Source organism: Mugil cephalus, chromosome 2 (genome assembly GCF_022458985.1).
Source record: "Mugil cephalus isolate CIBA_MC_2020 chromosome 2, CIBA_Mcephalus_1.1, whole genome shotgun sequence".
Classification (NCBI taxonomy): domain Eukaryota; kingdom Metazoa; phylum Chordata; class Actinopteri; order Mugiliformes; family Mugilidae; genus Mugil; species Mugil cephalus.
Window position 1 is genome coordinate 21,769,128 of NC_061771.1, and position 139,212 is coordinate 21,908,339.

Here is a 139,212-nt window from a genome sequence, read left to right on the forward strand (position 1 = left end):
CAAACCCTTTTAAGACGTCAACATTGGGGAAATTTGCTCCAGAAACCAAGCCTTTGTAAATATGTTAATATGTTTATTAATGCGATTTAACGCACTTTTGGAGCCATTCTCAAGTGGCTTTTTGTGGAACTGCAGTTTGTTTACATGATAGCATTTGCTCATAGCACAAAACGTCCTCACAATTCACATATTTTGTGCAAAAAGGGAAAACTTTATTGCCGTTTTAACTAAGATCAGTTCAAATTTAAAGGCATGAAGGAGAAAAGACTGAATGCTCCATAGAAGGCACAGTCACACTGAGGCCCATGAGCCAGCCTCAAGTGGCTATTTGTGGAACTGCAGTTTTTTTACATTTGCTAAATAGCGCAAAAATTCCCTGCAAATCACATATTTTGTGCCAGTCCATTTGTTTGATTTTTTTTTTCATGTATATATCTCTTACAAAATGGTGACCAGACAGACTGACACCAGCAACCATTGACCTACACTGCTACCATGGCTAAAATCAGTTGCTCCTTGTAACAATCAGGCTTTGGCTGGTTTTCTTAAAACGAAATAGCTCAACATGAGAACTTTAAAAATGAAGATGAATAAAACACACAAAAAAAAATAAGAGGAGAAGGTTCACTGTTAAGAGGGAAAACTTTATTGGCGTTTTATCTCAGATCAGTTGAAATGTAAGAGCATGAAGGAGAAAAGACTGAATGCTCCATAGAAGGCACAGTCACGATGACGGCCAGAAACACGACTCTACCATATCGTCTAAGGCAGACAATTCATCACCACCAACATGTGCTTTTAACTCGGTTCAAATGGACACTTTCTCATTGTGCTGTCGTGTCACAATTAGATTTAATTTATTCATGACAGCAGCGTCTACGTATGTATTTATGTGCATTTAAGTATGTCCTGTGTGCTCATTAGGCCTTATCCAACACTCGCTCGGCCGAGAAGGCTCCTCCGCTCAATGGGTGCATTTAAAAGCTCCTTTCAGTCACCTCCATGAGTTTCCTCTTGGAATATGATTAAAACATGTTAATCATCTCGGGAGACAGGAGGGAGGCCTAAGTGGATCTACAGTTGAAGGAAAACCTGTAGCCACTGACTGAAGATGCATCTCTGAGGAGATTTTGTCTGCACACTGACAACCAACGAAGCAAAACTGGAAAGTGCACAGGCCGGAAAAAAAAAAGCCCAATCTGCCACCTTAACCCCTTTCTGTATTTCTATGGTTACAATGTTTTGTTTTTCATCCAGAGACAAAGAAAGCATTATTTACAGCAGAAGCATGTAAATCAGTAGCGTCCCTTTATCCAAGTGCTTTATGCATTTTAGTATGAAGGAGAAGAAGAAGAAGAAGAAGAGATGAAAGCAGAGTTAGAGCCAGTGGGACATTTATCGGGAGAAGGTTAGATATCGTAAGTTATGAGTTATATCATGTCACCAGTAGATAGCACAGATAGGCACGACTAATAACAGCAGTTGTCCTGACGTCCACCAGGTACAGCTTGTGTTAAATATGACTGGAGGTGAAACAAGTAATGTGTAACTGACCACACTATAACACATTCATTGAAACAGCAAGTGATTGAGAATTCAAAACTCCAGTAAAAAGCCCAGTAAGAAGAGATAATGAAAGTAAAAAAAAAAAAAAAAACACCTGTAGCGCTTTGGTGCCATGACTTCCAGTTTATCGCTTTCAGGTCCCACCACACATCCATCCAAACAACTTCACAACTACACACACATGCACGCGCACGTATGCAAAAAAACAAACAACAACAACAACAACAAAAGAAAATAAAAGAACAGCTAGTTTGATGCATTGTGTCCGACTGTGCTTTCTCAGTATTCCCAGAGGGTGGCGTTGTCCAGGGAGTCTGCGCTGGCCTTCAGCCCTCCAGCGTGGTCTCCTTTAAGGTACTTCCCGCCCAGGGCACGGATGGCCATCTTGTTGAGGTCGCAGAACTCAAGCAGGAACTGGACGGGCGAGGAGCTTCCGCACATGACCGCTGAGTCGTCTCCAACGCACCAGTACTTCCCCTGAGAGTCTGGACAAACAAGACACTTAATGAAGACTGACGCACACGTACACACACATACATACACGGCACATATAGAGCCAGGTGATAAGTGCTCACTACACTACAACGTCATTAGAGGTTCCCAGTGATGGTGATGTAATCGTCAATGTATGTGTGAAGTGTTGTGGTGAACACTAGATTTCTAAGGGTTAAAATTTTAATCTTAAAGTTACACTTACCAGGTGCTGCAAAACTATTTTCTATGCTTTTTTATACATATTTTTGCATTGATATATATTTTAGTATATTTTATAGATATACAGATTTTATAGATATACCTTTGTATATTTTATATCTACTTGTTTTTCTTTCTTTTTTACATATTTACTTTGTATATTGCATGTACTGTATAGTTTGCATATTGCTTTTGTATATTTTACATACTCTTTGTATATTGCTTATACACTGTCGCTCAATAAACTAATAAACGTCTTGTCGTGAATTGTGACAAGGTGATTTATATAAATAGGAAATAAAAGAGTAATGAGTTTTTTTTTATACATTCTACCTCTATTTTATTTTATTTTGTGACACTTTTTGCCTACTTTTATTCCTCCTGTCTCTGTGCGATGACGCCACCGGGTATCAAAATTAAAATGCGAAGGATTTGAATGTGTCAGGATGTCAGGAGAAGCGAACACACTTACTTTCCTACGGTCGTAAGCCACGCAACATTTATAGAGACTATGTGTCTTCTGCTACAAAAGCAAAACATGCTTGAAAACCTCCACGACGGTGAAAATGATGTGATTTTTGAACACAACTGCAAACCTTTTAGGGAGTAGCCGCCGTTGTGGAACTCCAGCTGGAAAACATCGTATGATGCTCGGTTGGAGTCCAGCGTCGCCGTTCCAGCCTTGCGAGCCCCGATGAAGCCATGTTCGCCGCGGAGGACGATGAGCGGACGGTTGATCAGCTTCATCAGGAACTGCTCAGCCTCCCCTGAACACACAGACCGGTCAGGGCTCTGTTTCTCAAAACCATCCTGAAGTTAACAGACTAATAATTCAGAGGTACTGTGGTTAGCTAAACTTTGTAATTATTTTGGGAAATACAAATGGAGGGAAAGATGCACCGTAATCAGGAAGTACTGACACTTTTTCCTAAAATTTGAATGAATTAATCCCACAGCGCACTAAAAAAAGTACACACAGAGCTGGAGAGCATTCATTGCTTTCCATCCTTGCCCCTTTTCATGGCCTCGCCTTATTCCACACACGTCTCAAACATGGCTGACCTGCGTTGTCGATGGTAGCGGCCAGCTGTCCGTTCTTCTTAGCTATCACGTACTTGCCGTTGGCTGCGCGAACACACACACGACCATCACGCCACTCCAGTTCAAAGTAACTGTTGGCAGACCTGAAACACGCCCACACATAACAGAGCTCAGTCAACAGACTGTGAAGGATGGTTACGTATGAACGAAAGTGTGCTGTATGTGTGTGTGTGTGCTCGCAGGTACTTGGTGGAGGCGGTGCACTGCAGTCCTCCGCTTGCTGTCAGCGTCCAGTATTTTCCGGCAGCAGTTCGGAAGGCACACTTCCTGTCCTCGCGACTCATCTCCAACTGGAAGACTTCCTGGTCCCCTTCCTCGTCCTGATTGGCCGACAGGTCCATGCCTAGAAAAGTGGGGCAGCACGCTGTCAGATTTCATTTCTCTCTGGAGGTTTGAAACTTCCCTACCCTGATTCATGGTGTTCCCCCCTCTGGGACAGGCTCTTAAAGGGACAGGACGTCCTAAACCCTCTGCACCCGAATGTGTGGCTGAACAGATTTGTGCACCCATGCGGGCGATGTGCCGTCCTGAATGGGGCGAGATGAGAGGATGAAAGAGGAGAAAGAGTGAGAGGGTTTCCCACATGGTAAACGTTGATGAGTCAGCCCTAGATGATTAAACTAGACTGACCACTCAGAACCGCAGCACATTGAGTAATTGTACTGCGTTCTTATCTAATGAAGAAATATTTAGGCTGAAAAACACACATCATCTAATCAAGTCAAGTGCTGGCCAAGTACCATATGCCCATCAGGCACAACATTAAAACCACTGAAAGGAGAACATTTTGTGGTAATTCAATGTTCTGCTGGGAAACTTTTGGACCTTTTGGACCTGGCATTTGTGTGGACATTACTTAGACATGTACCACCCACCTAGACCAGACCAGGGACCCCCATCCCATAGCCTGCACAGCCTGACACAGGTTTGGGAACAACTCAAAAAAACTCACTAGATCCCAAACTGGTCAAGTATCTGTGGGATGATTCACAGAGGCCCCTCCCCTCAACCCATTGAACCCAAAGCCCCAAAACCCAAAACATTGTGTTTCCAGACATCACTGGACACTCTGAGAAGACCCATGTCCATTATCTGATGAGTCACAACCTGACTGTATTCCTTTTAACGTGAGGTCCATGAACCCACTCACTAATGAAACCAGGCTCAAGTGGACATTAGAGGAACCACATTTTTTGCTATGGCCTCATTTTGCTTTTGCATGTTTGTGGTCAACTGACATCTATCTCTCAAATAGTCCCTTCTTCATGGTGTAGTTTTTGTCTAAAACTCTAAAACAGCCATAGAGCAGAGTGAAAACTATTTATTGGTTCATCACCAGGAGAATCTCTACAACCATCTTTTGAAGTTTACACCTCGAGACCGGAGCCACTGACCGACAATTGGTTGTTAGAGTATTATACACTGTAGAAAGAGGACGGGGTCACACAGTCTCCTTCAACTACAGGCAACAGACACTTCACTTTAAGAACAATAGGTTCTGGAGATCCTTTAAATGTCTGAGAACCCTTTTCTCGCTGTATAAGGTTCTTCGTGGAACTGAATCTCAAAAAGGCTCCATTAAGAACTGAAGTTCTCAGAACTGAAGTTCTCTGAAAAACAGGAAAACACAGAGTTTTTTGAAGGACCGATAGGCAGAAGGTTCCTTGAAACATTTTTAAAACGTTCCACTTATGGCATCAATGCAAAGAAGCACTTTCGGTTCCAATTTTGAACTTTTATTTTTAAGGGTGCAGTCAAAGAAGTTTCTGATGGTAACACCCAGAGTTGTTCCTGTTTTATCCCAAACTACTGAAAATCTACTTTGAGGAATCGTCTTCAAGAAACTCTACACGTCTAGTTGCCCTACCTTAGCGTTTCTGGATGTCTTAAAGTTCAGATAAAACCTTTTGGTCCTCACTAAGATATTGAAACAACAACATATTCTTGTACAAAACGCTTGTACATGGCCACACTAAGACTTTTACGACTAGATGCAAGATCCACAAACACTGGTGGTCCTTTGAAAACAGAGGAATTCGAGTCTCTCCGCCCTTTAAGTGAACGTCTTCTCCATCTTGCAATTACAGCCACAGTTGGGGTCACAAGAAGGAGTCACTCACTGCCCTGCACTGACCTCATTCAAACAAGCACAATCTCCCTTCTTACACAAGCCATCGCCCCTGGAATGCTCACACACACACACACAAACAAACACACACACACACACACACACATTACTCCAGAATACACTAATGCATATTGACTTCATGGATAAACTACTGTTAATGATCGGTCCCAGCAAAAAAAAGAGCCCCGGCTCAGACCCAGAGACAAAGAGGACGCATGTGGAAACAAAGATCCACATCGAAACGAACTGCCTGAGTCACACCTCTCTCTTTGTGGCCTCTTTTCTCTGCGCCTCCTCCATTTTACTCGCCTTTTGTCCCCAAAAAGCAAATCCGTCCTCATTCTCTGTCTATTCTGAGATAAAGAATGACGGATAACAGTGTAGGGCCCGGGCCGAGGCTGACCCTGGACCGGCAACCACAATGCAGGGGTAGAATTACTGCAGAAAAATGTTAAGCTAGGCAGGGACTGGCCAAAAAGGAGGGAGGGAGGGAGGGAAGGAGGGGGGAGAAAGTGAGAGCATGATAATGAGAAACACATGGTGTGGAAAAAAATGCAGTAACAGGGTCCTCTAATTCTGCTCTACCCCCACTGACATGCACATTAATATCATGCAACAGCTGGTTCTGGTGTGTGTGTGTTGAGTTATGCTGTGATTTCATCAGTGTGATATGAAATGGGACCCCCCCGCCCAGTCTGCTTCCGTGGAGCTGCAGAATCTCACCTTGCCTCGTGGAGACGTTTCTCTCGTTGCCCGCAGTCAGCACAACCTGCGCGTGGCTGCGCTCCAGGCCGAACAGCTCATCCTTCCCGACCTTCCCGCTCCTCCCCGACTTCATCGTGCCGCTGGGGCCCGCGGGCGCCAGGTAGCGGCCGTTGCAGTCGCGGAAGGCCACTTTCCCGGAGAGGAACTCCAGCATGTAGCCGGTGTCCTTGTCCGTCTTGGTGGACAGGGCGCCGTCATTGCGGAGGAAGCGGTTGTCGGAGGTCTCCAGGTGGTAGCGCTGGTCGCGGTAGACCAGTGTCACCAGGGAGTCGACGCCCCAGGGGACGTCCCGGTCTATGGACACCTCCTGCCGCTCCCCGTGCGCGCCCAGGCGGGCGAAGCGCTTGCGCGCGAAGCTGTAGATGTTGACCTGCGGGTGGACGGCCAGGTGCACGCTCCACCTCTCCGCCGGCGAGGCCGTCTGCGCGAAGCAGGTGATCCGGTCCTCGCTGCCGCAGAGGTACCGGCCGTGCGGCTCGGACTGCAGCGACCACCGCCCGTCCTCGTCCGCGGTGATGACGAAGCGGCAGTCCCGGCCGCGCGTCTCGCTGTCCGCGGTGACGTTGCCGTCTTTGTCCGTGGCGAGGTAGCGGCCCAGGTGGGAGAGGAAGAACACGACGCTGCCGTCCTCCCCGGTCTGCTCCAGGGTCCAGGTCTGCTTCTTCTTCAGGCTAGTGGCCGAGGCGTTGATCTTGAAGCCGAAGGTCTCCGCGGTCAGGTACTTGCCCTCGCTGTTGATCAGCCCCAGAGGGATCCGCAGCAGGTCCCCGCCGGCGCCGTTTGAGGACATGGTTGCCTTGTGACAAGGGGAGAAAGAAGATGCTGGGATCGCTGAGGAGACAGACACGCGGACGCAGAAAAAGAGGGAGAGAGAGAGAAAAAAAGGCTGTGGGGGTGTCTGAGGGAGGGACAGAGAGAGAGAGAGAGAGAGAGCTGCTCTGAGCTGACAGATGATGATGATGAAGATGAAGAGTGTCCCTTGACTGAAAAATCCAAACTGACTCGTTGGAGTTGCAGGGCTGGGAGTTTTTCTTCCTCTAACGGCGGTACACGCCCCAGATACAGGCAGAGGAACTGGAGGGAGATGACTGCAATTTGGGCCAAACCACCCCACCCCTGCACTGCTCTCCACTGCTCACCTACTACACATATAAATAAACTCAACAGTTGCCTGTGCACGCCAGCACACAGTCTACAGACGCCCCCCACTTTCTAATTGACATCAAAGTTCCACATGTGTGGGACCGTTCACCAGCTTAAAGGTGCTTAGACACGAAGTGATGTAAGAAAATGAGGGAAGGGGGGAAAGGCCATGCTTTTTTTTTTCTCTCACTCGTTCTCATCTCTGCTTTAATTGCCCCCGGTGACATCTTGTCATTGTGCTGTAGGACGAGAGGTCACGTCCGCTGCTATCCTCTCCACCCTCACCCCTCTTCCTTTTCTTGCCCAGTTACATAAACTCGATGTGAATCGACGTCGTGCACCGTGTGGCCCCGCTGTGCAGTTGTGCCTGACACACACGCATACAAATCAAAAGTGTGCACCATGGTTGTTTCCTGACCCTGTTTCCTTCTTTCTGATTCCACCCCTTTTCTGTCTTCTGGTCCCGTCAGTGCCGCCCGACTCTTCCGCCCTCCTCCCCTGGGCTCCAACGTGAACACCGCCCGCACATCCACCTTTTTGTTTATACTGGAAAGAGAGTGGACCGGTGTGTGCTCACAGTATCTACTCCTCACGCATAGCGCAGTGGTATCAATGCAAACCTCCATGGGAAGTCTGCGGCAGGTCTTTAACTGTAAATCAGGTTATGATGATAGTGTTTGGGCTGCGTGGTCAGAGCAAAGCTATCAGAGCTAAAAGCCAGAGGAGTGGCACTTAAACACTAACAGTTACATAACTTCACACTGCCTTCGTATGACTGGTCTACCTTGTGGGGGTAATTTGCATGATCCTTTTTTTTTTTAGGTTGTCTGTTAATGGGGAAATGGAACAGCTCACAAATTCACAACAGTTAATTTGCATAGGTTTGCATGTATACACTTGCATCATCTTGTGTCAGTATTCATGCAAATCACTGACTGGGAATGTTGTATGTTTTCCTTGCAGTTTCAATCGACTGATTCAGATGACGTATTAAACATGTTATGTAAAATTTCATGTAAAAAAAAAGGGCAGAGAATTCTCTTTAAGATTTCCCTTCAGGTGCAACTTTAGGTGCCACTTTAATAACTTCTGTCGTGACGGGAAACAAGGAGGCAAGGCAACAGAGCAATGGAAATGCTGAGTGTGAAATACTAGGAATAAAAGCGAGTTAACAGTTATCAGACGGCTGCCGCTGATGCAAACCTTTTATTCATCTGTAAACTACTAAAACGTCAAATTAACCCTAACGCTATTTATTCAAAAGCTACAGCGGTGGTTAATCATAAACTAAAATTTACATGGTGAGCTGCAGCCCCTGCATAAACCGGGAAATCCCAAGGGTCAGGAACAGAGAAAAGCATCCAGCGTCCAATCTGGATTTATGAGCTCAAATGCACCGGGCAGTAAAGTGTTCTTTATGTTTTTATGGTCTTTTAGTCTCCAATTTCTCCTCTTCCCCTATTTAAAGAACGTAACCAAATTATTTTATGTCTCTGTTGAAGTTTTTGGAAGTCGCACACTCGCTATCGAGCGATTATAAAGCTGCATCACAGAAACATTCTCACAGCCAACATTTTTACGGACCACGGGGAAAGAAGCCACGGGGACCACCAGAAATATGGAAGACATGCTATAATGACTGAAGTTCGTGGACCGTTCCAGTGCGGTGGGAATGGGATTCAGTCACCACAAGCAGAGGGTGAGGTTGGACAGCACATGAAGACGGGGCTGGGAATGTGAGGGAAATATGGAGGTGGGACACTTTGGAAAATGCAAGGCGGGCATTTTTTTTATTTATTTATTTTTTGTGGATTGCTTACAACTCAAACAACATCGCCCCCGTCTGGGCCTTCAGAGAAGAGCAGCGACTGATCTCAAAGTTTTTCCTGGTGGAGGTTACTGCCTGTTTACACTTTTAGGGTGCTTGTAAAGCAGGGATCTATAACACACAACTTCCATCATTCAAAAATAGTTGCCAAATTCTTTTTTTTACCTGTCTTATGAACACATGACACAGAAGCTCCTTAAAACATTAACACGCCAAGTCAGTGACAATGAACCGATTCAGACAGTAGACGGCTTTCAGACATTTTGACTTGTCACAGTGGGAAAATCAAAGCTGGAATTAATGACGTTCATAATAATAATAATAATAAAGTTCTGTATTTATGGCATTGGACCTCCACTAAGTACAAGAATGTCTGATGTGAACCAGGACACTGAAACTGAAGCAGATGACTAATTTTGTTTTTCACTTGTGTCACGACAATGGCCAAAATGATTAGTTTGGTCACAGTACTGGCACTAACCCGGCAGGCTGAAACTGCAGCTACAGCCTGACACACACTAGATGGCAGACGGATGCCGCTGGATGCCTCATCCTACACCGCACAGGCATTTTTTTTTTTTTTCAAGCGTTTAAATAGTTTGAATCAGGAACACTGATTATCCTGAGACGTGAGATAACAGTGGTCCCGCAGCTGCTTGAACTCACCTCCATTTAACTAACTGTGAGATCACTAGCCTGGATTGGGTCAGTCATATTAAAGGGGGTGACTATTTATGCAGCCAAAATATACTGACAAATATTCCATTTACAACATATATATATATAAGAGATTAATACTTTTTTTTATAGCACTGCAGGTGCTGTTTATTTTGCCCTTTTTGAACTGAGCTTTTTGTACCGTACGTGTGCTGTGTTTGCCCTGAACAAAAGTACGCCGTCCTGCCTGTGTGTGGGGCTCCTGGGGGTCCACCACCTGTAAAAACACTGCGTACGAGAATATGATACAGTCAGAAGAGGCCACCGTGTTCTCTGCAGTGTTTGCAGGGAGGAGGAGATCATGAGGAGCAACACAGAGGCAGCGGTGGGTGGTTTAGATAAACGAGTTGCAGAGTGTTGATATATATTTTTAGGCAGAGACAAAGACAAAAACCTCTGCTGACAAATAGACCTAGTCTACAGGTCAAGAGATGTCAGTGTCCATGTGCAGAAAATATTACATGTGACACAAAAAAGCAAGGTAATGGAGCAATGAAAATGTCTAGAAATAATAATAATAAAAAAGAAAACAATAATAATGAGCAGAAAGTAAAAAGCAAACAAAATGCTGCTGGAAATTGTAAACATTTTTTACTATGAGCCAAATACTCAGCAGTCCCATCGTGATTAGTTAAGGTCAGCAAATGACAAGCAAACGGAGTCTCAAGTGTGCGTTACCTTCCCATTTTTCCTCGTCTGCTCGCCTCATGCTATTGGAGGAAGTCGCTTCAAGTCCCTCCTTTCAGCACAACTGACTCCAGTAGTGGTTAACGCAAAGAAGCGAGACAGAAAGCAAGAACTGACAGAAATAACACACACAGGTATTAGCTTTTGTCAAGCTAAACAAAGCTAAAAACAAAGTATGACCGATTGAGATTTTCAAAATAAGTCGGCGTATGAAAAACACCTTATAACTTTCTTGATATTGCTAGTGTATTTTCCCCTATTTAAAAATGATATTTAATCAGAAATGTGTGGCAAATTAATATATTGAGCTACACGTTTTTTATTGAGTAAAGAACAGTTTATCAAATTGGTTTGTTTTACTTTGAAGGAAATCTCATGTGGATTCCGGTGCCGCTCTGTTTTTTTGTCCGTTAGCTTGACGTAGCTAGGTAACAGCTGCCTGGTTGCTAGACGACTCGCTCTGCAGATGTGAAAACAGAGATCTCTTCTCAGAAAGACAACAGCGCTTTTAACTGGATTCCAGGAAGATATGATTAACAGCCCTTATCACCAGGTGAACGGGCTTTTACCTGAGCGAACTGATAATGTTCCGGAGGAAAATTTTGGAGTTGTAGCATAGCTAGCGTCTCTATTGTTGCCCCATGTTTTTACTACTACTAAAAGCAAAGAGGGGCAGCCTGGAGTGAACGTTTTTTGACTCTGGAGTAAAATGAGCGGAGTAAACACGGAAAGAGTCCAGGTTTCCAACTTAACGTAACGTTTGCCTCCTAGCTATGTTTAGCGCAGCTGCCAAGATGTCTGTGGAGGCGAGTGATGTTCAAACTGATGAAGACTGTGAGGAGCTGGTGAGTCCTTCTCTTCGCTTAGCTTAAACAAAAAAATCGTTAATTCGGTTTGTGCGTATCGAGCGTATCGATGCTTCCGATATAAGCGTCTGTTTTTTTTAGAATCGATCTTCACATCCAAATACCATTTCACAAGACATATTAATACTTTTATGAAACTGAATCTGTAATTAATCCTAGGAAAGTAAAAAAGCGTGAGAGAGAGGGAGTGCACACCTGGAAAATAAATGAGAAGACATCACAGTTCACATCACAGGCATATGGCATGTACAATGACCAAAAAGAGTGATATTGAAGTTAGAGTGACTGTAGATTCATTTTTGTTTGTTTCAGGATTTTCAGATTAGTTCACTTGTTGATTTGCACAGATCGTGTTTAATTGCTCTGTAAAAAAGAAAGAAAGAAGTATGATGTTTGGCAGCTTGTTTAATCTTTATTTTAAAATCGACCCTTGATTTTATCTGTCCCAAAATTGTGGGGGAAAACAAACAGTGTTTATCACCTCATATCTAACTTGTTACTACAAAGTGTAATTTGAGCCAAATTTGATCCACATTTGATCCACCTAAAACATTTTCTATGATCCTTGCCAGGTGATATTTGACCCATAACACCACAGAAGTCATTTTCTTTTTTAGAGACTTTCAGAATTTACTGAAATTGTGATTTTTGTGTGTGTGTGTGTGTGTTTAAATAGCTATTCTTGAGGATATCATGAAGCCTTGTCCCCATAAAAACAAGAAACATGTAATTTCTTACACATTGTAACTTGCAAATTAGTCAAAATTGACCCTAACACAATATAAAGGTGTTAGGTGCAAGCAAATACACCATCGCGACTGTCCTGCACTAAATCTTTGCTTCAGGACTTTTAAATGTTCAGTTTATGTTGAAACAGCATCAGAAAGGTGCCTCTTCAATTGTCCGATCATTTAGTAGGATGTAGTTGTGGCGTCGTTAAACAGGAGGGGATTGAAGTGTTTTTGTTATTTAGGCGAGGGCACCGACTAAAATGGGGTCAAAATAATATAAACGTGTTTGTACAGCAAAATAAATTACAGTAGTAGCAGAAACCACAGCCTCCAACATGAAGACACAGTTGAAACAACAGCTCTGTTATTTCAAACTAATGCTGAATACCATAACGTTCATGAAGCTAAGATTTAGTGCATGACGGTTGTATTTACACGTGTACCTAATTAACTGGCAAGTCAGTGAATATCTATTATATGTCGCTGATTCCTCCTCTGTCCATAGATTGAAGATGGTTTCTCTCTCCTGCTGATGTCCCAGTAAAGGTAATCAAACTGACTGATGGTCCCAGTTTTCATTTTTGGCATCCTACATCTTGTCTTTTATTTTCTGTGTGGAGTCAAGCTTTTGCTGGATATCCTCTGCTTTATCCACTGTCAGAGAACAAGGAGGAGAAAATCTGCTGGCAAGCCTCCTCATTCTCCGAGTAAGACCTGATTTACAGCTCTCTGGGAAAATATTTTCACACAGTTGAACAAAGTCTACGTTGCACATTCCATATTTATTTATGTGTGTGTGTGTGTGTGTGTGTGTGTGCGCGCAGGGTCTCCATATCTCTCCAGTCTGAATGTGAACCCCAGGAGAGGAGCCGTGGGAGCCGCCTGGAGACTGCCTAGGGGCTCCCTCGGGGACACCAGAGGAGACACACCTGGGGAGACTGGCTCAGCTCGCCTCACGTCCCTCAGCAACGGCCACGGTAGGCGGCGTGAAAACACAACTGAAGCTCTCAGACCGTGTCTGTCCTCACATGAATGCACACTAAGTCAGTGCGCCTTTTGTTTTGTTTTTTTGTTTTTTTTTAACGGCTTGCTGCTGTTGGAAATAAGTTGAGGCAAGTTGAAAGCACTGCAGCTTCTCCGTGGCTTCATCACTTCATTATAACTTAAAATGAATCATGTGCACTGCTAGTCACTGCCTCAGTGTGTTCTCAAAATGTGTTAAAAGCATGAGTCAGATGGCGTATTAAACTGTGTCTGCGCAGAGCTCTGTTCTTTTGTTCTCACCCACTGTGCAAATGTTTTATGGATAGTGGTATGTGCAGGAGTGATGCAGGGAAATAACCCTGACAGGAGGTGCAGTGTGGACATGTCATTCAGGACTATCAGTGTAAGATTAGTCTGGTGGTCATGTCTGTGCTCAGGGATCTGAAGATCCTCTTGAGAATACAGGAACATTTTCAGAAACTTCCAATGTAACAGTTTACATGGACACCAAATAGAACGATCCAATAGGTTGTACAGGATGCTTTTACATGCCCCAAAACATTAATCACGATGTAACTAATGCAAAGTAGTTCCTTCTGCTGCATTAAATGGGCTGGAAACATAACAGAAGAAGTTCATTAACAATTCATTTAGTAGAAGAAGATGATTGAGACGGAACCAGTTTTTCACTCTCACTGCCCACGTCAAAGACTTTTTATAAGAACTCGTTTTTCTACCTCCTCGTTCATGTCACTGACAAACTACACATGGTGCAAACATGCACAAAAATTGTGTATTTAGAAAGAAAACAACTGCCGTTTTCATGCTTATATCTTCCTATTGAACACATTATCAATGTTAACATTAACATATCTTTTATCAAAGGTCCACATCACCCATCCTTCCAACTGAATGCATTTGTTCTGATTGTGGTGGTTACATGTTTTTATTCTGATTTGGCTTCTATTTGGATCATTAGTAGCGAGTAGTGTACGTGTAAACACACAGTTACTGGGACGGCTGGAGTCCTCGATCTTTTTGATAACTGGAGTTGCACCACGAAGTTGCACCACTTGACTCAGAATTTAATTGAAACACAGTAATATGTAAAATCCAAAAAAAATCTTTTTTTTTTTTTTTAAAAATCACACAGAAGCATGAACAAGTCTTGATGTTTGGAGCCTTTCTCTCTCTCTCTCACTGTTTTCCAGATCTTTTCCAGACGCTCAGATCAGAGTGTGATGTTACGCCCGAGCTCATCAAACAGAGCCCGAGCATGAGGAAATACAAACATCTCCAGTCCGCGTGCAACGGTGAGAGGACGCGTCGCTGTCTCAGAATGAGAAATGAAGCGAAGTAGAGAGTGAAGGTTTTTTTTTAAGGGTAGAATACGAGTGATTTTTCTTGAACATGTGTTTTATGTCCCTACGGTTGCAGGTTTTGCTTTAGGTACAGGGGACAACAGGGACAAGGAGGACATGCATGATGAGATCATTCGCCTTAAGAAGGTAAAGAGTAAAGATAATTCAGAACACATTAGATAACGCACTGTGCGTCAGTGTGATGTCAGTAGAAGCAACGTGGGAGGTTCTTCCTTTACAATCGAGATTGACGTCATGTAAAAAGATGTGTACGCCGATCAGCCACAACATTAAGACCACTGACAGGGGAAGTAACATTGACCATCTTGTGATAATTCAACATTCTTCTGGGAGTGGACCTGGTATTCAGGTGGATGTTACTTCGACATGTAGCACCCACCTAGACCAGACCAGACCAGACAAATCCCAACCCAGGACAGACACCCTCCTCGCATAGGAATGCATCCTGAAGCATGCAGCCTGTAACACTGTCTGGCCTTCAGTTAGACCATTATGTCCTTTTATTACACTATAAAAGCTCCATTCTGCCGTGTTTTTTATTTTCATCAGACACATTCAGGATTTTCGTTTGCTCTCTTTCACATGTCGACCTTGATGATTCTCTGCAGAGCCTCCAGGCACATAAGTCCGACAACCAGCAAATGAAAGCAAAACTGCGGCGGCTGGAGGAGGATAACGCTAAAAGAGAGAAACAGATAGAGGAGCTGTTGGATCCCACCAAGGTAAGATGACAGAATCATTTTTTTATTTTTTTTTCTCACAGTCACTAGAACATCATGAACTGTGTTACGTTTTCCACAGGGCTCCGAATACACTCGCAGTTTGGTTGACAAGAAAAGAGAAGGGAGTGTGGTGAGTGTGTCCGCTGTGTAGGTGAACATTACGAGACATTATTTTCTGGATGAACATCTTAATGAGACGATTCTGTCCGTTAAGGTTCTCAACGGGCTGAAACAGAGAATCCTGAAGCTGGAGCAGCAGTGTAGAGAGAAAGAAAATGCCTTAAGGTAAAAGAAGTCCCTTCAACTTTAAGTAAGTCCAGTGAAATGGCTCGTGTGTGAAGCAGCATCGTCGAGGTTATTCCCTTTTTATTTCTTCAGTAAACTACAAAGTGAGCTGAGGACCACCAACCTGGAGAGCTGAAGATCACAGTAGAAACCTACTTTGACGAGGTAACGTCGCTGCGGCGTCTGTGTTCTCTGCTGCGCAAAACATCCTCGTTTCAAAACAAGGCAGTGGTCCTACTAACCTATGGACTTGGCTAGTGAAAATATAACGCTAATATTCCTGTTTACATGCAGTTAAGTTTGCCTCAGCCTTTCAAACGCAGCCTCCACTTTTATTATTCCTTGAGCTGTTGCGCCTCCTCCCCCCCCCCCCCCACCCCCCGCTGAGATTCATACGTCCTAATGTTGCTGTATGAGCTTGGAAGTCAGCCCGATTTCCCTGGGCCACAAAATTTTTGCTCTGTTGGGAACTGATTATGCTCTGGCAAGGATCTGCTGGGACAATTCAATAGTTTGGGCCGTCTTTATGCGGTGATGGACAGAAAGTAGCAGCGATGTACTCGTACATGTAATCTGAGCACCGTGAATTTGAATTTGTTTACAACAAAATGACTGATTTGTTGAAGGACTATGCAATTGCATGAGGTTTTTTTTTGTTGTTGTTGTTTCTCTGTATTGATTGAAATATCCCAGTGCCGTGATACTAGACTCATATTCTTCTCATTATTACAATGAATAATATAATATATTGTGAATTTCTCATAGTGATTAATAAAGTATCCATCTATATATCTATAAAGTTGATTTGTGTGTCTTTCAGATCCAGAGACTGAGGATGCTTCTAGAAGCTGCAGAGAAAAGGTGTGAACAACTAAAATCATGTATGACCTATTCTGGGTCCTACATCTATAAAAACAGCAGAATTACTGTAGAATTGTTGAAGTTAACATGTAAGGACTAGAGATCTAACCGATATATCGGCCGTCTGATATATCGGGCGACATTTCCGTTTTCAACTGGCCCCTTTTCTTTTATTTCTTTTTTCTTTATTTAAAAAAAACAAACACCCAGATCTATTTACTTTATCACTCAGCACCAACACATTACAGTCATTAGCAGCAGTCCTAACTTTTTACTGTTGTTGTTTAATGGGAGTTTGCTAGCTGATTTTTTTTTCTCTCCACTGTCCACAGTTTAGACTGAAGCTGTTGCATTGTTGTTAAGCTTTAGTGTCATTTGTTACCAATGTGTCATTTTTTATCATGTAAATTGAGGGAGAAAAAGCAGCATCGACTCCAAATATGAACGTATTAGCCATCAGCCAATGCTGATGTAAAAAAAATATATATATCGGCCATAAAAAATCCATAGCGGTCAATCTTTAATAAGGACAGTTTTTTTCTTAAAGTTACATCTGTATATGTGTAATGTTCAAGTACAGTTGCAGCAGTCACAGATTGGTCAGAAGAAAGGATTGCAGGGTGTACGACGAATCCCTAAATTCAGTCTCCACTTCACTCTCTCTTTGTGTGTGTGTCTGCCTGCAGCAGCCGAGCGGAAAGTAAATGCTCTCAGAGGCAGCAGAAGGCTTTAAGCTCCACGGTTCATCGTCTGTCCGAGAACCTGAAGCAGCTTCAACAGGAGAACGTGGCGCTCAGAGAGGAGCTCAGCACTGACAGCCCTGCTGGAGGAGTTAAAGGTCTTTACTCACGCGTCGCCACACCCCAATATTTTAATATAACCAACAATATTCCCATCCAGTTACTCTGCTCCTTACAGGTTCTTTTTTTTTCCTTTTTCTGTTGCACGTAAGACTTGTTTAGGACACTTACAGTGTCGGTGAAAAGTCTGGACACATCTTTTCATTCAGTGCTTTTACTTTAGTTTTATTTTAGTCTCCTTTGTAGATAAAAGGCCACTTCACACAGGACTATTTTTACCTGGGGACCTCCGGTAATTTCTAATAACTGTGGAGGTCGTCTGCGAATCGGCCATGTCTGTAATTTGTAAATTACAGACTGACTCTGTCAGGTTCCTCTAATGACAAAACATTTATTTGTCAATTATTTTTCTTTATCTGTCAATTTTTTATAGTTATTTGCTTGACAGTTTTTACTTAGACATAGCTAAACGCTAACATACTAAAATATGTTGGATTCTTGTTAATGTGTATTTAAAGACATTTAAAATTGTGGGGGAAAATTAAAAAAAAATATACAAAATGTCTAATCAACCAAAGATTTTGCAACCCCCCCTGCAGTACCTTCTCTGAGCCCATAGGGGTCGCCAATCCCCCTTTGAAGTCCTGTGCTATAGACTTTAAAATTGTATGTAATTTTCTAGTAAACAAAAAAGTGTGCAACTAAGCAGATATGTTTTATGTTTTTAGGTTCTTCAAAGATGCCAGCTTTTGCTTTGGTGACATTTTTGAACCCCTTTGTACCTTTAAACGGTGTAATGAAAGTCATAAACGAGTTCCTGTGATGCTTCCTTTAACAGTTTAGTACGAACGAAACAGCCCTTACAGTTTTAAAGTAGATGTTGAAATCTTGAAATGTATTTCCCAATGTGTTTCTACATATTGTTTGCATCAGATGGTCAATCCTTTCTTTAAACCTGTCAAACTCTGTCTCACTGGCATTACATCCATCAGAAAGGAATGAAAATGTATCCCATCAAAGTTTTAGAGGAGTTCAAGGAATAATAAAATAACTGTTCATCACTTCACTATTAATATTTAATACTTGTTTTCAGTGGGGATGGATTACTGTAATAGAAATATTAGGGAAAATACGTGTAAGTGCAGATATCCTAGAAAACAATAACAGCAGCAAAAAATGTTGAAATATCTTTAGAAACAATACCTTAAATTTGTGGAACCCAGTGAGTGGACAGAAGTAAGAAGCAGTAAGATGTTCTTCACTGTGATGCTGATGGAGGTTTGTGCGTGATGATGTTTCCCAGGCTACAGGGAGTGGAGTAAACAGAGGCTGCTGAGGAGGCTGTTGGAGGTGGAGAAGGTGAGAGGAAGCTCGATGTTCATTTAAAACACGTGCAGTGGTCTGTGTCCACCGAGGCGCTGCATCACAGACGGACTCCTCTCTCGTCCTATCAGAGGCTGGAGGACGGCAGGAGACACGCCCACTCGGCAAAGAGCGGCGGCCGATTGGACCGGGAGGTCCAGGCCACGCTGGCGGAGATTCCGGGCGCTGCCATGGCAACAGAAGCACTGGTCTCCGTGGGAACGGTCACGGAGGAGGAGGGGGGAGGGGGGAGGAGCTTTCGGATTTGAGGGAACGCCTCAGCCAATTGGAAAAGGATAGGGCGGAGCTTCAGGAGAAGTTGTCAAGTAGAGAGTGAGTCAGCTGCTTTTTATACTTTTATACACTGATCGGCCACAACATTATGACCACTGACAGGAGAAGTGAATAGTATTGTGACAATACAATGTTCTGCTGGGAAATTTTTTGAACCTGGCTTTGGTGTGGATGCTACTTAGACATGTAGCACCCACCTAGATCAGACCAGATAACCCCCCACCCCATAGAAATGACACTCCTTGATGGCAGCAGGACGAAGCCTGACACCGACACACGCCCAAAAAACGTTTTCTGCAGCTTTATCTTAAACCTTAAGTCACATTAATAATCTTAATTAATAATATAAAACTGAAAGAGAAAACAGTTTAAGGTGGTTTACTGGGAGTCTCACCTGTACAAGCTGCAAGTACAAAGCCACTGAGTTTGGATCTTGAAACTGAATTCATCTTTGGTGCGTTTGTTCTCAGTGATGAACTCAAACAGTCGAGGGCCGACAGAGAAGAACTGGAGAAAGAGACGGAGCGACGGAAAGCTGAAGAGGCAAAACAACAGGAGAAAGAGAGACAGCAACATAAGTATGTTTTTAATTGAGGAATCTGATGTCTGTTTGGTCCAACATGCCCGGACATGTGACTCCTCTGGCTGTCAAGTTAAATATTTTGAATAGGGTCGGATATGCTTACCACCTAATGTGTGTTTCTTAACATATTTCTAAAATTGAATTAGTTCTCTGATATTTGTTTAGCTCAAAACCAAAGATGGATTCAGAAATCCTCACCTAAATAACTGCCAACTGTTCGAGGACGTCCGCTGCGGCTGCCAGCTGCGTTTTGTTTGCTCCGTGTGAATGTCCTTCGCTTCCCAGACAGGAGTTGGAGAAGCTGTGGAGAGGATTCGTGCTCTGGAGGAGGAACGAAGCAAACCTACACAGGCTGAGCTCACGTCTGGTTTTCTCCCGCCACGGCCGAGAGTCACGAGGACGCTCGGAGCAGAGCAGGTCCGGGGGAGGGAGAGGAGAGACACACTGGATGTAAAGGGAAGGAGGCGGAAGAAGATGAGGACCTGGGTACGAACGCAGGGGAGAAAGAAAGAGAGAAAGCAGCGTCGGTCATTCAGACTAACTGGAAGGAGCACAGAAATAGGGTAAATAAATGTTCTAAACACGTATGTGTGGAGAAATATTGTTTATTAAATGTCCTGACGCTCCGTCATCTTTGTGCATTCTCTCTACAAAGGACATTGTGATGTTGCAGTCGGCGTTAAGAGGCCATCTACGCAGAGAGTCGCAGCTAAAGGACTTGCTGAAAGATGCTCACAATAAGGTTTAATCCTTATTATTATACACATCCCAACTGTGAGATCACTAGCCTGGATTGGGTCAGTCATATTAAAGGGGGTGACTATTTATGCAGCCAAAATATACTGACAAATATTCCATTTACAACATATATATATATAAGAGATTAATACTTTTTTTATAGCACTGCAGGTGCTGTTTTCTTTGCCCTTTTTGAACTGAGCTTTTTGTACCGTACGTGTGCTGTGTTTGCCCTGAACAAAAGTACGCCGTCCTGCCTGTGTGTGGGGCTCCTGGGGGTCCACCACCTGTAAAAACACTGCGTACGAGAATATGATACAGTCAGAAGAGGCCACCGTGTTCTCTGCAGTGTTTGCAGGGAGGAGGAGATCATGAGGAGCAACACAGAGGCAGCGGTGGGTGGTTTAGATAAACGAGTTGCAGAGTGTTGATATATATTTTTAGGCAGAGACAAAGACAAAAACCTCTGCTGACAAATAGACCTAGTCTACAGGTCAAGAGATGTCAGTGTCCATGTGCAGAAAATATTAGATGTGACACAAAAAAGCAAGGTAATGGAGCAATGAAAATGTCTAGAAATAATAATAATAAAAAAGAAAACAATAATAATGAGCAGAAAGTAAAAAGCAAACAAAATGCTGCTGGAAATTGTAAACATTTTTTACTATGAGCCAAATACTTCAGCAGTCCCATCGTGATTAGTTAAGGTCAGCAAATGACAAGCAAACGGAGTCTCAAGTGTGCGTTACCTTCCCATTTTTCCTCGTCTGCTCGCCTCATGCTATTGGAGGAAGTCGCTTCAAGTCCCTCCTTTCAGCACAACTGACTCCAGTAGTGGTTAACGCAAAGAAGCGAGACAGAAAGCAAGAACTGACAGAAATAACACACACAGGTATTAGCTTTTGTCAAGCTAAACAAAGCTAAAAAACAAAGTATGACCGATTGAGATTTTCAAAATAAGTCGGCGTATGAAAAATACCTTATAACTTTCTTGATATTGCTAGTGTATTTTCCCCTATTTAAAAATGATATTTAATCAGAAATGTGTGGCAAATTAATATATTGAGCTACACGTTTTTTATTGAGTAAAGAACAGTTTATCAAATTGTTTTGTTTTACTTTGAAGGAAATCTCATGTGGATTCCGGTGCCGCTCTGTTTTTTCCCCCGCTAGCTTGACGTAGCTAGGTAACAGCTGCCTGGTTGCTAGACGACTCGCTCTGCAGATGTGAAAACAGAGATCTCTTCTCAGAAAGACAACAGCGCTTTTAACTGGATTCCAGGAAGATATGATTAACAGCCCTTATCACCAGGTGAACGGCTTTTACCTGAGCGAACTGATAATGTTCCGGAGGAAAATTTTGGAGTTGTAGCATAGCTAGCGTCTCTATTGTTGCCCCATGTTTTTACTACTACTAAAAGCAAAGAGGGGCAGCCTGGAGTGAACGTTTTTTGACTCTGGAGTAAAATGAGCGGAGTAAACACGGAAAGAGTCCAGGTTTCCAACTTAACGTAACGTTTGCCTCCTAGCTATGTTTAGCGCAGCTGCCAAGATGTCTGTGGAGGCGAGTGATGTTCAAACTGATGAAGACTGTGAGGAGCTGGTGAGTCCTTCTCTTCGCTTAGCTTAAACAAAAAAATCGTTAATTCGGTTTGTGCGTATCGAGCGTATCGATGCTTCCGATATAAGCGTGTGTTTTTTTTAGAATCGATCTTCACATCCAAATACCATTTCACAAGACATATTAATACTTTTATGAAACTGAATCTGTAATTAATCCTAGGAAAGTAAAAAAGCGTGAGAGAGAGGGAGTGCACACCTGGAAAATAAATGAGAAGACATCACAGTTCACATCACAGGCATATGGCATGTACAATGACCAAAAAGAGTGATATTGAAGTTAGAGTGACTGTAGATTCATTTTTGTTTGTTTCAGATTTTCAGTTCACTTGTTGATTTGCACAGATCGTGTTTAATTGCTCTGTAAAAAAGAAAGAAAGAAGTATGATGTTTGGCAGCTTGTTTAATCTTTATTTTAAAATCGACCCTTGATTTTATCTGTCCCAAAATTGTGGGGAAAACAAACAGTGTTTATCACCTCATATCTAACTTGTTACTACAAAGTGTAAATTGAGCCAAATTTGATCCACATTTGATCCACCTAAAACATTTTCTATGATCCTTGCCAGGTGATATTTGACCCATAACACCACAGATGTCATTTTCTTTTTTGAAGACTTTAATAATTTACTGAAATTGTGATTTTTTGTGTGTGTGTGTTTAAATAGCTGTTCTTGAGGATATCATGAAGACTTGTCCCCATAAAAACAAGAAACATGTAATTTCTTACACATTGTAACTTGCAAATTAGTCAAAATTGACCCTAACACAATATAAAGGTGTTAGGTGCAAGCAAATACACCATCGCGACTGTCCTGCACTAAATCTTTGCTTCAGGACTTTTAATAATGTTCAGTTTATGTTGAAACAGCATGAGAAAGGTGCCTCTTCAACTGTCCGATCATTTAGTAGGATGTAGTTGTGGTGTCGTTAAACAGGGTGGAATTGAAGTGTTTTTGTTATTTAGCCGAGGCCACTGACTAAAATGGGGTCAAAATAATATAAACGTGTTTGTTCAGCACAATAAATTACAGTAGTAGCAGAAACCACAGCCTCCAACATGAAGACACAGTTGAATCAACAGCTCTGTTATTTCAAACTAATGCTGAATACCATAACGTTCATGAAGCTAAGATTTAGTGCATGACGGCTGTATTTACACGTGTACCTAATCAACTGGCAAGTCAGTGTATATCTATATATATGTCGCTGATTCCTCCTCTGTCCATAGATTGAAGATGGTTTCTCTCTCTCTGCTGATGTCCCAGTAAAGGTAATCAAACTGACTGATGGTCCCAGTTTTCATTTTTGGCATCCTACATCTTGTCTTTTATTTTTCTGTGTGGAGTCAACGCTTTGCTGTCTATCCTCTGCTTTATCCACTGTCAGAGAACAAGGAGGAGAAAATCTGCTGGCAAGCCTCCTCATTCTCCGAGTAAGACCTGATTTACAGCTCTCTGGGAAAATATTTTCACACAGTTGAACAAAGTCTACGTTGCACATTCCATATTTATTTATGTGTGTGTGTGTGTGTGTGTGTGTGTGCGCGCAGGTCTCCATATCTCTCCAGTCTGAATGTGAACCCCAGGAGAGGAGCCGTGGGGGCCGCCTGGAGACTGCCTAGGGGCTCCCTCGGGGACACCAGAGGAGACACACCTGGGGAGACTGGCTCAGCTCGCCTCACGTCCCTCAGCAACGGCCACGGTAGGCGGCGTGAAAACACAACTGAAGCTCTCAGACCGTGTCTGTCCTCACATGAATGCACACTAAGTCAGTGCGCCTTTTGTTTTGTTTTTTTGTTTTTTTTTTAACGGCTTGCTGCTGTTGGAAATAAGTTGAGGCAAGTTGAAAGCACTGCAGCTTCTCCGTGGCTTCATCACTTCATTATAACTTAAAATGAATCATGTGCACTGCTAGTCACTGCCTCAGTGTGTTCTCAAAATGTGTTAAAAGCATGAGTCAGATGGCGTATTAAACTGTGTCTGCGCAGAGCTCTGTTCTTTTGTTCTCACCCACTGTGCAAATGTTTTATGGATAGTGGTATGTGCAGGAGTGATGCAGGGAAATGACCCCGACTGGAGGTGCAGTGTGGACATGTCATTCAGTAACATCAGTGTAAGATTAATCTGGTGGTCTGTGCTCTGGTCTGTGCTCGGGGATCTGAAGATCCTCTTGAGAATACAGGAACATTTTCAGAAACTTCCAATGTAACAGTTTACATGGACACCAAATAGAACGATCCAATAGGTTGTACAGGATGCTTTTACATGCCCCAAAACATTAATCACGATGTAACTAATGCAAAGTAGTTCCTTCTGCTGCATTAAATGGGCCGGAAATATAACAGAAGAAGTTCATTAACAATTCATTTAGTAGAAGAAGATGATTGAGACGGAACCAGTTTTTCACTCTCACTGCCCACGTCAAAGACTTTTTATAAGAACTCGTTTTTCTACCTCCTCGTTCATGTCACTGACAAACTACACATGGTGCAAACATGCACAAAAATTGTGTATTTAGAAAGAAAACAACTGCCGTTTTCATGCTTATATCTTCCTATTGAACACATTATCAATGTTAACATTAACATATCTTTTATCAAAGGTTCACATCACCCATCCTTCCAACTGAATGCATTTGTTCTGATTGTGGTGGTTACATGTTTTTATTCTGATTCTGATTTGGCTTCTATCTGGATCATTAGTAGCGAGTAGTGTACGTGTAAACACACAGTTACTGGGACGGCTGGAGTCCTCGATCATTTTGATACCATGAGTTGCACCACGAAGTTGCACCACTCTTGACTCAGAATTTAATTGAAACACAGTAATGTGTAAAATCCCAAAAAAATCATTTAAAAAAAAAATAAAAAATCACACAGAAGCACGAACAAGTCTTGATGTTTGGAGCCTTTCTCTCTCTCTCTCTCACTGTTTTCCAGATCTTTTCCAGACGCTCAGATCAGAGTGTGATGTTACGCCCGAGCTCCTCAAACAGAGCCCGAGCATGAGGAAATACAAACATCTCCAGTCCGCGTGCAACGGTGAGAGGACGCGTCGCTGTCTCAGAATGAGAAATGAAGCGAAGTAGAGAGTGAAGGTTTTTTTTTAAGGGTAGAATACGAGTGATTTTTCTTGAACATGTGTTTTATGTCCCTACGGTTGCAGGTTTTGCTTTAGGTACAGGGGACAACAGGGACAAGGAGGACATGCATGATGAGATCATTCGCCTTAAGAAGGTAAAGAGTAAAGATAATTCAGAACACATTAGATAACGCACTGTGCATCAGTGTGATGTCAGTAGAAGCAACGTGGGAGGTTCTTCCTTTACAATCGAGATTGACGTCATGTAAAAAGATGTGTACGCCGATCAGCCACAACATTAAGACCACTGACAGGGGAAGTGAATAACATTGACCATCTTGTGATAATTCAACATTCTTCTGGGAGTGGACCTGGTATTCAGGTGGATGTTACTTCGACATGTAGCACCCACCTAGACCAGACCAGACCAGACCAGATCAGACCAGACCAGACACCCCCACCCCATAGGAATGACACTCCTTGAAGGATGCAGCCTGTAACACACTGTAACAGTGGCCTTCAGTTAGACCATTATGTCCTTTTATTACACTATAAAAGCTCCATTCTGCCGTGTTTTTTATTTTCATCAGACACATTCAGGATTTTCGTTTGCTCTCTTTCACATGTCGACCTTGATGATTCTCTGCAGAGCCTCCAGGCACATAAGTCCGACAACCAGCAAATGAAAGCAAAACTGCGGCGGCTGGAGGAGGATAACGCTAAAAGAGAGAAACAGATAGAGGAGCTGTTGGATCCCACCAAGGTAAGATGACAGAATCATTTTTTTATTTTTTTTTCTCACAGTCACTAGAACATCATGAACTGTGTTACGTTTTTCCACAGGGCTCCGAATACACTCGCAGTTTGGTTGACAAGAAAAGAGAAGGGAGTGTGGTGAGTGTGTCCGCTGTGTAGGTGAACATTACGAGACATTATTTTCTGGATGAACATCTTAATGAGACGATTCTGTCCGTTAAGGTTCTCAACGGGCTGAAACAGAGAATCCTGAAGCTGGAGCAGCAGTGTAGAGAGAAAGAAAATGCCTTAAGGTAAAGAAGTCCCTTCAACTTTAAGTAAGTCCAGTGAAATGGCTCGTGTGTGAAGCAGCATCGTCGAGGTTATTCCCTTTTTATTTCTTCAGTAAACTACAAAGTGAGCTGAGGACCACCAACCTGGAGGAGCTGAAGATCACAGTAGAAACCTACTTTGACGAGGTAACGTCGCTGCCGGCGTCTGTGTTCTCTGCTGCGCAAAACATCCTCGTTTCAAAACAAGGCAGTGGTCCTACTAACCTATGGACTTGGCTAGTGAAAATATAACGCTAATATTCCTGTTTACATGCAGTTAAGTTTGCCTCAGCCTTTCAAACGCAGCCTCCACTTTTATTATTCCTTGAGCTGTTGCGCCTCCCCCCCCCCCCCCCCCCCCGCTGAGATTCATACGTCTAATGTGCTGTATGAGCTTGGAAGTCAGCCCGACTTCCCTGGGCCACAAAATTTTTGCTCTGTTGGGAACTGATTATGCTCTGGCAAGGATCTGCTGGGACAATTCAATAGTTTGGGCCGTCTTTATGCGGTGATGGACAGAAAGTAGCAGCGATGTACTCGTACATGTAATCTGAGCACCGTGAATTTGAATTTGTTTACAACAAAATGACTGATTTGTTGAAGGACTATGTAATTGCATGAGGTTTTTTTTGTTGTTGTTGTTTCTCTGTATTGATTGAAATATCCCAGTGCCGTGATACTAGACTCATATTCTTCTCATTATTACAATGAATAATATAATATATTGTGAATTTCTCATAGTGATTAATAAAGTATCCATCTATATATCTATAAAGTTGATTTGTGTGTCTTTCAGATCCAGAGACTGAGGATGCTTCTAGAAGCTGCAGAGAAAAGGTGTGAACAACTAAAATCATGTATGACCTATTCTGGGTCCTACATCTATAAAAACAGCAGAATTACTGTAGAATTGTTGAAGTTAACATGTAAGGACTAGAGATCTAACCGATATATCGGCCGTCTGATATATCGGGCGACATTTCCGTTTTCAACTGGCCCCTTTTCTTTTATTTCTTTTTTCTTTATTTAAAAAAAACAAACACCCAGATCTATTTACTTTATCACTCAGCACCAACACATTACAGTCATTAGCAGCAGTCCTAACTTTTACTGTTGTTGTTTAATGGGAGTTTGCTAGCTGATTTTTTTTTCTCTCCACTGTCCACAGTTTAGACTGAAGCTGTTGCATTGTTGTTAAGCTTTAGTGTCATTTGTTACCAATGTGTCATTTTTTATCATGTAAATTGAGGGAGAAAAAGCAGCATCGACTCCAAATATGAACGTATTAGCCATCAGCCAATGCTGATGTAAAAAAAAAATATATATCGGCCATAAAAAATCCATAGCGGTCAATCTTTAATAAGGACAGTTTTTTTCTTAAAGTTACATCTGTATATGTGTAATGTTCAAGTACAGTTGCAGCAGTCACAAATTGGTCAGAAGAAAGGATTGCAGGGTGTACGACGAATCCCTAAATTCAGTCTCCACTTCACTCTCTCTTTGTGTGTGTGTCTGCCTGCAGCAGCCGAGCGGAAAGTAAATGCTCTCAGAGGCAGCAGAAGGCTTTAAGCTCCACGGTTCATCGTCTGTCCGAGAACCTGAAGCAGCTTCAACAGGAGAACGTGGCGCTCAGAGAGGAGCTCAGCACTGACAGCCCTGCTGGAGGAGTTAAAGGTCTTTACTCACGCGTCGCCACACCCCAATATTTTAATATAACCAACAATATTCCCATCCAATTACTCTGCTCCTTACAGGTTATTTTTTCCCTTTTTCTGTTGCACGTAAGACTTGTTTGGGACACGTACAGTGTCGGTGAAAAGTCTGGACACATCTTTTCATTCAGTGGTTTTACTTTAGTTTTATTTTAGTCTCCTTTGTAGATAAAAGGCCACTTCACACAGGACTATTTTTACCTGGGGACCTCCCGTAATTTCTAATAACTGTGGAGGTCGTCTGCGAATCGGCCATGTCTGTAATTTGTAAATTACAGACTGACTCTGTCAGGTTCCTCTAATGACAAAACATTTATTTGTCAATTATTTTTTTTATCTGTCAATTTTTTATAGTTATTTGCTTGACAGTTTTTACTTAGACATAGCTAAACGCTAACATACTAAAATATGTTGGATTCTTGTTAAAGTGTATTTAAAGAGATTAAAAATTGTGGGGGAAAATTAAAAAAAAATATACAAAATGTCTAATCAACCAAAGATTTTGCAACCCCCCCTGCAGTACCTTCTCTGAGCCCCTAGGGGTCACCAACCCCCCTTTGAAGTCCTGTGCTATAGACTTTAAAATTGTATGTAATTATCTAGTAAACAAAAAAGTGTGCAACTAAGCAGATATGTTTTATGTTTTTAGGATCTTCAAAGATGCCAGCTTTTGCTTTAGTGACATTTTTGAACCCCTTTGTACCTTTAAACGGTGTAATGAAAGTCATACACGAGTTCCTGTGATGCTTCCTTTAACAGTTTAGTACGAACGAAACAGCCCTTTCAGTTCTTGAAATGTATTTCACAATGTGTTTTTACATATTGTTTAACATCAGATGGTCAATCCTTCCTTTAAACCTGTCAAACTCTGTTGGGAATCACACTGACATTACATCCATCAGAAATGAATGAAAATGTATCCCATCAAAGTTTTAGAGGAGTTCAAGGAATAATACAATAACTGTTCATCACTTCTCTATGAATATTTAATACTTGTTTTCCGTGTGGATGGATCACTGGAATAGAAATATTAGGGAAAATACGTGTAAGTGCAGATATTCTAGTAACAGCAGTAAAAACTGTTAACATATCTTTAGAAACAATACCTTAAATTTGTGAAACCTAGTGAGTGGACAGAAGTAAGAAGCAGTAAGATGTTCTTCTGTGCGTGATGATGTTTCCCAGGCTACAGGGAGTGGAGTAAACAGAGGCTGCTTAGGAGGCTGCTGGAGGTGGAGAAGGTGAGAGGAAGCTCGATGTTCATTTAAAACACGTGCAGTGGTCTGTGTCCACCGAGGCGCTGCATCACAGACGGACTCCTCTCTCGTCCTATCAGAGGCTGGAGGACGGCAGGAGACACGCCCACTCGGCAAAGAGCGGCGGCCGATTGGACCGGGAGGTCCAGGCCACGCTGGCGGAGATTCCGGGCGCTGCCATGGCAACAGAAGCACTGGTCTCCGTGGGAACGGTCACGGAGGAGGAGGAGGGGGAGGGGGAGGAGCTTTCGGATTTGAGGGAACGCCTCAGCCAATTGGAAAAGGATAGGGCGGAGCTTCAGGAGAAGTTGTCAAGTAGAGAGTGAGTCAGCTGCTTTTTATACTTTTATACACTGATCGGCCACAACATTATGACCACTGACAGGAGAAGTGAATAGTATTGTGACAATACAATGTTCTGCTGGGAAATTTTTGAACCTGGCTTTGGTGTGGATGCTACTTAGACATGTAGCACCCACCTAGATCAGACCAGATACCCCCCACCCCATAGAAATGACACTCCTTGATGGCAGCAGGACGAAGCCTGACACCGACACACGCCCAAAAAACGTTTTCCGCAGCTTTATCTTAAACCTTAAGTCACATTAATAATCTTAATTAATAATATAAAACTGAAAGAGAAAACAGTTTAAGGTGGTTTACTCGGAGTCTCACCTGTACAAGCTGCAAGTACAAAGCCACTGAGTTTGGATCTTGAAACTGAATTCATCTTTGGTGCGTTTGTTCTCAGTGATGAACTCAAACAGTCGAGGGCCGACAGAGAAGAACTGGAGAAAGAGACGGAGCGACGGAAAGCTGAAGAGGCAAAACAACAGGAGAAAGAGAGACAGCAACATAAGTATGTTTTTAATTGAGGAATCTGATGTCTGTTTGGTCCAACATGCCCGGACATGTGACTCCTCTGGCTGTCAAGTTAAATATTTTGAATAGGGTCGGATATGCTTACCACCTAATGTGTGTTTCTTAACATATTTCTAAAATTGAATTAGTTCTCTGATATTTGTTTAGCTCAAAACCAAAGATGGATTCAGAAATCCTCACCTAAATAACTGCCAACTGTTCGAGGACGTCCGCTGCGGCTGCCAGCTGCGTTTTGTTTGCTCCGTGTGAATGTCCTTCGCTTCCCAGACAGGAGTTGGAGAAGCTGTGGGAGAGGATTCGTGCTCTGGAGGAGGAACGAAGCAAACCTACACAGGCTGAGCTCACGTCTGGTTCTCCCGCCACGGCCGAGAGTCACGAGGACGCTCGGAGCAGAGCAGGTCCGGGGGAGGGAGAGGAGAGACACACTGGATGTAAAGGGAAGGAGGCGGAAGAAGATGAGGACCCGGGTACGAACGCAGGGGAGAAAGAAAGAGAGAAAGCAGCGTCGGTCATTCAGACTAACTGGAAGGAGCACAGAAATAGGGTAAATAAATGTTCTAGACGCGTGTGTGTGAGAAATATTGTTTATTAAATGTCCTGACGCTCCGTCATCTTTGTGCATTCTCTCTACAAAGGACATTGTGATGTTGCAGTCGGCGTTAAGAGGCCATCTACGCAGAGAGTCGCAGCTAAAGGACTTGCTGAAAGATGCTCACAATAAGGTTTAATCCTTATTATTATACACATCCCAACTACACACTTTTATTTTAGGTGTCTGTTAGAATATGTTTACATGCTTAAATGTTAAAAACACATTATGTTTTTCATATTGTTGATGTGTAGTTATAGATTAAATCAGATGATGTGTCCTAGACAGCAATAACACCAGAAAACAGAGTTGTAATTTACTTTGAAAACCACTAGATGGCTCTAAAATGCATTTTTTTGTGAGTCCATTGTTGTCTTACCTCTGTGTTAGGACTGGGTGCTATGACCAAAAATGTCATGGTATATTTAAAAATTCTGACAGTATCATGGTATATATATTTTTTTTTCATGCATAATTATGTGTTCACAACATTTTCTACTGGTTGAGGGAGGAATTAATGCAGTAGATTCACTAATGACCGACTATTTTACTGTGATGATGAGTAAATATTGTAGAATAATAATAATATAATAATAATAATAATAATAATAATAATGTGGGAATTGCAGCTCGGAGCTAAATAAAAAAAAATAATGAAATGTTATCAAGATGAAATGAAGAAACAGGGACAATTATAGTTTCATTTATTTTTACACATTTATTCATATTGGAACATATTTAAACTCCTATGTCTGTAATGTCGATAGCAGCGCGACTTGCTACCGTAATAGTTGTAGTCTGCGCACAACATTTTTTTTTCTCATTCATAAAAAGCTAGAATTGGGGACATTTTCGGAGACAGCTTTAGTCAGGGGACAGGTCATCCAAAAAAGGGACTGTCCCCAGAAAAAAACTGACACGGCAGCTTTTTTTGACGCAAGTCTTCTCGTTCTGCCGCTTCCTTTCTCTGACCTCTCCTTCTTCACCACACCACCTCACAGTGACACAGTCGCACCATGCATGTCTAGCAGCGCTACATTAAAAATGGTCCGGTCTAGCGGCGCATCGTTCCAATCACTGTGTAATCAAATACACCGGTATATTAAGAAAAGAAAATACGGGTATTCGGTATGAAGCGGTATAACATCCAGCCCTCCTCTGTGTGTCACATGTACAGTATGTGGTATCTATCTAATGCCTGTCATCGTACTCATCTCCTGGTTATCAGGCTGTGGAGTCACCCGACCGCAGCGATGCGACGTCCTCGGTCGGCGGAGAGCCGGATGCGGTTGCCTTGACGATGATCCAGTCGGCGTTCAGGGGACATCTGGCTCGCTGTAGTCTTGCAATAAAGAGGTGACTTACCTGTAAACGAGATTTGAAATAGAGGAACAGGAGAAGCCAGACTAAAGCACATTTTTCAGAATCATGTGTGTGTGTTTGTGCATCAGCTCAGGGTTGTCTGTGCCTTCTCCAATGGAAAACAATCTGCCCGCGCTGGTACCAAGAAGAGCTCGACTAGCGCACGCACCCAGCAGAACAGGTGAGGCTCAGCTCTTTATCATGACAACAACAACAACAACAACAACAACAACAACAACAACAACAAACCGAGCAGAAACTGGCAGATAAAATAATTCAGACTGGTCTTTGTAAAGTTAGCTAAGGTTTATAAATGATTCTTGCCACGGCTGTTTAGGGTTACAGAAATCCACACACACACATGTGACAAATAAACTTAATGTGTTTTACACTGATCAGCCACAACATTACGACCACTGAATTGAGAACGCATTCAAAGAGCACAGTCTGATGTCAGCACAAGTAAGATGGGAGATTTTTCTTTTGCAGTGGAGCTTGATGTCAAATGATAATGTAAAAAGATGTGTGCACCGATCAGCCACAACATTAAAACCATTAACAGGAGAAGTGAATAACAACCTGTGACAATACAATGTTCTGGAAACCTTTGAACCTGGCGTTCATGTGGGTGGTATTTAGACATGTAAAACCCACCTAGACCAAACCAGACATCCCCACCCCATAGCAAAACATTTAGGAACATCTCAAAAAAACATGAAGAACAGCACAAGGTGTTGACCTGGCCTCCAGATTCACTAGATCCTAAACGTATCAGGTTTCTGTGGGATGATCCACAGAGGCCGCTCCCCTCCACCCATAGGACCCTAAGGCCCCCACTAACAACATTATGTTGCCAGACATCAGAGGACACCTTCAGAAGACCCGTGTTCATTATCTGATGAGGTTTTGGAGGCACAAGGGAAACCTACACAACATTAGGACGGATCTAAATCCACGGTTACCGTCTCCTCCAGCGTCCTGTCTAAAGCAGGCGAGGACAGTCGTGTACGAAGCGGCTGAAGTTAAAAGCAGCCTTTCCTTAAACTCCCACCTGAACAACATGACCTTGTGAGGTTTCCCCGTCTTCCCCGTCACCGTTCCTCTGAGTTTGGAGTGGGCCGACAGCGTATGGGTTTCACAGAGCAGAACGGCGACGTCAGCGCTTTTCTCCCTTCGAGCCTCACGAGAGTGTAGCAGAGCGTTTGATGAGCGTAGCAGGCTTCACCCAGAGCGTTTGGACTGCGCTATTTTAGTTTTGTAGAATATGCTGAGCCTTAAGTATTTTTGAAAGAAGATGTGCAGTCGTTTTTTTAAGTGGTTTGGTTATATGTTACACTGTATAACTTGTGTGTGGCACTTGAATGTGTAAAAAGGTGCAATATCTGCATCATCTGTTTGAGTTTCAAAACAGTCTTTCAATAACTGCTGCTTTCTCGTCCAGGTGCAGCCTCCCTCAGTAATGATGGAGAGAAGAAGGGCACACAGGAGGACCTCTCCTCTCCTCCCTCTAGCACTTACGCCTCCAGGATTTCAAAAGGTTAGAGAATAAAATCACGTTTTTACATGTTTCAGTGTGTGGTCATTTTTGGTTTCCTTGATGAGGCTGAACTAGATTAAGTGCAGTTACCGTAGCAGAGTTAGTGAACGCTTCATGTCTCCTGCAGCCCAGACGGAGCTCCATCGCACCGCGGAGTCCGGTGGAGCCGCTGCAGTCGACTCAGACGATTCCGACGACATCATCGTGTCTCCGTCACGTCCTCTGAGGAGCAGAGAAGTCCTCATCTTGTAGACTTTCTGGATTATGTTTGTGTGTTTGTGTGTGTGTGTGTGTGTGTGTGTGTGATCTTGTTTGTCTGAGGCTCGAGCATAATATACGTACCGGATCAATTATGTTTGAGTTCTCACTGAACCTGCAAGTAAAAAAAATAAATGGGCTCTCGCGACACTATTCAGGATATATATGAGCACACCTCAACCTCAATATGATGTAAAGCTGAACTGTTTCATGGACGTGAGTGGCACATAAACACTGATTCGACTGACAGTGATTTCACTTTTGAATGAAATGATGCCTCAGTGTCGACGTAAGGGGTGAGTGAGGTTCATTCTTTGTGGGTGAGGAAACACTTGTGATCATAAAACGTTACTCCTGAGACGAACGGCCCCGCTTCATCGATCTGATTTGTTCTCTGTGGCTGTCTTCTTTGCCAAAGTGCCTGCTGCACGGGGATTCAAATTAAAAGTACGCTATGAAAAGCAACCTGTTCTGTTGAGCCCAAAGCGGCACCGCGTTGATCCTCGACACTGTAAATTCCTCCGCGTCTCACGGGCTGAAATAACTTAACGGATCACATTTAGGAAAACGTCTCGATTCATAAACACGCGGATGTGCCGTGAACGCTTAATAAACCGTGGCTGAATTCTGAGGTGTGATTGAGAGACGATTGTCAACTGATGCACTATTGAGCCAAACTGTGAATAAATTATAGATCAGTCTGCTGCAAAAGCTGAACGGGCAGCGCAGCGGAGGATGCACAGGGACTATGTCTAATGCCAATAACACGTCTGTTTGGAGTAGATGAGTGACCTGTCAACAGAAACAATGGACGGCTGCAGCTTTCTCTACATTATGTGTGTAACTTAATTTTCATTTCAATAAAATGCTGTTTTTGTAATAAAACCTCTAATTTCTTAACTATTATCATGAATTAAGAGCTGTACTACACTTAATTGTTGATTTCTGTGCTGCTCCATACTTAGTCTCTCCTACATTTGCACTTTTTACTCTTCTTTGAGATTACAGCATATAATAGAAATACACAAAATACATAGAAATACACATAATACATAGAAATACACTATGTTTTGAGATAAATCAATTGTTCCCAATTAAATAAACTTTAATCGCTAAAGAAATACTGAAAAAATACCATTATCATAGATTAGAACTACTTTCTTAAATGATGATATCACATAATCAGGCATAACATTATGACCACCTTCCTAATGTTGTTTAGGTCTCCCTTGTGACTCCAAAACAGTTGTGACTCATCAGAGAATGATATGGGCCTTCTGAGGGTGTCCTGTGGATGTTGTTAGTGGGGGTCCTATGGGTTGAGGGGACAGATGTGTAATGTGTATGCTGACTGATACATGTGCACGAAGTAGAGCGTATATTGCACCAGTCTCAAGGATAGACCTGATTGCACAATGAGGTTTTCCAGTAGAGTCGTAAGCATTTCGCTTGCTTTGGATTGCAAGAAAAATACGCTAACTTTATACCCAATAAAGACTTATGTTTATATCTTTTTTTTTATTTGAATGAGTGGACTCTAAGTTAATTTTACATCTACAGTGTAGTTCACGGACCATAAACTCGATTGATGGTGACCTAATGTAACTTGTACTTCCACGATTTGACCGCCAGGGGGAGCCCTTCTGCGCATTTTCTGCCACAGACACACACGCAGACACACACACAAACACACACATCACCAGGAGCCGAAGCTGCCGCAAAGCCCCGTCCTCCAGGGGCTTTTAAAGCACAGTGTTCACTTCACGCTCCAACAATATCACGCAGCCGCAGCGCTGAATGCACTGAACCGACTTGACCACCGTGGGAACGACGACCGCAAACCGGAACGACGACTGCACCGTCAAACCAAACAAAAAAAAAAAAAAAGAAAAAAGAAAAAGAAAAGGGGGGTTCGAGTCAAAGAGTTTTTAACCCCTAATCCGCCGCATCGTATCGTATCGTATCGCTGCTGTTTCTGCTGCTGCTTGGGGGGGAAGGTAGCCCTGAGAAAACGGGGACGGCGCCTCGGTGCAATGTGAGCGAGCGACCGGGGGTCGGTGACCGTCATTCCTCCCTTATCTCTCCATGCGTTTGGGGCTGGAGCGCAGACTCTCTGGTCGCAGCTCGCTCGGTCCGGCCGCGTTGATGCAGCAGCGCACGGCTGTGCTGCTCAAATCCTCCGCCGGGTCTGGGATAAAGACAATAGGTGAAACTATACGCGGACTCCCGAGACAAGACTGCACCCAGCGACAGTCTGCACCCGCCGGGGCTCCACTAGGTAGGTTTTTAACCACCACACGGACATTTTTTTTTATTATTATTATTTCTTCTTTAATCCACGGACACGCAGTTCCGCGACAAATCTTTTTTTTTTTTTTTTTTTTTTTTTCTTTCTCCTCCTGGTTGCCTTGGCGACTCCGTGGGACTGCGGTAGTTTTTCCACGGACAAAGCAGGATAAACGGGAGCTAATCCCGGTCTGCTCCGCGTTTTAGTGACCGCTACAGTAAATAAAGAATAATGTGACCTACATGTGAATTAACCACAGTGGAAAGAGGTCGACGTCGTGGGTTTTTATTTATTTATTTATTTTTTTGATGTTATCGGCCATTTCACCCCCCTACCTCGTCCACGACACGTTTATCTCGTGTTTTTGCACCCGGTTATTTTTTTGTGTGTTTATTTTTTTGTTGTTTTTTTGCGGTTTGGGCGTAAAGTGGGTGATGCGTGGTAGCAGCTGTCAACCAGGCCCATAATTCATGTACAGTATGACCGCATGATGTTGGCCCACATTTGAATTTCAACATCATTATTACTTGATTATTATTATTTTTTTATTATTATTTTTAGAACACACAGTCCTTTAAATCAGATTTAATGTAATGGTTGATTTGTTGATAAATATTGTATTACATGTGTGACATCACCTCATAGCGCTTGTTTATGATCATGTCTATCTGGCTCTCGCTGACATTAAGTTATGTGCCACACTGCAGTGTTTTTGCCATTTTTTTTTTTTAACCACACACCCAGCAGTGTGCATGATGTGCCAGGAAGGGATGCCCCATTATCTCACCGCCTAGATGCTTTTCTGCTGCTGCAAACTGATGAAATGATCATGTAAATACGTGTGGGAGATAGCTGGTTGTGTAATTGTGTTTGTAGTGGATGAACAGAGAGTGCCACCGCTTTTATCCGTTTAACCAGGAACCAGGAACATCCCCATAGAGCTTGAGGACCTCTTCCTTTCAGGGGAGTCCTGGCCAAGATGGGCATCAGCACAATACAAAAACGACACAGTTAAAAAACACAAATCAAGGAAAAAGATCAAATTTACCAGCCGATTCAGCCTCAATTAATCTCGGTTTGGATTTAAAAGCACATAGCAACTTAGTTTCCAATTCCACTGCAAGACACTCCATGCAAATGATGCAAAGTACTCTGTGCAATTAAGGCAATAGCCCAAGTATTGCTTTATATATAAAAGTATAACAATGACTGATCCTTATGGTGGCCAGAGCATCACATCAGTGTGTTTGAAATGACAATGAAAGTTGCTGCTCTGCTCTGCAAAGCGTTGATGGGGGTTTCTTGAATTTCTTCACAGTGTCCGTGTAAGGGAATCTGCTCAGAGAGTGAAGTTAACAGCAGCCGACAGGCGTCTGCAGCCAGGATGGCGGCCGTGGTGAACTATTCTCCACCGTGGTGGGTGAATCTGCTCCACCGGTTGCCTCATTTCAACATCGAGTTTCAGCCGGTGAGCAGTGACTTCAGGCCCGAGGACTCCGAGTACCAGAAGGTAAGACAAGTGTGTGTGTGTGTTAGTGTGTGGGGTGGGATAATTACCTCCCACTCAGGATTCATCATCCCCTTCGTGATGCAGCATTTACCTTATCATCCCACCTCCTCCTGCCACCTGCCTACACTGTAATTTCACAGCAGAGTGGCCAAGTGGTGACTGAGGCTGTCCTGCAACCACAGAGCTGTGGGTTCCCTCGCTGCATCGACCAGTGCTGTGTGTGTGTGTGTGTGTGTTTGTGTGGGAGAGAGAAACGTCCTTGAATCCAGCTAGTGGGCCTACCCTGTCATGGATAAATAATACGTGCAGAGGGCAGCTGTTGGCTAATCAAATAGTCAGGTTGGTTTCCAAGTCGAGGGTCAGAGCTCCGGAGGGTTGTCATGAAAACCAGTCGAGAGCTGAAAAACACGTCTTGTGAAACAAATTATGCTTCTTCAATGTTTTTCCCTTGGAACATTGGAGAGACTAAGCTTTTCAGGAAATGTTAAAATGAAGGAAGCAACACTATTTTTGTGAACTGCTCCTACATTAGACATAAGTTTAAGTATCCCATGTACCTTGTCACAGTAGCGCAGAATTAGGTACGAAAAATATACAATAAAACAATAAGAGACAGTATCAGATTTGAAAGAATGTGCAAAACATACAAGAATACACAGCACTCTGACAGTCAGTATATACAGTGTGGGCAGGGAGTTAAAGAAATGCTAAAAAATGTGTAATATATAATTACTAGGATGGTGAACGTGGACATTGAGGTAATTGGTGCAAAAAAAGCAGATTATTGTGCAAAAGAATCTGTACAAAGGACGAAACAGGTCACAAAGACAGTCAGATGCAGACATACGCAGTGTGTGATGTAATTTGCCCACAATCCTTGTGCGTTAATTGACGCAAAGTCTCACTTCGTAGCTGACATGCACCTCTCCAAAAATGTAACAACGTGCTGCGGCGATGCAGAGCTGTGATCGGTGCACTTGGTAGTAGCGTGTTCCTGCTTTAGTATTTCTGGCTGTTTGTCCATCTCTGCGATTTTTTTCGAATTGATTGTTTTGGATCAGTAAAGAATCTGTAAGGTTAACTGAGGAGGTCTGGAGATACAGGTAGGATTCGTGTTTGGCAAAAAGTTTCGGTCACCTTTGTTGAAAGTGAAGCAGGAAGTAGAAACAAAAAGAAAAGACAGCGCCAACTAGTGTTTGGGTGGTGTTTTTACAGAGTGAGTCAGACTGACGAGAATCATAATAAATGTCAATTTATTATTATTATGCCAACGCAGTGCTATAAATTGGGCTTTAGTGAGTGGGCACTGGCTGCTTGGGTCTACAAATATCATTAGAAGTGTGGGAGCCTCTGAGTCAGTGGACGGGGATTAATCACCCACAACTTTGATAATCTATACATGTGTAAGTGTGCAATTTTCAAGTCAAAATGAATTAAATTTATTACCTATAGGCCAAGTTAAATAAAATATTACATGACTTGACGAGGTTAAATGTGTAAAACTGATGGCGGGTGTTTGATTCAACAGTGACAGAGTCGACTGCCTTAGAAAGCAGCCCTGTTTAAAAAAAAAAGAAAAAAAAAAGAGTGGCTTTGGCCCAGTTTTTCTGCATTTCATTAGCTTCCTCAAACAAGGTGACTTCCAGGTCTCTGCAGCAGAGAACGCAGAGAAAGCGAGACACATCGCTCAGAGTCTCACATTTCACTGCGTTGAGGGGCGCCGCTGTCACCCCTCAGCCACGGATAGAGGAGGGAGGGCGTGCAAGTTCAAGAGCCGAGCGTGGGAAGGCACCCACGGCCATTAACAAGGGAGGGAGATGAGAACTGGAGAGAGGAGGAGGAGGAGGAAGAGGAGGAGGAGGAGTGAGAAGGATAATAAGGGACTGATTGGAGGCGAGAGGAGAGAGGGCGAGAGAGGCTTGATGAGCCATGGGAGGTGCTTCCAAATTGTCAAATAGCCACTTCCTGCGAGCTATTCAGCGTTTAACCAAGGCCCTTTGTGCATGTGTGTGCCAATGTGTGTGCCCACTGGAATTTTAAGGACCCCCCTTTTAAGACTAATTACATCCTGACATATTTTAGGGGACGGGCCTTGTTTCTATGTCACTGAGCATTCTGCAGTGGGATCCTATGTTCGTTGGTACGTTACACACGTATGTGCTGTAGGTATATGTGTCACGTACAGTGCGCTGGCTTTCTGTGTCAGTGCGTATTTAGCACTTAGTGTTGTTTGTTGAGGTGAGGTCACAAATGTCCCCGAGGGTGTGTGTGTGTGTGTGTGTGTGTGTGTGTGTTGTTGTGTGTGTATGTGTGAGTGAATATAGGGGTTCTATTCAGGGTGAAATTGTTAATTCTGGCTAGACGGGGGGGAGGGAGGAGGCAGGGGTAGAGGGTGAGAAAAACAAGAAGAAGAAGAAGAAGAAGAAGAAGGTTGAATTGGACAGGGGGAGGGACGGGCTAAAGATGGAGGGAGGGGGGGAGTGGGAGAGAGTCTGCAGAGAAAGAATGCTCTCTTTCTTTCTTCCACTCTTTCACTGAAGACCGTCTTTAGATTGGCTCACTATATCTGTCTCAGAGGCTTTCATGCATCCACTCATCCAGCTGAGAATCACACACACACACACACACACACACACACACACACACAAGACAAGGTCCTACACAGCGTCCCTCAGAGCGCTGTGACCGTCACCGCAGCACAACATCACACACACACACACACACACACACTCAACACACTCACACAATAGAGATTCTTCTGTGTCGTGTTTTTCTTTCTGATGCGATTCGGTTCAGGTTCATTTGCATTCAGCTCAAAACTGAGCTGCTCAAAACTTTTGTCTCAGTCACTGGGGCTGCATCCACACGTCCAAATACATTTTTTTGTTTTGTTTAGTATGTTAACGTCCATACTACTGCGTCCTGCTGCACATTTACACAAATCTGATTTTTTAGGATGGCCACGTCCACACGTACGAAAACGTGGCATCGTGTATTTCACAGTAAAGGTCGATCCATTGTGAAACTGCATCTAGTTGTAGAAAGGCTGTAGTACATATCACCAGCCTATGCGTGTTGCTGTTTCTGCTACAGAACTCCAAAAAAAGAAGAACAAGGGGCGGAGCATGCGCATCAAACCTTGCCCGCCATATACAAACATAAAGCCAGATTACAGCTCGTCATCCTTTTAGCTCATCGTAGCAGCAAAGCAAATGTATATATTAGACCGAGCCACCCAACAAGCCTGTAGTCCGCTACTGATGTTGATGTTGTTATGAGATGTGAGGCTAGAGGGTCGAGAGGTGAGGCGATGACATCATCGTGTTTGTATCAGACGTCCACAAGTTTGAAAAAAAGAATCCGCACCGGCTCCGTGTTTTTCTTTTTCACCCTGGGACTCTGGGATCTTCCTGAGACTGGAACCACACCCTTTTGAATCCAGGTCCACGACCATTTAGCCCGACTTCTCATAATAACTACAGGTTTGAGACGGTGCTGCATAAGATATTGACCCTTGTTGGATGGCTAGGTCCAATATATACCATTGCTTCGCTACTACAGTGAACTAATTATGCTGTAATCCCGACTGTATGTTTGTCTTGAGTGCGCACATGCTCCGTCTCTTGTTCATCTTTTTTTGTCTGAGGTCTGTAGCAGAAACAGCGCCATGCGTAGGCCTGGGATATGTACTACAGCCTTTATACATCAACCTTTACAGAGAAATTATCGACACAACGCTAAGGAAAACCAGAGGGTTGAAAGATCGTTTTGCTACGTGTGAACGTGGCCTTAAAGTGTCCCATCATGAGGACTTTAGGAAGTGTTGCTAAGAACCATTAATTAGTGCTTCAGTCAAGATGGGCTGGAAGGACACTTACGGAAACCCATGTTCTCTTCCTGATTAGGTCTTTCTCTTATTTGCTAAGTCCAAGGTATTTTCTTGACCAGCGCTTTTGAGCTCCACATGGACTGATTAACCTACTATGGACATGGACTGAAGAGGGACACCAGGAAGCCTCCAGTACCAAAATCACATCCTTGCCGACCAGATATACATTCATATTCAGATATCTGCTTACAGTGGTTAACAGTGGTTAACTAGTCATTCAGTTCAATAAGAAGCTGTATCCAAACCTTCCAGTGGTAGTTTAAATGAAAGGTATTCTTGAACCTTGTTGCTCTTGCTAGCAGCTGTTGTGCAGTTAAGCTTTGCATTTTTTCTTCTCAAACAAAGCCTTTCTCTAAAAAAAGAGAAAAACTACTTGGCATTCACTCACGATCACAGTTGGTCTCTGATGACTTAGACTACATCGAGGATGCTGACTTTGTGTTTCTTTTTTCCCCAAGAAAACTGTTTTAGATTCTTTCTTTTTTTTTTTCCTGGATAGCTGAAATAGGAGCTCTCTTATGCTAAGTTTCTGGAAGGCATTTGCAATAGCATGTGTGCCTATGTGTGCTGCTCGCGTCTGTTTGTGTCATGGTAGAAGTGCAGAGTCAGCCACCAGCCGCAGTTAAACAGCTGCAGAACATTACAGAGGAATCATGTGACCTGTAATAACACACGCGTACATATTGCCAGCTGTGGAAAGTAAGTCAGTAATTGGTATTTTGGATAGTTTGCTACGGTTTGCACAGTTTGCACATTATCGCATAGCATTTAGGAATGGCTCAGGGTGGATCAAAGACAAGAGATACCACTCGTGAAGCGATTAATGTCAGATTAAAAATGTAACATCTTTTTTTTTTTCTAAGATCCTTGTGTAAATATGGATTTTATTTTTGGTTCTTTTGCTGCTTTTCTCACAGGTAAATATTCGCGGGATGAATTTGAGGTCAATCGGTGCCTCCGGTTAGAAGATAGTCGCAGGCTAAACCAGACTACAGAGCGACAACACAGGCAGAGAGAGTGCAAGGACGACTCAGTGGCGTGGAAGCGATTGATCCTGTCAGTTCAGACGCGCGCACTTGCGGACGCACACGCACACACACACACACTTAAACGGACAGATTGAAAGTAGATCAGTGTGCCTGGGTGTTTAACGTTGGGCCCCTCCTCCATCCAGCCTGCTAGCTGATCTCCAGTAGGGTAGATGTGCACGCACGCTTACATCTAATCCGAGCACACACACTCATGTGCAGCCAAGCTCACCGTGCTTATTAGTAGCTAATTGATCCATGCTTAATCTGCTGTGATGGTTTGTCAGCGCGACGGTTAATGTAAAGGCCATCATACACACATAGGAGGAGGTTTGGCTTTAACATGAAGCTCATACAATCAAGAGTCCTGGTTCAGCTGTTGTGTGTGTTGGTGCACGCTGGTACTGACTGATAGTTAGTGGATTGATGGTTGTTAGTGCCATCAGCTAGATGGAAAAAAATATGTCAGACACTCAGTACTTCCAGTGTTTGTTTAAAGTCACAACAAATCTTTTTATTTTCATTTCACCGTATTTCTTTTAACCCGTTCCTGATGCAGTTTCTGACGGACGCCGTGAAAACATCCTCAGTGATAAAGCTCAGGGTTTCCTCCTTGATTCCTTCAAAGCTTAATGCATTGTGCTGGATATGGTGTAAATCCCTACAGTTAATTTTAAAAGCCAGAGAGATCTAACAATGCATTAGTGGCGCACGGTGCGGGCGTTAGCGTAGCAGAACTCTAGCAATAAGCCTTTAGATAATAACACAGGATAATACCGGGGACGAGGAATCTGCAGAGCTTATCTCCCATCGGGATTCTCTCCTCTTGTCCGTCGCTCATCTTCTTTAACCTGTTGGAGAAAAGCAGTTGAGGGGGGAGGAATCAGCTGGTGTCTTCTTAGCTTTAGCTCTTAGCTTTAGCTCAGCTGCTTTCTCGTGGGAAATTAACAGTGCAAAAAGACACACATTCCAAATATTGAGGCTCGTGGTGTTTGACTAACCCTTTTGTCTCCCTTCACGTTCTACCACAGCATAATGAAACATGTTGTGTATATCTATAAACTGAATCTACAGTAGTGTTTTAGTGACCGTCAGCCTGGTTGTGTTGGCTGTGGCGCTGGAGACATTGATGCATCGATAGCACTTTTCTGGTCTGTTACGCATCTTCTTTACCAGACAGCGTTGACCTATATAGAGTCATTTTCCTAAACAATGAAGTTGTTTACGTGCTGTTAAAAAGAATCTCGTGACTTGTGCGTATCAGCGAGCGTAAGCGTGAGTGGTCGGTTTGCTCTTGATGGCGAACTGGTGGCACTTTCTGGTTTGCATGGCTTTGTGTTAGCACTGCCTGCTAATGTGGAAATCTGGGGACATTTACAGAAACAAAAAAACAACAAAACTAAACAAAAAAAGACTTAGATGTCATCAAGATGAAATGAAGAGAGAGGGACAATACAGTTTCATTTATTTTGTCGTATTTATTTATATGTAAACATATTTAAACTCCTGTGTCTGTAATTTCTTTTCTTATTCATAAAGCTAAAATTGGACTCTTACGGGTGCAGCTATAGCAGAAATCAGGAACATCTGGTCACCCTAAAAAAAAAACCCAGACAAACAACACAGCACCTTTTTTTTTTTGGCACAAGTCCTCTGATACTGCTGCTTCGTTTTTCGGACCTTTCCATTTCACCACAGTGCCTCACAGTGGCACAGTCGCACCGTACGTGTTTAGAAAATGGTCCAGTTGGAAACAGTGTCTCGCGTCACATCGTTCCAAATGCAGTGTTATGAAATACACCACAGTATATTAAAAATTCATATCATAACAAGAAAAAAATAAGTATACCACTCAGCCCCAGGTTCAATGTAAAAAAATCCAAAACCATCACCCTCACCTGTATTCTTTGTGTAGTACTTATTTGCAGATGTTAGCATGCTAATGTGCTAAATCTAGATGGTGAACATTTCGCCTGACAAACGCTAGCACATGACCTCAAAACACAGTCTCACACACTCCCCAGCCCTGTACTGTGGCCAAACAAATGCTCATACCATTCATCATTCAGCTATTTCACTTATTTTAAAAGTCCTGAAAGCATGAAATCAACGGAAAACATGGAACATCTACTTCACTGCCAGAGAACTTCTCCTTGGACGTTACCTAGATTTCATCCCTGAAACATGTATTTTTATAAAACATAAAGATGAGGAAATCTCTGGCTGCTCGTGTGGAAAAACTGAGCCTTTTTCTGAAGCCCGTGAAGCCAGGAAGTCTGCGAATATCATGGAGGTTGGAGTCGGATTGTGTTGTTATCCGGGGTCCCCAGAGTTACTCCGAGCAGATCTATGGCAAGATTCCTTTGTCTGTTGTAAGTAGTCTGGCAGGTGCGGAGTTCGGCTTTCCAGAAACGTGTCTCAGCCTCTGCATGGTGCCGCAGCACAACGACTTTTCCAGACGGCCTCACATGCGAAAAAGAAAAATCAACGTTTCAGCGTGTGATAAAAAAAGATTTCATCACTTCTCTTTTAGCCTAATTGCTGTAACAGCCCTCGTCTCTCTGTCTTTATCCACTTCTCCCTTTTTGTGTTCGGATGACTCATCTTCTTTCACCTCTTCTTTCTCCTGCATCTTTCCAGTGTCTGTTTTTTTTTTTTTTTTTGTTCTAAATTTACTCCCCCACCTCCCCCAACTCCTTCTCCTGTCTCCTCCCTCCGCCCCTTCGTTCTTTTGCACTTCAAAGCTTTTAGAGGGTGTGTGATCTGTGTGGTGGGTCTCTGGCGTATACAGCTCCCCCAGCAGCATCGCTTCCGCTCGCTCCACAGAGGTGTCCGTGTTTGATGGCGCGCAAATGCGACGCTAATTTTTCAGGGTATCCATCAAATGCTCATTTAACAGCCACTGTTTTTTTTGGCCTCAAATAGCTGAAGAGAGGAACACAACTTGTTTTTTAAATCATGTGGTCTGTCTGTCTGTCTGCTCATACCAGCTAATTTGCTTCCTGCATCCTTAACCCACATGTAAATAAATAAACTAAATGCTCCACGTCCCCGTGATAAGGACGACTCTCACATGCGCTGATTGCTGAATGAATCGAGCCCAAAGTTTCACGGAAAACTGTATTTTCGGAAATGACATCGTCTTATTTGTTACTAATTGGGCATTTCTCCTCTTCTTTTCCAGTCTGTTTTGCTCCTCGGTTCTGTGGCTTTGGTTTGTTTGGGCCTGGACCTCCTCTTCCTCCTCTTCTACTCCTTCTGGCTTTGCTGCCGGCGACGCAAGAGTGACGAATCTTCACACTCCCATTCACACTCCCAGCAGCCGAGCGCCGACTGCTGCTGCACCGCCTGGTGCGTCATCATCGCCACACTTGTCTGCAGGTGAGAGGTTATCTTCACACTTTCCTACAGAATGATAAAGTTACACGTGTACGAACGTCCCTGACCCGCTCCCTGTTTGCCAGCGTGCTACCAGCCGTGAGATGTGTCGTATTGAGGAGGCTCGAGAGAGTGAGGGTTCATGTGTTTTATCATCCTCTTCGATTAATGAGTTGCCGCACTCTCTGAGTTGTCTCTGGGGATTTTTAGGGAAAGGTATTATTTGTCTCACTAAAGACACTAGGCATCGTGCCTATTGGCTGTCGGGCTGATTATTGTTGATGCAAGACCAAGTTTTCGATTTCTTTGCATGTCTGCATCCAGTTGGGTCTCTACACATTTACTTTTTCCAGGTTTTTTTGTATTTTCTCTGAAGGAGGACTTATTAAACTATAATAAAACTATATTGGTCCAGCTAAGGATATTAATAATTTAATGATTTTGACAAAATTCTGTGAATGTGACAGAGACCAAATGTCCACCCTGTTATGGGACATCCTCATCTCTATCCAGACATATCCAGATATGTGTTGATTGCACACTTATTATAATAATTCCATTTTCTGAGCATTAAAAAGTCCCTTCATTTACCTTTGAAATATCTATTTTTACAAATATTCACAAAAGTCTAATTTCAACACATGTCTTTTTCGAATTAAAGGAAATTTCAGTTCCATTTGGCAAAGCGTACACTGCAAGTAAACACAAATAAATGCTTGATATTTGTTATTTTTATTTACTTATTATCAAAAAAACAGGTGAGAAGGTGGACGGTACCTAACAGGATGGACCTCATATCAGTAAAAAAACACATATCATTAATGAGAGGAAGCAGGATGGACAGGGCGTAACCAGATGAACTTCATATCAGTGAAAAACACATTTCAATAATGAAAGTAAATTTTTTTAACATTTGCCTTCTTTCAGACCGGGGCCCCATTCCTTGACCAATACAAGCATGTCATTTTAACTGGTTATCTGTTTAAAAGTACATAACTAATGAAAGCATTAATAATAAAAACCGACACGCGCTGGAAAAAAAGTTAATCTACCTTTCTCATGTCCACCCTTTTACTGTGCAAAACAGTCACAGGGTGGACATTTAATGCTGAAGTTCTCCGTTACTACTCATGTGATGAAAAGCAAGCTTGCTTTTGATAACAACCAAGGAAGATAACTTATTTATGAACCATATTTTTTAAAATTACCAAAAATGATCAGGGGGCAGTCGACATACTTTAAATATTTTAAGCAGTAAAAATGTATTAACAAGAAAACATTACATCTGGAGAGGAATATTATAAATGAGGCTGTATAACAGTAATGAAAAATGTAGAATTTATTTGTTTTCTTTGTAACTTCAGTTTAGCAAACCTGATTTGGGACATGGCAGTTTAGCCTTAAAATTAGTGTAATTATTTTAAATTGAACTAATCCTGCATATATATCATTGTATTCTACACTAGAGGACAGTTAACCACGTCAGTCAAGCTTTTAGAAATAAGTATTAGCCCATTTTAACCCAAAATATGCCATACTACTATGTCACGGGGACCGAATAGGAATGATCCATATAGCATTTTTTTTAAAAGCTGAGAAGTGTACCGTCTTTGATAGCCTGCAATCTATCTATGTATCTTAAAAAAAAAATAATCTAAGCAACCTAAAGTTTGTGACAAAGGCACCACCTTTGGACAAAGTTTGTATGTTTTCCATTCTTTAAGCACCGGCTCTGTTTCAAAAATAAAAACAGTATTGTACAAAACGGCAACGATCCCATCCCTAGTCTCTAACCTTTGATTTAGACCTACAAACTTCCCATTTTCTATCTGCACCAGTGTGACCACGGTTCTCTTCTGCTATACTAACAAGCCAGCTTCCAGCTGAAGCATGAAATCTACTTGTGTATATATATATATATATATACACACAGCAAATGAATGTAATTACGGAGACATGACACTGAAATCATCTTTCAAATAAACCTATGCATATAATTTGCAACAGATTCTTAACATAGCAGGACTGGGTTTCTCTGTGTGTGTTTAGAGGATGCTCATAATCACACATAAACACAGGATACAGAGCGAGACGGAGGGAGGCGCAAATCACGGCTAGAACCAAGTTGTTGCTGATAAACCTACACTTTATTATCATTACTTCACCACAGGACGCAAAACACTTACGGGAACTGCTGCCTCACATAGTTTCACGAGAAACGATACTTATATTTACACATACTGACCTGTGAATTACCTGGAATTCCTTTCATTTCAGCGCAGTGCACTTTGCTGTGCATGTTGGATACTTTTACAGAGATGCCATCAGTTCAAATAAACTGTGAATATCTCAAAACGTTCTTGATTGGTGAGACTGATGGTTGAGAGAAACTTTCTGTCCTTGTCACTTGAAAGCAGAGAACGTAAAGAAAAAGTGTAGTTAGGGCTTCAGCATCACAAGTTCTTTATCTCACTGCACCTCATAGTTAAGGACAGAGAAATGTGCATTTTAATATGTGTATATCTATGATGAATCCAGAAATGCTGGGAATGAACAGGCAGAAACGTCACAATTGTTAGAGCACTTTTGTGGGGGACTAACCAGGGACTCTCTCAGAGTAAACACCCTCTAGGGAGCTCCTCAGACAGCTACACATCTAATCGCTGTCTGGTGGTTTGTGTAGCTGCATCACTTAGTTCTGTGCAACATGCAGCTGCCACACAACAACAGTGCTGCATGTTGCAGCTCCATTTTTAAGGCTAATTTAAGAACTTTTCTTTGCCCAACTAATGTTTTACAGATGTTTACTTTCTTATTGTTGCTGGTGAAACATTCATGTGTTTGACCAGTCAATGTACATTTCTGTCAGGACCAATCTCTTCTGTTTCAGTTGTGTCACTAAATATTCATGTTGTTCTGGATTAATGACGAATGTAAAGTAGGAGAAAACAGACCCTTAAACCTGAGATTGTTCTCAGTTCCAGCCCTCCAGGCACAAAAAAGTTGGGATCACATCCATCTGCTACAGGTACGATGAAAATATTTGGTCCAGAACCTGTGACTCTTTGACTGCAGCTGTGTCTAAGAATGAGAGTTATTACACCGCGTCGTTCACTTTCACCCCGTCTCGTTTGAAGCCTGAATTCCTCCGTGTTGTAACCGGGAACCAGCCAGGTGGTTGCGCTCCACTGTTGGTGTTTATCTGACTCTGAAAGCTGTGTGTACACAAAAGGTCTTTCACCTAAGTGAGGCTGCTCTCTCTGCGCCGTGCAGGGGTGTAGAGAGCGTATTTTGATCTTAGACACGGGACTCGGTGGACTCTGCTCTTCATGCCACAAAAACAACTCTTCCTCTTCCCTCCACTCTGCCATCACTTTGCAGCCTCCGCTGACTTCTTCTTCTTCTTCTCCCTTTCTTTGTGTATCTCCATCTCTGTTAGTCCCCCCCACCACCACCCACCCACCCACCCCCAGCTCCTCCTTTATTTCTCTCTGTTTGGTTTTCTCCCTGGCCTAGAAAGGTTGCCATGGAGACAGAAGCAGATTTGATGCAGAGACGAGAAATGAATTATACAGTCAGGGGAAGCTGTGTCTGTGCATGTGTGTGTTCGCGTGACTCAGGGCTGAAGAAGGGCTGTGTTTTTTTTATGTTTTTTTTTTTTTTTTGGAGGTTTTAATATTTTATTTCGCAGCTATAATATTTCTTGGTGAATATTTTATATGGATTTGAGCACGCGTGCATGTGTCTGTGCGTTTTTATTTATGTGCCCGCGCACGAGAATGCGGTTCTTTGTCCACAATTAAAGATGACGTCATGTCTTATTTTTGGCACGTCACCAGCTGCGTGTGGACTTCCACCATTTGTGTGCAGGTGCAGTGTTTTCCTGTATCTCGTATTAGTTTGTGACCACGTGTCCTGAAAATACTGGTCGATCAATAATAAAGTCCAATGTAGTTTCTGATTATTAACATGTATTTAGTAAAACGAAACAGCTTCCAAACAATGAACAAACAGGAAATATGTTCGTGAAGGACAAATCCTTTGAAAATGTTTGTGTTTTATTTCACTTTTCTGACATTTCATTGGCAGAATAATTGAAAAAATACCAAGATATGACTCAATAGCAAACAGCTCCAACGGTTTCTCAATCACTGCTAGCTTCAGTGCCTCGGCTGACTGCTCCCTTCTCTCCCACCAGCTGAAAAACTATATGCCCCGTTGCTTGGAAAGTCTTTTTTGTCTGAGGTAACTTGATGCCAGGAGATGCTGGTGCATTAAGAGCTGAGAACGTCTGTGACGAAATGGACGTAATTCTCAGCTCCGACACTAGAAACCTAATTTAAAGCTGTAATTCTGGGCAAATTGAGTCTAGGATTGTGATAATCTAACTAATGATTAAAACTATGAAATGGAGAATGAATATCCTGGAAAAGTCCTCTACACGTAGCATCAGAAACTAGATTCTGTGCGATGATCAGTGGAGGAATTTGGGATCTTGAATGATTTATATGTTCGGTTGTGCGTGTTATTTCATGTTAGTTCACCATGAAGTGAATACAGCATTTACTGTATCATCTACTGAGCTTGAACTATTGTCTGCACTGGCCAGTGTTTGCTGTTAATATGATTTCTTAACTCACTGCACCTTACTGGAACCCCCCCTTATGTCTCATATCTCAAGTTGTTGCTCCATTTAATCCCAGATAGGAGCAGTGGGTATTAAACCAAGTAGATAAAACTCATGAAGAGAGAAGAGGAGAAGTGTTAGAGAAGAAGAGGACAGGTAAACAGAGTTTAGGGGGGAGATGATTTACTGTTTAAACTGAGATCATAGGGAGGACGGGAGACAGAATGAGATGTTGTGTGCGAACATTTAACTGCCTCCGCGCTTGTGTTCATCTCCATTTCTGTTTCCTATTTGTATTTATTGTCTCACGTGTACACAACGAAGAGCGTCGTAAAAAATCACACACACACACACGCGACGTAAATCTCGCTGTAACACGAGGCTACTCAAGATCTAATGGGCTGGAATGAATCGTCTTAACAACGGCCGTAAATTTCTCTGTGCAAACCTGTGCAGACGGAGGCATCGCAGTCGCACACACACGCATGCACTCGTACAGTACACGAGGGCAGGAGGACGCAAAAGCTTTTACAGGATAGCGTAGTGGGGCGGGGGGTAAATGTGAGTGGACAAACAGATTTCTGACATGGTGTTGGGTGGATGAGTGTGAACGTGGGTGCTTAAGTTTGGAGGTTTAGTTCGGGGGCCATGAACCCCACATATCGTAGCATGTGTGTTATGCGTGAACGTGGGCGCAGAGCTGCAGAAGGATCATATTATTTGCGGTCTGGTGACCCAATTATTGTGTAGACGGCCTGTGTGTGTGTGTGTGTGTGTGTTTGTGTGTGTGTGTGAGTCATTCCTGGTAGCGCTGTGCTCACCCCGGGCCTGAGGCTGACACCGTAGCGAAAACACTGAGAGCTCAGTGCCACCTGTTGCTGCTTGACAGGAACTGCACTCTGCTGCTCAGCTGTGGGTGCTGCAGCTTTGTTGTTGTTGTCTGAATATGTGTGGCAGAAGAGAAGAACTATTATTCACCCGATTCATCCATATTGATGAATTTGACGCCTTTCGAAAGCTGAATTAATCATTGGTTTAACATTTGGCGCTTTCTATTTTCTGCCTCCCAGCGCTGGCATCGCTGTGGGATTCTATGGGAACGGGGAGTCGAGCGATGGAGCCAACCGTTTGGCATACTCCCTCCGCCATGCCAACCGCACCGTATCCGGGGTGGAGAAACTGGTGAGTCACATGCTTTGAAAGATTGCAAAAACATTTCTTTTTTATTATTATTATTTCCAACAAGGGAATTAAAAAAAAAATATATGACGTGGTGTTTGTTTCTAGGTGTCAGACAGCGCCCTAGCCTTAAACCAGACTGTGGAGGAGAGCTTGGTCCAGTTAGAGACGGCCTTCCAGGATCAGACGGACTATGTGTCCATCGTCCAGAAGCTGCAGGGACAGCTGGACGAGCTGGTGAGGCTGATGGTGGACGTCCCCTTTTGGTCCAACACTGACATCTCCCTGGAGGACTTGGCCCGCAAGACAGAAGCATTTGACTTTTACAGGTCGGTGCTAACGAGTGTTGTCGGTGCCGCATCGGTGTGAAAACACTGCTTTGAGTGTGTGTTGAACCCATTAAAACCAGCCACACTCCCCTGGCCACAAACTGTACAAAGCCCAAGGACTAAACTGATGAGACTCCTGTATTTAAATGAAGACACTGTGATACCATTGTACTTTTACAGATGGCTGGGGTACCTTGGTCTGCTGCTGTTTGACGTACTCATTTGTCTTCTGGTGCTGTTTGGCCTGATACGCAACTCCAGAGGCACTCTGATTGGGTACGTTACATTACATCACACCCCTAATGTTGCTCCTATTGGACGACTCGAATCATGACTAGAGCCTGGGTAATGCTTGTCATGTTGTTAAGCTGCTTTATAAAAAAAAATATATATATACATGTGTGTGTATTTCTGTCCTTCAGAGTGTGTCTTCTGGGGGTTCTGACTCTGATAATCAGCTGGGGGTCTCTGGGCCTGGAACTGGCTGCCGCTGCTGTAAGTGTAACCATGGCAACACTGCCGAGCTCTCTGGCTCCGCAGTGATGTAATCTCTACCCACTGCTCGAGTGCGTGGATGTTACTGTTAGCCTGATGTGTCATGTGTGCTCAACCTCTTGCAGTCAGCCAGCGACTTCTGCGTTTCCCCGGATACTTACATCACCACGGTAACCAAGGAAAACGCCGTCATCAACCAAGGTATGCAGGGAACGAAACCAAACCACGGCGTATGTCCATTTCTCATGAGCAATTCACCCAAGGGGTAGTTTTCCATTTTCGGGGGTTGTTAAATTAAATAAAACCGTCACAAAATAGATTAAATGATCCAGTTTTTCAGAAGGAAAAATGAAAGGACACAGTAAACTGATGCAAGGAGAAACAGTAGGACATTGGTCGGTTAAATGTAGATTCACAAATGAGCAGAAGCATCTAAAACAGGATCCACTTTCCTCTGTGACGGTTAAATCTCACCCTGACATGTCGCCTCTATTTTAAGAAACGAGTGTGTGCGTTAACACGAGGACGTGCGAGCGCGTGTTTCCAGCGGGATTGTGTTTGATTGACGCTCTGGTATCTAAAAGCTCCTAAAGCTCCTGCTCCGTCTCTGCAGACTGCAATGCATCATCGCTCTTCCTCCCGCTTGTCCCCGCTGCCAAACAACCAAACAACAACAAAAAAAAAAACATAAACAAATATGAGCACGTTTTTTTGTTTTTCATTGAAGGCGGTGATCTCATTTGTTCTATCTCTTCATCCTTTCACGTCCACTCAACCCTCCCTCCCTTCCTCCCTGACGTCGCTGTTTTCGCTCACCTAATGAGCTCTGTTGTCTGTCAGTAGAGCACAGATGTTGCCTCCGTATCAGACACATAAAAACAATACACTATTAAACTCGCAGTAATGGTACACTCACTGGCCACTTTATTAGGTACACCTAGCTAGTAAAAGGTCAGACCCCCTTTAGCCTTCAGAACTGCCTTAATTCTTTGTGGCATGTTTTAAGTGGTAAGATGTTGGAAACACTCCTCAGAGATTCTGGTCCATATTCACATGATAGCATCATGCAGTTGCTGCAGATTTGTCGGCCCCAAAGTGTGTCAAGAAAATGTCCCCCACACCATTACACCACCACCACCAGCCTGAACCGTTGATACAAGGCAGGATGGATCCATGCTTTCATGTTGTTTACACCAGATTCTGACCCTGACATCTGAACATTGCAGCGGAAATCAAGACTCATCAGACCAGGCAACGTTTTTCCAATCTTCTAATGTCCAATTTTGTTGAGCCTGTGTGAAATGTAGTCAGTTTCCTATCATCTCCAACCAGTCTGCCCATTCTCCTCTGACCTCTCACATCAACAAGGCATTTTCATCCACACAACAGTCACTCACTGGATATTTTCTCTTTTTCGGACCATTCTCTCTAAACCCTAGAGATGCTTGTGAGTGAAAATCCCAGTAGATCAGCAGTTTCTGAAATACTCAGACCAGCCCGTCTGACACCAACAACCATACCACGTTCAAAGTCACTTCAATCCCCTTTCTTCTCTATTCTGATGCTCGGTTTGAACTTCAGCAAGTCGTCTTCATCACCTCTACATGACTAAATGCACTGAATTGCAGCCACATGATTGGCTCATTAGCTAATTGAACAGGTGTACCTAATAAAGTGGCAAGTGAGCGTTTATTGTAAACGTATGCATTATTGATGATACTGATACGCAACCTTTGGTGCATTCCCAGATATCCTGCAGTATTACCTGAAGTGCAGCTCCGGCCAAATTAACCCGTTCCAGCAGGTAACTTAAGCTGCACTGCTTTGCATAAAAAACTATTTTCTTTATTGTAATGCCACTTATTGACCAGAATGTGTATTTGTGCCTGTGTTTGTGCTTCTCTGTATGTTCTGTAGAGGCTGTCAGGGAGTCACAAAGCCTTGGTGGAGATGCAGGATGATGTGGCAGAGCTACTGAGATCAGCAACACGTGAATATCCCAACACTAAGGTGTGTGTGTGTGTGTGTGTAAATAATCTGTCGGCCAATATTTGTCACGGTTGAGTGGGTTTGCATCAGTGGAGACAGGATAAAAGTGGACGTACGTGAAGGCTGACGTCTGTGTTTGAGGATAGAGCCTTTGTTTGGTGTGTGCAGGGGAGTCTGGAGCAGATCCAGTCCGTGCTGAATTCGACCGAGGTTGGTCTCCACCAGCTGACTGCTCTGGTTGACTGTCGCAGCCTACACATGGTGAGTCACTTTGTGGGCTGTTAAAGAGAAGTGTTCTCAAACCCTCCGTCCAATCTGACTCGTCTTCTCCCGTCTCCTTGCAGGACTATGTCCAGGCGTTGACCGGGCTGTGTTACGACGGGGTGGAGGGTCTCATCTACCTGGTTCTCTTCTCCTTCGTCACCGCCCTGATGTTCTCCTCCATCGTGTGCAGCGTGCCGCACACTTGGCCTAGCAAGAGGTAACACACACACAACCAGTGTCCCTCACAGCCGTACGCAAAGCTTTTACGTCCCTGAATGTGTCTCTTTAGTTAAACCTGTCCACTAACAACTCACATCTTACCAGCACTAACTTCTAACTGTGAACTGAATCCAGCTGATGGACTAGAGAACAGTGGAAAGACCCATAAATAATCAACCCCATGCATGTCATTCTTTTCAGTGTATTTGCCTCCTGAACTGTCTTTCCGTTCGTACGTCTTCCTGCCTGTCTCTGCATCCATCCGGTTTTATTTTATCGTTCGCTGTTAGCACCTCCAGTCTGGCTGATGGTTTGTTTCGACTGTCTCGTACACATCTCTCATTTTCTTTTCTTCCTCTACGGACTCGGAGCACCAGTGTTGTGTTAGACCGTATATCACCACATTTTTTTTCTGTGCCCTACTTCCTCCTTCTGTTCCTTCCCTTCCTCCTCCTCCTCCTCCTCTCTCCCTGTCCTGATTTGGAAATGCTTTGGGCTTCAGCGAATGATGGTGGATATTGAGGAAATTGAAACTATTCTCCGGTCAAATAAACAAGTCACAATTCAGTCAACCAAATAATTCTGTGCTTAAATCTTTTTTTTTTTTTTTTTTTTTTTAGAATACAAATGCAGTTTTCACTCTGCCGAATGATTTTGACTAATCAAGGCTGTGCCATATATTAGCGTTGTTTCACGCTTTGTTTGTTGGGTTCATGAATCACCAGCAGTGCCTGTACATGGCCCAGCAGGTATTAAGCGGTAACTGTCCCTGAATTTGAGAAGAAAAGCTGTTCATTGGGTTGTTTCCTTAATAGACTGCTGAGTCTGTTTTACGGGCTGCTCAGCTTAATCCCATTTTGGTTGAATGAGTGAAAGATCCCCACCTGGTGGCCAGTCAGGGTAGTAGCCTCTCCTCCACCGCACCGTCTCTGTTAACGCAGGGCCATGTGGAAATATTCTTCACACACCCACCTCCCTCTCTGAAGTATTTCTAGTCCCATATGGCATTATAAGAATGTGGACAGCTGATACAGAGGAAAAATAAAGTCTCGTCGCGTACGTGCATTCTTGTGACTGACCCTTCGCTTTAGAAACCAGTACATTTCTGTAGCCAGAGATCCAACTTCCAAATCAGCACATATCTTATTTGATGCCTCATCCTGTTACGTTGCTGGCCGTTTCACATTTTCGACCATTTTATGTCTAAAAATGGTTTGCCCAAATCAGCCACATTATCTCCCCCCTACCCTTTTTTTTTTTTTTTTTGATGTGTTTTTTTTTGCTTTTATTTCCATGGAGCACACAGATGCATGAATTATAATCGGAGAAAAAAAAAAACCTTTAAATTTGATCTTGGTTGAACAATTCGACACGTAGTAAGAGCATTAGGGCCACCCATGAGAGAGAAGATAGGAGGAGGTAGATTTTTTTTTCATTATGCACTTGTTTCATTATGCACTTGTTTATACAGAGTTTATACAAACCGCCTGTATCATCTGTAGTGAGCAGGATGGATAAACTGTGTGCGCTTGTTGGGACCCACAAGGAGTGCACCATGAGCGGTGTTTTTGTTTTGTGCGTCTGTGCCCGACTTCAGGACTCTATGGTCGGATAGGAACACACTCCTGAACCTGTTTGGAGTTTAGGTCCCGCTCTCAGTGGACAAGAAAACAGTGTGTGACAATATCCAGGCCACTGTTAACATGCAACAGTCCAATATAATATATCAGCAATATAACTGAAAAATATCAATTTTAAATTCTTAATATTAATTATTAATTAAGCCCCAGTACTTTTTTGAAGAGTATCAACGGTACCATACTCATACGGTACTGACGGTTTAAAGCTCTACTTTCTACTTTATTCTTGAAATTTCCATTTTTTTCTCAAAATTTCCACTTCTTTCTCAAAGTGCCTGATAAAAAAAATCTACCTCCTCTAAATTTTTTTTCTCATGGGTGGCCCTAATACTCTCCGGTGGACACGGACAGTAAATAACGTAGAGGACGAGTCTTCTGTGTCAGTAGGGGATGACTGCATGACCCAAATGACTGCATGCTTTTACTCATTAAAAGGAGAATATTTAAGAGTCTACTGCTTTCTTACAGTTTGATATCATGTAAGGACACACAGTGATAAAAAAGACAACTCTGGACCCCGCTGTAGATGAATGCTGCCCATGTTCATTTTCTTCTTGTTCAGCTGCCTTGGCGCTGGAGGCATGGCCTTTCCCAGTTCTTTTGTATCGGGGGCACTCCTGGTAGAAACAAGTACACCTCCCCCCTCTCCTTAACCTCCTCTTCAACCACTTGTTTACACTCTGTTGTCTCTCTCGGATCTCCCTCCCCCCCTCTACCTTTTCCCCTACCTGTCCATCATGCCCTCTCGTGCCCCGCCCCCTACTACCCTGACCAATTGAAGGACGGATGAGGAGGACGGAGAGGACGAGTCGGGTGCCTCGCGCGGGGGCGTGCACGATAACCTGTACCGCGTTCACATGCCCAGTCTCTACAGCTGTGGCTCCAGCTACGGTAGCGAAGCTAGCCTGCCCGCTACAGCGCACACTGTCAGCAATGCCCCCGTCACTGAATACATGTGAGTTAGCACCCACTGCCTGCCATAGGTAGCTGATGCTTGCCCCCCCTCCTGTGACCCAGTCTAGCAGCGTAGCCGTGCTCTCTGCCTGCGATATGATGAACTTAGAATATCTGTTAGTATTTATCGATCGCATGTCCATCGTGACACACAGCATTTGTCACTCAGTGGGTCAGAACCCGTCACTCGCTTTTGACTTTTCGATGCTGGTAGAAACGTAGCGGTTAGCTGTACTAGTCAGAATCTGCCTGTTTAAGCCCACCATGTAAGCAAAACCTGATGAAAAACAAGACTTGCACCTTGTAGCATGAGTCGTTAGTAATTCTTCCACACTGCTTGCTGTATGTTGGACTGAATCGCTTGCTCTGTGTACAACAGAAATAAGCATATGTAGTTGTTCTTGCTGTTACTCTTTAGTTTTTACAAGCACAACATTTAGAGACGTAAACTCTCGTGCTTGTACAACTTTACTTTAGAGTTTGGACTGTGCTCATCCTGTTTTATCAGCATCTATATGTCCAACAATACTGACAACCAGAGCACACATGGCTGCAGATTGATTGGTCGATTCTACGGTCCAGGTTGTCTCATGTTGAATATTTCATTAGCTTGACTCAAAGCTGAACTCTCAGTGCAGAGCAGCACAGTCTCGTACAAGTTATTGTTTGAATGATCTGTCAGTGGAACCAAAGGATCAAATTAGTTTAAATGTTAGCATTACAAACACTTAAAGGTATTCAGCACATTTTTTTTTAGAGTTATACTGTACATTTCAATTTAAAACTTAAAGAAGAACTTCGAATGTGTGCAGACTAGTTTTGGTTTTTAAGCTCTCTTGGTGTAGCTTCAACAGTTCGGTCTGTCCCAGCTACTATTTCCTCGTAGAGCTGTAGCTCCTCCCCTAGTTACCCGCAGTGTCTCCGTGCTGTAATTAGATAAAATCAATTTGTTTTATAAAAACAAAACAAAAAAATAACAAAGTCTACAAACTTCTTCTTGTTTGGCCTATTTTAAATCTTCTTACATCCTTTAGTAATTGTTGACCTACAAATTGTCACCATGCAGTGTAGTTTGTTAAGAATATATTCCCTGATTCCTGTGGCTACTAAGGCTGATAAAAGCACTATTAAGAGAATATCTTCCCTTTTGTGCATTGTTTATGAAGAGCTTTTATTTATCCCATTGCTATACGGTATCAAGCTGAAGTCCCTTGTTTGTAGTTTGTAATTAAGGCCATTTTTGTCAGATGATCAGGATGTGGTAAACGACCGACCGGGAGCTCAGCGGCAGGGTGCAGTAACACATGCAGTAACCTCTTATTCTATAATGCAGGAGCCAGAACGCAAACTTTCAGAACCCTCGGTGTGAGAACACCCCCCTGATTGGCAGGGAGTCCCCTCCACCCTCTGTAAGTGCACACTTTCTAGAAACACACTCTCCCTCAGCTATCTTCCAATACCCACAGTGCAGCTGGGAAATACCGAAAAAAAAAAAAAAAAAAGCCCCTCAGAGACGGCAGCTTTGTTATTCTAGGTGTAACCAATCACGGGCACGGCGCAAACGATCCGCTCTCCTTTCTCAGATGTTTCGTCATAGCGTGCTATGTGTGGATATTGGAAGGTAGCCCCCTTATCCCTACACCACTGCAAGTGTCCTCTGTGCTCAAACTAGATCATGGATCGCCTTCATGAAGGTCATTTTGGCAGCCTGGGGTAACTGGAAGCTCCAAAACGAAAAGCCCGCTGTTAGTCGGATCCGCTTTCAAAAGAGAGGGGGTTGATTGTTTTATAGGTGTAGCAACCGTTGGGTCACTCTGGACACAAAGTTGTCCTCTATTTCTGATGTAAAAAAAAAGTCTGGCTGGGTTCACCGTGGCTGTCAGTGCTGTGTGAGGAGACATTGTTCAACCTCAATGTTTTCAAGAGATACTGACGGTGGACTGTTGTGGCTTTGACAAGGTGCTGCTGGGCCTGTAGTTGTGAATGTTGTTCAACTCTTTACATATAACAAACCAAACCTAAGCATGATTTCTTTTGAGATCCTTTCAGAATGCATTCCTTGGTTCGCGCCACCTGGCCGACCGACCCCCCCGGCGGTCCAAGCCTAGCACGTTTTGACAGTTCTGCCCCCTGAGCCCAAAAACTTCTAAAAGTTCCTGCTCCCCCTTTCCCCCCCTCCCTTTGTCCCCACAGTGTGTCTATGTGTGCATTTTCTGGTGTCCTCTGTTTCTGTGGCCTCCCCCCCAACTCCCCCCCGCCCCCCTCCCACACCCCCTTCCTCACCCTTCACCATCGAACAGCCACAGGAGCCACTTATCTCCCTCAACACCTCCACTGTCGAACCGTAGCGGTGAACAAAAACGGCCGCCGTTCATCATCCTTAGACAGACAGGGACGTTGACCTCCTCCCCCCCACACCCCCACACCAGGAGGGGTGGGGGGGCGCCATCCTCTGCGGAGCCGCTCTCCTGTCTCCTGCAGTGATGTGGAAACCAGAGGCCTCCAGCTGTGACTAGCTAGGTGTTCACCAGAAAAACCACTAACTCATACCAGGCTAACCTACTACATCAGAAGTAGAGCACTAACTACCAAAGACACCTGCTAATTTACAATAACATCATCCAAAAAATACCTAATCAGCTGTTACAATATAATCAATACCTGTTGTAATCAAACCCGGCTGTCCAAATGACTGGTCACTGTATTTCTGCTGTACATGTGTGTTTGTGTTCACCTCTCATTTCTATCTATTTATCTGTGTATAGAGTATAAATGAGTGTTAATCATGCTCCGTCATTGGTTCCCATTTCTTCTTTTTGTCCTGTTTCTGTCTCTTTCTCCCGGCTTTTTATTGTTGCCAACTCTTGTCTCTTCCTTCCTTCCTTCCCTCCCTCCCTCCTTCTTTCCTCTGTGTCCTCTCTCTCTCTCTCTCTCTGTATATTTAGTACACCTCCAGTATGAGAGCGAAGTACCTGGCCACCAACCGACCGGACCAGAACCGACGCTCCGTTCCCAACGACCAACTGGATCCCTCTAGCCGGCCTCACCCCGCCGCCCGACCACAGTCCTCGGTCCACTAGAGACCAGCTCAAGCCCAACTACTGCCTGAATCCAGTTCTCACAGCCAATAGCAAGACGCAGCACAGCATCCAACCACAGCTGTGGACCCCTTAGTTTGCCGAGGGTCCACTTGGTTTCACCCACCAGAAGCGTCACATCCATCCACGACTCATCCACCGGGCGCCGCAGAATAAAACCAACCACCCTCAGCAGCCGCTGTTTTCCGCCTTCAGCTCCGGTCCATCGAGCTGCTCGTGCCACCACGGCCATGACAGCTCAGCCCAGATACCCACAATGCACAGCAACAAAAGCACCTCACCTCAGTTTCTTCTTCTTCTTCTTCTACTTCTTCTTCTTCTTCTCCTTCTACTGTTTGTCAAATATCTCCCGTCTCCTCTGGAATCCGTTCACTGCCTTCCAGCCGAGGCAGCTACCCACAACTCACACTCGCACACAGACAAGCGCATACACACAAGCACAGGCACACACACACGCACACACACACACACTGTACAGAGCTGTATATAGCGAATATGTGCTTTATTCTGATCTCATGAAAAAGTAGACTGTTGAATCCTTACTGGTTATGTGGCGTGCTGCGTGTTTATTATGGAGATTTTTCGCTGTATCTTTCATGCAAACACATACACACAACTAGGTGGATAGTCTAACCGAACACTCGTCTGTATAAATAATAAGCCAGTGAATCGGAAAAGCCATGTTTAGGTAGAAACTCTACATTCTCTTCTCTTTAGCGTAACGTCGTCGTCAAAGACTCGAGCTCTCAAAGGTGTGTCTCCCTTTTCGTACTCGTTTACGTGCACACACACACACAGTTACATGCACAAATTAATGCTTTCTTTCAAAATTCGAGCCAGGGATCCTTGTCGCGAGAGGAACTGCTTTGAACTTTGGGAAATGGAGTCGGAGGCAGTGGAACGTTAAGAAGGCTCAACCTGTGCCAAAAAAAACTGAGCGATAAAAACGAAGAGAATGCCTGATTCTGTCCTCGTCTCCCTACTGCCTGCCGGAAAGACTCTAACAAAAGGGGAGGGGGGGGAGAAAAAACCTCAAAGGGAATGCCCCCCTCCCCCCCAGAAACGAGGGAAGAGGAAAGACTCTTGCGAGGGAGAGATAAATGTAACGACACATTTGCCAGGTGCTATGTAAAGCAGTCAAGGCGATCAGGACTGAGGAGGAACAGAAACCTTTTTGTTAATGTGTTTTTTTTGTTGTTGTTTGTTTGTTTTTCATTCAGGGATGTGATCAGGAATATAAAAAGCAGTATACAAGGAATGGAAATTATCTCCTGAAACCTCCCGTAAAATAAAACAAAAAAAACAAAAAAATTCCCTGATAAATAATGTTACAGTGTTCAAAAATCAAGGAGTGGAGTGGGTGATATTATTTTATTTTATTTTATTTTATTTTATTTTATTTTATTTTATTTTAAGCTAACATTCAGGATGTGAAACTGTGACCAACTAGTATATTGTTTTTTCTTCAGTGCTGTTGTTTCTTTTATTAATTATTATTTTGTTTTTTTGTTTTTTTATCAGTCTTAAGCCACCGGTTTCATTTTCTTTCTGCTTTGTTTTTACCCACAAGCACAAATGCGAGAAGTAAAACTCACTGACACTGCCAGTGGCTTTTCCTCCCGCTCCCGCAACTGTACAGTGTATAGAAACAGTAGTCGTGAACCCGTGCGTGCGATCGTGTGCGTGCGTGCGTGCGTGAGTGACATCACTGCAGCGTGATTGGCTATCGCTCTATCTCGGTGTTACTCTGTGTGAGTGCAGTGAACCGGTGTGTCCCGAGTGGCACCGAGCAAACGCCGGCCCGTCTAGTCCGCGCTACGTCGGGCTGCGCACGTGTCCATGCACGCGCTTCACAAGCACACGCGACCCACGCTGCAGTCATCGTTCAAAACGCATCCTCCCCCGTTTCCATTCTCCCGTAGAGCTGTAGTAACTGCACGCCCTCCCTTTCTCCCCTGCACTGATTTGCATTATGGTTGAAGTTGTAGTTGGTAAATGCATTTCAAAGAAAAAAAGTAAAGAATAATAATTTCAAAAAAATGAGCGAGCAGAGCCCTAACATCCAAACACCTTTTTCCTGTACAGCATTTTAATATTGTATTATTAATCAACGACCACTTCTCTCGTATTAGCGAGACAATCTTACATGTGTGATTTTACTAGAAAAGGAAAATGTCCACGTGATGGTAACAATGCTACCTATGGTTTAGTACTTTACAGTGTTTTATTGCACCACGGACGCAGACAGTGTTAAGACCTGTGGGACTAGTCGCTGATTTAATGGCCTTTCATAATGTTTTTAAACTCTTACAACACTCATCATATCACGACATGTTTTCTTCTTTTTTTTTCCTTTTTTCTTTTTTTAAAAACAAATCTTCTCTGTCTTGTAAAAATCAGACGTTAAAGATAAAATAATAGCTAGCTGTTTTGTAGGAGAATAAAGGCGAGAGCAGCGTTTTTCCTCTCTTATTAATGGTGAATGACTCTCTTGTCTTGCAATGTTTTAATAAGACTATTCCAGTGTGGTCTGCACATCTGACTTAAAGGTGTATTTGAAGGTCTGTGCTGATGCTTTCAGAGATCCGACCAATATCTGGCACAGTACGTCTCGGTCTAAAAACGAAAAAGAACCACGGTCACTTTTAAGAGTGTGTGTGTGTGTATATATGTGTGTGTTTGTGTGTGTGTGTGTGCGGCATTCACAGGGCTTCAAATACACCTCTGTACAGATGTGAGAGACAAGACAATGTTTTCTATGGCTGTTTTCATTTTCTGATGGTTTAACTAAGATATTAATAATATACATGTCGAAACTGTGGTAATGAAATCATTCAGCCTGGAATAAATGTTTAAAAAAAATGAAAAAAGAAAAGAAATTAAAGCAACTTTAACGTAAAAAAAAATCAAGAGCGTCTCTTCCTTTTATCTTCCTGCTGCTTCCTTTGTAATGTTTGTACTCAGGAACCGAGAACACGAAACAAAATGTTCTCCTGGAAACACCTAACACAAGACTATGGTGTTGTCGTGTGTGATTAAAATGTTTGCTGTGTGTATTTGTATATTAGTCTCCTTGTCATAACCCACATTACGGCCATGCTCAGCCTCACCTTATTATTGATGGGATTCATTTCGGTGCGTTGTCTCCTGCTTAATGGCGATCAGTAACGAGGCAGCACCAATTATGTCGAGTAGAGCGTGAAAGTGACTGATGATTGATGGCGATGAAATGAGAGAAATACACCTCCATTAATCTGACACTTTCTCGGTGATGAAGAGCGCATTTAATGTCGTGTTTTATCCATTTTACACTTCCATTTGTGTTTGTGTTGCTGCTGCTGATGATGATGGCTGGAACATGAGCGATTTGCTTTATCTGTCACTTCATCACCTCCAGATGGTATTAATGTGGTATTCAGATTTTTAGTTTTGGGTACTCGAATTATACAGCGATGTACAAATACTCCATTACAAGTTATGAAAAGTCCATGAAAAGAAAAATACTACAGGCCAAACGTTTGGAAGAAACTTTAAGCTTCTGTTCACAATGTCTTTCTTAAAAAAAAAAACAGCATGAGTTCTATGTATTTGATGTATTTACTACTAAATGATCAGGCTTTGATGATTTTATTGGTATGAACCATTTTCCTCAGTTTTCCTTCAGGTGTACTTTAATGCTACCCGAACATTGCTGAATAAATGTCAACAAAAGAAAAGAAAGGATTTAGTTTTAGGGTCGAGAAGATGCACAAGAGCCACAACTTCAGTGCAAAAGTTAAATAAATAAATCCCAGTTTGCATTATTCACTTTAACTCTTGGGGCTTTTGAGAATCTTCTTTTATGTACAAATCTGACGTTGCTTCCAAACTCTTGGCCTGTAGTGTACATAAACATAAGAATATAACTTTGTTTGAGTGCTGGTTGTATCTCTCTGATTAGCGTAATGTGACATGTGACCTCAGTAGACATACGTGTGTGAGCATCATGTTACTGTTGAGGCGCTAGTTTGAACTGGGGGTTGCAGAGACAAGTCGACTTCTCTCCTGTTAGTCACTGATCACGTGACAATAACAACACGAATGCCTCCTAAAAGACAGATGAGGAGACCAGTGGGTCTTTGCAGCAAACTATAAGTGGTTCATAGAGCGTAAGGGTTATACTTCACCGAGGATGGAGCCCATTCTACCGTGACATGTCATGTTATGTGGCATCCAAATCGATCCAAATCCTCTGTACAGCAGTCAATTAACAACTTCACTAAACACCCACTGGTAAAAGAGAAGGAGGTTAGACGTTTAGGTGGAGCTTTGAGTTGTTCCTAAAGTCTGTGTCAGGCTGCATCCTGCTGGCTGCTGCCATCGAGGAGTGTCATAGCTATGCGGTGGGTGGTGGGTGATACATGTCAGAGTGACATCCACAAGAATGAATGGCAGGTGTAAAGATCATTGAAATGTCACAAAATGGTCACACGGTGGATGTTATTTAGTCACTAATCTGTAACAAAGTATAAAACAGTTTGTTTTAATACCTGAACATGGCTGTGCAAAGACAGAATTGCAAACAATGAAGTCCCAACGTCCTCAAACGAGTACTTGCTAATTGGTGGATTTGTTCAATTTGCGCGTCATATCTAAGTAGAAACGTTAACAAGCATAAATAAATAAGCTTTAACCTTAAACCACCTATAGATGACAGACTAAACCAGATTTAAATGAAGCGGAATGAGTTGCGATGAAAACTAAAACGTCCCCATATGAGGACGCAGGGTCTCAGGAGGTTAATGTTAATGTGGCTGGTCGGTGTTGTTGAGTTGAGCTGAAGGCCGCCCCCTCTGGCTTCGTGCATCATGGTCGAGTGTGTCTCCCAGCCAGGAGGCAGCTGATTAAGTGCACCAGGTGGAGACAATCTGGAAATCAGGATGGTTTGGAGGCACTCACTCACAGGGCACTGAGGAGCGAGGAGTGTGTGAAGGAACTGGTGCTTGGGAAAAGGAGACTGCAGGATTAAAACTTGCAAAGATAGAAGAAGGAGCCGGTGAGCTTTTGAAACATTTTGCATCTTTGCAGCCTTTGGGTTGAGTGGTGGAGAAATCATATGACCAAATATAAGTCAAAATGTGCTGTGGAGAGTTATGTGTCTAAAATGCAAGATAAAATGGTATATATTTAATATGATGTGGATTTAAAAAGTATTCAAGCTAAAAGTAATTAATAAATAAGATAAACATGATTTGTGTGTATTTACAGGAGTTAAAAGCTGCTAAAGTTTGTAAGGTTAAAATCATCATTAAATAGTGCTTTAAAATGTATTTAATTCATTTTTGGGTACTTTAAATATGAGTATTTTCTACTTATTTTGGGGTTAAATTTCAGTAGATTAAAAATTAAGTATTTGATTTTTTGATCTACTTTAATCTTTATTTTGATGTTGATTGATTATGGTTTCTTGGGTACATTTTTGATCATTTATTTGTTTGTATTTTAAGGTTTTTCACCTGAATTTGCTTTGGACAATTTTCAAAAATAAAAGGAAGAAAAGAAAGAAGTCTGAATCTTGGTCATTGAGTGAATTCCAGTCTAATCTTCTGAGCAAGTTGCCTTTTCAAGTGGGGGAGCTGCAGTTTACACTTCACATAAGTGAAAGCCTCTTGACTTGTATTCCATGAAAGACTGACTCATCAGTGACGTGTGTCTCTGTTACTGTACTTCTATATTCTATATCTACAAAAAGTATCTCATGTAAATTCAAATACTGTCAAACTTTCACCATGTAAGAACTTGTCGTTGTCTCCCCCTAGTGGCCGTAAACGGAAATACTATTTGAGACTATATGTGTGTTACAGTTTATCTCCATTGGTTTGGCTCATTTCTTGAAACAGACATTACATTCTCAAATTAACATGGACAACCCTCCAAACCACTTGGAAAATGTTCACAACAGAATTGAATTGCTACATGTCATTTTGCTTGTTTGTTTATTGTAGTTTGTGTTTATATTACAGTATATTATGTTGTATAAATTTTCTTTTCACTCTATATACTCTAGAGACTTCTCTAGTATAGAAGTTACTTTATGTGTGTGAATGAAAATTGTTACAGTTTCCTTGGCAGTGCATTGTGTGATGTCAAACCTTGGAGGCTAGTCTTACCATAAAATCGTACCCCCCAGTTTTATACACAATTGTATTCTGTTAGCTAGACAGAACAAAAACTAGTTCAGTAACTATTGTCAGTGAAGGACAGGGCTAGGACTGAGAGGTGGACATGAGGGATATTTCAATGGTCCTCTGCCACAGTGACACAACATCTAAACATTTTGACAACGCCACAGGTACGACGCATTTTGGGGGCACTGACTATTTACGCGAAGGAATTTAGTTTTGGCAAACGAGTGAACTGTTTTGGGAGCGATATGAGCTTTTGCACGTGAGCCATGGTGTTGCGTTGAACTGTAAGACTGTTTTTCCAAGCGATCTTTGATTTTTGAGAGCTTCTGTATCAAGGAATGAGCCAAACCAATGGAGAAAAACTGTGAAAACACTCAGCTGAAATGGCCACAGTGTTGTTTCTGATGACTGGGCTTCTGCAGAGAATCTTAATTATATGGTATGAATTACTCATACTTTTTTTTATAAAGCTGTTGAATGTTTTTACCAACTGCCAGAAAAAAAAAGACACATACTGAGAAACAAGTCGAGACTTGTCTACCAGACACAACCTGTCCTTGATGGTTCGTTAATCCTACAGGAACCCGACGAGACGTTCATGTATCACAGCAGCTGCAGCTGAGGAGCTACTGCAGTTCAGACTCAGCTGCTTTTCTTGTGACTCAGCAGACAAAGCTTTTCAGGTAAATGTCTGTCGTGCTATTCCTGGTGGTGCTAACCTACTTTAGAGAGGCAGAAGAGACGCTTTGGTAGCCAAAAAAAAAAAAAAATGGTCACCTTCAATCTTTGCCATGTGTCCTCAGCATGTGATTCATAAATGCTCATGAATGATAAAGTCCCGGGTGTATTCCACTTGCCCTCAGTTTCCCCCAGCCCACAGAAATTTGCAAATATGTTTGGCTTCAAAGAACATGTTCAAATGAGGAATGGTCGTGCAGCTGTGAGCCACTATCAGTGTCCAAAAATTTAGTTTTCACCCACTGCAGTAAGTCGTGCAGCCAGCAGGTGTCACTGTAACACAACTAAACTTCATAGTGTTTCTGAGAAAGTCGCTGCCGTGTCTGGGTGGTGTGGTGCGGTGGTTAGCACCGATGCCCCACAGCAACAAGGTTACGGCTTTGAATGCACTCCGAATGGGGGTTTTCTGTGTTGTTCTTTGTTCCCTTTGCCTAAGACATGCTCGTTAGGCTAATTGGTGATTCTAAATTGGCCGCCGGCGTGAGTGTGAATGGCTGTCTGTGAGCCCTATCTGTGATAGACTGGCGACCTGGGTCCAAGCGACAGCTGGGATAGGCTCCAGCCCCTCCGGAGGACAAGCAGTTACAGAAAACGAACAAATTACCGTGTCTGTTTGTGTGAGCGCTGCCCATTGTCCTGCAGAGTCTGACATCTGTGGGTTCACGGTTCACTCTTAATCTTTTGATTCCGCCTTTATCTCTGCAGTCCCTTCTGCATGGCTCAATCAGATAAAGGGACTGGTGTTGGGCCGCGTGCGTGCATGGAGTTTGATTGGCTGCAGGAGGCTGCAACGTCTCCACGCGGGAAACCTGGCTGAGGTCAGAGGTGAGAGGTCAAAGCTGCACCACCTGATCAAAAATCCCCCTAATCCCCCTCCGAAGCAAACAAGCACACAGGCGCCTTCAAATATTTGTTTATTAACCACAGTGTCTACATACAGTCCAGATACTGGAGAGAACGTGCACATGCTTCACAAGCAACGGTTCATCATATACATTCATGTAACAAGGGACAATTTAACTTACTTCATTCTTAATTCGATGCTTTCAATGCACAGAAAGATAGAAGACGACTCAACATGAGTCATTTCTCGGTAAAACCTCAAAGTGGCTGAGTCTCGATTGCGATCCTACAAGACTCTCAAATACGTCTGTCATATAAACACATTTTCTGGAATATTTTTAATCACCGGGTGGTTTCAAAACGGTAAGTAATTCTTTTAACTCTTAAAAGAACAGCTGGACATTTGGTGGGAAGTCTGGTTGTTGGGCTGAGAAGATTGATCCCACTCTCGTGCAGGTAAATGTGAGGCTACAGTAAGCAGCCTGTTAGCTTAGCTTAGCACTAGGAATGGAAACAGCTAGCCTCTAATGAGCATGCTATATATATATTTATATATGTTTGCATTTATTTAATCCAGCACAAACATGCAAAGCAAATACGTTTTCCCAAAATGTCGCACTACTCCTCTAATGCACTTTTACTCAAACGCTAAATCGCAAACAGCAGAAATAAAAAAACAAAAAAGAGCAAAGTGCTCGGTCTTGATATATACTTCAGAGAGAGGTTAACACTGAACACCGATGAGAGTCTAGAGTCTCTGAATCCCATCGAAACGATAACGAAAAGCGAACAAACGACTGATTACGTCCTTGTCCTTCACGTGTGCGCTGTAACAGGAGGGGTGTGGGGGGCGGGGTGGGGGGTGAGCAAACACATTTAAATAAAAGATCGATTCGTTCGCAGCCGAGGAAGATGACGCTAGAGATGTGTGGAACGGAACGGGGCACAGTTATCATCAGTACTTCAGAGGCTTGTGTCTGTTGAATTCAGGGGTAAATTTAAATCAAGATTTATCAATCTCATCTTTAGCCACGATGAAGGCCTGATGAAACGTGGCTTATAGTCCACTGGTTAGACGCTTTAAACTGAAATGTCTTTACTTTTGTTGCCGGTAAAATTTGATTCATTGTCATTAGTTTCACCTTATTCTCGTCACCAAGGCGTGTGTGTGCATATATATATCCCTGCCATTCCTTTTGTTGTCGGCCACGTTGTCCGCGATGTCACCCCTGTTAGTTCCTTGTGTTACTCGCGTTGCGAAGGCCTCATTTTTCTCTGGTAAGCTGTCTCCAAATTCCTTTTCCTCCTGCCTTATCCCTCTGTGTCTTGCGTTTGACATTCGGGTCCTATTGCTAAACAGCCGTGACAATTAGTAAAGATTCATGGCTCTCGGTAGCCTGGGAGCAGGAGCGACGTCCCCCGCCCACAAATATTTGTGGCAGGGAGTTGGTCCGGGGACGCTCCAGACTAATTAATCAAGGCAGACTGTGCCAGTCACACAGTTGGGGTGGGGTTCGTGCGGTGATGGACAGAGGGGTAACAATGGAGTTTGTTTACTGATTATACTGATTGGTTGTAGGACTATTGAAATATGCGCGGAGGTATTTTTTTTTTTCTCTGCGCTGACTGAAACGCATCCAAGCAGCATGTCTCCAGACCCGTCTCCTGATAAGACTTGAGCCTGGCAAACTGCAAAGACGTGCGTTGAATATTCGAAACGTTTCTGCAATTTCTGCATAAATAGGGAAACTGCAAAAAAATAAATGAATGAATAAAAAAAAAAAAATAGGTAAACAGCTGCTTTGAGTGACAGCTGCTGTGAAGTGTTGGTGGGCTCGTCCATTTTTCACACGTAGTTAATATACAGTTAATTACTTGGATTTAATTATCCGGTGCAACGGGAGCTGCAGCAGCCTCTTCTGATTGTTTTTCTCCGCATTCATACGCAGTGTGAGATGAAGAGACACAATGCTGCTGCTGCCGCCGCCGCCTGCATGATAAACATGAAGCGACAAGGAGTTCGTTCCTCGGTTTAACTTCGCACAACGACTGGAAAACAGGAAGCGGAGTGGTGGCAAACTGTACCCTCCAGCGCATCTGAAGCTGCCTAATTCAGCTGTTCTGGTAAATATGATGCCTGTGAAACGTAGAAACGGGGCTTCAGTGGGTCAGAATAAGGCCCTTAGCGAACATTAGCATTGAGCTGAACGCACGGCTAAAGCTGACAAGAAGAAAGCTGAGGCAGGTCTGACGGATTCAGCTCCGTGTCGACATGCACCCCCCTCACCCCCCTCCCCCACCCACTCCCCGGGCCAGATTTTACGCAAAGTTGCTCTCGTTGCAGTTTTTGGCTGATTTTCCACGGAGCAATAATTCACAGGGTCAGAGTTCAGACGTCAAACTAATGTAACAGTTCTCCTTTTTAAAAAAAAAAAAAAAAAAAAGAGTCAGTCTGCTGGTCAGACTGCTGTGGGATGTGTGGAAAACGTTATCATCCGACCGCCTCAGACGTTTCTCAAGAGTCGGAGGAGCCGAGGAGGGCGGCAGCTCCTCGCCCATCGCTCCCTGCCTCCCTCTTCTCTGGATTACCGTCGCCAGGGGCCGGGACACCACACGGTGTCTGGGTACAGCAGACAATGGACAGACCTGAACCTGAGAAACAGAGGGAAATGAATGACACAATGCCTGGAAGCTGCCAACTGGGGATTTCAAAATAAGGCCGCGAGCACAATTAGTCGTGCACACACAACAATGAACAAAGCCAGGAAACGTGCCGTAGTAGTCGAGCGTGTACGACGAGAAGCTCTTACATAAAACACAATTGTACTGCGCGAGTTTTATAACGAAAATCTTTTCCTGAGAAAAGCAGCTGAAGGACTGCGTTGTAGAAAACCGAATGTGAGCCAGTCACACTGACAATTAACCTCGGGATTACGGACGAGAGAAACAATAGAGAGCCAGTTAAAAAAAGAAAGAAGACAAATAAAAAAAAAATGAACGTCCTTAATGTCAGGAAGATGTAAAATAGCATCGGACCGACTTCAGACTTTTGTTCGACCTGTTGAATGTGATGTGTTAAGGTCCCTGGATGAGAAGTGTTCACAGGGAGGTCGGACTGAGCATCAAAGACGAAAGGGATTTTTTCTTTATGTGGGGAATAAAAGTTTCAAATTTCTCTTAATCGGCCTTTAGCTTTTTAAATAAAGACTAGCCACGCTGGAAGGGATAGAGCTGGAAACAATTAACTTCATTACATAATTAGTCACTCACCAGCGACACATTTAATAATTACTTTATCAAAACCTGAGGAGCTGTGAATTTCTCATACTCTTACTTTTACAAACCATTAGTAGCATTCTTGACTTTTTCTAAGGTGTTAGAGCCCAGACAGTTAATCTCTTGTTCACAACAAGCAAAATGTAACGTGTTCTCTTATACACCGATCTGGCATAACATAATGACCACCTTCCTGATATTGTATAGGGTGTCCTGTGGTGTCTGGTAACAGAGTGTTGTTAGTGGGGGGGTTGGGATCCTATGGGCTGAGGGGAGGGGCCTCTGGATCAGGGTTGGTCCAGTGCATCCCACAGCTACTTGATTAGTTTAGGATCTAGTGAATTTGGAGGCCGTTTTCCTGCTGGGGATGCCATTATTGCTTCTTAATGCTGTCATCAAGGAGTGCCATTGCTATGGTGTGGGGGTGCCTGGCCTGGTTTAGGTGGGTGGTACGAGTTTAAGTTTAACATTCGCACGAATGACAGGTCCACAAGTTTCCCAAAAGAACACTGTGTTGTCACAGGATGGTTAGTGTTATTCACTTGTCCTGTCAGTGGTTTTAATGTTGTGGCTGATCGGTGTACAACGCACATGTGCATGCACAGATTGGTTTTATACCTGGTGGGATCCTCGTTTATGGAGAATGGACCTTTTACATTTACAGCGTTCCTGCTGTTTTCCACAGTGCCGTAGCTCAGGGTGACCTGATGGGAGAGACAAAAAAAAAAAAAATAAATAAACCTTGTTCAATACATGTTTACACTTTACCACTGCTGCTTTAAAAATATATATATTTTTATAATTTTTGTATATTTTCAATATTTTTTTTATATTAGTATTTTAACTTTAGCTTAAGAAAACTGTATCTTAAAACTTGTGCTCTTTTGCTCCATTCTCGTTGTACGCTGTATAATGACAATAAAGAGCATTCTATTCTACTCTACTGAGTCTTGTTGCGTGAGTACCTGGCTGTGTACGTCGGAGACCAGCCCCAGGTTCTCCAGGTGGGAGTGGAACAGCGGCGAGCGGATGAGGCTGACGCCGAGCAGTGCCTCCGCGATGTAACCGACGGTGCAGTCATCGGGGAGGCGAATGCGCTCGGCCGTGGTCATGAAAGTGCCGCCGCTGGACGGAGGAAGACGTTGCAGATGAGATGGTGGCAAAATCTCTCGTTTTATTTACGTCTACGTTTCCACTAGTGGTCGCAGTTATACATTCAAGACAAGATCACACACACACAAAAAAATTGCCTCAATCAGAACAAACTGAGTGCAAGGAATTTCCAATGAGAGGGGTGATGGAAGATAATCTGTTTAATGAGAAATATCCCCTTGCTCCCTCTGTTTGGGGTAAACATCCGACTCATCCATAAAAGCGGAGGGAGAAAAGCCATTATCCTCTACATTTAGGTTGCCAGAAGTGGACAGAACCACTTTGCGCAGGCTTTATTCTGATTGATGTCTCTGGGCTTGTAATACATCTTGTGAGATCGTTTTTTATTTTGCCTCCAGGTGAACAGTTACTCTGGAGTGTGTGTGTTTATGTGTGAATTATTACCTCGCCCAGGGTTTCATCTTCAGCGCGAGGCCCCGGCTCAGACAGAAACCCGCTCCTCCCGTGGCGAACCAGAAACGCACCTGCTTCTGCGCACAAACACAACTGCATGAGTGAAGGGAGGCGTCGCTTTGGGAGCCACGTGATGTACGTTTCTTTTTTCTTTTTTCTTTTTTTTTTTTACGTACCATATCAGAGGAGCCGAGCCTCTCCGTGGCCTCTATCGGCCTTTCGAGGCTCGGCCGTCCGATGTAGACGTCCTGGCTGTGGCTGTACTGGGACAAGAGTTTCAGGAGGGCGCCCGTGTTCACGTAGTTGTCGTCATCGACGTGACAGAACCACCTGCAACACACGATGCTGAGAGTCAGTAAACGGCTCCGTCTGTTGTCTGCGTCCGTCGCAGCGCAGGTTGGGTTGTGTCTTACTTCTTTCCCGAGCCGATAAAAGCATCATACTCCAGGGCCATCTTACAGGAAAGGGCCTGCCGATTGTGCGCCGCCGAGCAGTTTGTGTTGATCAGGTGATCTCCTGAGGAAAAGACAGAATCGATGACTAAAAATAAAGACAACTTGGACTAAACTGAGACAAAACAAGCAGAAAGCTGTTTCTATATTTGAATACACTGTGTCCCTACTGCTGGAAAACGCCCTAATAAATATCCTAATTACACATATTTAGTTACACAACGTGTCCGATAATGAGAAGAATGCCTCATTGAAAGTAGAACAATTTCACGGGTAAGAGGAGGAAAGGCCTGTTGATTAAACTGAAGTGACTTCCTGCACTTTGTGGTAACACGTTATTGCCCAGTCAGCAGCCTGGTTCCTGCTTTCCTGCCTCTCGCACTGCAGATAAGGCTGCTGCCACTCAGCAAAAAATGCCACCGTGTGTGTGTGTGTGTGTGTGTGTGTGTGTGTGCAGCTCACCCATCCTCTTCCTCAGCTTCTCGTCCTCACCATCAGTGAACACGTACGTCTGTGGAAAAAAAAAAGAGAAAAAAAAGCATATTGTTTCAGTCTTTGTTGAGCAGCAGGGAAAGAAAAACACCGTCGTCATTGTTCGCAAGTGACAGTTTGTGATTCCAGGTAAAGGCTCCGCCCGTTTTCCACGCGGCGAGCGAAGCTGACACTGGACGAAGGCCAAGCCAAAGGTAATCCTCCTGTTGTCCATCAGCGGTGGAGCAGCTGGACGCAAACGTCGCCGCTGTGTGTTTATGTGATGAGTGACGGGGTCGAGGGTCACGGTCCACTCAGGAAGCGGTGTAAACCCCATAACTTTCCACAGGAAGTAAACACAGAGACCCCGGGTGCTCACACGGAGCAGTCTGTAAATAGTCGCGTTGTTTTAGCTCTGTATTCCAGGACAATAGATTTGAAATGAAACAATGGCGTTGGGGTTAACGTGAAGGGTTTATTTTGAGCTTGAACGCAGCCATGTCAAGGGGACAGAGTGGGACCGTGCATATCTACTCCTCAAATCAGACAAAGCGTGCTTTAGCGTTAATTCCACCATATGTGCAGAGGATTTAAATTACACAAAGATCCCCCCCAAAAAAGAAAGAAATCAAAAAATACAAATTTTACATGCGTTTACATGCACAACTTAATCGAGTTATGCTCGAAATTCGCTTTTCTGAATGTGTCCTTGTCCCAGTTTACATGCAACGGAGAAAACCGAATAACTGACGGGAACATGTCCTCCTCCTCCACACTAGGTGGCGATATGTGTCAGAGGGTCCAGTTAAAGTCTGATTAAGTGCATACATGCCGGAGAAAATCGGTTTCCAATCACATTATCTGGGTGTCTTAGTCAGATAAGTTGAACTCTGGTTTTTGTCGGAGTAACGTGTTTACGCGCACTTAAGTTGTCCGGTTAAAGTCGTATTAAGGACATAATTTGTTTTTTTCGCATGCATGCAAACACACTGACTATAGGAAGACACAGAAGGACTTGAACGTATCGACAGGTACCAACTAGCTGGCATGTAGCTAAACTTAAAAAGATCAGACTACAAGAAGAAAAAGTACCTAACTAGAACAGATTATTCTCTCTTCTTCTGCTTCGTCCTTCATCTATTCGTGTCTCTTCTCCCCTTTTTTCGGTGGCAGTAATTTCAGTAAAAGTAACTCCCTTTGAAGCAAGCTCAACACAGCCCAAGGTAAAGCTCTTCACTGGCGTAATTACTGAATGATGCAGACAAACCAGCAGACGAGTATAGGGGCTCACACCTCTACTGATGGGGGAATTAAAAGTGAAAGTTTGTTAATTAGCTTTGCTAAATAGTGAAACAAACTGAAGAAATAATACCATTGTTTTACTCTGCTTTTCAAAGTACTTCCAGTTCCAGCATCTTTTCTTTCCTTCTGTGTAATTAATGTTTTCTAAAGTAACCCCAGACGGAGTCCATGACTAGAAGCTAGACTATTTATTACAGGAAATCTTGTCGCTTTTGTCCCCAAAGACGGGACTAGTGTTTTGTTTGAGCTTGATGTCATAGTGCACGAACAAAGACCATTCACATCTCTCATTGGTGGTACACATGGAAAAAAAAATTACCACGAAGATGAACATCTGCAGTGACTCCTCAGTTTGGCTGCATTTCAATGACTCCGTGTCGCCTACAGCCAAACCCGGTGATTAAAATGCCGTTAATATAATGGCTGTCTTTTCCCTCGAAGCCTGTGAAACTTTTACTTTTCTCCGCGGAAGACGCTAAGAGGTTCCTTGACCTGCAAGAGCACAGATCAATACTTAATGGGCTGTTGCAGTCCAGTCCGAGGCCCCGCACATTCCCAGAGGCTTCGTTCTCACCCACTGCACAGGACTCCACGTACAAATAATGGCTTAAATAAGTTTGTGTTAACTCGTGCATTTAGTTTCTGTCCTCCAAGAACTTTAGTTTATACATATTTGTGCGTCTCCGGTTACACATTTCAGCCTTATTTTTTTTTTTTTGGTGTAAATACCCTCTCTGACTTCACATAAGTCACTGCTCCTGTGAAAGGATCAGGCTCAGAGGGATTCCACTGCCATGCAGCACAAATTTAATAATGAAAAAATAAATCTTTGGTTGGAGTAGTGTGTGATCACATCACTGCCTGTGGTTGGGAGAGGGAGGAGGGTGGGGGTGGGGGGGTCCAGCCAGCTGTGAATTTTCGTCAAGTCTTTTTTTTTTTTTTTTCCCACTCTGAGCCTCTTAAGCTTCTCTCGAGGAGTCAGCTTCTGCATCTGTATGTGTGTGTGTGTGTGTCTGTCTGTGTCACACCAGCATATGCATGAGCCCGTGCTGGGAAGGAGAATGCAGTGGGAAGTGGGGAGGAAGAAGGAAGGGAGGGAGTGGGGGTGGGGGGGTCACAGGGGGAGAGAAAATGTGGGTTTGGAAAGGGGTGATGGGTCGTCAGGAGTTGAGCTTTACAACACAGGAAACGGCGGCAGCAGCAAGAGAGGAGAAAGTGGTGTTTGTGTGTGTGTGTGTGTGTGTGTGTGTGTGTGTGTGTTTAAGCGTGTGTTTACTCTTGTGATCAGACACATTTTTCACTTCCCATGAGAGTGTGTTCCCAGGGAGTGTGTGTTTGTGTGTGTCTGTTGCTGCGTTCTCATTACTCAGCAATCTTACAGTACAGAGGTGTGTCTGGGAAACAGGTAGAGTTACACACACCTGACCGTGAGAGCACATGCAGGAACGTGTCTCACACACACACACACACACACACATGCTCTCCAGCTGATTTCCTCCGCATCCACAGTATTTACGCATCAACAAGTCTGAGCCCGGCGCGAGACGACTCCGGCGAGGCCTTCCTCAAACACTGAGGCTCAGATGGAAATCAGAAAGACCGCCGCGCCATCCGCAGGCACGTCTGCGTTTCATTACCAGCTTTGAAGCTGCTGGGTGCAGTTCACCACCGTCCCATGTGTTTTATAGCAGCAGATTCATCTTGACTCACTCACCACCGCGGCAAGCCCCGAAAAGCTGTCCGTCCATCCCGTTTGATCCAAAATATTTATCCGCAAGGCGCTGGAGCTCCCGCGGTGCCAACTTCTCCCTTTCAACTTTCGTGTTAGCAGGCCCCAGATCACTCACTTACGGTTAATGTTTTAACTCAGAGGACATCTATTAATAGATGTGTCTTTCTCAGAAATTTGATGATTAATTAATGGTTTGGAGTAAAAATAAAAAAAAATGGGGTTTGGGATTTTGGTCACGCTTAGATGATGTGCCAAACATCTTCTCCACAAATATATAATCAGCTGGTCATTAATTGGTAAAATCATCTAATGTTGATGATTTACTTGAGTACAAGTGTCCACAGACCGACAGAAACCACTGGAATTCACATAAAAAGCACCTAGGCACTATCAAACGTAACATAGGTCTTTCAAATGTGTTAAATTACTGGATTAGCATCCAGCTTTAATCATTTTAAAGTTGAATAGCGGAGTATAATCCTAAATGCTTTATCTCAGAAGTAGGTTTGAATGAACATACAATCATCAAAGGATGAGATGTTACAATCACCTTGTGCCAGATCCGAGGCAAAACACATTCAGAAGCCCAGTCCAACTGTAAACCAACCAGCAGGCTACCAGCTAACAGCTACCAGCTAGCAACCAACAAGAAGACACCAGCTAACCAGCCTAAACTACTTTAACTCACAAGAAAATTTGAATGAACATACAAATCAGTCACACTAAACAATAAAACCACTGACTGTAATAATACAATCCTCTGCTAGGAAACTTTTGGATGTCACTTAGACATGTACCACCCACCTACACCAGACCAGACACCCCCACGCCCTAGCGATGACACTCCTTGATGGCAAACGGTTTAGGAGCAACTAAAAAAAAACATGGCACGGGGTGTTGACCTGGCCTCCGAATTCACTACGTCCCAAACTGATCAAGTATCTGTGGGATGCTCCGACAAAATAACTTCCTGTTGCACAAGACACCTTCAAAAGACCCGTGTCCATTCCCTGATGAGTCACAACCGTTTTGGAGGCACAAAGGAGACTTACACAATATTAGAAGGTGCTGATAATGTTATGTTTGATTGGTGTAACTTTGTCTGGAAAGTAAAATAAATAACTTGTCGCTCTTCAATGTGTCATAGAAATATAGTAGAAACGTGAAAATACTCAAGAACAAGTACATTTTGATAGTATTTCCACTCCTCAGGGACTCTCCTGCAGCTTCCTCCCCAAAGCTTGACCCTTAAACTAAACTTGGCCTCGTGCTGGACAGTCGCTCTACTACATTTGTAATCAGGAAGCAAATGTGCATCTCATTGAGCCCACTCCACGAGGTTTAGGGGTCCTCCACCAGTTCCCCCCCGCCGCCGGGTCCTGAAGTACAGTCAGACCTCATCCCCCAGTCTCCTGCTTGTATTGTGTCAACACATTAACAGCCGTGTGGTCAGCCCCATTAGACCTCACATCTCCATCTCATGCATTACAAAGGCTGGTCTGATCTCCGGTTTACAGTTCACTGGCTGCCTGGATCAAAGACACAATGGAAGCAGCCCCATTTCAAAGGGAGTGTAAACGGCAGTTACAGCAGGAGGTGAAGGGAACTTTCAGGATGCTCTTGTCCCCTTTGCATGAGATAATGTGGCCACTTTGAGCCCTGGTCTCAAATGATTAGCAATGATCTGACATAAAGGTGCACCAAACACAGATCAGGCATAACATTATGACCAGTAATTTGTAGGTCTGCCTTGTGCCTCTAAAATGATTCTGGCTCATCAGAGAATGGACATGGGCCTATGATGTCTGGCAAGTGATAAAACAGCTTTTACTTAAATTAATTAGTCAATACCTATAAATGTGACGGTTTTCTAGTTCTTATGTGACTTTTATCGCATCTAATAAGTCTTCATGGCTCACCTGTGGCATGTTTCTGGAGATCCAGGTGTCCAGCAGCAGCTCCAGCCTCTGCCGGTGATACCTCCCGGTGGTCTTCACCGCTACGAAGAGGTCACCAGGAGAGAGACGCTCCACCGGGGCAGGGGGCGCGCGGCTCCGCGGAGGGCCGCTCATCGCCCTCCTCTCCCGGCTCAGCTTCCTAAAATACGAGGAGAAAACTTTCCCCGGGGGATCCTCCGCCTCTTCTCCGGTGCTCGGTTGTCCGCCGGTGACGACCAGCATCCCGGTCACCAGCAAACAGGTGACCGCGGCGGCAGCGGCGCAAGGTCCCGCCGAGCTGAAGCTGGTTCTCGGTCCCTCTTTCCACATTGTGACTGTGAGGACAGGGATTTTTTTAAATAAATTTTTCTTTTTTTAAAAAGCACTGTCTCCAGATTACAACATCTCCACGATGCAGTCACAAGTCACAGCCAGTCCTCTGCGTCTCCCTCAGTGGGTGACCTCCCGCTGTTTGACTTGCAGCTGTGTTTTACAGTGAAGTTATAAACTCCACCAGTGGGCGGGTCGCTCGGGATGCAGCGGCCGACTGGGGCGCACGGAGTGGGCGGCGTTAACCAGCACCGAGGCGGCGGAGGAACCTCCAAACCGCACAACTTTCCCTCACTTTCTCTTGATATATCAATACCTAAAAGAAGCTTATATCACACCGGAGGGTTTGAAGATTGTGTATTGGTCTTGTGTAAGCGCGCAGCACAAAGCATAAGCTACATAGGTGACTTTTATCAATAAAAACAAGATAAAGTGGAACATGCTGGTTCACCACGTGGATCTCCAGATTCCCTCAGACGCAACCGTGCGCATGTGGAGGCTGGAGCAAGCGTGGAAAATGGGCTTTACAGCACTTTAAAATCTACTGTAGCGTTTCTAATAAAGCCCTCCGCCTTATAACAGACAGACAACGGAGCACCGTCTTTAAAAGGCTCAAGAGAAACTATATGAAATCTGCACTGCCACAAGCCATCGGTCTGTGCAGCAGATGTCACTGGCACATTTTGTACATGGTTGATTTTTGGCAATTTCTGTAATTTTATTATATAGAATTTTCATAGTCGTTATAGATTATGTATGGTATGCTGAGATCAGTTTCTCAGTTTGGTTTATTCTTCCGTGAACCGAAGTACCCTACAGAGGTAAAAATGATGATACATACACTAAATAAAACAGTAATGTAATAAAAAAAAAAACAAAAAAAAAACAGCACGACCTATCTATCAAAATATCTGAAGCTGAAACAATGAACTTGTTGACGTTCTTGAAAGCATTTCTCCACTCATCCAAGCAGTTTCTTCACTGCTTTAAAACTTACTGACATGGATAAGTGGTGAAACATTTTTCGAAACACTTAACAAGTCCATTTGTTTCAGCTTTCCTTTTCCAGATATCATATTGCCGCTGCAGCCATCACAGAAATCTAATGCATCATTTTGACATATCTGATATGCTCTCCTTTTTGCCCATGTGTTTTATTATTATGGCTTTGCCCATTTCTTTTGGATTTGTTTTTTGTTCTCTAAAATGCATTTCAGCGTTGCAGTAGTTGCAGTTTTGCTGTTGTGTTTATTTTGTACAGTATGTCTGTGAAGGTTCTCAGTCATCCAGGTCCTGGTATATTCAAAAACTGGACTTGTAGCTTTTTTTTCCCAGTCATCTGAGTAGCTTCTTCAGTTCAAAGCGACCGGTGGGAGGTTTGTGGTTTAAATAGGGAACTCCGTGAGTAAAACCCATCAGAAACTCGCTTGACTTGTTCCTGTAGTTTATTCGGACAGTATTTCTTCCGCCTCACTGAAATCATTGTGATTAGAACAACTTAACTGTTTATATGACGACAGGAGCATCTACATGCCCTAAAAAAAACGTGATTTCATCAGAGCAAAGCAAAGCGGTTCTGCTTATTGTGGAGAATTATATTAGTGTTTTTCTCAACTTTAACCCTAAAAGAAGATGAAGGTGATTCCCGCCTTTGTTCATTAGTTTCAAGCACTACTTTTGAACATGTCCTTGTTTTGCTACCTCCATGCTTCTGTCCCTTCCACGAAACTCGTCACCTGATGTTTACCCTGCATGGGGAACACAAAACAATGTGTTTATACCAACCCGAGAGAGATGGCCCAACGCTGGGGTGTACACCGTTATCAGGTGTTAACATTTTGAGGGCATTTTTTATTCTGATTATCAGCAGAAAACTCGAGTCCGCAGCATCTGATAAGGAAAGTTTCTGTCAGTTTGGAGGTTTGACCAGCTTTGATTTCTAAATATATTCCCTCTTTAATTAATAACGGCAGTGGAAAGCACAGTCCAACTAAATTCCCCATCGGTGTTAAACTGAGTTGGAATCTGATGACTGTGAAGACCTGGGGTATTAAATCATTCAGTGGTTCTCTGTGCCGTGTATCGGAGCATCTGCCTCTGTAAGGTTTCTGAGTAATTTATTCAGACTTCTCCTTTAATTTTTCACCCGTCTCCAATCATCTGGGTGCAGATTTTTTTTTTTAAGGGAGCATCAACAAACGAGTCTCTACAAGGTCTCGGAGAGTAAAAGTGAATCCCGAAGGGAGCACACGGGCAGCGCTCCCCTTTAATGATGCGCAACTTTAATGATAGGAATAAAACATGTTTGGTTTACATTTTTTTTTAAAAATGAATATTCATGACAAAACAGCTCATCACATCACAGCTGTTTTCACTTGCAGTTTTCCTCACTTGGATAAAACGTGCCCGGGGTTCTTCTCTGCGAAACGCCTGGTGGGTCATTGTCCAAGTGGACAGATGTTGAAAAACACCGTGACATTGGCGTGTGTGTAGTGCTGCCAGCACACACACACTTGGAGGACAGACGTGCCAAGCAGGTTGCCAGATCCACCAACCATCTGAGGAATGTTTCCTCTAATAATGTGTAGTTTGTCTGTGCTGCATATCTGGGCTGATCCCTCAAGTCAGTGTAATATTACATTTTAGAAAACACACACAGCTATGAGTCCATCTCTGACCACTGGAGAGAGAAAGCGAGAACACTAATATAAAAACAGCACAACATTAGCCCTCGGACAATATTGCACATCTTTCATGTGCAGAGGAAATTCGTTATCATGAAGAAGCTGTTGAAAAATGTATTACTATGCTTAACTTTAAAGCTGCTTTAATGTATTTTATAGATGTTTATAGTATAATAGCTTTGGGTCAAACATGTCTAATGTCTTTTGTTTGCTCCCACGGCTGTCATCAGTATCCTTTTCTAGATATCCTTTTTAATCTGAGGGTCGCCTACCCCGAAGCAAACAGACGAAAGTGTGCAAAAAAAAAAAAAAAACTGTAAAAGCCCAGTGGAATATTTCAGGAGTTGGTGGAGAACAGAGCTAAGAGGTGAGTGAACGCCGGCTAAGACGACGTTGGGAAATGGCAGACTGTTGTTTAACCTCCGCGTCCCTGATGTTTGCGGTTTGTTCTGAACTGCCGGCGCTGGTTGGACGCCTGCTGGCGGCAGCGGAGCAGGTTCGTGAGAGACGCTGCTCCGGCCGGCTCATCAGCTTAGCAAAGCACTCAGGAGGACAGAAATGGAAGTGACAGAAGAAAGCAAACAGCGAGGTCGTGACAGCGCACACACGGGCCTCTCTTCATTTCACATGTTTCATCTCATCTGAACGCGTGCAAATATGGTCATACCAATGTAGCCATCTGGACTGCAAAAGATGTCGGTCAGGAGAGGTCTGCTTTGTACAGCAGTTTGTTTATTTGCTGTTCTTCCTGTTTCACTTTTTAAACAAACACAGTGTAATGACAGCTGTTTGTATGAAGAGTTATTAACTTTTATACAGGCACAGAATATACGTGCTGGCTAGTCTTTGACTGTAGTCTCTCAGTCAGTGCGTTTAGATGCAGAGCTTAATCGAGCTATGCCCAAAATTCGACTGTCTCGCTACAGTCCTTGTCCCAGTTTACATGCAGTGCAAGAAAATCAAATAACTGTTCTCCTCCTCCACACTAGGTGGCGATACGTGTCTTTTCAGTGGGTTAATACCACGTTAATACGGCCCGATCTCCGGTTGACCCATTACACGATATATAATAAACCAGAGACGTTGATGCGGCAGACCGGCATTTCAAACAACAACCAGACAGATAATACTACATTTTTTTAATCTCGTATGTAATGTTCACGCTACTTCTGGTGCAGGTAAGATCCGCGCTATCCCTCAGACGGTTCTTCTAGCTGCTCCGTTTCTCTTCTTCTGTGGCTGGCTTTCTTTCACACGCCAGCGCGGTGGTTGTGGAGCATGCGCACACGCATTATCCGATTGAAAACTCCGATTCAATCGCATTATCAGGGTGTCTCAATGGGATAATGAGAACTCCGATTTTAATTGGAGTAATGTGTTTACATGCACTTAAGTTCTCCTGTTATAGTCTGATCAAGGCAATATTTCGTTTTTTTCACGTGCATGTAAACGCACTGATTGTAGTCTTTGACTGTAGTCTCTGATTGTAGTCTTTGCCTGTAGTCTTCGTCACTGCTACTTTGCTGTGCCTGGACCTTATAGTTCATCAGATTGACACACACACAACTCTAAATAAATGAACATCATGCCATGGCTGAACATGGCAAGAGATGCTTCGTTTATTTATGTTCACAACGTGTCTCCCCGTTTACCGCTTGTTGTGTTTTGAACAATAAATTAATAACGAGCTGACAGAACTGTCTGTCAAATATCTCGTGTCATATATTTTTAGATTGAAGCTGTCCTCAGCTTGAAAATCCCTGAGTTCATATCAACAAGAGAGATTTTCAGAATAGTGAGACATGCTTCCCTCTGTATGTTTTTGAATTGTTAGCGGAGGTACTTCTTATTATGGTATCACTCTTTATGATTTTCCAAATATATGAGTGGGTTCAGTTGTGTTTGCCTGAAACTGATGTGAAATGAACTTCCGTGACACGATTAATAGTCGCCGTCAGTGGATTTGGATTTTTGGATTGTCATTCTGATGGTAAAAATACATCACTTTTCTACCTGTTGGTACTCAAATCACCTCACAGTCACAGTGACACGTCCAACCAGTCATTCACACACGCCCACTCACAGCAGCTTGTCTGAAGAGTAAATGACACACCAATCATCTGTGTGGTGAGCGGCTTTTCACACTGCCTCCAAGTGTGGATATTTAGCCTTTTGATGTGGTCGGACGTCTCATAGTAGGAATCACTCCTTCAGCCCTGAGGCCTGCTCACAGCCACAGTTATGCTGACTAAGTGACATTAAGCTTTATCTTTGTTTTGCGTGTTTTCAGGCCGGCGTTAATTAGTGGTCACACAGAACATGTAGCTGAGGCACGACAGAAATGTGATGTGATGATGGAGCCACAGTTTGAAGCTTGAAGGGGGCACGTCTGGGCCAAATTAAATGACAACCCCAGTATAGTAGTTCCTTCAAATGACAACCTCCTGGTGGGACTCGAAGAAGAGACGGGGGTTCATGGGACGTTTCCTCCTTGGGGCGATCTGGTGATGCATCTGCAAAGAGAAACTTTTTCTGTCGGTGTTAGAATAACTGTCATTGACTCACTAGCGTCAAGCCATGGGTTGGGTTGATATGCAACGAGGCTGCACATCCCCCTGATGGCTCTCATAGAACATCAGATAACTGAATGGGTTCTGGGAGGACTTGAACGGACATGCTTTCATCGCTCAGTGTTCTTTTTTAGGTCCCTGGGGCCGCCTGTTTGGTAGTGATTAAGACATTCCCTGTGAAACGCAACGAATGAAGAATGCTCGCATGCACTGGCCATGCATTTTGTCTGCACATCCTGTCTCTTTGTGGTTACTGCCTCTGATTGTTAGTCACGCCCTGATGTATCTCACCTGCGCCTCATCGTTCCCCCTGTATTTAGCCTCTGTGTTCGGCCTTTGTACTTTGTGTCAGAAACGTATCCAGCCTGTTCCAAGTTAGTGCTTAGTCCTTTTGTTCCGATCCTTGTAATGTTTGGATTTTGTCTTTGCCTGTTTTGTCAAGTAAAGGCTTTCAATCCACCGCCCGCGCCTTGGGGCACGTGTTTGAGTCCTTCTAAACCAGTTCCAGTTCCTCGTTTCAGTGATGTGACTTAAATATTGAATTATACAGTTGTTGCACTTTACATGTTCGAATTCACTGAAAATGATCAGTGTCAGCGCAACAGCTATTTACATGTACAAAGTTGCCAAACAGATGAATGGAAACCGAACTGCTGATGATCAATCATGGTGGAGCAAATGAAATGCCAGGACGTCGCTGTCGACAAATACTGTACAGATGAAGGGGAAATCTTTGCAGTGTGTTGTCATCTAGTGGTCACTAGTGGTATTGCTATTTGACTTTAAGATCAAAACTCAATTATTTAATGTAATGTGACGATGTCTTCTTGGCCTGATGTCAACCATTGAATGGCATCACGGCATCAACTTCCCCTTGTGAGAGATTTGGAAGGAATCGCCGCTGCAGGGAATTACCAAGTCATTAGGATGCATCCTCAGGGGATGATAAATGTCTGCACAGAAGCTGGAGTCCAGTAGTTATTTAACTGTTATGATCAGTATCCAGTGATAGATTGACGACTTATGTACGCCGCCGCTACCTGTTTAAAAATGGACACATACAGGTTGTTCTTATTGTACACTTGTGTACATCAACCACGTAGCCACACAGATTTATAACTTGAGCTTAGAGTCGCCCTTAGCTTTGATGTTACCAGTGGAAGTATGTAGCGGTTTAGTTTGTTTGCTTTACAGTCACATGAGAAGCAGACTTCCTGTGCTGCACAACGTATAGAACAAACACCACCGAGAGGGACACATATTGAGAGAATCAGCAGAAGAAGTGGAAAAGCAGACCTCTCATTATTTTCCCCCTGCCCTCTTATGTCTGTCTTTGTCGTGAAACCCTTTTTTATTCCTTCCTTTCAAAGGTAAGAGCAGCTTACTGCCTCTACTTTCATCCTTCTGGGCATCATGAAGACCGCAAGTGAAACACGTGCTCGTCATGTCGGCTTTAATTTCCTCTCTGAGCTCTCATATCAGTTCATCCCGACAGCCGACTAAAGCCGCGCAGTGCGTTGCAGCGCGACGCTGAATGGATGCGGATGTGAGAGTAGACGGCGAAGCTGTGTTTACTGTATGTGTGTGCTGCTCTTTTTCTTCATTGTCTGTGTTCACAGCAAAAAATAACATCTTATTAGGTGCTGCATGTTTGATATGTGCACCACAGAAGGAAAGTCAAGCTTCACACCATTCCTCCTCTCCTCCTCTTTAATCTGCAGAAATCCTCTCTTCTAATCCCTCCTGATTTCGTCTTTGCAGACCTTCCCTCTCAGACCTCGCTCGGCTTCCATTCTCCTCTTTTGTTGCATCTTGTCGTCAAGTGTGTTGTAGATTTCAGGGTGCAAGGTCACAGTTTTCCAAGCCTCAAGTTGGGACTTTTCCCCCGGCTTCCTCTTGCTCTATAAACTCCATGCACGCTCACCAACAGAAAGAAACAAAAACACAAAAACATATTCTTGAGAGCTTGCGAGGTCAGTTTCATCATCACGTTTGTATCAGTGCAAGTTGAAGAGCTGCTCAAATGTGTTATTTTTGAGAAAAAATAAATCTTTGGACAGTATGACTGCAAGTGGGAAGCAGGAAAAAAAAAAACGACATGGATATTTTCTTCCTTTGTTGCTGCCAGAGCGAGAGATTGCTTGCAGACCACATCTAATGGAAAGGAGGATGGTGAGTGGTGGTGAGGGGGGAGCTTAGGGAAGGCAGGAGCAAGTGATCAGGGGTTGGCGCGAAAGGAGAAGGAGGTGGAGGAAGAGGGGGAAATAGATATGTCCCAGGTCTCAGTCGGGGGGGGAAGCTTTGTGGTTATCGTGGCGTCAGTCATGGTTTTAGGGGATTCTGGTTCACAATGTGATATTGATTAAACTCTTTTGTTCTGCCTGTGTATTCGTGTGTCCATAGATGTTCTCAAACTGCCCCTGCAACATAATCCCCATCGCTCACTCTTGAGCCATATGGGGTGCAGGCCAGAATAAGTCTTTATTAATCCCAAGAGGCTCTGCAGCAGCACAAGCAGAGAAATAACAACAGGTAAAAATAGAAATGGAAATGGATATATTCACCAACTGGACCTGATATTTGTGTGAATGTTAGTTAGACATGTACCACCCACCTAGACCAGACCAGGCCCCCTCACCCCATGGCATCCCCAGCAGGGACATGCACACAAACAAAAAAACGGTTTAGGAAACTGGCCTCCAAGTTCACTAGATCCCAAACTGATCAAGTATCTGTGGGTTGATCCACCGAGGCCCCTTCCCTCCACCCATAGGATCCAAAGACCCCCCACTAACAACATTGTGTTTCAAGACACCACAGGATACCCTCAGAAGACCCATGTCCATTCTCTGACGAGCTTTGGAGTCCCAAGGGAGAACTACACAATATTAGGAAGGTGGTCATAATGTTTTGCCAGATATGGCTTCATAACTTGTAATGTTTGATTTAAAACAACAGAACCCTAAATTCTTATAGCACACAAGTGTGTGTAGACGTTGTGCTACATGAAAGTATCTGAAATGAGACATGGCTTCTTGTCGACGTCCAGAGTGAAATGAGAACATTGCAAAAGGTTATTTCTTTTGTTGTTGTTGTTTTTGTTGTCTTCAGAGAAACAGCAAAACAAAAAATATTCTAGTAGGTCTAATATGCTGGAGAATAATTTTGGGTCTTCATTGTCTGCCGTGACTCTTTGCAAGCACAAGCACTCCAATGTTCAACAAAAGTAAAAATATGTTTTTCCAAAGACGCTTCTAGCTTGAGGCGGTGAGTTTTAAAAGACTCAAAGACTTTCGCTGAAGTCTTCGCTGTAAATACTGAACAACAGCGGAATTGGACACAGGCGATCATCTTTTATTGTTGACGGGTAAGCCTTCACAGCCTTGTCGCACTGTGCTCGTGTGTTCTTGTGTTTCACGAGTTGTGGAGTCCAGGCTCTTGCAGAATACTAACGCTGTGGGTCACAACTCTTTCAAGGACTAAAACTTGTAAAACCTTAGCTTGGATACAGGTTACAGTTAGGTCATAGTCAGGGTAAGCACTTAGTCGAGATGGTTAGGGGAAAACATTACGTCAACGGAAGGTCCTTGCGAAGACAGAAACACGGGTTTGTGTGTGTGGGTCTGTCAGGATTTAATAGAAAACAATGTATTTTAGTCTCAAGAACAGGCAATGAGAAACAGATCTTCAACAATCTGAATGAATGGTCACACAAGGCTTCAGCTGACTCATCACATCACTTTCTGTTGCTTCTCTCCTTCATCTGTTTTTATCCACAGTCCTATTTCATTTCATTCCCTCATTCATCTCACTTCTGCCCAACGCAGGAGGGATGTAGATGCTGCTCATGCTCGCCGCTTGTGTTTCACATCAGTGGCCCGTACTCATACTGTAACGCAATTAAAATCTCATTAGCAGTGAAATATGTGTGTGTGTTTTTCTTAAAGTCTATCTGAAACCTTCTGCTTCTTATCCTGGATAAATAAACCCGCAGACAAGAGAAATTTCCTTTCACTGTTTGGGATGGTTGACAATTTCCAGAATGTGTGGGGGTGTTTCTGCATGCTGCGAGTGTGTATGTGTGTTAGACATCGTGTGTGTGTGTGTGTGTGTGTGTGCGCCGCTACAACAAGAGGTCTTGTCATCTTAACCAGGATTGTACAGTCATGTGCTTCTCATTAAAATACTTCTCTCAGTTTTGGATAAAAGGACTGATACTGCTCTCACTGAATATGTTAAGAGTGTGTACCCAGTGCATGTTTTAGTCACGTTTTGGGGACTTAAACCTATGTACACAGCTACGCTGTAGGGACGCGCCTCCCTTTTGGGCACAAAGAGCAAGTCTTATAAAAACCGTGGCATTAACGGTAAAGGCCTAATCTAGGCTCCATTTAGGTTAAAGTTAGGATTAAGAAAGTTAGAGTTAAGGTTGTGTTTAGTGGTTAGATTTAGATGAAGTCTCCAGGACACTGTATGCTGCTCTACATGTCAGGAGGCATAATGGGCAGTAAGTAAGTAAGTAAGTCCAGGATACTGTCTCATTTAATCCTCATGATAAAAAATGCTTTGTGTGTGTGGGCTGGTGTGTGGTTTTGTGTTACATTTACACTTAGTCCAACAAATCTGTGTTTTTTTTATCTCAGCAGGAATAATAAACCAAAGCTGGAATACATTAGCCTGACATGATGTTACATGATAGATAAAATGGTGGGCAATGGCGCTATGAACGAAAAGCTCAGAGCCGCAAAAGGTTTGAGGCGAAATAACAAGCGAGTGATAATCATATGATTAATTGAAAACCGGAATAAATCTTCATGGATGACCTGGCGGCTACTTATGAAAAGCTGATTAACTCGGATCATGTGAGTCCATTAAAAGATATCACAACTGCACATACCACCCAGCATGCGTGTGTGTTTTAATGCGAACGCATGTGTGTCTGCGTGGGTCAAATTGGCGCCTCCCAGGAGCAGTCGGGGTCGGCGTATGATCTGCAGGGATTTGAAGCACCGAATCCCTGATCACAAGATTACACAGCAGTCCCCCTAAAGAGTCCGCTGTGTACACTGTGTGTGTGTTATGTGGTATTTGATAGGAAAAGAGACAGTGAGTTTAACAAGCTTACTGATTTGTTAAGACGTCTGTTGAGCTTATATGATTGTTGGGTAAAAAGCGATTAGGCCCGCCGTCATGATGGATCCAGATTTTTCAGTGACTGGAACCGCACCATTTTGACCTCCAGGTCCCAGGGTGAAAAATAAAAATACGGAGCCTGTATGGTTTCTTTTCTTCATTTGTGTGGACGCCTGATACAAACATGATGATGTCATCGTCTCAACCCTCTAGCTCCCGAAATCTCAACAACAACAACATCAATGGTGTACCACAGGCGTGTGATGGTGCTACCACTGACTCCTTGTTGGGTGGCTAGGCTAAAGTTTACATGCAATGGAGAAAGTCGAATAATTGCCAGAAACAAATCCTCCTCCTCCACACTAGGTGGTGATATGTGTCTTGTCAGCGGGTTACTAGCATGTTAATACGGCCCCCTTTCCGGTTGACCTTTTATCTCATGTAATAAACAAGGGTCGTTCATGCGGCAGACCAGCATTTCAAACAACAACCAGATGGATAATTGTACAGCTTTTTTAATCTTATACATAATGTGAGTGCTACTTATGGTGCAGATAAGATGTGCGCTATCCTTCAGATGGTTCTTCTACCAGCTCTGTTTACCTTCTTCTTCTGCAACCGACTTTCTTGGATGTTTTTGTGCACATGCATTCCGTGTTTACATGCACTTAAGTTGTCCGGTTAAAGTCGGATTAAGGCAAATAACGTGTTTTTTTCACGTGCATGTAAACATACGAGTGTTACTGTATGTATCTATATCCTGTATGTTAGTACACAGTGTGCCGGGTTCTTTCTTTTTTCCATTTCTTTATTTTTCTTTTTCTTTCTTGGGCTGAGTTCTGTAGCAGAAACAGTGCCACATATAGGCCTGGAATATGTACAACAGCCTTTCTACAACTAGATGCGGTTTTGCAATGGATCAACCTTTATGGAGAAATACTCAAAACTACGCCAAGGAAAACCAGAGAAAAAAAAAAAAGAGATGTTCTGGTACTTGTGAACGTGACCTTAGATGCAGAGATTGACTGAGACGGAGAAACAGAGGAATTTTGGACCTTAATGCTTCTATGCAAAAAACAACAACTCAATCCTTGTTTTTAAAGTCCAAGTTTTATGAGAAATGTGCCGAAGGGAATGTAAAACTTAATCTTGTGGGTTATGTTTTAATTCAATTCAATTCAGTTTATTTGCATAGCATCAATAACAATACAAATTGTCTCAAGACGCTTTACAAAAACCGACATGAAACCTCCAGGTCAAGCCCGAAGGCGACTGTGGCAAGAAAAAACTCCCTTTTAACAGGAAGAAAAGTTGAGCAGAACCCAGCTCATATGGAGGGACCCATCTGCTGAAGGCCGGCCGGGTTGAGAGGAGAAATGAGATAAATAAACTTCTGTCATAGATACAAAACATTGAAGTGAAGGAAACATGTAGAATCTAATAAAACAAGATATAGCTGATGATCTTATGTGAAAGTTTGTGAGTATAACAGGAATCATGGGCAGGTTGGTGTATTATTCATCCAGTTAGGAGCGGACAACTGGAGGAGGCCATGAAGACTGGGGCAGATGTAGTTTATGGAGCTCCACAGGTCTGATACACAGCACTCTAGACCATGAAGACTGGGCTGGTTGATGAGGCCACAACACAACAGCAGATGTAGTTTAGAACTCTACAGGTCAGATACACAGCACTCCAGCCAATGAACATTGGATCTAAACACTGAACCTCGAGATATACAGTACAAGCATAGATTAGCTCTCCATTTAGAATTGGATCCAGCAGATACAGAGCTTTAAAAAATCTTTATTTTCTTCCTGTTAAAAGGGGGTTTTAGTCTGATCTAGATGGGTGATACATGTCTGAGTAACATCCACACAAGGCAAGGTCCAAATATTGCACTCTACATTGTTATGGCTGATCAATGCTAACTCTCCTTTTTTTTTTGTTGTTGCTCAGTCTTGGTCTTCACCAGCTCCCGAGGGCAGTAAGCGAAACAAAGCTGCATGTAGCAGCAAAATGGAAGGTAGACGTAGAAAGGCCAAACAGATTAAAAAATACAATTAAACTCAGCACTCCAAAGGTCAATTACTTTGACCATTTTTTCCCCCCTATTGTTTTTTTTTTTTGTTTGTTTTGTTTTGTTTTTTGCTTGATTGACAGGTGTCTTGATCTTTCAACACCAATCTCACACACTTCCATTAACAGCTGAAAGTGTAAAGTTCCTCAGGTGATAATTGGTCTGTTTTAAAAAATATTTACCAAGCATGTCCAGAGGAATCTGTCTCTCCGAATGAGTGAATGAGAACAGTGTGTGTGTGTGCGTGCTCTAATAAAACAAGCTTGTGAGACGCTGGGGAGTTATGAAAATGGAAACCGCTGCGTGAGAAAAGCAATAGAGACGTTTTGAAGGGGTGACAGGGGTGTTAAGCAGAGGGATCTGAGTTATTCGCTGGTATAGTAAGAGTGACTTTTAGACTTATGACCCTGTCTGTTCTGTGTATGACAACAAAACGAGCCGTCAACTCTCCCACGATCGCACCACGGCTGCACAGAGCACCCGCTGCACATTAACACTACATTATCACTCACATCAAAGACGGCACCGCGATGATAAAGGACGCTGAGTGTGTGTGTGTATGAGTCTCACACTGAGGGCGAGAGACATAAATAAGGTTGAAGAAGACAAATAATGTAGGGAAGAGAGGAGGAAATTAACTGCTGTTTAATTTGGGCTGTAGCCAAAAGACATCTAATCAGTCTGTGTTAATATCGCCGCACACACATGCTCACACGGACACAAAGGAAGGGGGAAGGGGGAACTGAAGAGAAAATAATAGATTAATGAAAAGAAAATATGAATACGAAGCAGGGAAAGTTGTTCTCAGGACTATCAGATAGATAGATAGATAGATAGATAAGAATGAACATTTAATTGTACTGTAGGTGATTTCTTTTCGCTGAACCTCTTTATTTATTGAAATACAGTAAATGAATTGCTGAAACCACATATAGACGTTCTGGGAAGTAGTGCATGACAAATGAAGGTACTGAATCACAATGATGCAAAAGGCCAATATGGTCGTAAACCACTGCTGCTTCTCTGCAACAGTGATCATAATGTAATAGGATTCAAAAGGTTGGTGCCTTGCGGAACTAATGAACAAAATGACGAGAAGCCATAAATTCCGATAAATGGCTAATGATTGAGTAAAATGGTTTTAATGCAACGTGAAAACTTTGACACAGAGCTGGATTGAATCGGATTATGTTACAAGTTTCAAGTGATACAGGGAAGAAGAAGAAAAAAAACCTCTGCACGCTACTAGTTTGTCCTACCAGCAATCAAAGCAGTTTTGTTGTAAAACTCCATGATGCTCAGATGACATACACTCACCTGCCACTTTATTAGGTACACCTTGCTAGTAAAATGTTGGACCCCCTTTTGCCTTCAGAACTGCTTTAATTCTTTGTGTCATACTTTCAACAAAGTGTTGGAAACATTCCTCAGAGATTTTGGTCCATATTGACATGACAGTATCACACAGTTGCTGCAGATTTGTCGGCTGCAAATCTATGATGTGAATCTCCCATTCCACCACATCCCAGTCATTGGAGTACAGTGAACTTATTGTCATGTTCAAGAAACCAGTTTGAGATGATATGAGCTTTGTGACATAGTGCATTATCCTGCTGGAAGTAGTCGTCAGAAGATGGTACACTGTGGTCATAAAGGGATGGACATGGTCAGCAACAATACTCAGGTAGGCTGTGGCATTTAAACCATGCTCAGTTTGTACTTAGGGGCCAAAGTGTGCCAAGAAAATATCCTCCACACCATCACACCACCACCACCAGCAGCCTGAAACGTTGACACAAGACAGGATGGATCCATGCTTTCATGTTGTTTACACCAAATTCTGACCCTGACATCTGAACGTTGCAGCTGAATTTGAGACTCAGGACCAGACAACGTTTTTCTAATCTTCTTTTGTCCAGTGTTGTTGAGCCCGTGTGAACTGTAGTCACAGTTTCCTGTTCTTAGCTGACAAGAGTGACACCTGTGGTCTTCTGCTGCTGTAGCCCATCTTCTATGAGGTTGAACGTGTTGTGAGTTCAGAGATGGTATTCTGCATTCCTTGGTTGTGACCAGTGGTTATTTGAGTTACTGTTGTCTTTCTGTTATCTTCAACCAGTCTGCCCATTCTCCTCTGACCTCTCACATCAACATTTTTGTCCACACAACTCACTGGATATTTTCTCATTTTCAGACCATTCTCTGTAAACCCTAGAGATGGTTGTGTGTGAAAATCCCACTAGAAGCAGTTTCTGAAATACTCAGACCAGCCCGTCTGGCACCAACAACCATACCACGTTCAAACTCACTCAAATCCCCTTTCTTCTCTGATGCACGGTTTGAACTCCAGCAAGTTGTCTCAATCACCTCTACATGCCTAAATGCACTGAATTGCAGCCACGTGAATGGCTGATTAGTTATTTGTGTTAACAAGCAATTGAACAGAAGAACCTAATAAAGTGGCCAGTGAGTGTATATGATTGTGTCATTGTTTTTCTTCCATCCACCAAAATGATTTGACTGACCCAGCAGGTCAGGCCAAAGCTTAATCAGTTCCCAACAGAGAGACTCTAGATCAACTTTCATCTGGCATCTTGGGTGTGACCCAACTTCACATTATGTTCAACTTTTCCAAAACAGCTATTAAAGGATGTTTAGCTGCAAGTGTGTGAGTTTGTAGCAACTGCTTCTTTTCTGACGTTTAACAGGTAAAAGTTTAACCCTTCAACTAAAAATCTCCACAGTGTTACCGATTCAAACCCTCACATCCAATGTCTGATCATTTTGTTCTCCCCTGGCGATTCCCTGTTGTAACACACACCATCCATCATGACCTCCCCAAACGCACATGCTGACATTTAACCTCGTCCTCAGGCTCTGTTAGACCAACTCCAAGCCGTGACAAATGCAGCGGAGCCTCCTGGGCTGTGTGTCTGTCCTCCGCCTCGCCACGCCGTCGCCTCCCAACGTCTCAAACTGGAAAGTGAGTCTGCGTAAAACTTGAAATTGGTTGGAATAATTCATCAATTGTAGCCATTTTCTTGCTGCTGCACTTGATCCACTCATAAACTAATTGATTTTGAAAGATATTTGGATTGACTGTGGCAGCGTGCTAACAAATCTATGCATCATTCTGTGTAATTAGCTTTTAAATTTATTATTCTGGATGGAAATGTGTCTCACAACGTGTTGTAACAGAGTGCAGTTGAGCAAGAGGGCAGGAGGAGGGAAAAGAGAGAATTAAGCAAGCGATAGGGGTGTCTCGCAAAGTGATAAATCTACAGCTGTTATTCAATCTTCAACATGCGTCTCCGGTTAAACTGTCTGCTGGTGTGAGAGAGCTGAATCTTCCCGGCTAAATGAGACTTGAAACACATGACACGTGTGACAACTGTTGACCTCCCTGTGTGAGCGCAGCCTGATGTTTACATCCAGAATACGTCACGGTGTAAAAATGTAGAAATCACATAACTCACAATGTAAAAACAGAGACATGAAATAAAACAAAACACCCTGAAAAAAATGTAATTCAAGCTGAAGCCTGGAGTGAAATCTGTGACCCGCCAAGAAACCGCAAAATGTTTATATGCGACTTAATCAATATGACGTGTTAAACGCTGGGATCGGGCTTTTGTACAGAAATAAAATCCTGATGCGTCCAATGTTTTCGATTATTGCTGTAGTTCGTTTTTTTTAAATTGATGATAGTTTTGACAGTTGAGATATGGATGTTAAACTGGTTTACAGAAGACTCTCTGTACAGTAAATCAATTCAAGTTGGGAAAACAAGCAAATCAGGAGAATGTCTTCACAAATTTGGAGAAACACTAGCAACAGTAAATGTTTACATGTCCATTTTCCAACCTCAGATGCATATCTAAAGGCTCGTTTAAAGGCTGCACAAACTACGCACATAGCCTACGCTGGTGCGAGCCATCACACACTCACACCAGGCAATCGTTGCGTACCCAAGCACGCTGTCACCCCTCAAGTCCAGATTGTATGGCTAGTGTGAGTGTAACCATGGCACCACGGTTACACGGTATGGTTGGAAGAGGTGGACTTGTTGTCGTGTTTGCTCTCCATTGTGCTGCTGTAACCGCTTATGAACAACAGTCACTTTATGATGTCGTATGTCAACGGGATGACGTATGCGTCAGAAGCAGCCGTGCCTCGGCCTGTTTGGTTCGGAGTGATGTGAGTGTGGGTCACTGGCTCTAGTGTGAGTGCACCCTTATACTTTGTGTGTTTGTCAGTCTGGCTCACTCTGTTGGCGCTGCACCTTTTGTGCCAGTCAGGTAAAAGAAAAAGAAAAATTCAACTTGCTTCTTTACTTTTCACAATGGGAACTGAAACTTTTAGCCACACAAAAGTCCAGTCGTACAAATGTTTATACCTCATACCTTCTCAGTTAACCTTTCCTTGATATTTTTCATCTTCATTGATCTAAAACAATCAATTATAAAACTGCAGAGATGGAGAAGAAATACTAAAACAGAAACAGGCTGCTACCAAGTGGACCAATCACAGCTCTTGTGCGTTGCCACAATGTACAGTTACATCACCTGTAGAGGGCATGTGTGTGGTATGACGTGGTTATGGCCACTGAGTGGCAGCATTAGTTTGAATCATAGGCTTTAATACAGTCCAAACTATTTCAGCTCCAACAATCAATGACAATAAAACAATATACAGAATATGTGCGATCACTCTTCATCATGATGAAGTTGTGATCTCTTTGTTTTGTTGGCTTTCTTTGTGTTGTCTCAAGCTGCAGTGCAAGGAACTGTCAAGGCCGCTGTGAAAGTGAAAAGACAAAGCTGGATGAAGTGAGCCACGTTGTCATGGCGGTCCGCTCACCCAGAGGAACGCTCTCTGCGTTCCTCTGGGTGTCATGTGTTTTTCTCATTTGTCAGTATCAAGGATGGCGTCTCTCCACCTGCTCCTCCCCCTCCCTGACCCTGCTCCTCTCTGCACACCTGGGATTCATCAGCTCATCACTGCTGGTATATCTACACCCACTTCTCATTTAGCTTTTGTCCCGTTTTCTCTTTTGTAATTTCTTGCTAACTGTCCTTTCTGCCTCAGGTTTCCCTCGTGTGCCTCCTTTTTTGTGGCCTTCCACACCTTCAGCTTTTCAACAAGCTGGTCATTGAATCTGTTTGCTACATTGGGTGACATTTGGTGTCAAACACAACCACTTTTCTAATAGGTTTAACAGATGAAAGGTGTGTAACTGCTTAAAACACAACACATTTACAAAATGATTGGTAAATTTGTGCCCCTCAATTATGGAGGATCTCCACAGTGTTGGTGTGATTGGAGATTTCTTTCTTATTTTTCTTCTTTCCTGATTGTTTCCTTCTGGTCAAATAAGAATTAAATCAGCGCTTAATTGATCTTACTAACAGAGGCCGCCGAGCAGCTCAGACAACGGTTATTCATAAAGCCCAGCTGTCCTCAAATTACATTACATTAATGAATCAAATGACCTCCTTCACTGCACTGAGCATGCAGATTATCTTGTCCTGCTGACTTAAAAAAAAATTGTTCTTATCAGGAAAGTCTCCCTCTGAATAAAGATTAAAGATTTATTCAGCATGTGCACTTTGGGCGAGATAAGGAAGGCACTCTGACAAACGTGACCTGGATCCCGGATGACAAGACTGGAGGTGGAAGACGCAGTTCAGCTTAAATGACATCTGACAGCAGCAGAGGAGGACATACGTAAAGTATGGGTTTGTGGAAGATTGAGTTTGTGGAAGCTCCCATAGCCTGCTGATTGAGAAGCAGGAAAAATAATAGAGGGGGACGTGGGAGAAGATGGAAAAGATGACTTCTCTGAGTGAACCTATGCTGAGCTTCATCACGTCGATCCGTGGCAGAAAGTGGTGCAAAACTCCCGCTCCATGTGCCTCGAAAATAGTTGTGACTCATCGGAGGATGGACATGAAAGGCCATCTGATGGTGTCCTGTGGCGTCTGGTAACAGGATGTTATTAGTGGGGGGCCTTTGGGTCCTATGGGTGGACAAACAGATACTTGATCTGAGATCAGGTCAATGCCTTGTGCTGTTTTTCATGTTTTCTGAGTTGTTTTGTGTGTGTGTCAGGCTTCATCCTGCAGGGGATGGTTGCTACCATTTAGGGAGTGTCATTGCTATGGGGTGGTGGGTGTCTGGTCTGGTCTGGTCTGGTCTGGTCTAGGTGGGTGGTACATGTCTAAGTAACATCCACACAAATGTCAGGTCCAGAAGTTTCCCAGCAGAACATTGAATTGTCACAACATGGTTAATGTTATTTACATCTCCTGTCAGAGGTTTTAATGTTATGGCTGATCAGTGTACCCGTTAATTAAGAAAAAACTATTCTGGACTTCACAGACAGCAAATTGGATGCAATCTTATATGATAATAATAATAATAATAACAATACAAACTATTTAGAAAAGTGTCTTTCAAGCCAGTCAAGGACACTTTACAGAAAAGAACAAAACATAGCAATGGATAAAAACAACAGTGGAAACATATAATGAAACAACACACAGACTCAGTTGTACAGTTATATCCTAACAACTACTCACAGCAGTCTGTGAATTCAGCGGCTCACCTTCATTAACCGGACGGTGTCCGTGCAAACCTAATCGGAGAGGAACGTGTTCGCGCCCGGCGTTCACGAGGCGTCCGAGCGATAGCAACGCTTCAAATCCGGCCACGCGTTCACCTGTCAGAATCCAAGGAGCTGACACCTTTCAGTCGTATCTTATCAGCGGGGGCACAAACAGGCCTGCAGCTGAGGCGTGTCACCTCCTCTCGGACGCTGCCAATTACACCCTCATTTTCGAGCAATCTGCCCACACTCTGCAGCACACTCAGTCCTACTTATCACTGCGCAGCCGAAAGTGGAAATAATCCTTGTGTTTGTGCCAACTAATTTATTCTAAACCTGGAGACATACTTTATGGGGTATTTTCTGAATAATAAACGCGGGTGTAAAATGTTTTCTTGCTTCCGCCTCTGGTGGAGGCTGTGATCAGTTTAGATCAAACGTGTGTGTGTGAGTGTGATTGTGGAAATGTTTTTGAATCAGAGGGCGGCAAGTGGGAAAAAATGATGAATGCGTTTTCATGGTGTAAAATCATCAAAACATTTGCGGAAAAGAAGAAAGGATTGTGTGTGTTGCGCAAAAGTTGGTGAGAAGGATACTATTCGGCGTGATACATAGACTATAAGCAGAGGACAACCTGTCTCCAGCATCTTATTATATAGTGTAAAAGGGGCAGTTGTGTTTGGGACGATGTCGTCGCTGGATCAGTGAACACAGCCACGTCTTCACAGAGGTGCCTGTGCTTCCTGCTTCCATCTGTTTCCACGTTTTTGTGCTGAGTGAGTTAAGTGAACCAGCTGCTTTCAATTATCTCAGTAATTTTCTGCAATTAAAGCAAATAAATTGTGGCCGCTCCTGCAGCCAGATCAAATAATCCTCCTCCCATTTGTTTAACAGGTGCTAAATAGTCACCATTAAAACGCTTAAAGAACCAGTGTTTATATCCCCTTGTATTGTGATGTCAGACACCGGGATGTTTCTGTTGACTTGGTTGCCATGGCAGCATGGCGTCACTGGAAACCGCATATACAGTTGGTCCAGTGTGTGCGGTTCAGTGGCATCCAGTAATTGCAGATCCTGACCGGTGAGAAACCCTCGAAAAACCCATTTCAAAGTGTGGAAGACGGAACTCTAAGGTCATTATTTGGCGCGTCCTGTTTGAGCTATGGAGGAAACACACTGGTGGAACATGGTGGACGCACTATGATACAGGATGTGACAGAAAATAGTCCCCAGCTCCCGTTTGACGACATGTTTTAAGAATATCTGGCTCTTTTAGGACATTTATTTATGACCCTTTCACTGTGGGGAAGCAGTGTAACATTGGTGACGGTGGTAAACCACCTGGCTTCTGGTTAAATGTTCTGTGTCTTTTGATTGCTCATTGCTTTCTGCCCTCATCGGTTTCACCTGTGTTTCGTCATCCCTCGGCCCTCTTGTGCATATTTAGCCCTGCATTTCCCTTTGTTCCCTGCCATGCTGTTAGTCTCCAGCTGTGATTTTGTTCTCTTTCATGATTCCTTTTTTCTTTTTTCTTTATTAAATACATTTATTTGGAATCCAGGCCTCGCCATAATCTTTGTCTTGCACTTGGGTCCACATCTCCAACGACCCCCTTGACAGACAGTTCAGTTTTAAAGTGTCACTGTTAATGTGAAATAAAGTCAAGCTGAAAAAAAAGAAAAGAAATCGAGTCGCTGATTACATCACTATTAAAAACACAGTAGAAAGTAATGCTTTGCAACAATGAAATCTATATTCTTGGTCTGCAGATATATATATAGCTCAGTACCATCAATAGCGTCCAATAGTAATTCACAGCGTGTTGTAAGATGGGATAGTTAAATGTTTTTTCCTCTGAAGCCTTCTCCATGTACAGCAGCTCAAGGTCTGGTAACTTTGACAATAACATTCATCAGCAAATTGTTGATGTGCAGAATCCTTCTCTCTGTTACCACAGGGTGTTTGGTGAAGTTATATTTAACCACCAAAGGATTTGCACCGTTCCTCCGTTAGAGTTAGACGCCTTTTCACAGTGTGCACTGGAGTAGTAGTAGTTGTAGTACTTGTGTTGTATTTAAGGACTCACTTAAATATTCTGCTTGTCACGGTTGTATGGGCTTCGTCTTTTGTGAATTTCCACACACTATGAACTGCTGCTAGTTTTCTGTAATGACCCACTGGGCTTCTCACCTGTCTTCTCTGAGGCGTCCATGTTCTCACTGATCAGTGATTAGTCGACTCGATTCTCAGAGTAATGTTACCAACAGCTAAGCTGATGAACCAACTAGTCAATCAGTCTATATAAGCCCTAGTTGGTGCTGATCAAGGCCTCATTGTGAACTAAAAAAAAAAAACTATTTCATAGTCACGGATGATTTTAAACTGATGGAAACATAACAGAGTAACATTATATCCCCCTTCTGCTAATATAATACTCTAAATCCTGCACACTGATCCTTTAAGCTCCTGTTCTTCATGCGGGAACAAATTTTGAAACTGTTATTGCCTTAACCTCCTGAGACACCGAGTCCTGATATGAGGGACACTGAGTTTTTTTGCAGCTTCTTCTGCTTCATTTAAACTTTCATCCTCATGACTAGATACCTGTCGGAGTAAAAACATGATGGCGGCCATTTCTGATTTCTGAACTGATTCATTCTGCACCCAGTCACGTAGCAAAATCAATTTAATTTTACATTTGGAACTTGTATTTATGCATATTAAACTACTTTTCTACTTTAATATGACGCCCAAATTGCATCACTATAATTAGTAAATGTCCTCCAACTGAGGACATTGGGATTTCATTATTTGCAATTCTGCTTTTGCACAGCAATGTTCAGACATGAGAATTAACAGTTTTATATTTTGTTACACATTGGTGGCTTTATTATAATACTGATATACCTCATCTCAATTAATTTAGAATCACCAATGAACCAAACAAGCACGTCTTTGGATGGTGGGAGGAAACCGGAGCACAAGGAGAAAACACATGCAAACTCCACCCAGAAAGGCCCGAGCCGGACTCAAACCTTTCTCGCTGGGATGGACTGATATAATATTTATTACAATATTATTATGTGACATAATCCCCATGTCCACACATGAGGACACCCCCCCCCCCCCCCAAAAAAAACTGCTTCCTGTTCAAAGACAAAAGAGAAAAGGAGACATTAAAAATGCATAGCAAACAAAAGCTCAGGTCTCCGAAGGTAAAATGTTTCGTATACTTGCAGACTGCTTTGGTAAGAGGTACTGTGAGTAGTGGGTTGTTGTCACACAGTTTTAAGGTGGGTAACACCCACAGACGTTCCTATTTAAACAGCAAGTCCTCACCGTTCTTAAAGAAGATACTTAAAATGTGTTAAAAATAAAAGCTTCACGTCCGGTTGCCTTTGTTTCACATCATTTCATCAGGACCTGTCAGACCGACATTCATAGACACACATCAAATTAAATGTTTTTCATATGAGAGGTTTGACGACGGTTTGCTCCATTGTAAATGAAAAACAAGCGAACATGTACATATTTATGAATGAGTTAATTAAAAGACTCAACTGTTCAATTCCTGCTACAACATAATATTTGTTGTCTGAGAATAAAATGTCTAGTTGGTTATTCCACGACGAATGTTAAAGGTCCCCTCCTCCTCCCCGTGAATGCACATGTAGGTGGAGCAATTATTCAGTTACACACCATGGCTGAGTACTTTACCTTTCTACGGTGAACAAATTGAATTTATGAACAAATGGACGTTACTTCAGCATAGTTGTGGTCTAGCAATGGGACGTGGACTCGCATGACTTATGTAGAGTGACCAACAGCGTAAAATGGCCTGTGATTGGTGGAAAACTTCCGTCACCGGATGATTTTTATCCTTTAAACGCAGCCGGGAGGAGACACAAAACTCAAGCGTTCTCTCATAACACTTGAATTACAATGTGCTGACAGGCTGTTATTGAATTTGGCCAAAAAAAAAAAAAAAAAAAAAAAAATGACATACCCTGCCTTTAAGTGGAGCATGAAGTGCACTCAAGTTCAAGAGCGGGAGAGATTTGAGAGTGTGTGTGTGTGATATCCTAGAGAGACCAAATAACGGATAAGAGATATCAAAATAAATTTTTAGCTGTGTCTGTTGTCACCAGTGAGTCATCGTAGCGTGAGAAGAACAGTACTTTCACACACACACACACACACACACACACAAGTGAGCTGCCCTCATAGTGCAACACTTTCCACTGACAGTGATAAGCAAACCGCCCAAGGGACACAAAAGCATTCTTAGCACTGCTTTAGCATTCGGCGCATGTTCGATTGACTATCTGCAGCGTGGCATGCGTAGATATAGTATGTGCATATTTATGAGACTTAGAGACCTTAGGAGGAAGTTCTCTCAAAAGGTTCCTCTAAGCCCTTCAAACACAGCGGTCCACGGGTTTAATTGTCACACATGAGACAAAGAATCAAAGGACTAATCAAAGGATGACTTTGAGCGTGCAGGCAGATCCACAGGCGGGCCTCTGGTCAGATTAATTTACCATGTGACCATATCTGGAGTTCGTTCCAGGCTCTTTGCAGCGCTGCAGGCTACAAGAGGATTTCATCCCTCCAAAATGTTTTTATTGGTGGTTGCCCCAGAGAGCAACATGCTTTTCCCAGTGGACTCATTCAAGTTGCAGCTGAAAACAATCTCTGCTTATTGATCCAATGTACGAGTCAAGCAGAGTTATTTGTAAAGATTTTCAGCTGGATTGACCCAGCTCTATTGACTCCAGTGTTCGTTCTCCAGATACTAAATATTAGCTGAGCTGTTAAGAGGTGATTTGAGATCATTAACGAATGATATTGCAGAGGTTGGTTTGTGCAGTTAATAGTGCAGTTAATGTGCAGACTTTATCAATTGTCAGATTTATCAAAGTTTTACATCAAAAATTCATAAAACTCGTGAAATTAATAAAACGTAATTGAACTTCAGTTTGAAATGTTGAATTAATTAATGTTCAGTCAGTATAAGTGTAGAAGGGTGTGAAGGTGTGCGATTGTTTCTTCTTTGTGTTCACTCGCATATGCACTAGTGTTTGCACAGACCAGAGCCATATATTAGAGAGAGTCTGGCCAACTAGGAGATGGACCGTCTGAGCTGTCCCTCTATGCTGATTGGTCCTGAGCTGGTCACATGTTTCATGGCCGCCATGTTAGATACATCTAACCAATATTCACCCATAGAGAAGTGGCAATAGCAGAGAATAAAGTTGGATTAAAGGTTAAAATATACTACATTGCTCAGCCATGGCTCCAGAGCAGGATCAGGAAAACACGGGGGAAAGTTCATTGTTTCCTCTTTGAACAAAAACGGAGAAAGTAATGGGAGCAGAAGATTAAAAGGAAGAACTGGACGTCAAATGATTTCTCCCTTTTATCTGAGGTGAATGTCAATGTCTCTTTAACATTTGTTAAGATTTTATACAGATTTTATACCTTGATCTCAAAAATGTCCAACACCACTTTACAAATGAATGAAGTTTGAAGTTAACCGAGCCTTATGCTAGCCTTATGTTAGCCTTATGCTAGCTAGTTATCTAGACTAAAGGATTAGAAAATAGCAACTACCATCATATCTACTGTGAAACCCGTGTGTGCATGTAATTTATGTCCATGTAGACAGACAAATTTAACACGTAAATATGTCTAGGTTACTACTCATATTATGGCTAGCGTGCTAATGTTATAATGATAATACTAATGATAAGTAACAGTAAGACTAGTTTAATTTTCACTATTTCTGTGTATTTTTAGTGTAATTTTTCTGAGCACAGACTAGTTGACTAGGTTTATCAACTTCACTGCTGTGTCCTGACACTTAAACCATCATGTCGACTAGAAGTCGACTAGCCGAGTGGGTCATTGGAGCGAAGTGTGTGGAAATACACTAAACATGAAGCCCATTCTACCGTTACATGTCAGTCCTGAAATATAACAAAAGTTCAACAAAAGACCCCCGCTAACGCTAACGCAGAGGAACGCTCCAAATCCTCTCTAGGGCAGTAGGTAGGTTCATGACTTCACTAAATAAAACAGAGAAAAGGAGGCTGTACACCAACAATTTGTTGATGAATTCCATCGTGTGCAGTTATTAGATCTTTAGCTACATTTCACGGCGAAGTTCACGCTGTGGAGTTTCACTGAATTCTAATGGTGCTGAGTTGCAGCCAGTTTTTATACAGGCTATTCATATCTGCAGCTCACAGTATGTAGCACATAAGCTATCTTTTCTCAGTATATGTATTAAGGTCAAGAATATAGATTTCATTGTTACAAAGGAATTACTTTCTACTGTGTCTTTATTGGTGACGTCATCAGAGACTGAAGTCATGAAACCCTTATAATGCACACAATCAGTGGTTACATCCTTCTCAATGAAAGGTGCTCGGTTCCGTGGAGAACTTTTAAGTCTGGCTGCAAATAGTCACAATCACTGTAATCTGAATACATTACAGGATTGCCTGCACTCTAACTTTTTTCTTTTTTTTTTTATCTTGGAGGCAATCGACTAGTTCTTGCAAAACAAGACTACTTTCCATGCAGATGAAACGAGTCAGTAACAGGTCTGATCTTACTGAGCGGGTAACTGATCATTTTGTGAAGCGACTGAACTGTAAATATTTTAATTCATTGCACATTGTCAACTTCAGTTCCTTATTTGCTGCATCTTAAAAGTATATAGTATTTGATGTATTGGACCTTAGGCAACATTATAATTGCCAGTTCAGATTTACTTTTAGATTTTCACTTTTCCACTGAGTATGTTGGTTCATAACTGGTTCATTGCCTAGTTCTGACTGCGCTATGGTGATCCGCCACAACATTACGACCATTGTGACATTACAATGTTTTCCTGGGAAATCTCCAGACCTGGCATTCATGTGGATGCTACTTACACATGTACCACCCGCCTGAACAAAAACGGTGCAGGAGGCACAAGGGAGACCTACACAATATAAGGAAGGTGGCCATGATGTTATGCCTGAACACGAATGTTACAAATGACTTGACTGTCTGAAGCATTGAATCCTAATGAGACATCCAGTCTTCTCATTACACTGGTGGCAGGATGGGATCAGCCAAATCAAAAACAAATGCAACCATCGAGTTAATTCAATCCTCAGCCAGACTGAACTTAATCTGCTTATGTAACTTGCCGTTCCCAAAAGGCAATTCCAGTTTGTCTATAAAAATGTTATCTGGCCACTATTGCACGTAGGTCAGTTAAATACACTGGAGCTGCTGCACACATGTTTAAATGTGACATTTCCCACCACTAGATGATGCTGTAGCCTCTTCCAGTTGCATGTCACAGTCAAATAAAAAATAAATAAATCCTCAGAGGGGTACCTTTAGCCTTTTTAGCCTCTGGCTCCACACATGCACACATACAGATAAATGCATGTATGGAAGAGCACTTTTAGATCCACTGTTATTACTCTGAAAATCCGTGGCCGAAATACCCACATAAATGCATCTCCTCTGGCTCCTGCCACCTTTCGCCCCGAGCTCAGTCTGTCACCGTGGAGGCCGGGGATGGATGGTGCACGCAAGCCGGGAGGGGGGGGGGGCTGATGTGATCTGCTCGCCATGCCACCCATACGTCTTCCCAGTGAAACGGAGAGGGCATCTTGGCGTGTACCAGAAAATCTCAAGTGAAAAATTAATCTTTTGGTGCCATGGGGAATTACAGTGGCACAGGTTGTCTGTTCTGTCCCCCCTTCCCCAGTCTCCTCTTCACCTGCCTCCCTTTCCATGGGCATACATGCTCATTCACATTCTCTCCCTCCCTCTCTTCATCCTTTCTCTTGTAACTACGCCCCCTGGCTGTTTGTGTCAGCGTTCTCTCAGAAACTGCCTGGTGAAATGAGGGTGGAAAAGCCTATAGCCTGTAGCCAACAGATAAAAAGGGGGCCTGTGCTTTTCTTGTGACGTCTTTTGGCAACTTGTTGTGCGCTCTGCAAGACGAGGCTGCGCGCTCGCAAGTGTGTAACCGCGCCGAAGACGGCCAGGCTCTCGGTATTTCCATATAACCTTCATTACTGCACAGCAAGAGAAAGGGGACAGTGACGCACACAGAAGAGTCAGCCGAAGTAGATCCTGGAAAATAATGTGATCCTTAGATGATGGCTTAATTATGGAAGCTGATTTGATGATTCAAATTCATATATTCATACAATCTCCTCCTGACATACAGCATGTTTTATTTGAAAATCTTCTTACACTCTGCTGCAGCGTTATTTCATGAGCAGCTTGTTACAATTTTGATGACAGAGGTTTTTATTCCACCTTGAATTATGTATTTACCTAAAATGTGTCAGATTCTATTAAATGAAAGGAAGAACAGTAAAAAGGACCTGAGGAGGTGCTGTAGGTAGGGAGGGGATGAAAAATCCTTTCATCTCGTAGCTTTTATTAATGCCCTTGGTAGCAAAATGGAGTGAAGGAGAGCAGAAAGAAGGCAAACGATCAAGTCCAGTGGGGTTTCCTGACAGTGTAGAGCTGGAATCAGATTCATTTTCAGACTCCACTCTGTAAATCAATAAAATTACTGGATGATTGATCAGAAAAACTTTGTCCAGTGATCGACTAGGTTGTGAGTCCATTTAAGTTGGAACTCTAAGTAACCTTACAGTGTGTGAAAAACTATGTAATATTAGAGTATTTTACAACTCCAGAAATGAGAAGATGGTACTTATGTTGCACTAATTACAAGATAAGCAGTAGAAATGATCATAATCTACAAGCAGTGACTACTGACAGGTATTCGACTGGACCAGTGCAGCGTCCTGCTGATATATTCATGCAGTCTGAACATGCACTTTGAGCCAAGTCTGAGTGCCATTGAGGTCTCTCAGGTCTGCTGTCCTCTGTCTTCTGGTTGTCCCCGGAACAAGTCTGAAACACAGGGGAGATCGTTCTTCCTCAGCCGCAGTCCTCAAACTCTGAACAGTTTGCCTCTTCACATTAAGGCAGGTCGAGATGATGCCTGCTTTTAAATCCCTTCTTAAAACTCATATTTACTCACCTTGGCATTTAATTCAGTTTGAGAGTTGCTCTTTTTATTGTTACTTTTATTTTCTTCTTACATCTTCCTCTTCATTGTCTTGGTTTTTGAGTTGACTGTGTGTTGGTACACCGATCAGGCTAAACATTATGACCACCGTTATAATATTGTGTAGGTCTCCCTTGTGCCTCCAAAACAGTTGTGACTCATCACAGAATGGACATGGGTCTTCTGAGGGTGTCCTGTGGTGTCTGGTAACAGGATGTTGTTAGTGGGGGCCTTTGAGTCCTGTGGGTTGAGGGGAGGGGCCTCTGTGGATCATCTCACAGATACTTGATCTAGTGAATTTGGAGGCCAGGTCAACACCTTGTGCTGCTTTTCATCTTTTTTTTTGTTGTTGTTTTTGTGTGTGTTCCTGCGCCTGGGGGAGGCTGCAGCCACCAAGGAGTGTCATTGCTGTGGGGTGGGGAGGTCTGGCCTGGTCTGGTCTAGGTAGGTAGTACATGTCTAAGAAACATCCACACAAATACCAGGCCCAAATGTTTCCCAGCAGAACACTGTGTTATCACAAAACGGTCAATGTTATTCACTTCTCCTGTGAGTGGTTTTAATGTTGTGGCTGTATTTTTTACATGCTTTGACTACTCTTGACAGCACTTTGGCTCTCATTTGTTGTCTCATTTGTTGTGTTAAATGTGTTTCACATCGACCTTGGAGTCTGATCATGTACTTTGTCAACGTCAACCTAATCTGCAAATGTGTGAGTTTTGAGAGGAGAGGTGATTTCGACCAGATCCCAGGGAACAAAAACTGGCTTTTTAAATACACAAACAATGCGAAAGAAACAGCTGTGCACCAAAGAACACACACTCAAAGACGAAGGAGATGGTGGTGAACTTCAGGAGGAACAAGCCCATGCCCTCTCCTGTCTGCATCGGTGGGACGGATATGGAGATGGTACCTGTGTATAAGTACCTGGGGGTCTCACTGAACAATAAACTGGACTGGTCCACCAACACAGAGGCCGTCTACAAGAAGGGTCTGAGCCGGCTTTACCTCCTGAGGAGGCTCAGGTCTTTCAATGTCTGCAACAAGATGCTGCAGATGTTCTATCAGTCTGTTGTGGCGAGCACCATCTTCTTTGCTGTGGTGTCCAAAGGACGCCAACAGACTGAACAAACTCATCAGAAAGGCAGAGTCTGTTGTTGGCTCTAAGCTTGTCACCCTGGAGGAGGTGGTGGAGGACAGGATGCTGGCAAAGCTGCTGGTAATCATTTTCAATCCCTCTCACCCCCTCCACAAAACACTGGACAAGCTAAAGAGCAGCTTCAGCAACAGACTCATTCAACCCCGCTGCTCTAAGGAACGATATAGGAAATCGTTCCAACTACAATAAGACTTTACAACTCATCCACCTCTGTCAGATCCACCATCACAGAACTGCACTAAATCTACCTGTCACCTTTGCACTGTGTACCCTGCTCACTTTGCACATATGACAAATTTCTGTGTGTATATTCTACACACACATCCAGGTATTATTCTTGTTGTAATTATAAGAGGAGCATGAAGGGTCGTCCTGTTCTGTAGGATAAGTCCATTTATAGCACAATTCTTCTGCATCCCTGCACGATACTTGTAGGCTTTTTCAGTTCAGCGTATCACAGCTTTTCTTTGACCCTTGATTTAAGGGCCCATGTAACGGTTAATGCTCCCAACAGTGGGACAAAAGACGAGGGGCTTCCGGTCGATTCTTTTGTTGCAGACAAGGGGAGAAAACCCCTGGCGGCAGTGAACCACCTAAATTGATTAATTCATACTCTGCTCTTGTTTTGATCTTGTTTAAAAATGGAAAAGTTATTGATTCCAGCAGTCTCCCATCACCTCGTTTCACATCACTCTGACTGGTCAGACTCCGTGTAACTCCGCGGTCACACTATCAGTGCGCTCCGCTCAATATTTCCCAAATACCTGCTTCAGAAACTCCTTGCCACATCCTGTTTTTGTGGTTTGAAGTGAACCCAAATGTGACCGCAAGTAGGGAAAGTTAGAGGAAGGAGATGGGGAAACATAAATCCTGGTGAGAGGAGGATGTGAAAGTTTGCTTGAGGAGGTGAGTGTTATAGTTGCAGATGCAGCGAGTGACTCCACTGAAGGGGGAAGGGTAAAGGTCAAACTGGGGGGGTGACCACGTTGCCACACTGAATGCACAGCAAAGTGAGCATGAAGGGCTGGATAATGAGAGCAACTCCGCAGCCTTGAACATGAGCCGCAGGGTTTCGAGTGTGACATGAACAGATTTGGGATCTCTTGTAACGTGTCAATACCCATCACTGAGGAGGAAAAAAAACAAAAAAAAAAACACCTTCAACGAAAATCTCTGAACTTACATCCAATTAGGATCAGATCTGAGAGAAAAGCAAACGCACATACGAGCACACGCATGATGAAGAACAGGGGGCAAAGACAGAGGCGACCTAAGGAGATATGAAATATTTATGATGCAAATCAGGGGGCTGGGAGCAAGGAACAGCCCCGGGCTCGTTGAATTTCTGCACTGCTTTCGGGACGCCTTAATTTCCTGTGCAACCCCACACATTCACAGCCACGCACGGTGAATACCAACGCGCATGCTCCACACATGTGGACATACGGACGGACAAGGTGTCCCTGCAGGAAATTGGGCGCTTGAGGAGGAGGCGTATTGTTCTTATGGAGGAAAATGAAAAGAGTCAATGTAAAAAGACAAAAAAAACAGATCTCTGAGCACATGAAAATGTGACTGGTGGAAAAGTATAAAAGCTAAAACTTTGCAAGGAGGACTGTGTGGCGTACATTGTCCTTACAGCTAATAACACACATGATTAGACTTTATAATTCTCTGAACATTATAAAGACATTCCACGTACATTATTAATGGCAGAATCTCTTTGAACGTGATTTCCAGTGAAGGACATTAACATGCATGCAGGTGCTCTGCTATGAGTTCTGCGTGGTGCTCTGACTTATTGTCTCCCTGTGCTCTGTGCAAAGCAAGGAACAACCGGTTACATCTTGTTTGTGGTGATTATTAAGCTCTCACTCAGTGACTCTGAAAACAGCTGTGACGAATAAAGCCTAAAATGTTCCTAATATCCCCCCATTATTTCTTTATGGTCCAATTCAGTTTGTGGAACACACGCAGCATCACACGTAATTGATGTCATTTGGCTGTCTGACAAATAGTGGCCAAACCTTTTGATAATATTACTAACAACCACAAATGCCCATCAAACGCCTTCCTCCCTCCTGGTTTGCAAAAAGAAACGAATGAAGTCAGTAAGATTTAAAATACACACCTTTCCTTTCGTGTTATAAATGTACAGATTTTGCATTGGACAGACCCTGATAAATGACCATAGTCACTTTCTTTTGCTCAGTAATAGACAGGAAATTCTGTTGTCGGCACGCCGTGTTGGAAAAATATTACAAGACTCAAAAACAATCATTTTCTGATAACTCTGTCAGGAACCATATGAAAATAAATAGGGGCCATGGCTATTAACTTTATGCACAAAGCGTGTGTCGGTTTTTGTTTAAGTGAATGTAATAACCTGAAATAATTAATGAGGCTGAAGCTGAACGTGTGAAGTGAAGGTGATAGTGCAGACTCGATAAGTTTGACTCTTAAGTACAGACTCGTGAGTAGGGGAAGATGCTGCGAGGTCTTTTCCTAACTGGAACAGCAGCGTATTTCAGGACGCCTGCAAAATGCTTTCTGGGATATGTGGCTGTTCCAAGTCCTTGCAAGTTACCACTTGAGGCATCCTCAATAAAAATGGGTGGGGCACATCCGAGCCTTTGGACCGTACATGGTCAGATACATAAATTTTAACTTCCACCCTAACACCAAGTCTAAACAGGCTTTAGCCCTCAAGAAAAGTGAGAAAATGACCCAGCTATGTCAGTATTCCATGAAAAAATTGGCTCCCACAACTTATTAATAACAAGAGCAGGCACATATACACGGAGTATGTTACTCAAGATGCAGCTCCAAACTTTTATCAGTACAGCTTCTTCTATGAATACATAAAACTGCATTAGACCCATTAGTAAGGGAAGATATATCATGGCAAACAAGAAGACGACAGATCACGAAGATAAGAAGCCGTGCACAGATCAGACGTAACATTACGACCACCTTTCTGATATTGTGTGGGTGCCGGCACAGATTGTTGTTAGTGGGGGGCTTTTGGGGGGAGAGGCATCTGCGGATCATCCCACAGATGCTTGATCTGAATTTGGAGGCAAAGTTGACAATTCCTGCTCTTTTAGTTGTATTATTATGCAATTACCCAGTGACAATGAACTTTGCTGTAGGTGTTTCTCTCATCCATGCAAAATATCCTGGAGCTAAGGATCTGTCCTTTGAGTAAAATCAGTTCTAATTTGTATCATTTTTTTCATAGATATTAAGTTTAAAATGCGCGTCGGGGAAGAAAGCCTACAATGTTTCTTAGACAGTTATTGCAGCTTTGGCAGCACGCACTAAAGGTCATGACACAAGTGAACTGAAAAAGTCACAGTGAATGGAGGAGGAAGGGAAACAGATCTGCACTATGTGCTGCACCCTGGGTTCCCTGCTGAACAGAAACTGATTTTCTGTTATCCCCCTGAGATGGATCATTAAACACTTTCAGAGAATCCCTTAATAGCAGGAATTAGATGGCTCAATGTGTGTGCCTGTGTGTGTGTGTGTGTGTGTGCGCAAATGTGGAACATGATTCATATGTGCCTTCAGCAGGGATCCTCGCGTTACCACAGAGAGAGAAGCTCCGATGATTTATGATAATCACTTCCTGTCCCCAGAGGAAGTACAGCATAAACTATGATGCGAGACAGAGAAAGAACAATAGACAGAGCTCGAGAGAAGTTTATGAGATAGACAGGTATATAGTTAGAGGAGACAGAGAGAGAGTGAGTGTGTTGTGCTCTTGCCACTGGTTCAGCATAATCTTCAGGTCAGGGACATGCCGACCTGTCACAGTAGCAGAGAACAAGATCAAGACAAAGACGTTAATCTTTCTGTGTGAATGAGCAGTGGTGCACTGTTAGGACAGGCACCCCAAGCAATTGTTTGTGGCTCTGTGAAAATAATAAGAAAGGGGTCCCCACAGGTCCCGTTAAGCCATATTTCCCAATGACAAACCTATGAAATGCCCCGTTTTATCTGCAGTATGGCAGATTTTGCTAGTCTGGAGTTGGAAGGATTGCTCATGTACTGGATGTGTTTTTCAGGGTCCCTGCAGAACCTGCGCACATGTTGATTTGACATTTTTGACTCTTCCTTCCTCCTAAAGGCTTTTTCTTTTAATTGTTTGTCACTGAAAAAAAACAAAAAAAACATGCAGATGCAGTTTAAATAATGAGGGCCGGATCTACAAAGATCTCTAATTGTGTGTGCTAATTTGCGTGTGCAACCTAGGATGCACTATTGGTGGTCATCTCTGCATATCTAGCTCTCTTGCGCTAATTAGCCTCCTCTAATTAGTCTGTCTTCCCACAGCACAGTAAGCTCAATAAAATACACTGTCTTCTCTACTTCCAACCACAACAGCAGGTCCAGTCTCAGTCGGGTGCTAACTATCTGCACTGCGATAATCAGCTGCCCGCTTAAGTCGGCCCCCTCCCCCCTTTTTTTATCTAACTTTACTCCATGGTTTGTAGACAGTTGTAAGACAGGAATTGGTTCACTTTTATTCTGTTGTTATCCAAACATATTTTTTTGGTTGTAAAACCTGAGAGCCACTGTGATGGAGGCTGATGTCAAACAGTGAGTACTTCGAGGACTCTGTGTGACGTGAGTGATTGAAAATGTGTCACTTAAACCACAACAGCAGCATCTCTTTCCTGGACTTAATTAAATAAATACACACGCACAATGAATCTGTGACTCTCGAACAACACAAACTGCCCTTTCAAGCAAGCCCTTTCAAAACTCCCTTGCTGCCTCTTGCTTTGCATCACATCTTATTTTTCAGAAACTTGTTGTTAGGGTAAAAAGTTATCGACCAAATCAAGTCAGCTTGTTTCAGCTTGGAGCACCGCTTTGTTCCCAGTGATGGATGAGGCCTTCAGATTGATGAGGAGTTCTGTCAGTACGACTTCTAAACAGACTGCGCGTTAGTCTGAATTACTATCACTGTTAAGAACTCCTTAGGAAATCTTAATGTGTTTGCACCTGCCATATATATTTTACTCAAAGATCAGTCATTTAACATCAAATGAGAAAGATCCTTTTTCCTTGTTGTGCTAGGTTGCACTGTGTGCTAGTGGAGGCAGTGGTTCAGACATCTCTCATCCATGGTCATCCTCCTGGCTTACACCTCTGAACATATGACGTACATATATATGAATATGCTTTGCAACAAACGATTATTCAGTTAATCCACTTTGTATCACACATTTGTGGACGTACACTTTGGATTGCCATAATTACGTTGCAGTTTGCTCTGTCAATGAGCAGTTTCTGAAAGCCAAGACGTTGTACTTTATAGCCAACATAGTCATTACAGTCATTTTAGCTTGCGTATTTAATAGCAGTTGTATCAACTAGTCGACATCACTGCTGTGCTGTGGATCTTTAAGCAGAAAGTCGACTAGACGCCGATCACATGACAACATGGACACCTAACACATTGTGTCATTGCAGCAAACTAGCAGCAGATGATCAATTGTGTGGAAAAACTTCCCTAAAAATAAAGCCCATTGTATCGTGACATGCAGAATATGTAAGTCAGTTCTGAAATACAACAAAAATACTACTGCAACGCACCCTCATCTGGAAAGGCTAATGCTAGAGAGGAATCTTCCAAATCTTCTCAACAAGTGGCAACAGAGAGAAGGAACAGCAATTTGCTGGTGAATTTCATTGTCTACAGTTATTAGATCTTTGGCTGCTAAAGATGGAAAAGGATTCGGAGATGTACTGCTTTTTTTTTTTTTTTTGCCCCTATGTTACAACAAGCTATGAAGTACTATTAAATGCTACTAACTATAGACAGTACAAATCTGCAGTGCACAGTATTGATAAGCTCATATGTTTATGTTCAGTTCTGTTGTGTTATATTAGTTGACATTTACGTGTTTATTTATTAAGGTAGTGGATCAAGCTACAAGTGTGATCATCTGAATTTTTAGATTTTCTCTGCTATAATATATGTGATGTGACAGGTTGTTGCCTGAATGAGCCTGTTTAGGGGAACCATGACTTAACACATTTGCTTGTTAAATATAAAACTGATCAAACATAAGGGTTCGGTGTTTGGTGTGGTTGTCCCGATCAGGTTTTCTTGCCCTTGACTTGACCTAATTTTATTCTTCTTCTTCAATTTTTGGCAGTTTTGACAGTAGATAACAACATTTAGACCCTGTGTCCTCATATGGGGTTACGTTAAGTTTCAGGTTTACGGCATCCTATTCTGTTTCATTTAAACTTTTATCCTCATAACTAGAATCTAGTCGGTGTAAAAACATGATAGCTGTTAGGAGGTGACTTGTTGCCCTCTTTTGGTTTACTTTCATGTCTGCTTTTCTCACCTCAGGTGTGTGGAGTGAGCTGCTGATTGCTACGCTGGGGCTGGGCTGCCTTCCCACCTGTTTCACATCTCTCGTTATGTTGAACCATACTTAAGGACTCTCCACTCTAACATTCACTGCCAGTTCTTCCAGTTGCCAGTCCTCCAGCTAGCTCAGGAATTGTATTAATTTTGTATTTGAATTTTTGCTCAAGATCTTTTGTTATTAAAACTTCTGTTTGAGCCTGAACATCTGAGTCCTGCGCTTGGGTTCCTTCTCTCCCATTTCGTCACGACACACAACAATAGCGGACATTTCAGTGGATTCATTCTACAGTCAACCACGTAACAGAAGTGGACGAGGTTCAAAACCTCATCAAATTTTACAGTTGAAACTTGTCTAATCGTGTTTATTAACTCTTCTAGTTTAATAAGACATGCAAGTTCTATTAATAGTAAGAAGCTAATTAGCAAGTACTTGATAGAGGACACTGAGATTTCATTAATTGCAATTCGGCTTTTGCACAGAAAAGTTCAGATATGAAAATTAACAGTTTTCATATTTCGTTACATATTGATGACTTTATTATAATACGAGTGAAATAATCCACTTCCTGTCCACAGATGCTTAGCTTTTATAGTTCTAAGGTCCTACTTAAATAAAGAGAAATGGAGAAATTGAATGTGCATACCAAACAAAAGCTCAGGCCTCAGGAGGTTAAAGCAGAAGTGTTGACACTACAAGGACATGGTTTTGGTTTACAGCAGCTGATCTGATCTTATCGTTTTAAAAATGCATGAATGGGCCCAATTGGGGATCATCCCTGACTTTTTGAACTTTCTAAAAATGCAGCTTGCAACTGACAAAACTGTAACATCTGACATGTTCGGGTTATGGTGAATCATGCCTTGTAAATTGTGTTTAAGCTGTGTTTTGCTGACTTGTTGAGTTGTTGTTCCAACTTGGGAGTGCGCTCCAGTGAATGTACCCAGTCTCGTTACTCGACATATGCTATGCCTTTTGATACGAGGCAGCTCGAGCCGTTCTCCCATAAGTCCTAAAGGCGAGTACGGGCCAAAGATTGTTGAGAGAAAAGGATTTAGATTCAGTGGGGGCGGTGGAGCATTTGTTTGATTTGTGTTTGTTCACCTCAAACAGCCAGAATACTATTTATTCCTGTGTGGGCGCTAATTTCAGTTCTCACCAGGTCTCCCTTATTTTCTCAAACTCTAAAGTCTAAAATAATGCTATATCCAGCCCTAGGCATGAATATTTTTGCTAGGCTGAAACAAACCCAGGTGCATTTGCATCAACTTTCTAACATTCATGGTAACACTTTCATCTCCTTTGCAGACCATCTCCTCAGAGAAAACATTTCTGCACAGTCTCCACAGTGAACAAAACAACTCAACCACAGCAGCAGGGTCCTCTCTTTCTTTCTTTTTCTTTTCTTTTTTGTTTTTTGAACAAGTTGTGAATATATGGTACATATGGTAGCCTTGGATATAAATGTGACTCTAGAATACATTTGGTAACATTTCTACACTGGATTTCATTTCACTGATAACAGAGCTGGACACACTGATCTGATCTGCCAGCTGAATGAAGCAATATGAGCATTTAAAAAAAGAAACATAAGTCTAGACCAGCAGCATCCAGTTTGCTAATTAGTAATTTTAAAAATAGGCGTTATCAGTTTGACATTATTTCTCCTCTTCCCCTTTCTTTTCTTCCCACTACTTCTGAAGCGATACCTTCTTTTGGGCACTGCTGACATACTTTACTACTTGTAAGAGTCTTGACATTTAATTTGACTGTGTGTGCAGAGTTGTGTCAGATGGGGGAACCCTTAGGGAAGCCTCTTACTGTCATTGGAAATGAATGTAGTTTAAAGTTTGTCAGCCCTCAGGGACATCCTTAGGGACATCCTCAGGGACATCCTCGGGGACAAAGCAGGTCCCTGGTTTGCCCGGTTGACAAGCTGCGCCTCTGGGGATGCAGCAAAAGCATAATGTAGTTCGACAATAATGTAGTTCAACAATATATGACACTGGTGTCCAAATCAAAACATGCCCATACGCTTCTGCTAGATGTGATTAAATACACTGTAGGTAAAAGTCTCCTTCTAATTAGTTTCTCAACTTCACAGAGAGGCTCTGTGGAAACAATACTCAACCAGACGTTTCCACAGCTTAGTACGTAATGACTTTATTTTGCCCTTTCCTTTGGAAATATCTGTGTTATTCTGAGTAATTTCATGTTTTCACAAGGACTTCTTGTTTCCTTGAATCACAATACACCAGAGGCAGAAAAATTTGACCTGCAGACACAGCTTAATGGGAAATACGGCACGTTGAAATGAATGGTATTATCTGATATGAGTCCGTACGGGACTCATATTAGATTTTTTTTTTCTTTTTTCCCACACAAAAATTCTCAGTTTTTAAAGTCCCAGAGAGATGAAACAAAAATGATCTACAAGGCTTCATCAGTAAGTCGAAGTGAAATGTTTTTGTTTTTGCGCCCTAGAGCTATTGTGGAAATTTTATCCGTGGACCCGAACGAATGGCCTGAATTTAGACATGGACGCACGAGATTATTTCCAAAACCCACAGCAACAGAATAGTCTAAAAAGAGACATTAAAACCCCCACGCAACATAACAAGAATAAACAAATAGATTAGTAACAAAACCTGTCTGTGTGAACCTGCTCATGTTGTGGTGTGTTAAGGCGTGTGGGAGCAGGTGGGTGAACGCTGCTGCCCTTTTGTTTCCTCTGCCCTTTTCAAAGTGCAACGCACAGACACAGAGTTTCTAAACAAGGTGCCGCTAACGCCCATCACTAGATGAGCCATAGAGGGTCAGAATGGCATTTACTCTGGAAGCCTTCGCTATATAAAGTGTATCTTACCCACCAGGCACGCTCTCGCAGATTACATTAGTCAGCAAGAAACAGCCAAGGTCAGGGGGACTGTTTTCATCTTGCTATTTAAAGCGCAGCCATGCTTCTTGATTCAATGCAGAATTACCTGCAGCTCATTTCAATACTAGAAATCTGCCAAACCTTCGCTGACCAGGCTGGAGACAGTTCAGAGCTGTACTGCTGCTGGCTGATCTTACTGTTCGCACCACAAACTGTATGATCACCTGATTCCTGGCCTTAACGTCAGCAACGTCAAATGATTTCCGTCACACGCTATGTTCGCCGGGGCTGTAGTGGCTCTCTGGGCTTGGTACCCATGTGCTCCCATGCTGGGGTGGTGGTTTTAGGGGGCCAGGTCCCCCTGACCCTACGCTGGGCCCTGGTGATGGTCTCATTCATATCTGCCTGTGCATAAAAAAAATAAAATAAAAAAAAAAAAGCTTGCAGTATTTGAATTACCGGAACTCACTGATGGACAAAATTCAAAGTGTGACTCAACGCTGGGAAGTTGTGACGCACCACTAGTACTGGCTGCAGCTTGGGGAACGACGCCAGACCGGGGAGATCCAGGAAGAGAGAGTTGTTTGGAGGAATTTGTTGGTAAAAAACGTAGAAGTTAGTTACACCCTTGAGACGACAAGCACAACTTCCCAGTGTTCAGCCACACTCTGAATTTTGTCAATAGAGCAAACCACTGTGAGTTACAGTAATTCTAAAGCCCCATACTTTAACGTATCACCAGCGATAGGTTCAGGCTTTCAAGGGTTAGGGAATGCCGACCCGTGCTGGTTCACATCAAGAAGAATTGATGAATCCCACCTAAGAGGAGTAGGACTGTTCTTTCATCCTACCATTATGTGCCCTATCTTTGAGTTTGTTCCTCTATTGGGACACCTTTACCCTCCTGGACTCTTCCATCTCTCTCTGGATTCCCTCAGTCCTGAGTGAAGGGACCTGGAAAGCACAGGATCCTTCACTCCAGCAGTTCCCACCAGCACCACATGCCTCCCTTCCTCTGTCCATCCTTCCACATCTTCTCTGTCCTTTGTTCTCCCCCTATATTCTCTGCCACACAAGGTCTCTCCACTCAATAAAGGTCAACTAACTAGCTACCAGGGAGGGCCGCTGTGATGGTCACACACATGCACTGAAACAATAAAACATTCAGCTGCAAGTACATAGCTGCATCAATCGCGTGTAACATTGACACCATGTGGTGTTAAATTATGTGGGAAAATGCAGACAAAAATAAATAAATAAATCGTTGTTGAAAGTGTCTAGGAATTCAAAACAGCAACACCATGTTATAAGGAAATGACGCAATGGTTTCAGTTACAAAATGCAATATGTTGTCTGTGTTTATGCTGTCTGTGCCAGAGAAAAACAAAACAAAAGCATAAATGATTCAGTCTTCAAAATGGAACTAAATAATAAATATCATGTGCTGACTTATAACCTCAACGCCAACGGTCTATATTTCAGAATAGAGACCTTTTCCCTTTATTTATTTTTTTTTACAGTGGACGCCTGGTCTGGTCGAGGATTTGTCGCTTTATTACATCGAATGTGACAGCTTTTCTTCTTCGTTCGCTCTTACTGGGAGAGATGCAATGCCGCGCTTAAAATAGAGACTATATTTTCTTTGGTGGTATTTAAAAAAAAAAGAAAAGAAGAGAAGAGATTTCATAATACAGAGGTCTAAATGCCAGTATGCTGCATGTAAAGTTAAATTTATCCCCTCCATTGCTCTGACTTGTCAAAGACAATGTGCTGCTTGCTTTACCCCACATTAAAAAGTGTGACAAGCGGTTGTTTCGCCGTCAGCAATGAAGCCCCTGTTTATAAATGGACAAGAGACACGCACAACCTGTTGACCTGAGACCAAATTAATGAGTCCACTGTGCAGGAAATGACAGCGAACTATGCATAAATTGGAAACCAGATGATTTGATTAAAATGTTACACCACAGGGAATTATTAATACACATGCACTGGGCCACAGGGAGGAGCCCCAGTGATCCCAGCCCACCGCATTTCCATTTTACATGGAATATGTGTTTTTCCTCCCCATGAAATTGCATATTTTTCAAGGCAAAGCTATTCTTTCATGGTCTGTGCATCTGCTGTCACCACAGAGCTGCCTGAGCTCAGTTCTTATCAATATTAACAGAAAATGTTGTGATGGTGTCGATACTGCTGCCCCATCCAATTATTCAATTCTATTTGATTCATTTAAATGCCATTTCTGTGTCACCAACAGTGAGGCATGTAACGGGTTTCCCACATTAGTGGCTACACAGTAGCAGGCATATAACGATGATATATGAAGAACGTTTGCGTGGCTTTATACACTATATTGCCAAAAGTATTTGCTCATCCACCCAAATAATATACTTCAGATGTTCTAGTCACTCCATGGCCACAGGTGTATAAAATCAAGCACTTAGGCATACAGACTGCTTCTACAATTATTTGTGAAAGAATGGGTCGCTCTCGGGAGCTCAGTGAATTCCAGCGTGTTACTGTGATAGGATGCCTCCTGTGCAACGTCCAGTCCAGTCATGAAATGTCCTCATTATTAAATATTCCACAGTCAACTGTCAGTGGTATTATAACAAAGTGGAAGCGATTGGGAACGACAGTAACTCAGCCACCAAGTGACAGGCTACATAAAATCCCAGAGTGAGATCAGCGGATGCTGAGGTGCATAGTGCACAGAGGTCACCAATTTTCTGGAGAGTAAATCACTACAGACCTCCAAACTTCATGAGGTCTTCAGATTCACTCAAGAACAGTGTGCAGTGAGCTTCATGGATTCATGGGTTTCTATGGCTGAGCAGCCGTGTCTAAACCAATCATCACCAAGTGCAATGCAAAGTGTAGGATGCAGTAGTGTAAAGCATGCCACCTCTGGACTCCAGGCTAGAGGAGATGTTCTCTGGAGCGACGAATCATACTTCTCTATCTGGCAGAGGGATGGACCAATCTGGGTTTGGCAGTCACCCAGGAGAATGGCACTTGTCTGACTACATTGTGTCAAGTGTGAAATTTGGTGGAGGGAGGATTATAGTGTGGGTTTGTTCTTACATGAGTTCGTACAAGAGATTTTTGGTCAATTCCATGGTCCCAATTTTGTGGGAAAGGTTTTGGGAAGAACTCTTCCTGTTCCAACGTGCACTAGTGTACAAGGAAAGGTCCATAAAGACATGGATGAGCGAGTTTAGTGTGAAAGAACTTGACTGAGTGTGGAAGGCCTGACCTCAACCCGACAGACCACCTTTGGGACGTTTTAAATCGAGGACTATGAGTCAGACCTTCTCGTCCAACATCAGTGTCTGACCTCACAAATGCGCTTCTGGAGGACTGGTCAGAAATTCCCATAAACACACTCCTAAACCTTTGGAAAGCCTTCTCAGAAGAGATGGAGCTGTTATACAGTCCCCTCCAAAAGTACTGGAATAGCAATGCAAAAATACCCTTGTTTTTGTTGTTCACTGAAGACATTTGGGTTTAAGATCAAAAGATGAGTATGAGAGAGTTTCGAATGTCAGCTTTTATTTCCTGGTATTTTCATCTTGATGTGTTAAACAAATCAGGACATACCACCCTTTGTTTGAACCCACCCATTTTTCAAGTGAGCAAAACTATTGGAACATGTGACTGACAGGTGTTTCTCGTTGACCAGGTGTTGTCTTTAAGGTTGATTGTTCAAACATTAAATAGCTCTGCATGGATAGTCTACTTTTTGGCCTTGGTTGAACCTTATAAAATATGCATTTCTTGTTAAAGAGGATAAACCAACATGAAGAAAAACAAGCCATTTTCAAGCTGAGAAAAGAAGGAAAATCAATCAGAGCTGTTGGACAAACATTGGGCATAGCAAGGACAACAATTTGTAATGTCCTGAATAAGAAAGAAACTACTGGTGTACTGAGCAACAGACATCGAACAGGTCGGCCAAGGAAAACAACAGCAGTTGATGACAGAAATATTGCGAGAGTTGTGAAGGAAAAACAAGTGACATCACCAACGACCTGCGCAGTGCAGGGGTGAAGGTATCACAATCCACTGTTTGAAGAAGGCTCCAAGAGCAGAAATATAGAGGCCACAAAAGATGCAAACCACTCATCAGTAAGAATCGGAAGGCCAGATTGAAATTTGCAAAGAAGTACGAAGATGAGCCACAAAAATTCAGGGACACAATCTTATGGACGGATGAGACCAAGATTAATTTCTACCAAAGTGATAGAAAGGTCAAAATGTGGAGAAAGAAAGGAACTGCCTATGATCCGAAGCAAACAAGCTCATGTGTGAAGCATGGTGGAGGTGATGTCATGGCTTGGACGTGCATGGACACTTCTGGAACAGGCTCATTAATATTTGTTGATGATGTAACTGATGATGGTAACAGCAGAATGAATTCCGAAGTGTACAGAAACATTTTGTCTGCCAGTTTACGGAGAAATGCATCCAAACTAATCGGGAGGAATTTTACCATGTAGCAGGACAATGACCCAGAGCACACTGCCAACAAAACAAAGGACTTCGTCAGGGGAAAAAAGTGGAAGGTTTTAGACTGGCCAAGTCAATCACCTGACCTTAACTCCAATTGAGCAGCATTTCACCTCCTGAAGGGGAGACTGAAGGGAGAAACTCCCCAAAACAAACAAGAACTGAAAGAAGCTATGGTAAAAGCCTGGAATAGTATCACAAATGAAGAATGCAACTGTTTGGTGATGTCGATGGGTCGCAGGCTTGAGGCAGTCATTGCAAGCAAGGGTTATACCACCAAATATTAAATGTTATTTACTTTAAGATTATTTATTCCATTGCTTTTGCTCACCTAAAAATGCTGTGGTTTAATACAAACGGTGATATATCCTAAGTTTAACACATCTAGATGTAAATACCAGGAAATAAAAGCTGACATTCTGAACTCCTGTCTCATCTTTTGATCTTAAACCCAAATGTCTTCAGCGAACAGCAAAAGCAAGGGAATTTTCCAATACTTTTGGAGGGGACTGTAGTTGTAAAGGGTGGGCCAACGTCAACCCTGTGGATTAAGAAAGGGATGTCATTTAAGTTCATATTTGTGTAAAAGCAGGCACTTTTGGCCATATAGAAGGACTCACTGGTTGACTTAACCCAGAAATAGAAAATCTGAATATCTCAACCTCAGGGCAATAACTAACTGTAAATGAAAGTCGTGGTCACATTATTACATGTCAGCAAGGTACGAGCAAGACGTCACAGGTTTCCTTGAAAGCACTGGCCAGTGAGCTCCCCCTTGTGGTGATGCCAGAAAAGACAGATGTTCAGAGCTTTGGCGTATAATTACCACATCAACAACCCCTGAGAAACCTGTGACAATCCAATCCCTGTCACCTGCCCCCTGGTGGATTCATCCATGCGATGCAGTCACTTGCTTTTGGCAGCTGTTTCCAAAATGGCTGCCGTCATAGACTTTCTAATACATTTCAGGGAACATCTTGAATTTCGAAAAGATCAAGTTAAGAATATCATTGATGTTGTAACCGTTAATTACTTCATACTTTATTTTGTTTATGTTGAAATGGTGCGGATTGTTAGGTTAGGTTTTTATGTGATTTTTTGGTTCCACCTAATGTTGCAGAGATTCACTTCGAACAACTGTCTTTTCTTGTAACACACATTATAACCAATACAGAATACAGAAAGCATTGTTAATCCCTGAAGGGAAATTCAGTTTCTGCACCATCTAGGCATACAACCATTTACACAACAATAATACGTAGCAGGAGTAGCATGATAGCATGGATTCAAGTACAGGTAATATAAGGCAGAAGGCAGAATAAATAGTAATAAAAGAGATTCAAAAAATAAATAAAATAGAATAAATATAGAATAAAATACGATTTAAAAATTAACATCCCAGAATAAAAGGTAATATGTGCTTATAAGAAACACATTAATAATTTCAAGAAATAGAAAGTTAAAAGACGAGTAATAAATAATGTTTCTTCTGAGGACGTGTGCTCCGTTGACAGTGAGTAAATTCTGCCTGAAAATGTATTTGTTTTCATCTAGTCACAATCTGTCATGTTGTCAGAAGACTGACATGATAATAACCTATAAGTAAATTATCTGTTTGTTCTTTCAATCAATCAGGCCAAGTAATCGAGTTATTGCTCATCAGGAAAATGGGATATTGACTTTTTAATTTTTTATTTTTGGTCTATAGGTAAAGAGCCCTCGTTTAGGCACACGGAGGACCGTCTCGTTTTAATCGATTGCAGGGATTCATAAGTGCCATAGGTGCGCCACGGCTGAGTGCGCGGCGGAGTGTGTGTGTGTGTGTGTGTGTGTGTGTGGTGGTGGTGGTGGTGGTGGTGAGAGGGGGCTTCTCCCTCTCCGACTTTATTCCTTCCTCTCTCCTGTGTTCAGTCCTGCAGTGGCGGATGGGTCTCGGTGCTCCAGTCAGTAGGAGCGCAGACATATGAGGAGCCCGTTTAGTGCCCAAGAAAAGCTGACGGACGCACGGAGACACGCTCTCTTGACAATAAATCACCTCCCGCTGCTTTGGAACCAAAAGACCGACCAAAAGGCGCATATGCCGGGTGCAATCGAACAGGGAACAACTTTGCCACAGTCTGCACGCTGTTTTTTTATTTTTTATTTTTTTGGTGCAGATGTCGATCTGGCAGCTTCTTAAACATCTTCAGCGTCACAGATGATCCGCGTGTGAACGGTCGGTGAACACTAATATTTGCTTTTCTTTGAGGGTTATAGCTCATCATAATCCCAACTGCATTATTGTTGCTATTATTATTATTATTATTTGCTTCCCAACGACTTAAGGCTTCTATAGACTACTGCCACATTTGACTGTGAGGAAGACTGGAGCCACTGACTTTTTTTTCTTTTTCTTTTTAAATATTAATGAAAAAATAAACCCACGAAATTAGACATATCTGTTTCTAGTGATCCTGAGTTCCCCAGGTGTAATAAACTAATATAAAATAATACACCTTGTTCTCAACTGGATCTTGAGAATGATTTTTCCTCACTTTTCCTCACTTCTCATTGAACGTTTCAGTGGCGTATCAATGTGAGGCTGTGATCCAAACACACCGCAGGAGATGTTAAAAGCATTTCAGTGTTCCTCTCTCCAGGAATGTGTTATTCATTGTTGTTGTTTGCCCTGCTGCAGAGCTGTTAATACAGCTGCAGGTGGACCCAGCTTCTGATAACTGTGATGTTTCTCTGAACAGATCTGACTGCATCGCTGTGATGGACTGAAGGTGCAAGGAGGAGGAGGAGGAGGAGGAGGAGAAGGAGAGAGAGAGGGAAAGTGAGGGAAGGAGGCGGGTGTGGGGGGGATGGTTTTACCTTCTTTAAAGGTGAACAAGTCTATCAGTGTCTGCCGATGGATTATCAGGCTCAGACAGCCACTCCCTGCAGGAATGAATGTACATTCGTTGCATAAAAACTGCACAGGAAGCAGTGCTGACCATGACTCCAGTTGAATCGTAGGATGTGGCAGAAGAATGGCAGTCGTGGTTTTAATTTTTCCATTTTTATCGATGGAAGGACCTGCGAACCAAAAGACAAGAATGTGGAACCTGATGTGACAGTTTTGGTCAAGACTTCCAGCCTTTTTGGAGTTTGACAGCAATTTTCGCATTGGTGTTTGTTTTTCATTTGTCCCATGATTGATTGGATGTATAGTAAGCCCTACAGCTGAGAGATTTTATTCCTCTCTGCTGCGTTGGGTCCCTTTTCTGGAAGCAAAGCATGGATCTGTCCCAGAACCGACTGTCAGACTGGAGCTCGGTTCAGCCCAGCTTCTCCCCGCTGCTACAGCAAGGCGGCTCTCAGGATAAGCCCAACCACACCTACAGCCTGCACGGCGCTCTAATGCTTCCCTCCACTCTTAGCTCCCCCACTGCCTCGCTCACTCAGCCATTGCCCTCTCTGCTGCCCTCACCCCTCGTTCCGTACTCCTCCCTCATCTCCTCCCCTCTGTTTTCCACCACCTCCTACTCCTCCTCATCCTTTATGCAGCCATCCAACTCCTCATTTCCTCTGTCCCTTTCCAACTTCTCCTTTAATGACTTGTCAGACCTGGAGAGCATGTTGCTATGGACCCTCCATGAGCCCAGCACCATTGCTTTGACCATCATGTACTGTCTCTCTTTCATTTTGGGCTTCATTGGGAATTTAATGTCCTTGCGGGTCCTCACCAGCAGGCGTAGCCGACGGTTGGCCGGTGTCAGCGCTACACGCAGCCTCCTGGTGAACCTGGCGGTGTGTGACCTGGCTGTGGTGTGCGTGTGCATGCCCATTACCCTAGGAAACCAGATCTACACCGCCTGGGTCTACGGTGACCTCCTGTGTCGTGCGGTGCCCTTTACGCAGGCCGTCTCGGTCTCAGCCAGTGTGCTAACGCTGACGGTGATCAGCGTGAATCGCTACTACAGCGTCCGGTCCCCTCTGCGAGCTCGCTCCATGTTTACCCGCCGTCGGATCTTGGCCACCGTCGCTGTGGTGTGGACGGTCTCCTCCATGATGTGTGCCCCTATTGCAGTGATAAACAGGCGGCGAGAGATCAACTTTGAGACTTTCACCATTTTGGTCTGTCAGGAGGAGTGGCCTCAGCCCCGCCTCAAACAAGGGTAGGTACTCCAGCTGCTAAATAGACCAGTGTTGAATGAGTGAGTTTGTATGGCAAGGTTCAGAGTCAGTTCATCCATGATCTGTTGGAAGTCCAAGTGGAAGTGGAGCTCGAGGGTCCTGACACACCACGCTGAGAGTCCATCTAAGTGCTGTTGTGCTGTGGTTGTGATTGGACGTCTATTGCTAGTAGGTTTTGTTCTGTCCATCTGTGTTGCTCATAATTGGCTCTTGATGTTCAGTCGAGCATGTTGAATTGGAGGCTGTTAATGATGTTAAGGCAAAACATGTAATCAGTTTGTCTTCCACAGTAGTTATCACAGTTTGGTGCATGAAAGGTCCCATATCCAGGGACCCACTTACCGTTCAGATGTGTGAAGTTGTTTAGTGCCGTGCATGACAAGTCAGGCGGACAAATGTAGCTCTTCAAATACAGATCTAGACCATCTTTCTTCTTTTTATTATTAAGTATTCTCCTGTTTTCTTTGTCCTTAATCTTTTGAAGTGGCTCCAAATGACCAGGGCTGTGCAGACTCCGCACATAATTTTTGTTATTATGCCATTATAGCTCTATTATCTGTGAATCACTTTCCAGATGTAGGCTGCAAAGCATTAAAAATAGCGAGGGGCATTCAGAGAAACCTTTGAACCCAATTATCCTTGGAGTAGCAAGACAGCACTGTTGCCTCATATATTGTGATACTTATCCTTGAATGAAGCCAATTAAATTGTCTAGAGTGGAGTCCATTGTGGTACTGATAATGGCATTAACTACTGTTTGCACTAAGTTGTAATGCATAACTCTATAGGGAATGTGCTGTTGTATTTACAGCCCATATTTAACTAGGAAAACGTGGAGTGTTAGTGCAATCCAATATGTCAAAGTCGCCGTTTGACCCGACAAAGAAAATCTATACCAAAATTGTTAAAAAAAATTGCAGCTTATTGAAATTATAAGTCTCAAAAGAGAATTAGCATTTTTAATGGTTTCACTTTTTTTCACAGATACAATGTGCTGCTGTTTGTGATGCTCTACTGTTTGCCAGTGACCTTTAACCTCACCATAGGCTTCCTGACTGGCAGGCGCCTTTGGGGGGAGAAGAAATCCACTTTCGCTGATCTTGATCCTCGCAGCCAAGCTCTGCATGTCTCGCGACTAAAAACGCGGCAGAAGATCGCCAAGATGGTGGTGTGTCTGGTGCTGCTGTTTGCAGTGTCCTGGCTGCCGCTCTACTTGGCTGACCTTTGGATTGACTGCGAACAAAGGCCATCGTCTTGGCTCCTGCAGACACGGCCATTTGCCCAGTGGCTCGGCCTGACAAACTCGAGCCTTAACCCCATATGTTACTGTTTCATTGGGGATCTGTACCGCTCAGCAAAAGTCATACGGACCCGATACTACCAGAAAGTTGCAGCTCTCTTCAGCACCTCCTCCTTCTCCAGCTCAGCTGCAGTGGGTTCTCCTTCTGTGGTGATTACAGACAACAAAGTGACTTCTGCTGAACACCACCATATTGCTGCTGCCATGGCTGCATCTGCATCATTGGTTACAATCCCTAGGCTGCTGAGCTTGGCTCGAGGCCAGGGAATAGGGCAAAAGGTCAGAGACAGTTCAGACAGTCGAGCAGGATCCGACCACAGTATCTCAGACTGGTGTCAGTCCAGTCCCAGTGTGTGTGACAGCTCTTTGTTACCCTGCCACCTCCACACACTCCAACGCTCCATACAAAGAGCGGACTTCCTGCCAACGAGGAGACACTCTCTGAATGAGAATCCCGGATCATTACCTTTAAGAATCGAGACTGTGGAAATAGACATGCTTTCTCTGAGAAGGCATTCGGGAGACACAATATATGGTCTGTCAGATGATAAGAGAGACATCATTACTATGGGCAGTGATGCTTTCTGTTACATAGGACAGCACAGAAGCATGGCATCGCAAACCTACTCTCTGGCAGGAGTCACAGAGAATGAAACCAGCGATATGACAAGCCTATGAAAGCCACGGATTATCTGAAGTATCAGTATGAAGGAATTTCCTCTTTTTGTCTCACGGGCAGTAAAAACACACACAGCTCTTGATCCACAGTTTGCAGTTGATGTGGATTAATCCCTCACAAAAGCTATTGTTTGTACTGAGGATAAGCTGACCTGTTCCACACTCTCCTTCTTTCTGTGAGCATTAGTCTCTCTGTAACATCTAATATGACACATGGGACCCAGGACCATGGTTTCCATTGAAGCTTTCAGGCTTTGGAAGGCAGGTGGTGGGAGCAGTGATGAAGTGAACCCTGCAGGGTAACAGTCGGAGTGTTATTTAGGACTGGCTTGGACTCTAGTTATCAGTAAGAGGAATAGATTGCAACAGTGTGCCATTATATGCAAGTAATATCATAGCTGCAGCTGTTTAGCATCTGTTTAAGAGAACAACCCAGCAGGGTTGTGAATTGTGAAGAGATTTTGTGTAGATTGTCGTTATTACCTATTGCTTTGCTAATGGTTTTGATCGTACTTGTAGCTCAAGGAAAAGCTCAAACACTGTGTCGCAATGCAATGTGAGAACATTGTATGTCACACACAGACTGTATGAGAATTTCTGAGTTTCTTTTATGTGCTAACATAGACAAGGAGCTCCAACAATGGCTTTATATTTTAATACAGTCCCTCTCTAAATAGACTAAATACAAAATATAAACATCAACCGTGTCAATTTAGCATAACATGGATTTTGCATAACATGGATTTTGCATAAACTGGACCAGATGATCAAGGTGTGCAAGATGAGGTGTAAAAGCCTTATTATTTGTAATTAATCTCAAGCTCCAAAATATGAGGTATCCAAGAAATGTAGGAACATTCATGTACAGTACATTCCAATATTCAACCACAGTGAAATGCCTGAATATGGAGTGTAACAGTAAAAGATTCATCAAGAACAAATGTGTTTGAGAAGAAACACACTAAATAAGTTTGTCTTGCTTAATAAGAAGAGTAAAATAATTTTGTTTTATTTGTAAATAGTTTTATTTTGGTTTTATCAAGACAAGCTTTAAGTCATACAAAGAATGGTTGGACAAAGAAATAAATAATTACATCATCTGCATAAAAGTGGACATTTGCACATGGAAAATCTTACATTCCTATAAAAACAATGGTCCAGTGACTGATCCTTGGGGCACACCATTTAAGACAATTTGATGTGAGGCTGTCAGCTTTAACACATTTTCTGTTAGATAATTATCAAACCAATAAATAAATGTTTTTGGTGACCTAATACTAATTACTGCATCTAATTACATGATCTGCACCTTTATCAATCAATAAATCTCACTAAATATTTTCGCCAATCCAATACAACTACAGTGTTAATAACCCTGGCTGTTCATGCAATACTGTTTTTTTTCCCCCCCATTTTTGTTCTGAACATTATTGGTAAAACCTTTAAATGTCTCAGCTGCTGAAGCTTAGTATGGTTTATAAAGCACTGTATGTTTGCCAGTGTCTAAGAGCGGGAGACCATTTCAGACAAAATGACAGCCCTGCAGGTAACCGTGAGCCAGCCTGAATTAAACAGGGAAGAAGAAAGAAATATTGAAATGTCAAAGAATACAAATTTTAAACTACTCTGCCATTTTTTTGTTATTTCACTGAAAACTATGCGACTGCAACAACTGGCTTTGGATTCTGCAAGTTTTCAAGTTCATCCGATATTTGAAAACTTTATGAAGTAATTTGAACTGAGGGAAGGGTCACCTTATTCATATCCCAAACAAAGAATCTAATTTGGTATTAATTTCCTGAGTCTATACAGAACAGCTGTGAGTACCTTGGTTAACCGCCAATGGCCAGACTGATTGTCTTTAATGCACGCTGTAGCCTAGAAACTAGGTTACCGGCTGAATAATTAAAGGCATTGACTTTTTCAGTAAAAAGTTGTAGAATGAAGAAGAAAATTTTGCCTTCGAGAACATAAACAAATAAAAAAATCTCTATAGGGGACCTAAGGACATGTTAATAGTGATTTTACTCAAGTGACACTTCAACTGATAACATCTCACAGACTGTACTGTAATTAACCACAGATGATTATAGTAGTATATCAGTATTTGAAAAGTCACCGCCTGTTAAACCAGCACATGCCTTGCTGAGAAAAGGACTAACACAGGGTGCCAAAATAGCTTTAATGGTTAAATAACTAAAACACACGCGTACAAAGAAACACACAAGACACGCACAACAAAATCTAATCTACCCTCAGGCTGCTTCCAGTTGTGTGTTAGACAGAGGTGGTGAATAGTATGAACTGCTGTGACATCAAGCTGTTAATCACACTCTTGTCCTTGCAGCGAAAGAGAAGTGGTGCAACACTCAAGGCATCAAACTGTGTTGAAACCGTCCTATTTATGTCACTGGATGAGGTTGCTTGTACCTTAGAAAATCTTTAATGCCATTATGCTGTGACGGTGTCTTTCATCCCTGCCTCTCTCTTTACTTTCGTCTACCTCTCTTTCTCAGTTTTGCACCGTGTTACTGGAGGGTGTGTGTACTAAATTATGTGCTTTTGGTGTTTCATTAAAAAAAGCAAAAGTGTTTGTCTGTGTTTTTTGTTTTGTTTTTTCTTCTGTTAACTACGACCAAAATGCTCCGGGCGGTTCCTGGAAGAACTTCCGTCGGAGGATTCGGCAGATTGTCTTTAGTTAACTGGAACGTTATAAATGGTGGGAGGTCTGAAGTAACAGATGTATGTTCAAGGATCATTTTCTAGCACTCCTTTGTTCCCCTGGGCTTGATTAAATCTGAATGGCATTTGAATTTAGTTATGAGAAACACTTGGCCCTTTATTAAATGAGTTACGAAGAAGTTTGGGATGAGGGACTCCAGGGCAGTCTTGTCAAACTCTTGAAATCCCTCCCTGACACGCACAAGCTGATTAGTGATTGGGGTCCAAGGCGGACATACTGATTTAATTTGTTATGAAGAGAAAGACACTGTGGAATGTTTGGGTAACATTCGAGAAAGTGCTATTGAGTTTAAGGTGCAGGTCTTCAACAGGAGGTCAGCGTAGGTACTGAACTGGGTGGTTGCAAAATATTTGGTTGATTAGACATTGATTAAACATTTTCTATATATATATATATATATATCTTTTTTAAATTCTGCCCCACAATTTTCTCCCACTTATTTAAATTTCTTTAAATACACATTAAAATGAATCCAATGAATTTTAGTAAAGGGATACATGGAGGCAGAAGATGTTATCTTTCAGTCAGCAGAAGAGGAGTTAACAGTGTATGGTATATGTAGGTATGTTTATGACATAAACGTCCTACTGTTGCACATGTTCGAAATGAAAACCTGTGTATTATTTACATAGCTTAATAATGAATGCAAAATGATAATAATGATGTATGTTTATAAGCATTAGGCTGAGTTTAATATAGAACACATATAGTAGGTAGGGGCTCCCTATTTAATTTCTCCATCAGTTTGTGAGTCCTTGACCTGAAAATCCTTGAAGACCCCTGATTTAAGTTGTGTTTAAAGGTACCCAGCAACTTTACCGCATGTAACTGCAGGGCCATTGCTCCAAAGCACCACTGGTGGTTTTGCAAATCCACAGTGTATTAGTATTCATGAGTAACTGAGGCAGCAGTGCTGTATTTCATCAAAATACACAGACTGTGATGCGAAAGCGCATCAATTCTGGGACTCAGTGATAAGATTCAGAGGGATTAGACTTTGTCAACTCTTCAGTGAATGTTTCTTTGATCATTTTCCTTCCTTTGCTCACTGGCCAAAACATATAATGGTCTTATATTATTCATTAAAAAAAAAAAAAGCTGGGGGAAAAATAAGTTTAACTTTGACCTGGACCTGCATGACATCAGCAGGATGGAGATTTGCCTTCTTGTACAAACCACCGCTGTTTCTGGTCTGACACGTCTGTGGTTAAAGTTCAGGTTAAAGGCACAGAAACTTTATGGGTGGAGTGGTGGAAGATCACAGTTTAAGTTAAGCTTTGGGAACCATGTTGGTTTGAGGTAACATTACTTCTTTTGTAATAGTTTGTGGACTTTTGACTGTTTTGTTATAGTAAAACAACCATCACTCATTGTGCCTAATAGGAACTAGGCACCAACTGTGCATAGTGTTCCATTCTTACCCCTATCCCCATCTCCCTCCAAGATCCCCTCATCGCGTGGACTCAACGTCTCTGTAATGAAGCCACATTTCTTCCTCCATGGCTTCCAACCAAACAAGTCAAAACGAGTCAGATTCCCATTGCTGCTAGAGGGCTTGTCACCGATCATTGAATAAATCAGAATCGGCTTCATTGACCAATTATGTCCGAGCATCGGAGGAATCTGTTGTTAGTTTAAAGGACAGGTCCCCATTGATGTTACCAGAGAGCAGATCTGCATTTTCTGCAAAAAGAGAAAATTATAATTTGACAAAAGCCCCTGAAAGATGAATAAATGACACATTAAGATGGTCTGTCTGAGCCCTGTCGTCCACAGCACATCGAGTCAAGCTTTTGAGTCTTTCTCTCACAGAAAATAAACATTGGCAGCATGCTGCATAGCACAGATAGAAAGAGTGACCTACCTTCGTGACATCTTCAACTTGCTCAGTGAACTCAGTTTGACAACTGTTTTCGAGTTGAAAGATAAAGTGTCGGACTTCAAAGTCAAACTTGAACTGAGGAGACAGGGGCATGTTTGACATGTTCCCAACATTGGATGTTTGGGAGAGACTGAGGCTAGGTGCGCTGTTGAAGTGCGGTCACCTGGCTTGTGCAAAGGAATTTTCCAAGGACTCATTTGTGAATGTCCAAAAAAAAGCCAGTTCTAGTCCATTATAAATCCGCCAGCAAATTCAAGGCTGAATATCCTGAGATAGCCCCAAAAGAAGTGATCATCTTCCCTCCATTTCCAACATCATGTCTCTGTAAAGTGTTTTTTTTTTTTTTTTTTTTTTTCCTGCAATAAATGTAGGTGCACACTGGACTTTAGGAAATATGCTTTGGCTATTTGCTGTCCCTCTTTACCCATCAATGGGCCATCTCGTTGCACGGAAACAACCCCCCTAATAGCTGAGTGGCTAATTAAATGGATTTACAATGTCCAAAAACAAACTGGCAAAATGTATTCACTTGGAGCGACCCCTACAGCGCAATGACTGCCACACTTCCACATAAAAACGGTTCAGTACAATGATGCTCATAAACAAGACGTACACTGTATTGATACAGCAACAGTCAACTATAGCTGCCACAGCACGGTTTATAGTTTGTGAATGGCCACACATGGAGCACTATATCACTGTCTCATGACGGTCACATAACAGTGTTGTGATTTAGTCTGTCAGGAAAGGTGTGTGGGTATGTGTTTGCAGTGTGGACAGAACACAGCTCTGACCTCACTGAGCTCATATACTTACACTGTCACTTTATCCACAACTGCTGTCACTTTGTGTGCTGTACTTGTTTTTTGTTGCCTGTTGTCCTATTTAATGTTGTTTGCTGCCTGCTCCCTGTGTCCTATTTAATTTCTTTCTGGCCCCTGTTTTTTATTTTTTTTATTTTTTTTTTCTGTCTTGTGCTGCTGTAACATTTGAATTTCCCCAATGAGGATCAATAAAGTATTATCTCATCTTATCTTAAAAGAAAGTGAAAGCGTTTTTTTCCTCGATGCCTACCATCTTGATTGATCCAAAACAGTCAATTTGAAAATTGCGGAGGTGGAGAAGCAAGAAATATTACGCAAGAGGACAAATATTGGCAAATCGGCGTCAAGTTGATGCAGAAGCCTAAACTGCCTGTAAGTGCTAAATAATGGGAGCAAACTGGTGTTTATGGGATGATTTATCATCTTTATATGTGAAAGAGAAAAAAATCTCCCTTCCTAAAGGTTCAGGTGCAGGTTCAGTTTAGTATATTTGTGCTGTCAGAGGGAACGATACTGCCGCAAGTTACTGTGATGAACAACTTTGTGAAGGGACTACACATTTCTATGCAGATGAGATCTTCCAGAACAAAAAGGACTGAATGCTTGTAAGGACATTTCAAGGATTCAGTGCTTGTACTTTTAACAAAAACGTTCTTTTTTGTTACTTTTGTCCCATGTATTTTATCTCTTAGGAACCTGTCTGCTTCCAGCTCGGCACCTGAGGCTGGGAAGCCATTGAATCCTTAACAGAAGCTAATTTTCTTTTAGTGAAAACACAATCTCCTCAAAGCATACGGCCAATTGAGAAATCTCATTTCTGTGGCTGCCTCTTGTAGTCTGCTCTTACGGTGGCTGAGGCAGGCGATGAATACCCAAGGAGAAAGCCTGGTCGCGCAGCCTAACTCACTCCTTGTGCAGGTCCTTGGTGAGTTTGTGTCATTACTTTCTATCTGTGTGATAAACATGCAGATGTTGTAAGTGTATATCAGTCTGTAGAGTGAAACTATGGAATAGTTTACCAGTGGAAATAAAGGAGAGTAAACGTGTTGTTCATTTATAAGCAAAAATATTATTATATAAATATAGTTTTTTTTATCATATTAGTATAAAAAAATATACAAATCTTTTTCTTTTTTCTTTCTTCTGGTGCCTGTTTGTGATTGATACCTGCACATAGACACATTATGTATGTAAATACTTCTATCCGTGGGTACATATACATGCATGTATGTATGCATAAAAGGAGGTGTGTGTGTGTATATGCATATATCAGATTTTTGTTTTACTAGACAAGGGTTATAAACAGTGCTTCAGTCTTTTTTTGGTCTTTCTTTCTTGTATATGTTTACGATTGTGTGAAGATTTTTGATGCTGACCAAAAATAAAGTACATTCATTTATTCATTCATAAGAAAACATGATTATTTGGTTGTAATAATTATCATTTTCACCTGGACAAATGTTATCACTACGTGCTATTATGTGAGTCTTATGCTACTAATAGAGACTGGTTTTATGCAAGAATCTATTTAGTTTATGCACAGAGGATATTTATATTATTATATGATACACACACACTCACATATATATATATATATATTATATTTTTATATTTACTATTTTATTAAAAAACAAAATACTCGCTGGACGACATCCCTGTTCGTGAACCGTCATCTGATTCTTAAAGCTTTCAATGTGCTGCATTGGCTTTAGCCCCTTAATAATAATAACCAATTCAACCCTCAAACAGCACTTTGAAAGGACGGGAGACCAGAGTGAGGACCTGCTCACTCTAATTGGCTAAAACTCAAACGTGTCCCCAAAAAGACAGCCGTACAGAGTGTGCGCCAACACACACAGGGGACTCATGATGAGACACTTCAGTTCATGATTGCTATCATTTATTCAGTCTTTCTGATCATCTCACAGATCTCCCCCGCCTCCCTTTCACCTCGCTGTCCCATTTCTTTCTCCACCCACTGCCGCTCCATCTCGCCTCGTCTTGTCATTTCCTTTCTCCCGGACGTCATTGCTGTGCTGGTGTTAGAAGTGAACAATAGACTCGTTTCTCTCTTTCTTCCTGTTCCTTCATTGCCATCCTCATATTTCCTTTTTTTTGGCAACGAGACGAGGGACATTTCACACCAGAGAGCACACCCAGAGGGTTGAACTGCACTCTAAAAGACAACGAAAAACTGCTTAAACATGCTGCGATGCAATATAGAAAATGATGAGGCCTTTTGTGTTTACAAAGCCAAAACTTTAACCTCCTGAGACCCTGCATCCTCATATGGGGACGTTAAGCTTGAAGTTTGCGGCAGATTATTTATGTTATTATAAAAACATGATAGTGGTCATTTCAGCTGATTCATTCTAGAGCCGATCACAGATCAAAAGTGGACAAGGTTCAAAACCTCATTTAATTTGAAACTTGTGTATTTATGCTTATTAAGTTTTCTAGTTTAATATGACTTGATCAAGAGTAACGAGCTATAACTTCTCTAATTAGCAAGTATTCGATTGAGGATGCTGGGACTTCTTTTTCTTCTTTTGCACACACACGTTCAGACATGAGAATTAACAGTTTTATATTTTGTTGACTTTATTATGATATTGAGTGAAATAATCCCTGTGTCCACACATGAGGACATAATTTCTTCCAAAAACTACTTCCTGTTCAAAGACACGACGCTCAGTTTTTAGGACCTACTAATCCCAAATTGCAGACTGTGAAGTGTTGCTTTGCCAAAAGGACTTTGTGATTAAAGTAGGATTGTCAAGTCAATTTGTCGACTCATGAGGCTTTAAGCATCACGCCGACAAATAACTGATCACGTCACAATGGCAACATGGATGCGCAGTGGGTCGTTGCAGCAAACCAGCAGCGGTTCATAAAATGTATGAACTTCACTAAAAATGAAGCTTGTTCTACCGTGACATGCTAAATGTGTAAGTCAGTCCTGAAATACAACAAAGGTACAGCTACAGTGCACACTCATCTGAAAAGGCATCCGCTAACGGTAGCAGAGGAATGCTTCAGATCCTCCAGACAGCAGTCCATTAACGGCTTCACAAAGTGACCTGTGGCAACAGAGAGAAGGGGGTTGCACATCAACTATTTATTTGCTGGTGAGTTTCATTGTCTAAGTTATTTGAACTTTAGCTGCAGCACACAGAGAAGACTTCAGAGAAACACTGCATTTTTTAAAAACCTGGCTACATTATCCCATCTTCCAACACGCTGTGGAGTGCTATTTAATGCTACTGATGGAGCTGCAGGCTGTCTCTATACAGGCTATACATACAGAATCTGCAGCACACAATATGCAGCACATGAGCTGTCTGTTCTCAGCTTATGCATTCAAGTCAAGAATATAGATTTCATTGTTGCAAAGCATTACTTTCAACCGTGTTTTTACTTCATCAGTTTCATCCCATAACAGTCAACTTTAAAAATCTGAACTCGTGAAATAAAGGGGTAGCTCAACAAAGACTTGATAGAGGACAAAGGGAAAGGCAGGTCTGGCAATCTGAGAGGTTGACGAGACACAGGTGGAACTAATGATGGAGGAGGACATGAGGAGAAACCTCAGGATCACGGGGTCAAAGGGGAAAAAGCACATGAAGTAACGCAGGACAAGGAACACCAAGGTAGGGAAACTCAAGGAAATCTAAACAGAAAATATTCAAAAACCCAACACCATCACAAAAAAAAGTTTCCGCCTGTTTTTATCACATTTGATTTCTATTTATGTTATTAGTGTTTCACGGGGCTTATTAATGCCTTTATCCCACTGGGTCCCAGTTCTACCAAATGTAATTCAGCCAAATAAACAGACAGATCATGTGGCTAAATTTAGGATCTAATGTATGTCTTGCACTGTTTAAATGTTTCTCTATAATAGTTTTATTCTGACTTATTGTTGAACCTTGGCCAATACAATTTTTTTTTTGTGTGCGTCTTTACAAGAAAGTTAGATCACTTCTTTGTGAAGACACAAGACTAAAGTGTGATTTAGAAGAAGTAAAATATGGAAAGCAGCTTCCTCTTAAAATGCTCTGTCGCTGATAATGGATTCATTCAGCTGGCAGCTTAGTGTTTACTGGTTTTCATCCTTGGAACCATGAGGAATAGCAAACTCATGGTCTTGTGAGTTTTTGAACTCATGAACGAAGCTGTGGACGTTTAAAGCTTGATTAGATTTTTCTTGATTTTGTTTCTTGTTCTAATGTTTTATGTTTTTATTTGTGTGAAGCACTTTGGGTTGCATTTTTTATTTTTTGTACCAAAGGTGCTATATAAATACAGTTTGATTTAATTTGATTTGACTGATCACATCTGTTTCTCTGCAACTTTGCACTGCAACTGCACACAGCTGATGTTGTTTTATGCCCACATACACAGGTTTCACAGAGTCTGCACCTACCATCTCAGCTTGTAACCAGGTCAGTCGGCTTTTGATTTTCAGCCCTGATCCTTCATCTTTTACGATATCGGAGTGTTTTATTTTGGCGAATAAAGGTATGTGCAGGAAAATATAAGCAGTAGAAGAGTAACAACTCGGCAAGTGGCGACATGAAAAATTCTATGACCCTGACACTGAAGCAGCCAAATGCAATTCGGACGTAATTAATTATATTATTTACACTTCAGCTTCTCCTTCTTTCACGTGTCTGAGCGCTTTAACGGTTTCCACTTACATCACACGTGGGGCTGTGACTCATTATGGGCCAATGATGCAACACAAGCGAAACACCACAATCTTTATTTGGTTTTGTTTATTTTATTTTATTTTATTTATTTTTTTAACCGCAGAGTTGGTGCCATTCACTTATTCACCCACCTCATAAAACCTGCCTCCCGGCCAACGAATCCGGCACCAGAACAGCTCCACGTTTTTTTCTTTAAAATCGTGCAGGACCAGGCTCCCTGAATGCAGATAAGCAAACTAGGGGCCATTTTTTTCCCCAATCAGTACAAAGTAAACTACGACCATGTATCAGATTGAGTACAAATTTTGATGTGAAACAGTCAAGAAATTTAATCAGGTCCATTTTTTTTTTTTTTTTTTTTTCTGTGACACAAAGCACAACTTGTGCTGAGGTTCGGTACCAGCGGGTGGGAAAAAGAAAAAAGAGAGGAAACTTTTCATAAAAGGACACACAAATCACTGTAATTAAATGAACTTGCGTGAAACTGTGCTCCCC

General features: G+C 42.7%; 6 protein-coding genes and 1 long non-coding RNA gene across 11 annotated transcripts; 5 read left to right on the forward strand and 2 right to left on the reverse strand.

Moving 5' to 3' along the window:
- Nucleotides 1-623: 623 nt before the first annotated feature.
- LOC125004385 (fascin-like) lies at nt 624-7,410 on the reverse strand. The gene is made up of 5 exons (XM_047578945.1): nt 6,212-7,410; nt 3,547-3,703; nt 3,322-3,443; nt 2,856-3,026; nt 624-2,051 (listed from the first exon to the last, which is right to left on the reverse strand). The coding sequence occupies exons 1-5, from the start codon at nt 7,041-7,043 to the stop codon at nt 1,846-1,848; spliced, it is 1,488 nt and encodes a 495-aa protein (XP_047434901.1). The 5' UTR covers nt 7,044-7,410; the 3' UTR covers nt 624-1,845.
- A 4,012-nt stretch (nt 7,411-11,422) lies between these two features.
- On the forward strand, nt 11,423-19,674 carry LOC125003452 (IQ domain-containing protein E-like). Its single transcript, XM_047577407.1, is given in 17 exon segments — nt 11,423-11,473; nt 12,736-12,771; nt 12,887-12,932; nt 13,050-13,202; nt 14,421-14,522; nt 14,647-14,717; nt 15,200-15,313; nt 15,393-15,443; nt 15,528-15,598; nt 15,692-15,723; nt 15,726-15,763; nt 16,419-16,459; nt 17,146-17,297; nt 18,563-18,618; nt 18,714-18,860; nt 18,863-18,954; nt 19,386-19,674. Coding segments are annotated over 17 exon segments (1,377 nt in total). The 3' UTR covers nt 19,510-19,674.
- Nucleotides 19,675-21,563: 1,889 nt separating this feature from the next.
- On the forward strand, nt 21,564-34,482 carry iqce (IQ motif containing E). The gene is made up of 21 exons (XM_047579577.1): nt 21,564-21,839; nt 23,088-23,129; nt 23,246-23,289; nt 23,406-23,560; nt 24,798-24,899; nt 25,024-25,094; nt 25,589-25,702; nt 25,783-25,833; nt 25,918-25,988; nt 26,081-26,153; nt 26,803-26,843; nt 27,529-27,680; nt 28,904-28,959; nt 29,055-29,296; nt 29,726-29,833; nt 30,124-30,400; nt 30,492-30,578; nt 31,674-31,801; nt 31,897-31,988; nt 33,249-33,344; nt 33,472-34,482. The coding sequence occupies exons 1-21, from the start codon at nt 21,768-21,770 to the stop codon at nt 33,594-33,596; spliced, it is 2,199 nt and encodes a 732-aa protein (XP_047435533.1). The 5' UTR covers nt 21,564-21,767; the 3' UTR covers nt 33,597-34,482.
- A 786-nt stretch (nt 34,483-35,268) lies between these two features.
- Nucleotides 35,269-63,394, forward strand: LOC125004536 (protein tweety homolog 3-like). Its single transcript, XM_047579198.1, has 15 exons — nt 35,269-35,880; nt 37,208-37,399; nt 45,501-45,697; nt 51,392-51,503; nt 51,609-51,829; nt 52,010-52,105; nt 52,252-52,324; nt 52,450-52,525; nt 54,073-54,128; nt 54,242-54,334; nt 54,482-54,574; nt 54,658-54,794; nt 57,218-57,391; nt 58,724-58,799; nt 60,336-63,394. The coding sequence occupies exons 2-15, from the start codon at nt 37,274-37,276 to the stop codon at nt 60,468-60,470; spliced, it is 1,665 nt and encodes a 554-aa protein (XP_047435154.1). The 5' UTR covers nt 35,269-35,880; nt 37,208-37,273; the 3' UTR covers nt 60,471-63,394.
- Nucleotides 63,395-64,262: 868 nt separating this feature from the next.
- LOC125004538 lies at nt 64,263-82,175 on the forward strand. 2 transcript variants are annotated; one of them, XR_007112353.1, is made up of 4 exons: nt 64,263-65,523; nt 67,236-67,338; nt 68,099-68,218; nt 81,684-82,175. It is a non-coding gene; the product is annotated as an uncharacterized LOC125004538 (long non-coding RNA). The 2 variants fall into 2 exon arrangements; XR_007112352.1 differs by lacking the exon at nt 81,684-82,175 and adding an exon at nt 70,186-70,318.
- LOC125004537 (beta-1,3-N-acetylglucosaminyltransferase lunatic fringe-like) lies at nt 68,291-79,449 on the reverse strand. 4 transcript variants are annotated; one of them, XM_047579200.1, is made up of 8 exons: nt 78,955-79,449; nt 73,993-74,041; nt 73,492-73,594; nt 73,255-73,408; nt 73,070-73,155; nt 72,478-72,637; nt 72,131-72,216; nt 68,291-70,888 (listed from the first exon to the last, which is right to left on the reverse strand). In XM_047579200.1, exons 1-8 carry the CDS (start codon nt 79,300-79,302, stop codon nt 70,822-70,824), a joined length of 1,053 nt encoding a protein of 350 aa, XP_047435156.1. In that variant the 5' UTR covers nt 79,303-79,449; the 3' UTR covers nt 68,291-70,821. The 4 variants fall into 4 exon arrangements, 2 of the variants coding, with proteins under 2 accessions (XP_047435156.1, XP_047435155.1); XM_047579199.1 differs by having other exon boundaries at nt 73,070-73,408; XR_007112351.1 differs by lacking the exon at nt 68,291-70,888 and having other exon boundaries at nt 72,132-72,216; nt 72,478-72,707.
- A 43,114-nt stretch (nt 82,176-125,289) lies between the features above and the next one.
- On the forward strand, nt 125,290-131,147 carry LOC125001526 (neuropeptide FF receptor 1-like). Its single transcript, XM_047577244.1, has 2 exons — nt 125,290-126,559; nt 127,563-131,147. Exons 1-2 carry the CDS (start codon nt 125,679-125,681, stop codon nt 128,554-128,556), a joined length of 1,875 nt encoding a protein of 624 aa, XP_047433200.1. The 5' UTR covers nt 125,290-125,678; the 3' UTR covers nt 128,557-131,147.
- The last annotated feature ends 8,065 nt before the right edge of the window (nt 131,148-139,212 follow it).

Bases quoted from the DNA above. Each gene is read 5' to 3' on its own strand.
- LOC125004385 (XM_047578945.1), bottom strand. From the start codon at position 7,043: ATGTCCTCAAACGGCGCCGGCGGGGACCTGCTGCGGATCCCTCTGGGG. The intron at 3,444-3,546 runs GTACCTGCGAGC...GGCGTGTTTCAG, and splicing joins CAGTGCACCGCCTCCACCAA to GTCTGCCAACAGTTACTTTG. The intron at 2,052-2,855 runs GTTTGCAGTTGT...TTGTTTGTCCAG, and splicing joins CGGCGGCTACTCCCTAAAAG to ACTCTCAGGGGAAGTACTGG.
- iqce (XM_047579577.1), top strand. From the start codon at position 21,768: ATGTTTAGCGCAGCTGCCAAGATGTCTGTGGAGGCGAGTGATGTTCAA. The intron at 25,834-25,917 runs GTGAGTGTGTCC...CTGTCCGTTAAG, and splicing joins AGAAAAGAGAAGGGAGTGTG to GTTCTCAACGGGCTGAAACA. The intron at 26,844-27,528 runs GTGTGAACAACT...GTCTGCCTGCAG, and splicing joins CTAGAAGCTGCAGAGAAAAG to CAGCCGAGCGGAAAGTAAAT.
- LOC125004536 (XM_047579198.1), top strand. From the start codon at position 37,274: ATGGCGGCCGTGGTGAACTATTCTCCACCGTGGTGGGTGAATCTGCTC. The intron at 37,400-45,500 runs GTAAGACAAGTG...CTTCTTTTCCAG, and splicing joins AGGACTCCGAGTACCAGAAG to TCTGTTTTGCTCCTCGGTTC. The intron at 52,526-54,072 runs GTATGCAGGGAA...GTGCATTCCCAG, and splicing joins AAACGCCGTCATCAACCAAG to ATATCCTGCAGTATTACCTG.
- LOC125004537 (XM_047579199.1), bottom strand. From the start codon at position 79,302: ATGTGGAAAGAGGGACCGAGAACCAGCTTCAGCTCGGCGGGACCTTGC. The intron at 74,042-78,954 runs GTGAGCCATGAA...TTTTTTCCACAG, and splicing joins TCTCCAGAAACATGCCACAG to ACGTACGTGTTCACTGATGG. The intron at 72,217-72,477 runs GTACTCACGCAA...CTCTCCCATCAG, and splicing joins TCTCCGACGTACACAGCCAG to GTCACCCTGAGCTACGGCAC.
- LOC125001526 (XM_047577244.1), top strand. From the start codon at position 125,679: ATGGATCTGTCCCAGAACCGACTGTCAGACTGGAGCTCGGTTCAGCCC. The intron at 126,560-127,562 runs GTAGGTACTCCA...TTTTTTTCACAG, and splicing joins CAGCCCCGCCTCAAACAAGG to ATACAATGTGCTGCTGTTTG.